The sequence below is a fragment of the Danio rerio genome, chromosome 16 (genome assembly GCF_052040795.2).
Source record: "Danio rerio strain M-AB ecotype USA chromosome 16, GRCz13ab, whole genome shotgun sequence".
NCBI lineage: Eukaryota > Metazoa > Chordata > Actinopteri > Cypriniformes > Danionidae > Danio > Danio rerio.
Genome location: NC_141036.1, coordinates 46,670,003 through 46,791,898, shown reverse-complemented (window position 1 = coordinate 46,791,898; position 121,896 = coordinate 46,670,003). Strand labels below are relative to the sequence as shown.

At 36.0% G+C, this 121,896-nt stretch overlaps 6 protein-coding genes, 1 long non-coding RNA gene and 1 other non-coding gene across 23 annotated transcripts; 5 read left to right on the top strand and 3 right to left on the bottom strand.

Annotated features, from left to right (window-relative positions):
* Positions 1-258: 258 nt before the first annotated feature.
* scap (SREBF chaperone) lies at positions 259-65,477 on the bottom strand. 3 transcript variants are annotated; one of them, XM_087287685.1, is made up of 23 exons: positions 65,345-65,477; positions 42,587-42,787; positions 35,628-35,748; positions 33,076-33,233; positions 32,774-32,982; positions 32,560-32,665; positions 32,280-32,452; positions 28,322-28,448; positions 27,670-27,782; positions 25,039-25,133; positions 24,839-24,937; positions 24,496-24,708; positions 20,642-21,006; positions 20,414-20,566; positions 13,083-13,284; positions 12,876-12,991; positions 10,500-10,995; positions 8,915-9,000; positions 8,738-8,820; positions 8,131-8,297; positions 7,731-7,811; positions 5,777-5,983; positions 259-5,363 (listed from the first exon to the last, which is right to left on the bottom strand). In XM_087287685.1, the coding sequence occupies exons 2-23, from the start codon at positions 42,706-42,708 to the stop codon at positions 5,118-5,120; spliced, it is 3,738 nt and encodes a 1,245-aa protein (XP_087143811.1). In that variant the 5' UTR covers positions 42,709-42,787; positions 65,345-65,477; the 3' UTR covers positions 259-5,117. The 3 variants fall into 3 exon arrangements, with proteins under 3 accessions (XP_087143811.1, XP_087143812.1, XP_087143810.1); XM_087287686.1 differs by lacking the exon at positions 65,345-65,477 and adding an exon at positions 48,937-49,069; XM_087287684.1 differs by lacking the exon at positions 65,345-65,477 and adding an exon at positions 48,232-48,949.
* LOC137487956 (uncharacterized) lies at positions 49,199-51,369 on the top strand. The gene is made up of 3 exons (XM_087287773.1): positions 49,199-50,687; positions 50,781-51,022; positions 51,119-51,369. The coding sequence occupies exons 1-3, from the start codon at positions 49,565-49,567 to the stop codon at positions 51,287-51,289; spliced, it is 1,536 nt and encodes a 511-aa protein (XP_087143899.1). The 5' UTR covers positions 49,199-49,564; the 3' UTR covers positions 51,290-51,369.
* Positions 54,606-65,477, bottom strand: LOC101886041 (uncharacterized). Of its 4 annotated transcripts, none has more exons than XM_087287857.1 (8): positions 65,318-65,477; positions 59,940-60,177; positions 57,651-57,782; positions 57,302-57,406; positions 56,079-57,206; positions 55,721-55,941; positions 55,166-55,234; positions 54,606-55,079 (listed from the first exon to the last, which is right to left on the bottom strand). In XM_087287857.1, exons 1-5 carry the CDS (start codon positions 65,326-65,328, stop codon positions 57,171-57,173), a joined length of 522 nt encoding a protein of 173 aa, XP_087143983.1. In that variant the 5' UTR covers positions 65,329-65,477; the 3' UTR covers positions 54,606-55,079; positions 55,166-55,234; positions 55,721-55,941; positions 56,079-57,170. The 4 variants fall into 4 exon arrangements, with proteins under 4 accessions (XP_087143983.1, XP_087143981.1, XP_087143982.1 ...); XM_087287855.1 differs by lacking the exon at positions 65,318-65,477 and adding an exon at positions 62,619-63,891 and having other exon boundaries at positions 59,940-62,509; XM_087287856.1 differs by lacking the exon at positions 55,721-55,941 and having other exon boundaries at positions 57,061-57,206.
* An 88-nt stretch (positions 65,478-65,565) lies between these two features.
* Positions 65,566-67,780, top strand: LOC141378300 (uncharacterized). Its single transcript, XM_087287771.1, has 3 exons — positions 65,566-67,109; positions 67,203-67,444; positions 67,541-67,780. The coding sequence occupies exons 1-3, from the start codon at positions 65,981-65,983 to the stop codon at positions 67,709-67,711; spliced, it is 1,542 nt and encodes a 513-aa protein (XP_087143897.1). The 5' UTR covers positions 65,566-65,980; the 3' UTR covers positions 67,712-67,780.
* Positions 67,781-69,299: 1,519 nt separating this feature from the next.
* On the top strand, positions 69,300-69,371 carry trnae-cuc (transfer RNA glutamic acid (anticodon CUC)). The gene has a single exon. It is a non-coding gene; the product is annotated as a tRNA-Glu (tRNA).
* Positions 69,372-71,409: 2,038 nt separating this feature from the next.
* dek (DEK proto-oncogene) lies at positions 71,410-89,075 on the bottom strand. 5 transcript variants are annotated; one of them, XR_015510619.1, is made up of 11 exons: positions 89,012-89,069; positions 85,975-86,112; positions 83,593-83,801; positions 83,420-83,514; positions 81,413-81,533; positions 79,634-79,963; positions 76,804-76,935; positions 75,207-75,318; positions 74,285-75,111; positions 72,590-72,752; positions 71,410-72,504 (listed from the first exon to the last, which is right to left on the bottom strand). XR_015510619.1 is itself a non-coding variant. In XM_087286236.1 (11 exons), exons 2-11 carry the CDS (start codon positions 86,075-86,077, stop codon positions 72,493-72,495), a joined length of 1,341 nt encoding a protein of 446 aa, XP_087142362.1. In that variant the 5' UTR covers positions 86,078-86,112; positions 89,012-89,069; the 3' UTR covers positions 71,410-72,492.
* Positions 85,596-89,074, top strand: LOC147840389 (uncharacterized). The gene is made up of 2 exons (XR_015512034.1): positions 85,596-86,970; positions 87,045-89,074. It is a non-coding gene; the product is annotated as an uncharacterized LOC147840389 (long non-coding RNA).
* Positions 89,076-91,054: 1,979 nt separating the features above from the next.
* kcnv1 (potassium voltage-gated channel modifier subfamily V member 1) lies at positions 91,055-115,267 on the top strand. Of its 7 annotated transcripts, none has more exons than XR_015511930.1 (6): positions 91,055-91,278; positions 97,204-97,965; positions 98,061-98,171; positions 108,077-108,590; positions 113,685-113,799; positions 113,883-115,267. XR_015511930.1 is itself a non-coding variant. In XM_087287780.1 (4 exons), exons 2-3 carry the CDS (start codon positions 97,226-97,228, stop codon positions 108,586-108,588), a joined length of 1,458 nt encoding a protein of 485 aa, XP_087143906.1. In that variant the 5' UTR covers positions 91,055-91,278; positions 97,204-97,225; the 3' UTR covers positions 108,589-108,594; positions 113,685-115,267. The 7 variants fall into 7 exon arrangements, 2 of the variants coding, with proteins under 2 accessions (XP_087143906.1, XP_087143905.1); XR_015511929.1 differs by having other exon boundaries at positions 108,077-108,594; XR_015511927.1 differs by having other exon boundaries at positions 97,204-98,171.
* The last annotated feature ends 6,629 nt before the right edge of the window (positions 115,268-121,896 follow it).

Sequence of the window (121,896 nt, the reverse complement as noted above, 5' to 3'; positions counted from 1 at the left end):
AGCTTGTTCAGGTGTCTTTGATTAGGGTTGGGGCTAAAATCTGCAGGACACCGGCCCTCCAGGAACAGGTTTGGTAATCCCTGATATAGATCATTGGAATGATCTCTATCAACGGGGCTAGGTTAGAGAAGAATCTCAATGTAGATTTCTACAGAACATGCTTGGTAAATATACTGTTGAATTTAACCTTGAAAACTACTTAAATAAAACAAGTTTAGCATATGAAAACAATAATAAAATGAAACAAACTAACAAAAATGTATGAAAGCCTTTTTATTTGCAAATTAGTACAAAGTTTTTTTTTTCCTGTGTTAAAAATAGAACAGAGCATTAGTTACATCCTCTACTGTCTGGTTACACTGTGTAGTGTATTTGGGAAAGATTGAGAAGAGGGCAGAGCAACCCCCCAACAACAAAAAACAAAAACAATATTTACACCCAATCAATCTGTCTCTGCCCCCTCCCCGTCTTAAGAAACAGTGCAACATTCAGGCATTTCACATCACTTTAAAAGATCCTCCACCCCACTCCTACTTCAGCAGCAGTAAAAGATACAGCAAGTCGAGAGCGGTATTTCACTTCAACACCGCAAACATCGAATCATGTCTAGGAATGTACTCCTCTGAGACGGGAGAGTAAAATGAACACAATGGAGCGCGGTGCTATTTCACTCCTCACAATACACTAAAAACAGCTGACATTGTTTATGGCCATCAAGTAAATGATGCTTTCAGTATGGCCATGCCAAGGATAATAAATCATTGTCTTCTCTCAGCAGTTGGTTCTCACGTGGTTAATATGTAATCTCATAGTCTTGAGAGCCATTTCTAACCACTCAAATAAGTATGGAGCCAGATGATTCTCAAAAATAAAACATTTTTAAAAATAAAACTGAAATACCCACAGCACATTTCACATTTACAAAATCTAATTCGTAAATTCTAAACAATTTGTGAATTCACAAGTAGAAATCATAAACACTTTGCCAAAGTAATTACATGTGTGCTTTTATGAATTGTGTTTTGAAATCACGAATTGGATTTGCGTATTCATAGATTGTGTTTAATTTACGAATTAAATGTTGTGGATTTAAGAACTGTGTTTTTGAATTACAAATTGGATTTTGTGTATTTATCAATTGGATTTTGAATTTATGAATTGGATTTTGCATATTTACGAATTGTGTTTTAAATTATGAATTGGATTTTGCATAATTATGAATTGTATTTTTAATTTACAAATTGGATTTTGCATAATCATGAATTGAATTTCGAATTTACAAATCACATTTGCATATTTATGAATTGTTTAAAATTTTTGAATTGGATTTGCATATTTGCAAATTTTGTTTTTAATTTATAAATTAGATTTAGCATATTTATGAATTGTGTTTTGAATTTACGTATTAGTTTTGTGTATTTATAAATTGTTTTGAATTTACGAAATGGATTTGTTTATTTATGAATTGTGTTTTTAAACTACAAATCGCATTTACGTATTTACAAACTGTTTTGAATTTACAAATCGAATTTGCTTTACTATGCACTGTGTTTTGAAATTAAGAGTCAGATTTGTATATTTATGAATTGTTTAAAATTTACAAATTGGATTTGCGTATTTACAAATCGTGTTTTAAATTTACAAATTGGATTTGCTTATTTATGAATTGTATTTTTTAATTACGAATCACATTTGCATATTTACGAACTGTTTTGAATTTACAAATTGTGTTTTGTGTAGTTATGAATTGTGCTTTGAATTTACAACTCGAATTTGCTTTATTATGAACTATGTTTTAAAATTACGAGTCAGATTTGCGCGTTTCTAAATTTTTTTAATTTACAAACAAAATTTGCATATTTGCGAATTGGATTTTGAATTTACAAATCACATTTGCATATGTTTAAATTGTTTTGAATTTACAAACTGGATTTGCATATTCACGAATTGTATTTTGAAATTCCGATTTGGATTTACATATTACAAATTTTGTTTGCGTATTTACAAATCACAAATCAGATTTGCATATTTACGAACTGTGTTTTGAATTTGCGAATTAAATATTACAAATGTGAAAGGTGTATAAATTTTATTTTGTAAATGTATTATTTCTGATACTGACATGGTTCCATAAATAAACAGTTCTGGACTACTCCTGTCTGCTTTAGTTTTTTAGAAATAACTGGCCACACACTGAATTAAAATGATTGCTATTTTTTTATGATTTTTGAGCATCCTTGCATTACACACATCAGCCTCACACAGTCTTGTGAAAGCTCAGCCATATCAATGCCACAATCGCAAACCCAATTATAAACGTAGATATATAAAAAAACGAAAATCGCACAAAAAGAGAGCCAAATGTTACTATACGGTTTGAGATTGCAAAACTAAACCTCTCATCAAAACAAACTAATATTTACATTCACAAAACATGGCTAATAATTGAGGGAGCATGTGCATTTTAGTTACTTGCATAAATCAAATTTTTTTGTTAACTTTTATGGGGACAATAGTTGTTTTTCAAAAGAATGGAGGGACACATGATAAAACAAACAATCCGTAACCCCGAAATATTTAAAGCATCAAAATAAAGTTCTAAAGTGCAGTAAAAACCACCTAAGACTTATTTGCATTGAAAATTGGAAAAGTTTTGGTATATCTTCTTACCAAATCATAAACCAAAACACAAAACGAGTCAGATGCGCACATGCGTATGAGCTTAATTATCTGTAAAAAAACAAAACAAACAAATAACGAACAAAACAAAGCTACTGTTCTCTCAGTGCATTCTAGTATTTCAGTTTAAGTTCTCGGGACAACAAATGTACATTTGTACCAATCCCAGTACTAGAACATCAGGGAAAAACAATCAATTATTTGATTGATATGGCTGTATTAAATAAAAAAGCCGAACCAATGCACACATTAGTGCGGATTCTGCAGGGCTGGACTGGATACACTAATATTCATCAAACACACACATCCACTGTGCCTGGTTACAGGGCCCAAAATAAAATGTACAGTAAAAACTAATGTCAACAAAATCTCAGTGAAACCTGTAAACTGATCTACAACAAAAACGCAATAAGAAAATAGAAACATCTAATAATAAAAAAGCAGCCCTATCCATCACCTTCCAGCCTAATATCTGCTGCATTTCTATTAATATGACTTTGGGTGACTCGTAATACATGTACATCATAATGTGCGCGTGAACATTTCTATTGTGTTTAAGGCAGAACTGAAATGAGAACATCTCGCTTTCTCATGTCTCTGGCTACCCGACAAAGACCGACACTACACCGAAAATGTCAATATGATCTTATTATTATGGTGTAAGTTAGTCAAAGCTTTTGGTGTGTGTTAAAATTGATGACCATGTCTCCGCTTTAACTTCTCTAGAAGTTTTAAATTCAAATACAAATTGTTAGAAATTTCACTTAGAAATAATTGATCTCAATATTAAAAAGATAGATTCCCCCCCCCTTCCGCCTTTTCCCCAGAGATTCAGACGTACAGTATGCTTTTTGATAATGCGACCATTCACAGAAAACACAGCATCCAGATGTTTCACCCCAAAATCAAAAGCAAACGAGAAGTGATGGGTCGCAAATATAATCAGTTGTCTATTATTTGCACGGTGACAGCATTTAGTGAAAATGTAGAACACTTTCTTTCATTTAAAAAATGATCACTTTGATAAAAGAATAAAAATCATCCTGTAAGGACGTAAAGATCTGTTACATTAGCAAAAATTCAATTATGCTTGGGGGGTTGAGGTGGGGGGGGGGGGGTCACACACGGGTTGCGCTGCTTGGCACTGCCCCATGCATTTTAGAATTCTAAACAAAGATTTCTATCACGGTACACTAGGGCTGGGCCAATAAACGGTATTATATCGACTCTCGATAAAATTGATGTCAATAACAGTGAAAAGCTCTGGACTTTTTCACTCTATATTGATCTTAGAGCCAATGACACAGCAAAAATGTGCAACAATGGAATCTAGAAGTGTGCTGATATTAAAGATGTTCCAAATTTTTCAGGCAATGAATATTTATCGGCCAAAAATGTTTGGCCATTTACTGTACCCTTTAAGTTTTAAGGCTTCAGTCATTGTTGGGCTACTCTTTTAAATCTAGGAGAATTAACAACTTATATTAAAATATATATCGTAAATATGGAAAATAATTATCCAGATTGAATTTTTGCCTTCTCGCCCAGCCCTAGGGTGCGCACAGCGGCCCCCAGTTACGACTTCTGCCGTGCCACAGAGCGACATCTGAATAGTTTTATATTAAATGACTTTCGATTGTGCGCGTCTGGTGTGTGATACTGTCAACTGTCGAGCGCTGCATTGGGTGTGCGACCCCCTTCAAACTTACAGTTGTGAATTGAAAAAGATTAATAATTTAGTAATAATTTAGTAATAAGTTATAATAACATGTAGTGTGTGTGTGTGTGTGTGTGTGTATACATATATTAGAAAAATAATGACCCTAAAATAGCTTTTCCTGACCAATGGTTCATCTTCCTATGCGGTTATTATGATACAGGCCTTCCACTGTAATCAAAGCTCTGAAAATTCTTTTGATTATGGGGTGAAGAAGAACCTGTACATTTCTACAGCTCTCATGAGATTCAAACCTTTCAGCAGGACAAACTCTGCCTTTTTCTGCCCCATCCACAACCTTTCGTTCTTGCAAATATTATGGTGATCTCTTAGTGCTGGACAGCATTCACCATCAAACACACACACATACTCACACACATGGGCATCTTAAGGCAGGGCAGGAGAGCCACCTCTCGCTGTCAGCAGCTTTTTTTAACACCCTCATATCTAGATTCACACAGAATAATCTGTATAATGTTCTAGCAAAAAGTAAAAAAAGTGTTCAGGCCTGATGAAAGACAAGAGAAGAAGATTTCCATCCGGCTCAGATGTGCTAGAACTCGTCCGCTTTCTCCCTACTCAGTGTAGGGTGCACAATAAGAGGACATGTAAACGCCATTCATGTGTGCAGTGACCCAGCGGTGATGCTCTTTAAAGGGTGAGTGCTTGGGTTGCCAGCCGCTCTGCGAATCTGCAGGCTGCTGTTCATGTGTGTTTGTGCTCAGTCCAGCTTCTCCAGAACAGAGGGCACATAGACCAGACTGAGCTCGCTACCAAAGTCACAGATGATGGCGGCGTTGTCCAAAACCAGGAGCTGCCGGACGCTCTGACCTTCACTGCTCGGCCCCAGGTACACCGTCTGCAGCAGGTCCCCATAGTTCAGGTCCCAAAATGACACGCAGCCTTGTCCTCCGGTCACCAGCAGATTTTCAGAAATCACCCCCAGACTGGCCCCACATCCCACCTCCTGAAACACGAGAATATCTGTGTAAAATGCTCATTTTGTTGAATGATTCATACGGTCTTAAAAGGATAGTTCACAAAAAATTAATATTCGGTTGACATTTACTCACCCTTTATTTGTTTCAACACTGTTTGAGAAGATAATGATGATGTATTTTTATTTACAACAATGCTGTTTTCCAACACAGTTTCAGTTTCTTTCTTCTGTGTAACACAAATTACGATACTTTGAAACATGTTTGAATCCTGTAACCATAGACTTCCATAGTGTTTGTTTTTCCTATTATGAAAGTTCCTTTTATGAAAGTTTTCTTCAAAAGTGTTCGACAGAAGGCAGAAACTCGGTTGAAAACATTTGCGGGCGAGTAAATAGTGATTTTTGTGTGAACTATCCCTTTAACTCTTGCAATCACGCACCTGTTGTATTGAGTACAGCTTAATGCCTGTGCTTCGGTCCCAAATGCAAATGAGGTCATCCAAACCGCTGCTAATGATGCAGGATGTTGTGCAAACCAGTGAGGTGACATCACCACGATGACCGTACACGTGGCTCACCCGGCTGCCTGTTAGGACATCCCACACGCAGATGGCTCCATCTTGGCCTCCACTGGCTAGAACCATAGTCTATAACAGAGCACAGAAGGACATTAGTGTTGGAGAGAATAGGTAACACTTTATTTTAGTGCTCCTGAATCATGTGCTTACTATTGTAATAACAGAAAGTTAAATGATTTAACCCACCTATCCATCCATTCATTCATCCATCAATTAATATACATCGTTTCCATTTAAAGTCTAATGTAAAATGGCATGACTGTTCCCTGAATTTTACTGACTAAAAATTTTTTCCATGACTTATGATGAAAAAAAAGTCAGAAGTTGTCTTGAGTAGATCTTCAGGTAAAAAAAACAATACTACTAAGATGTGTGATTTTGTGTATGTTTTCAAAACAACACAACAAATGTCGTAAATATTGCCACAAATTTGGAGAATAGTCCTATTAGGCTGCAAAAATCAAAACTTAATTTTGTTAAATCTAGGAGGGACTGGTTGAGCACTGAGCAGACAAAATTTAGCCAGTGACAGTATTTTAACAGGTTCAGCCTGGTGACTGTATAATTGCCAGTTGCCAAGTGAGAAAAGGAATAAAATTTAAGTGAAAAATATATATATATATTTATATTTATATTTAAGTAAAATTTTAAATGACAAACTCTTGATTTCCCTGTTATGACATGACCTGGACCAAACAAATATAAAATCCCCTGACTTTCAATAGGTCTGGAATAAACCTTATAAAATGTCATCATTATGGGAACCCTGAATATAGATATCTTATCTATCAATCAACATATCCACCCAATATTATATACTTCCATCCATCAAAATATGCATTTATGCACCCATACATGTATGTATCCTCCATGTGTTCATTCATGTATCCAACAACAATACATCCATGTATTCACTAGGCATGGGATAATAACTAGTTTCAAGGTTTACTGTGGTTTTGGAAAAGTCAACGTTTTAAAACCTAAATGTTAAATGTTCCTGTAATACCGTTCCTACAGTATATGAAATTGAATAAAATTTTTTAACTTTTTAATTCAATTCATCTTTATTTGCATAGTGCTTTTACAATGTAGATAGTGTCAAAGCAGGCTTACATAGAAGATTAAAGTGAACTGAAATGGTGTCATTTTAGTTTTTAGAGTTTAAGTGTAGTTCAGTTTAGCTCAGTTCAGTGTGTTTTAATATTCACTGTTGAGAGTCCAAACACTGAAGAGCAAATCCATCGGTGCGCAGCTCTACAAGTCCCGAACTATGCAAGCCAGTGGTGACAGTGGTGAGGAAAAAAAACTTCACAAATTGGGAAAAGTAAAGGATAAAGAAGTCGATTTTAGAAGGCAATGATTTATTTTTGTTATTTAGTCTGACATGTTTACTGTTCCAAACTATTTTAAATGTTTCTTAAAATAAAATATATTGACAAAAAGTTGTTGTGTTTTTACCCAGACATTTAAAATAAACTAAAAATAAAATAAATGAAAATAAAAATTGTATTTTAAAGCAGTGATCACAATACCATGATACTGTGAAACCGTGATATTTTTATCCAAGGTTATCATACCATCAGAATCTTATAACAGCTCATACCTAGTATTCACCCCTGTATCCAACCATGTATGCACCATTGTCACCATCTATCTATCCATTCACTCATATTTCCACATACCAACCACACATTAATTTATTTGTCCATTCATTGTCAATCAATCAACCAATCAACCAACCAACCAATCAATCAATCAATCAATCATTGCAGTACTGCACAAGCATGCAAGTGTGATATAGTGTTGTGCTTCTGACCTGGTCTATGTAGATGGCGGTTATACCACCTGAGTGGCCCTGCAGGGTGAAGAGGCAACAAGAATCCTCCAAACGATACACCTAAAAAGGAATTAAAATTAGAATTATTGTAAAAAGCGCTATGCAAATAAACTTGAATTGAAATGAACTGAATTAGATTAAATAAAAAGTAGGCATGCGTTAACTGTAGGAATCAGAATCTGTGCCTACATAAAGCGTTAGCACCTAATATTTTAGGTAAACTTTATTATATAAGTGTTGCTTCCTTTGCTTTTCAGATTATCAAGCTATTGTAATAAATATATATATATATATATATATATATATATATATATATATATATATATATATATATATATATATATATGTGTGTGTGTGTGTTATATATAAATGATCTTACCCTGACTGTATGGTCCTGGCTGCCGGTGACCACTCTGCCAGCAGCAGCTTTCAGCACAGTGATGGGTTTCTGATGGGCACACTGTACTGAGCGAGTGAGATGACAGCTGATTACATCCTCGCTGCTGTAACAGGGGGACGGTGGTAGACTACCTCGGCCTGGTGGTCCTGATGCAAAAATATATATCAGGTAAACTATTTTTTACATTTCCATGCCTTCTGATCTAATATATTTCCAGAAATTTACCAGTTCTTTTTTTAACATTGGGTCTGGAGTTCTAAAAACTATTTCCCTGAAATCACACATGCCGCAAAGAAAACTACAATAATAAAACTTTACCCAGACTTGATATATTTTTAATTCGCTTAAAATCTTTAATAATATCATGGTTTGTACGTACAATGAAATTCGAGGAGTTGAAGGATTTTTTTTAAAGTGCTATTTAGAGCATTTAGTGAACTGTCAAAAAATTACTTAAGTCAATGAGTATACATCACATTTCAATTTTCATTACATTTCCTGACACTACATTCCCTGATATTTGCAGGTTTTTTAAAAACAGAAGTGTTTTAATGTTCTTTGCCGAATACTTAAAGACATGCCTCACCTCGATATTGCAGCAACCCGAGTGGCTTGTTGATCTCCACTGTGAAAAAATCCAGTGAGCCATTTAATCGGGCTGCAACAATTCTGCAAAAGAAAACATCACTGTTAGCAGAAGAATGCAAGCTGGTGTGAAACTGGTGTGGCTTAGGCATGCAATTCATATTGCTGTGAAATGCACCTGTTGTTAAGAAAAGCCAAGGCTGTAATTCCAGAAACTCCATCTTCATTACTGCACCGTAAAGATCCCTCTACTGCATCCCACAGCTGGTAGAACAGAAAATAAAGAAGGTAAGTTAAAAACCCTAGCTATGAGCCCATCCAAAGTTCTGAATTTACATTATGCTTAAAAATAGAAATATTTATAAAGTGCAGTTTACATTTTCATGGGTTCAACAGAAGGAAAGTTAAGAAAACGAAGAAACTAGAATGATAAATGTCTTAAATGTCATTTCTTTATTAAAAAAATAAATAGGCTTTTCATTGATGTATACGTTGTTAGGATAGATCAATATCTGACAGAGAAACAACTATCAGAGAATCTGAGGTTTCAAAACATCAAAAACATGCAAATACTGACAAAACTGCCTTTAAAAGTTGTTTAAATTAAGTAACGAAAATAAATTAAAAATGAAATAAAAGTTAAAAACATATATTATATTATTTTATATATATTAAGTTTTTAGTTACGATACTCCTAATCATTCCAAATAAATCTTATTTTTTTTACTAAATTCTCAGCAGAAATAGCACACAATGTCCGCAGATTATGTCTGGCCCTAGTAACGAGTTTTGATACATTTACAGACCGAAATTTACTAAATATATAAAATGGAACACAATTTTTATTTAATACTCAAATATGTTTTTTTGCATGAAAGAAAAATTTATAATTTGAACCCATTAAATGCATTTTTGTCGTTTGCCAAAATCACCATAAGGTGGTGTGTTCCAGGGCAGGGTCACATATGAATAATATATATTTTTTTATCTTTTTTTCCTCTTTACACTTCAGTTCCACCTCAGACCAGTAGATAGCAAACCAGTTTACTGGTTAATCTAGTTATACAATCACATTATCTGTTGAGGAAAAATCCTAAGATGGTTTTGATGTGCATCAAGGAATTTATTCAGAAAATGTGTTTCCATCAAGTTCATGAACATAATATCTTTTAATCTGATTCAAAATGTACACCCAGTTGAGCACATTATTAGTATTTATGGGGATATTTGTACTTAAAAACGCTGTTTTTTATAAGAATCCTAAAATGTACATACAATTTTCAGCACATTTTTAAACAAAAATAGTTTTAATAACTCATTCCTAATAACTGATTTATTTTGTCTTAGCCATGTTGACAGTACATATTATTTTACTAGACATCAAGATGCTGGTATTCAGCTTAAAGTTAAATTTAAAGGCTTAAAGCTGACATTTAAAGGCTAGGTTGATAAGGCAAGTTAGGGTAATTAGGCAACTCATTGTATAACGATGGTTTGTTCTGTAGACTATCAAAAAACAAATATTGCTTAAGGGGGGCTAATAATATTGACCTTAAAATGGTTTTAAAAAAAATTCAACTGGTTTTATTCAAGCTGAAATAAAACAAATAAGACTTTCTCCAGAAGAAAAGATATTACAGGAAATACTTTTAAAAATTCCTTGCTCTGTTAAATATCATTTGGAAAATATTTGAAAAAGAAAAAATTATATTGGCTTTAACTTTAGGTATTTACGGTTAAAAAACATCACATCTTTCCCTCACCTCCAATTTTCCAGTGCTGCGGCCCGTAGCAATGAGGTTCCCCCTGAGCTCCATGGCCCACACTGAGCTGTCCCAGTCTGCACTGCTCTGTGGAGGGAGCTCAGGAGGCAGGACCGGCTGATCCCCGAGGCTGCGGCGTCTCTGCTGTGAGGCTGGAGGAGACGGAGGGAAGACCAACACTGGAGAGGGCTCATGCTCCTGGTACGCTTTCTCCACCAAACTCCCAAAGTCAAAGCCAGAGCCGCTCAGGGCCTGAGATGGAGGCAGCGCCCCGAAGTTGGTGTCGATGAGAGGCGTGAGGTCTGGTTGGTCTCCAAACAGTGCAGGACGAGCAGGGGTGGTCCTCCTCCTTATAGCGAAAATATCTACATCTGGGCCTCCCATCGCTCCTCCTGGTTCTCGAAAGTCTGTAGCTATTCCCTCTACTTCAAAAGCACTGATGTGATCCCAGCCATCACGGTGCTCCCAACAACCGTTGCTGCTGCTCCTGCGCAGGCTAACAGAGGACACAAGCATGTTAAAATACACAATACAGTAGTGGTCAAGGTGATTTTTTTTTTTATTATTGTGTAAGTTGAATTAAACCAGCAAGATATGATAAACAAGATACATTGGGAAGAGGAAAACACTAAACTTGTGTATGGTATTTAAATGAGAAAATGGTTTATGACAAAATATGGGTTTTATTTTACCATGCCAAAAAAGCATGGAAAGACTAACACACAATGAATACTGTATGATCAGTTAATCAGCATCTCATTGCTTGTTCTGCACATATTTTAAAAATGTTCCCACTTTAAATCCATGCAATTTGTTTTAGCATAACTTAAAAATAACTCTTTAAAACTTTAATAAACTAAATGTATGCACAAAAGACTGTAATAATATTAGTTATGAATAGACTATTGGTAAAAGTTTTATTGAGATGTATTATTAAAGATTGGATGTGTGATAGATCAATGGGTAGCTTTAGATTAAAAGAAAATCGGCACACTGCCACTTAACTGTAGCTCTCAAAAAATGTTTTAATGTCATGTTTCGAACTACATGGTCTTCATCAGGTGACCATCTCAATTTTTTTGAGAGGTAAAGTGGCAGTGCGTCGATTTTCTTTTGTTACGGTGTTTGTTTTTGATCGAGCACCAGCCTTTGAGATTCCTAGATGTGCGCACATTTCTTTTTCAACTGGGTAGCTTTGCATAAACAAAGGAAAACTAAGACCCATTTAAAATGTTTTTTTAAATGTAAGACATTTTAAGACTTTGCGCTGTAATAATAAAAAAAATCAACATCACAGGTAATATTATAGCAATATTTTAGTCACAGTAATATTTAAAAGAAAACATTTTATTGTAGCAATACTTCAATAAAAAAAAAAAAAAAAAAAATATATATATATATATATATATATATATATATATATATATATATATATATATATACATATATATATTTTTTAACGTTTTTTTATTTTATTTTATAAGAAAGTAAGTAGAGACAAGAATTCATGGGGAGCAGAGAGAGGGGTAGAATCGGAAAGGAATCAATCTCTGTAAGCATCTCAGTGCTATGTCGATGCACTAACCACTAACCACATCGACCATTTAAAAATGTTTACAATTTATATTATCATGTTTTTTTGTAATATTATCAAATAAATCCAGGACTAGTGGAAATAACAATTTTTAAAACAGTTAAAATGAATGTAAAATATAGTATTTTCCAGTGACGCAGTGGCGCAGTAGGTAGTGCTGTCACCTCACAGCAAGAAGGTCACTGGTTCGAGCCTCTGTGTTTCTGTGTGGAGTTTGCATGTTCTCTCTGCGTTTGCTTGGGTTTCCTCCGGGTGCTCTGGTTTCCCCCACAGTCCAAAGACATGCGGTACAGGTGAATTGGGTAGGCTAAATTGTCCGTAGTGTATGAGTGTTTGTGTGTGAGAATGAGTGTGTGTGGATGTTTCCCAGAGATGGGTTGCGGCTGGAAAGGCATGCGCTGCATAAGTTGGTGGTTCATTCCACTGTGGCGACCCCAGATTAATATAGGGACTAAGCCGAAAAGAAAATGAATGAATGAATGTAATATTTTATTAATTGTCTATATGCACATTTATTATTATATATGTAAAAAAACTTTATTATATATGTACATCATTAAAAATGCTGGGTTCCACAAAATCGATTTGTGTTGGGACAACATAAAAATGATCAGTTAACTTATTCGATTTTACGAATTAAAAAGGGTTGAACATAAAATAATTAAGTTGCCCCCCCCAAAAATATTTTAAACAAGCAGATTACAGTAAATATAATTTTTTGAGTGTACATTAATTGAACATTAAGCAGTCTGTCTATTTATTATAGTTATACATTTCCTTACCCTTTGTTGGGTATAACAGTGAGACAGTCTCCAGTCTGTGCGTCCCATACACGGATCTGTCCTGCCAGGCAACAGCTGGCCAGCAGCATGCCATCACTGGCCAGACACTCAATGTCCTGAAGAGAGGTGCCAAAAGATCTTTTAAATATCTCAAGACTGTATTTATGGAAAAATAAATTCAATCCTGCATGACTCCAGTCAACGTACCATACTGTGACCTCTCAGCAGCAGAGGGGAAATTTCACTGATGGGGGGTGAATATCCGTACTCATCGCAGGGCAGGTCTCCACGACGACGACGGCCATGGGGCACACCGTTCTGCCCATAGTTTCGAGGGCAGAGCACACGATACAGACAGAAGAGTAAGAGCACCAGCAAAACACCAGCGAAAAGCCCAAGAGCTGCCACTCTGCACAAACACACACACATTATAAAGCATAAGAGACTTGTAGTGATACAATGAAATTAGCTTGGTGGCTCCAAGTGACCTTTAGCATTAAAGAAATATGAGAATAAACAATAGAAACAAAATAAATATTTAATAAATAAACAAATATATAAAAGTAAATAATAGATATAATTGCTCTATAATATTAATTTAACATTATATACAACAATGGGATTCATTTCGAGGGGAATTGGATAGTGCAAACAGTCAATCAGGAATTACATTGAACGATAGTAATGTAAATAATAATACAGATTGTTATCATCATTAAAACTATGTTAAACCTTAATATTCAAAACAACAGTCTAAAACAACCTGTCCAATCGATGCAAGATGTGCTTAAATACTGCCTATTTTTCCTTAAATGTGTCTACTGCAAAACAAATTACATTACACACTTCACTGAAAATGCCCCAGTACACTTTTTTTTGGTATTATCATTCATGAAGTGTGTGATACAGCCGTTTATGAATGTGAAAGGGTAACACTTTAGTTTAGGTCACAATTCACAGTATTACCAAACCATTAACTAACACTAATATCTTAATAATCTACTAATTATTAATAGCTGTTTATTAATAGTTAGTCAGGTAGAAGTGGGTTTTGGTTTAAGGTAGGATTAGGGATTTAGAGAATAAGATCATACCTTATTAGTACTTATAAACAGTTAATATCTTGATAACAGGCAGGTAGTTAATAGCGTGAATTGTAACCTGAACTAAAGTTTTACCTGTGAATGATCTGCATAGTTTCCCTCATTTAAAAGCAGACACTGGAGTTTATCAGAAAGGACTGATTCTGATCTGCCTGAAATGAGTCATCAGTAATTCAAGTCTTAGCCCAATTTGCATAATGCCAACCCTATGGTCTTCACTGGCCGCCAATGTGTGTGCACTTTGCTCTCAAACACAGTAGTTGTAACTGAGACCTTGAAGAGTTTGCTTTGTGACTGAATCGATATGGAAAAGCCAACACCATTGTGTTCACATCAGGGAACTCATGATAAAACGATGATTATCAAAATACAGTTGTCCCTCAATAAAATGATAACATGTTCAGGAAATGTTTGGTATGACATACTTATAAAGGCGAAATATTTAGCTCTCCAGTAAAATTGTAATACTTTTTCACTTTTTCACATTTTATTGTTTAATTTGAGGATTTTTTTCACAGCAATTCTTATTTCTTGTAGTTTGGCTGAAATAAAATATTTGAATAAAAAATAACAATATTATTTTCCACCTTGAGTAATAATAGTGAACATAATTAGCCTAGTAAAGCCTTTAATTAGCTCTTTAAGCTAAATACTGTCTATATATATCTATACCAAGTTAAATATTATGTTCTGTCATCATGGCAAAGATGAAAGAAATTCGTTATTAAAACAATTATGTTTAAAATGTGTCTCAGCTAAACAGCACTAGGTAAAAATTAAGAGTTAATAAAAGGAGTTGATAGTCAATAGGAACTAATAAATTGTCTTCAACTGTATAAGCTTCCTTGTGGAACTAAATGGCGCTGGTTTGTTTACAAGCAGATAGTCCTTATATCGATCATGCAACCAGCTCTAAAGGGAAATGCTTAAAAAGTAGGGAACAACCTAAATATCTCTGATTTAGCTGAAAGCAGGATGAAACAGTGCTGACTTGACATAGATATCAGCATCCCTGATAAATACATCAATTAAATAATTGAATTAATGAAATATTGGACATTATATGAGACCTCTAAAACAAAATGAAAAGAATTTATTAATGTACCAACATCTTGAACATCAGATCAGGGTGAGTGTTTACAACATGCAATACTATGCTTACATGGCATGCTGCTTAATCTAATGGAAAATATGTTGTATTTCTCGTAGTCATTTTAGTGCACGAAAATAAAATTTCTATCATTACAACTGATTTAGCTTTTGGTTCCTTTCCTGGACTATGATCATTTGAGGATGAGCCCTCAGATTTCATTTAAAGGGCACCTATTTTACCCCTTTTTCAAGGTCTGTAAAGTTTCAGCCCAAACACCAGTCAGATTATATATTATACCTTTCAGAATATTTGGAATTTTTCTGCTCTGAACAATATGTAGCTGTTTTTGTTGCCTTAGTCTTAATGCTAGTTCTCTACGCCCACCGTTCCCACCTGCCTGTCAGTGTGTCTAGGTCTCCGACTCAGATAAACAGCAGATAAACGTCAGATAAACAGCAACCGATTTCATGCTTGTGAGAAATACTACAGTGAGAACTTTCCCAATGATTATTTGATGTATTTGTTATGGAGTTAATTCAAGCTTTACTGCAATGTTGTTACAAAGTTCACACACACACACACACACACACACACACACACACACACACACACACACACCCACACACACACACACACACACTGCAAGCGTTTAACATTGCATGTTAAAATACACTGCTGCACGGACATCTGTTATGTTAATGTGCAAAATAAACCTGATTTAACGTCCACAACCCAGGATCTTTTCTAACTGTACTTACATGCGGCTGTGATGATAAAGATGGTAAAATCGCTATAATTCATAACAATCATGCACTGTTGATAAAGATTGATAATCTATAGACAGCGAGCTGAACAGATCGTTTAATCCCAGTTGCTTTGCGCACGTCCTGTCTTGTTGACAAGATTATACGTGTTAAAACGGAGACATGTTAATACGCGGATGTCAATAAATTCGGTGTGTGGGGAAACCGCACTCCTACATCACATTGCAGTCAGCCTCAAAATGGGAGGAATTTGGATCCTATTTTAATGTCAGGAAATTCAAAAAGAGATTTATTGTCTTTATGTTACCGCAATATAACTGTGAACACACTATACCTACAGACAGTTCTGTACAAAAATAATACAAAAATAATTTTCATCCTAGTCCTACTTTAAAGTATTTTAATTTGTGTTTCGAATATGAACAAATATGTAAAAAGAATTGTAACAACTTAGTAATTAAGTAATAATTAAATTATCTTTTTTGGCTGAACCAAATCTTTAAAGTGCCACATTAGTGGGCCAATAAATCAATTTAAAGCTGGCATTTGAACCCTCTTAAACTGGAACTTAAACCCTCGCAAAACAAGTCCCTCTAGAAATTCCAGTCAACACACTTCCACAAATGGGAATTCTAGGTAAACAAGATCTCAGTTTGTGCACTCAGTGTTGATGTTTTCCTTACGGAGTAAAAACAGTAAACAGAAAACAGTAAACGCAGGCAGGGGGCCAGGCTTTAAAAAAAACCTGACCTATATCCATCTGATGCGTATCTAACCACCATAACAACAACCTCAAAGATAAAAGCAAAGCCTTGAAACAATGACCTTCAATGCCGCAATCAGAGTGTGTTTGTTTAAGAACAAGGCTATTGTTTGTCTCTGCAGTCGCATAGTTGGACCTTTAGTGTGTGCTAATATGCAATATGAATGAGGGCTTGTTGTTAATCAGTAACAGTTCCATGTATAAATGAGAAATGTAGGTGTTTGTTTGCTTAAAAGAATATTTTGGCCATGAGGTTTAAAACCTCTTGACATTTGTTCACAGAAAGAGCACAAAGGGAAGCGGTAATGCACGTTTTCTGAGTAAAGTCACTGAGCAACTTACAGATTAGCAATGAATGACTGCTGTCTGATCTATAAATACAACAAGGTGTGAAACGAACAAAGAAATTCCATTCCGATTCATAAAACCCTCTGATGAGCACACAAAGAGCGGAGGAGTTTTAGAAAAGAGAAGGGAGGCTTTATTTGTTGTAACACGACAAGCCTGGTGAAATGTGTTTCTGTGATATACCATAACCACAAATACAATTGTTAAAAACTAATATTACTAACTAATATTTCTCAAGAAAATGTAAGTCTTCTGATTTTTACTAGCCTTGTCAAAAAACAAGCTAAATTAAAGATATGTTAAATAAAAGTCAAACAATAAGAAAAAATATGTAAAATATAAACAATAAACAATGTGCGAGTGAAATTGAGAATCTGAGGGTATTTTTTGTTACTTTTATGCTTTCTTTAACGCAGTGCCACAGGCTGGTGTGTGATACTTAAATTTGACTCATAATGAAAGACAATAAAATTAATAAAATTTTAATAAATGTAAACAAAGTTTTATATACGCTACCATTCAGAATTTTGAGGTCACTAAGATTTTGTCTGAATAGTTTTTAAAAATCTCAGAATGTTTTAGTAATATTAATAATGGTTTTATTCATATTTTTTTTAAAATTATTTCAATTTCTTCCAAATATAAAATATTATAAAGGGAACATTAGGAGGAACTGTAATAAATGATATGACAAACAAATTTTTCCGATTTATTATTAACTACTATTATTAACTCTTCTGAAGCAGGGTTTCTGCAGATATCATGTCAAATTTAAGACTTTAAGACCTTAAGATCATCAAGTATTAAATTTAAGACCTATATTACAATATCAAAAACACGCATATACAGACAAATTGCAAAATCCCAAAATTAGTGGCAAAATAAATGTAACCAAATTGAACAGTACAAAAGGCATGTCAGATGCGTCACATCGCGCAACTTACGAAACGGAAGAGGCTTTTAAACTGGATGCGTTCGCCATTGAGCTATTCTTTTAAATGACAGCGGATAGTCAAAAGAAACAGACAGTAAAATCAGACGGATAAACAGAGAAGTAGAACAATTCTTGGACTAAGTCATACAATTAATATCATTAAAGATTTTTCAATAAATAGTTTTTTATTATTTTTATAATTTATTATAATAATTATAAGGATTTTTTATAACCATTCAAGATTTTCTAAATCAAACTTTGATGCATCACTGTTATTAAAATTAAATATTTAATGGCAATAGAACATGAGTTGCTCTACAATTGTTTTTTTTGTTTTTTTATGGCAAATTATGCGAGTCTGCGTGAACCGTTCGCACGAGTTTCAGAAAACTGATTGGCTATTGCATGTTTATCTTATTTGTAGTTGTAATACTGCAAATTACAATTGGACAAGTGAAACTACATGAACTACAACACCACGAAAACCAAGCAACAACAACAGAAAAAGAATTTAAATAAGCATTACATGTAGTGTTACATGGACATCGGAAAAATAAGACCTGTGCAAAAATATTTACGACCTAGAACCGCGATTTTAAGACTTTTTAAGGCCTTAAATTTAGATTTTTAAATTTTAGACTTTTTAAGATTCCGCGGAAACAGTGTGAAGTTATAAATATTGCCAATGTGCCATCAAGACGTTGACATGTTTATCATCATTTGAAAAAATGTCATCAAAATTATGGTTTACTGAAATGCGGAAATATAAATAGGAAATCCAGAAAAACTGGAAGTATTTAAACACTGTTTTTTTATAAAGCACATTTATTATCCACAATTTCTCCAAATACAATCTTTGAAGAGTAATGTTTAAAAATGAAATATTTAAATATGAAAATATTATAGAGGAAATAATGGAGATTTTTTATTACAGTTGGTCAGACCAATAAATGTATTATGACAAACATTTATTGTTTTAACACCAAAAAAATTTTCGGCTCAGTCCCTTTATTAATCCGGGGTCGCCACAGCGGAATGAACCGCCAACTTATCCAGCACGTTTTACTCAGCGGATGCCCTTCCAGCCGCGACCCATCTCTGAGAAACATCCACACACACATTCACACTCACACACTACGGACAATTTAGCCTACCCAATTCACCTGTACAGCAAGTCTTTGGAGTGTGGGAACCCCCGCAATTGCAGGGAGAACATGCAAATTCCACACAAAAAATGCCAACTGGCCCAACCGAGGCTCGAACCAGTGACCTTCTTGCTGTGAGGCAATAGCACTACCTACTGCGCCAACTCAACTCAACTCAACTCACTTTATTTCTATAGCACTTTCACAAATCACAATGGATTACCAAAGTGCTGTACATAAAATCAAATAAAAAAAGCATGTAAAATATACATAAAACCAAAATACATAAACTCGTATCACATGATTAAAAGCTAAAGAAAATAAGTGTGTTTTCAGTGACCTCTGAAACGACTCAAAAGTTTGAGCTGTTCTTACAAAGAGTGGGAGATCGTTCCAGAGTCTTGGAGCTGCTACTGAGAAAGCTCTATCCCCTCGACATTTTAAGCGTGATCTAGGAACTTGCAAATAGAGACGATCCATAGAGCGAAGAGATCTCACAGGTTGGTGCATAATAATTAGCTCAGAGATATACTCAGGGGCCAGGCCGTGGAGGGATTTAAAAACATACAACAGAACTTTGTACTGAATTCTAAACTGGATTGGCAACCAGTGTAGGGAAACAAGTACAGGTGTAATGTGCTCTCGTTTTTTTGTGCCTGTTAAAAGCCTGGCAGCTGCGTTCTGGACCAGCTGCAGTCGCGAGAGAGAGGCTTGACTCACACCCAGATACAATGCGTTGCAATAGTCCAGACGAGAAGAAATAAAAGCATGCACAACTTTCTCCAAATCACTGAAAGAGAGGATAGGCTTTAGCTTGGCAATATATCTAAAATAGAAAAAACTATTTTTGACAACCGCATTAATTTGCCGATCAAATTTTAGTCAAAGATGACACCAAGACTCTTTACTGAGGGATGTATTTTCCCAGGAAGCAATGACAGATTGCTATTAGAGTCTGAACCTTTTTGGCCAAAAACAATAATCTCACACTTATCTTCATTCAGTTGGAGAAAATTGCCAATGCGTTGCCAATAATAATTTTTCTGAATTATTATTATAATTATTATTTTTAACTATTATTACTATTATTACTATTATTGCTGAAGTTGTTAATGTGCTATCAAAATATATGTTTATTATCATTTGGAAGAAATGTCATCAAATTTGTGTTTTTCTGAAATGCATAAATATAAATAGGAAACTGGAGATATTTTTTTTCATAAGCCACCTTTTTCCATAATTTAATATAATTTAATTTAAATAGTAATGTTTAAAAACAAAAACAAAGCATGAATGAATCGTTTTGCCTTTTGCTGCCCAAGCTATGGATTAATTCAGCCTTTGTAAAATCAGCTTAAGCTCTTAAACAGCAGAAGTGAGAGACTGACTTGTAGAGTGTGAGGTCAGTCTGCAGATCAGAAGTCTTGATGCTGGGAGGAGGAGGAGGAGCGTGCTGTGTGTCCTGCGGGTGCCGAGTGTCTATGGCCTCCTGTGGGCTCAGATGAAGCGTCACGGGGATGACTGGAAGAATGCTGATGTACCTGAGGGCATCGGAGATGTGCATGAGCACAAGCTGAAACACAGACAAACTTTTAGAAACCATACGAAGAGCGCACCTTTTTGCAAGAGTGATGTTGTAATAGCTGAAGAGCGAGGGCCAGTGGCGGAAAGAAAGCCTCCTCCACAGCTCCTCATCTTCAGAGCCCCAGGTGATCTGAGGGCTTGAGACGGGGGCGACTCCTGGACGGGCTGCTCGGTGGCCCTGGGACTGGTTTTCGGGAAGAGGAGTGGGTTCAGGGGCAGGGAGGACGCTCAGTGTGCTGGTCGGGTGTCCGCCGGGAAATACTGGAGCAACACCCAGGTGAGGAGGAAGCCCTGCCTCCCCAAGAGGACTCTGCTCGGACACTTGAGCTGCAAGGAAAGTCCTCAGACCAGCAGGGTCAGTGTAGACCAAGATTCCAATCCAGATTACAGTGCCAACCTATTAAACACATCAGCAACAATATTAGATCACATTACAAATAATATTAAATTAAAGTGAAAATACATTTTAGAATAGCGTTAATTTATTAGTTTAGAAAAAAGGCTTTTGCAAAGTATTTAGGCCCAATCCCAATTCTATTTTTGTACCCTACCCCTTCCACTTGGGCCTTACAACTGAGGGTTAAGGGGAAGGGCTTCAAAATTTACCCCTAAGAATTGGGACAGCACTACACCACCTGCACACATCATCATATGTCCTCGCGATCTCCTGCTTCATGTGTGATCAGATGATTGCGACTGCTGTAGTTATTCTAGTTGTGTTTTTTTTGGTATTTATCTTGAGGAAATCACTGAAGGTATATATTATGTTATCATAACGATCTAATGTGGCAATAAGATCGTAACTGTACTGTGTATTTACACAGTGGGCATATTCATCTATGTAAACACACCAAAAACAACATTAATATTATAGCAAACACTGTAAAATCCCAATTGACAGTCACTAGACATTACTGAAAGGGTATTCGAGTGTCAGAATGCTGTGAGACTGCTGTACAGGAGTTATTAATAGGGATTATAGATTGCAAAATTTTGCGGGTTTTTTTTTTTTGCGTTTTTTTTTTTTTTAAAAGCATGACAGTAAAACATGAACGCAGTTATGAATATATTAAAACATACGTTTGTTTGTCGTAAAAATTCGTAATAATGACAAAAAATACTAATTTGTGGATCTCCTTACTTCCGGGTTCAGCAATACTGAAATTTTCTTACCCCTTGATTTCAAGTGTGGTCCTGAAAATTTTTTTTCGAAGGGCTATTCACCCCTTCCCCTTAGCTCTACACCTTTAAGCTAAAGAGAATTGGGACACACCTACCCCTTGGCATGCACCGCAAAACGAGGGGTAGGGGTAAGGGGAAGGGCTGAGGGGTAGAATTAGGATTGGGCCTAAATTTGTTTAAAAATACAGTAAAAAAAAACACTGTAATATTGTTAGATATTAATATAATCCAAACAAATGGTCTCCTGTTATCTTGTAAAATTATATTTTGGTCCTGAGTGCTAGGCTGAATATTCACTGGGTTTCTACAGCTTTCATCAATTCAAATTTTAAGACCATTATGAATGGAATTGCAGACTTATACAAGGCTAAAAGGTAAGATTTTTTTTTCTGATGGCCCAGTTAAAACATAAAAAAATTACAAATGCTGTTGTAAGGAAGATAATTAAACCATCTTACTAAATAGTTAAAGGTGCCGTAGGTGATCTGCTAAAATGCTAACCGCTTAGCATAGTATCTTTGTACGGCAGTGAGAGACTGTATTTCAAAGCCACGCCTCTCGAAATCGTGAACGCGTGCACCATGTTACAACAGCAGACACTAATTCATGTCATTCGCCAGTTAGTTAGTGTTTGGCCGCCCAGGCGGCGTGGAGGAATTACATTTAAGCCATATTTACATGCTATTCCAGAGCAAATATTCAGAGAAGCGTGGAATACAGTATAGGAAGGCAAAATGAACAAATGTGAATATAAAAGCAACTTCAGCTCAATAAAGCAGGCTAGGCAAAATATTGCTACTTACTGATGTTTTGTTGTTAAACTAAATAAAAATCTACATTATTGTTGCTGTCAAAGGTCCCTTATAAAACTGAAAATTGTTAAATCAATCTTTTGCCGGGAGATTTTTAGTGGCTGAACAACAATGTGCATATAACCCATTCATAACACAACACAATCTAATATAAGCTTAGCCTGACTAAAATAGTTTTAAAACAGAACATTACCTGTCTAACAGTAATACTTCAGCTATGGTGTCTTCCTTCCTCCAGCGTGCAAAAGTAACTCCAATATTGATTCAGGATTTTCAAAACATTCTATTCAGCATTTGATTTCACTGCATCAGTGATTGTTTCGTGAATGCGCAGCGCTCATGCAGGCAGGCACACGTGAATGGCTAATATGCATGAACGGATGCGCCGAAGTCCGAATCTACATATGCTGACAGACAGTTTGGGCTACTTATAGGAATTATGGCAGATGTCGGAATGACAATATTTAATTGGATGAACATTTTTACATTTTAAATTTGTTTTATGTCTCCCCAGAATATAAAAATACAGATAAACACATATATCATTTACTGCAATCAGTACTGTTGGACTGTAGAGAGACTTTAAACCAGCACAACAAAAAATGTTTCTGAAGACAATCACCTACTGCACCTTTAACAAATAAACTTGTCACATTTTTATTGAGATGGAATGTAAGTGATTGAGTGTTGACCCAATTGGGTAGCTATACATAGGAAAATTAAGACCTGTTTAAAATGATTTAAGACCTACATCACAATATTTCCATGAATTTAAGACTTTTTAAGGCCCTGAAGATTCAGCAGTCATTAAGCAGTGTTTAGGATTATTGGATAAATAAAAACTAACATTTAAATTTATATTTTAAAAAAAAATTCTAGTTCTACATCAGTATCACTTTTTAATCGATTTCTATTCTGTACTTTTAGAAGGAAAAAAACATAATTCTAATAAATTATAATAATTATTAGTAATTATGTTTCTCTCTCTCAATCAAATATAAATTAATAATTGTTTCTCTCAACAAAACATAAATATATAATTGTCTCTCTAAATAAAACATAAATGTTTAGTTGTATAATGCATTATACTAACTATAGTAATATTAATATAGACTATTATACTATTATTATACTAACTGTATAATTTATATATATTTTTTTATTTGTTGCATTGATTACTTCTATATTTCAAAGTTTTAAGCCAATTTGGAAAAGATATTTGCCCCTCATGGTTTGTCATCATTTGCTGAAGTTTTCTTTCTTGAAAACTCTCGCCTCTGGCTTTCTTAGTTATCGGAGGAGGTGCTCTTTAGTAGGTCGTCCTTCAACAGTGACATGCATATTGAACTGAACTCAATCTACTAAAGACCACGCTACATTCTTCCATTACTCTGCTCCCTGCATGACATGCTGATTATGTCCCACAAACTGAAAATTACTATTTTAAAAATAATTTTCCTTAACGTAAAGGTATATGAAAGTGTTTTATAATTCTAGATATTTGAATGTTTAATCTGTTTAAAATGTTTTAATATTATTGTTATTTAAAACAGTTTTTACATCCGTTTAAAATGTTTTTTAAAAAAAGTTTTAAAAGGAGCTATATAAAAATAAATTATTATTATTTTTATCAGAATTCACATTTGTATAAAAAATACAGTAATTAATAAATAATAAAAATGCATTGTAAAAAGTAAAGAAACATCTTAAATGCTACTTTTGATAAATTGAATGCATGTTTGCCAAATAAAAACTTTAATTTCATTAATTAATCAAAAAATAATAATAACTAGACCCCAATCTTTTGAACAGTAGCATAACAGAAATTGTTCTTTTATTATTAACAGCACAGAACAATAACATCAAATCTTTTCAAATCAATCATTATTTACCATGATGATCCGCTGTGCCAGGCGAGTGCGGGCTAAGAAATACACCACCCTCAGCCTCTTGGGCAAGCGGAGGTTGCGAAACGCTGGAGTCTGCAGAGTGATGGTGTGTGGTGAGGGACGAGGCGGTGGAGGCGTCTCCCGGGGACGTAAAGTGCCCGGTTTAGGAGGAGGCATCCCTGCTTCTGCTGGCAGACGTCTGTTGAGATCAGCCAACTGTTGTGGCAGAGACATCAATGTGAGGGAAAAGATAACAAAACGGAATGTTCAGTACACCGTATTTGGCTGATTTATGAATATGTCATGGAGTTGTGAAAGAAATGTTCCCTGTGTGGGCGTTTCTCACCTCCATGCGGCGGATGTCAATAGACAGCACAGTGGTGAAGAAAAACATCTGAAGGAAGAAATCGGACACCAGACCCACCACAGCAAACAGACAGAACTCCTACATGCACAGGACAACAGGGGGAAGGTGTGAAGCGTTTGCTAACTGACATAATGCAACTACTGCTAAGAGTAGGTTGCATACTTTTGTTGCATACTCACCTGAATAGCTGGGACAAATGTGAAGTATCCAATGAGGATGATGCACAGCTCAGTGGCCATATTCTTCATGATTGACCAGCTCTCGTTGCTCAGACCTTAATGGAAAAACCAAAGTATGAAAATAAATCATTTTTGCACTACTTACTTTATACTTTTATCAATCTATACAAAATGTCATTGTATTTTGCACTGTCTAAAGTGCTTGACATAAAAGTGATTTGATTTAAGGATGTAAAAGTCTAATAAAATAAGCAAACAGTTTTTACAAAGTGCAAAATTACAAAAGCTTATTTATTATGTAAGGTTTTTATAGAATTTTCTGATGTTTCTAGCAGAAGTGTCAATGTACAGAGTATAAACAGAAATCAAAGAATGAAATTCAATACCTTTTAAGACCTTTTTAAAAGACACTTTCCATACATTTTAAGACCTTTTAACCACTTCAACTAGAAACAATGGCGAATATTTTACTTACAATATATTTACTAAATATTAATGTAAGAAACTAATCCAAAACTAAAACATTACTTATACACTAAATAAAAATCTATTAAATCTAGCTAATTCAGCAGGTTTACGCCTAACTGCAGAAATAATGGTGTTGCCTTTGTTACTGCGGTAAACAAAACAGGATGATGCCAAATCTAGTAGGATATCATTGATTTCATGATCTAGAGAGCATCCTGATATTCACAGATTTAATTCAGGCAAACTTTAGCATAAAACCATAGATGGCATAATCAAAAATGCTATACAAATTAATACCTTGCAAAAAAGCATTTAAGACTTTTTAATGGCATTAAATTTCTCTACATTGATTTATCAACTTTTATTACTTTAAGACCCCTCGGACACCCTGATGTAACATAATTTTATTCTGCATTATTCCAACTGTAATGTTTGAATGATAAAATAAAAAAAACTGAAATGAACTTTACTCAATCAATTATGAATGCATATAAATTTTTTTGTTATATGGAATATTTTAAAGTTTTTTAGGGATGTTAATTAAAATAAATAAACCATGTGTGTGCAAAGCAGTATTTTATGTATAAATCATACATGTCTCAATAATAATTATGTGTTTGGATATTATTACTTCTTTTTTTTATCTGGGTAAAAAATTCTGGAAAAAAAAAACAAAAAACAAAACACAAACTATCAATTTTGGGTACATATTCAGATATTCAGGGCTCAACAATAAGGACTGCCTGATGGCCTGGACTGTGGACAGGATCGTTACTGGCCTGATCGACTAAAGTTTAATTTGTCTGCGACAATTTGTCAATAGGGTATATGCAGAGCAAGTGTTTCCTCCCATACTAATAAACTTCCGGTAAACAGTTATTGTGACTTTTTTCCATTTTATATGGTTCCTTTTACAGCATCGATGTTGTAATGTAATTAAAATACAATCAGTTAAATAGACTTTGCCATTCATTTAGTTGCTCAATTGTAAAACGAGATGAAAACCCGTTTACTCGCACGCAACCATTAGAATTGGCAAGCTATCGTAGAAGCTCCATTGAATATACAGGGGTAAAATAAATGTTCATATTTTATTTAAGACATCGGGGAAATTTTTTATTTAATGCAGTGCTTCTTGTACAATTTGAGACTGACTTTATATGGAATATCACACAGCTAGTGGAGACTGATTTTTAAAGAAAACAGACCTTAAATGCGCCGATTTTGTAATGCCATACAGTTCACTGGAAGTGTTTAACCCAGGTTAGCAGGTCTGAAGTCGTAAACACCATATTGCTTTTCAGTTCCTCATATTTGCATAGATGTTGTGAGCATGTTATTTTTTCCGTAACCTGGTAAAAATAAGTATAGCGAAGAGACTAAAACATCAAATTATGAGGCTAACATATTGGAAGCAGACATTCACGTGGGTACTACATGATGAAACCAATGTAAGTGAGGTTTTGCACAGTTTGCCGTTAGTTTGGCAAGTCAGACACTTTTTTGTTAAATAATTTAAAACTGCAATAAAGTACCTAATAATACCAAAATACCATGTCATGGCATATCTAAAGCTAGGAAAAATGACATATTTCACCCAAGGCTTAAATAATAGACTCTTAAAAGTGTGAAGGCCATTTCTGTCATATTTTGAGAACATATTAATTCCAAATACTTGAATTGTAAGGGCCCTCCCCTCAACTTGCCGCTAAATCTATTAATTTTATTTTATTTATTTTTTTTTTATGATTGATTATTATTTTTTCCTTTTGTATTATATACTGTTTGTTTCACGTACTTCATTCTTGTATACAATTCAGTTTCTCTGTTACGATCTTCAGTTTTTTTTCTATTTAATAAAAAACTTGTCTACTACTGCAGTAAAGTACCTGCAAATTTTCCATACTGCTCTTTTTGTTGACATAGCAATTTTGCTCAATAATCATTTATTAAATTTGTTTAAATATTTAAATTTTAGATTTACACAAACACGTTATTTTTGACAGATTATTGAATATATGTGGCTAAGAGATAGCTATAAATGTTTTGTGTGTGCGTGTGTGGGGGTGGTGGGGAACCACTGGCTTGACCGGGCCAGTCAAAAAAATCCTTAGCGTTGAACCCTGATATTGTAACAGAGCAGATTATTGCATCATGCCTGACCTTGAGCGATACGCAGTTTGACTTCAAGGTCGACAGGCGTTGACACTACAGACTTGGTGAGGACTAGAACATTCTCCAAACCAATTACCACCACAAGGTAGGGGAAGATTTCCCTGAAAAACAGCAGCAGATAAGACAAATAAGATTTTAAAAGTCAACCAAAACCAACTAGAGAGTGTGAAAATATTTACACAACAACACAGCATTTAGTAAAAAAATTCAATGCATGAAATATGAGGAATGAATACACTAGCCAAACAGAAACACATCCACTCAAGTCAAAAAACATACAATTCTGTTAATAATCCATTGTATGCTGGATCAATATGATGTTCGCATGTGGCCCAGATATTGTGTTTGCGCTGAACGTGAGCGAACCCAAATTTGTTTGGACAGCTTGAACTCACACCACTGTGACTTTAAGTCCATACATGCAGTCTTATAGGCTGGTCGAGGACTATCCCTGCCCACTCAAACACTTGTTGGCTATCAAATGTCAATTTTATCAACTGGTTATACATCAACCTGCTTCAAGATCAAAAGTGAATGTTTTATACGTGAGGGATTAAGTCAACAGCAGGCCAGTCATGTTTATGCACAGAATCAGGCTAGTAGTGTGTGAACAAAGGGTGTGTTTTGGCTGAGCTCCTACCCTCCGTTCAGTGTAGGTGTGAGGCCAAACAAGGTGCAGAGTCCCACTGACATGAGTAGAGAGCTGAGGACCGTCACCACCGCAGCCAGCGCCAAACCCCATTTTGACCTCACCATGTCAATCTTTCCTGGGATGTCAGAGTGAACAAGTATTAGCTGAAGTGTTTTTGCCACTAGCACAATAATGACTTCCTTCAGCTTTAGTATACACGTGCAAAACTTTAGGATTTTTCATTAGTTTTAGTTTTTATTTCATTTTAACTTTTTGTTTTCTAATTCAGATCGTTTAAATTAGTTGTTAGAGGCAGATTTACTAGTTTTTATTAATTTCTATATTTTGAAATTGCTTAGTTTTAGTTTCAGTATTAGTAAAAAAAAAACTGTTTTACTTTTTTATTGTTTATAAAACTAGAATATTTGTTAGGTGCAAGATACAAAATCATCAGAAAATTGTATAATAACTAAACCATAGATATGTTTTTGAAATCTGTATTCAGAGGACACTTGACCACTACCATCTACCCATCCTCAAATTCAAACACAACAGCACACAAGATAGCAGGTCTAAGTACCATTCAATATGTGTGCTTCTGGGGTTAGATACACAGGTACAATTCTCCCATGTTAATTGCTCCCAATTTAGTCAGCAATCATAATTTCAGTCTGTTAAAACATCACTATGATCTAAAAAGTTTCTTAAAATGAATGTTTGCAACCAAACTGAAGTATGATTCACTTATTTAAATTCCATTACGATTTTCTGTCATTCTGTTATTTATTTCTGTGAAATAAACGTATGTTTCGTCAGATCCTCTTATTTAATCCCTTTGTCTACCCGTGCTGCAGTTGTTCAAGTTTATTTCAATCCCAGCAGGCTATCATGTACTGTTTGTGTTCGGTTTACTGAATCACACATGAGCATTAATATGAGTACACCAGTTCTCAAATCCGATCTCTGTGTAAAGTTACTGTTCTAATAATTGGGCTTGATCTGGCCCATGGCAACAGGAGTCCAAGGTGCCGTACGGCTCAAAAACCTAGCATTGCGAAGTAAATAGATTTACTTCTAAAAAGGCTTATGTATTAAATATATTTACAAAGACTAAAACGAAGGATGTTTTTGCTATAATTTTAGGTAGTTTCAGTAAGTTTTGCATGTACACAATGCAGTTTTAGTTAGTTCTAGTTTTTAAAAAGAAATTATTTCATTTAACGAAAATGTTTTTTTAATTCTAGTTTTTGTTTTTTTTCCGTTAACTCTAATAACCTTTGTGCAAACCTCTGATGGAATGAGGGTACATGGACACATTCTTGACGCTGAACGTGCTGTTCTTAGGATAAATGCTAGGCCAGACTGAAAACCCCTTTGGCAAATGCTCAGTTGGAAATCTGTTACGCTAATCCAAAAGCTTTCTGCTGCCAATTTGTCGTTTTGTCTACAGGCACCTGGCAACATGGCAAATTTCAACACTCCCTAATGTTATTAAAACTTTGCAGAATAATCCATAGAGAAAGAAAAATACAAGTCCTTAGATGCCCATCAAAGGGTTTTGACTTTCTCTCTGGTAAACAGTAAACAAATAAATAAATTTAATATAATTGATTTACAGGTGAAGTCAGAATTATGAGCCCACCTGTATATTCTTTTCCAAAATTTTTTTCAAACGGAAAGATTTATTTCAACACTTTTCTAAACATTATAGTTTTAATAACTCATTTCTAATAACTGATTTATTTTATCTTTGCCATGATGACAGCAAATAATATTTTACTAGACATTTTTCAAGATACTAGTGTTCATTAAAGTGACATTTAAAGGCTTAACTAGGTTAATTAGGGTTATTACTAGGGCAAATTAGGGTAATTAGGCAAATCATTGCATAATGATGGTTTATTCTGTAGGCAATTGAAAAAGATATTGCTTAAGCTAATAATATTGACCATAAAATGTTATTAATAATTTAAAAACTGATTTTATTCTAGCTAAAAATAAAAAAAATAAAAAACTTTCTCCTGAAGAAAAAATATTGTAGGAAATACAGTGAAAAATTCCTTGATCCGTTAAACATAATATGGGAGATATTTAAAAAAGACAAAAATATTCACTGGAAGGCTAATAACACTGACTTTACCTGTATATATTTATTGTTTGTAACAAAATGTTATAGCAGTTTTTTCACGCAAGATGACTCTTGAAAGTATGTGGCCCATTAAACTAAAATATTTCTGGAATTTTCTACATACATTTTAAAGGAGTAACTTATTGTTTACAAATCACTGAGACACAGTGATATCCTCTGTTGTAACTCCAAGCTTACAATGTGACAAATTACATTCCACAATCATGTAGCACATAACACACAAACAATGCATGTACAGTACTGTTCACTATTTTGTGGTTGGTAATGTTCATTTTTCATGTTTCTTATGGCTGCATCTACTTGATCAAAAACACAGCAAAAACACTAATACTGTGAAATATTGGTGCAATATTGTTTTTCCTGTAGCTCAGATGGTAGAGCATGCTGCTAACAATGGCAAGGCTGTGGGTTGAGCCTCAGGAAAAACAAGAACTGATTAAAAATAAAAGTGTACATTCAAGTACCGTGAATCGCTTAGATAAGGTTAGATAAAGGTGTCTGCCAAGTGTTTAAAAGAAAATTAAAAATATTCTAAAACAAGGTTTCTGCAGGTTTTACAAAGTTAACTTTAAGACTTTTAAAGACCTTTTTATGACCATTATGAACACATTTTTACACTTTTAGGCTAAATGCTAAATATTTAAAAAAAATATCCCAGTTAAAAAAGGTTGTCACTTGATAATACAATAGCAATAATTTAGTTTGAATATATATTTTTTTAATTTTCAAATTAATTCATTCACAAAACCTATAACCCCTACCAATAATAGAGCAAAACATAGCTGTCAATGACTGTCTACAATAATAATAATTTAATAATAATTTAAAAAAAGGCAGGTCAGTATCCTCGGCCATAAATAAATGGAGAAGATAAGCAAATATTACAGTAAGAAAAGTAATTAAATGATATTTTTAAATAAAAAGTTAAAAGCTTTATTGTGATGAATTGTTAATGATTGTGTAAGTGTTAATGGCAAGATTGTGTAGCTATACATGAACAGGAAAATTAAGACCTGTTTAAGAAGGATTAAGACCTACAACACAGCATTTCGGTAGATTTAAGACTTTTTAAGGCCTAAATTTTTGCTTTTATGATTTAAGACATTTCAAGAGTTTAAGACCTCATGGACACCCTGTAAAATGCAAATCTTTAAACGCAAAATGTATTACTGTTAAGGTAAAGTACATGTCAGGACTATTTTTGCCATAATTTACAATGTCACTTTAGAAATCATTAGAATGTACTGAATTAGTGCTTTTCTAATTTGCATTTGTAATCAATGTTAAACTGGTATCTATCACATTTGTGATATGATTAAATTAAATAGCACTATCCATCATAATCATCCTAATCAGACTAATATTATAAATTCTTTCCAAAAAGAGGTATTTAAGTCATCTGATGTTGTACTCAAATGCAATGTATAAATCGCAGAAAATATACTGTATGTGTTGCAATATTAAGGCCGGGACACACCAAGACGACAGTTGGTCGTTGGGCTTCGTCTGTGTTAAATGCTGCATTGTTTACTCTTCGCACGTTAATGTCAGAAGTTCGATTTCTTTTTGTTGAATTAGAAAACAGATTACTTCCACGTGCATGTCCTCTCACACAGGTGGAAAACGCACGCTCTCGAATCAGTTGGCTACCATCCGTTTGGTGTGTTCACATACTGCTTTTTGGTCCAGATGAGCCCAGATATGAGCCAATACACAGTTACAACAGTTAGTTTCTATTCGCGCTAATTGTTTAGACATTGGCTTGTTGTGGCCCGGCCTTTTGATTCAATATTGTGCAGCCTAAGAGATGGTGCTTACGTGTGGAGAAGTAGATATAAGCAAACAAGATGATGTAGGTTGTGACTAAAGGGATGAGCTCAGCGATGCCAATCTCTTCTTTAAAATGGACGTGCACCATGTGGTCTTCACGCAGAGTACAGTTTGCTGATGGATGAAGCTGCTTCAGACGTGCTCGAAGACTGCCTACAAACCTGTCCATAAACACACACAAACAAAGAAGATGCTAAATACTCGTTGTTTTTATAAACTATGAAAAAAACTAGAAAATATGACCATGTCTATGCAAAGGAAGGCTGACCTTGCATCATAGGAGCTTAGTGCAATTGTGACGGTGTATGTCACCACTCTCTTCTTGCTATACAAGCTAACACCCGTCTGCTTCCCTGGGACGCCAAAGAGTAAATCTGAAAAAGCACACAATGGGGAAAAAAACTGTAATTTCACAGGTCATAAATGAGCAGCAGGTAACTTGAATTCTGTATTAGATTAAATGGCTATAAGCCGCTCCCTGCCTCTAAGAGTGGCTGAGGTATGAAGGCCTTTGGGTTCATGTTGGTGGACTGTCTTCAGGAGGTCTGGATCAGCATCAAACAGGTCACGCCGGTTCTGCCAATAGTTGCCAGGGGACACCAGCAGACAGCCGTGCTCTGGAAGGACCGCCTGCATGCGCCGCAAACCTGGCAACAAATCTGTCACCTGCAAACACAGCGCCTCCAAACTTCTGTGAAGAGAAGAAAACAAAACAGGAAAAATGAGGTTGAGAAATCCAGCATCGATTAAAAAGCACTAATTAGTCAGGGTGGAAAGTCTCAACCTGTCCGTGTAAACGTGGTTTCTGATCTCATCCAAAAGGCTGAAAACTCGACCAAGAGGAGAGCGAAACACGTCCACAGGGACCAAACTGTTGCCCCATGGTGAAACTGCTGCCTTGACCAACACCTGCTGGATGTAGGCCACTGGAGGTCCCCGATACTGCAAGAAGAGTAACAGTTTTGGTTAAAACATAAAAGACTTAGGTCTCAAACTCCTGGAAAAATTCCTGGAGGGCCCCAGCTCTGCACAGTTTTGCACCAACCCTAATCAAACACTCCTTATCCAACTAATCAAGGCGTTCAAGACTACTAGGAACTACCAAGCAGGTGTGAGTTGAAATTAAACTCTACAGAGAATTGAGTTTGAGACTCAATATAAGAGTGCATGATTTTTATGGCATGTTATGTATATCTGTATTATTTATATTGTTTTTACGGTGTTATTTTCTGTCTGACCTAAGATGAACCTAATTTAAAAATTTCTAGAAAGAAATTATAAGTGGCGCTTGCCTAAGTTATCTCTATGCCACAACGCTAAAGTGCTGTGGGCTGTTGGAAGAATATTGCACTGCCATTGAATCTTTGAAGTGGTTTTTAGTGCAATGGTTGTTCCTACAGTTGCCTGATGTAGGCAAAGACCAGTAAAGGTTTCTGACGGTATAATAACCTTGGACAAAAATATCACGCTTTCACGGTCTCACAGTATTGTGATTACTGCTCTAAAATCTATTGTTTTTAAATGTCCATGTAAAAAACTAAAACTTCTTTCCCCTTTGAAAACTATATATTTTATTTTGTGAAAGATTTATAATATTTTGGAGCAGTAAACATGTCAGGCTAAATAATTCAAATGAATCATTGATTTCTGCTGTCTTTTCTGCTGGAGATACTGTTGTGCTAAAAAAAAGTAAATAAAAAATCTTACACATACCTTAGGAATGATATAGCAGAAAATTTTGGCGCTTTTCCAAATCGCGATATACCTTGAGACAGTTATTGTCTCATGCCTAGCCTGATGTAGATGTGGTAAAAGTCAATAAGTAAGCCGTTAGGGGGATTATTGTCCATTAGGTAAAATGGTTTAAATCTGATAGCTTAGAAGGTAATAAAACATCTTTTTTTGGATTTCAGATTTTTATTTAAGTCCACAAAACTAACCAATACTAGAACCAATATTTGCCTTAAAAATATATATCTTATCATTAGGGCTGCACAACAGATGGTTTTAGCATCGCTATTGCAATGAGACAATTCGCAATGGTCACACTGACGATATGTTGAGTCTGTGTGAAAATGTGTCATTTGGATGTGTTTTTTGAAGCCTGAGGATTTTAAAAGCATTTAGCATAAGAAATTGTGCTCTTTCTACATTTTAATGATTAATTTTATTGAATTATTCTTTTCATTTAATTACTGTAGCTGAATACTGATAAACAAAGAAAACAAAGCACTGTATCTTTTTCTTTATTGAATTTATTGATGGTTTTAATTTGTTTATTAGATTTTATGCAGCTGAACAATATCCCAATCAATCTAAATTGATTAATTCTGTGCAAATAGAGATATTCAAGTAACTTGGAAATCATATTGCAGTATATAATCGGAGTATAACAAAATATTGCAATGTTAGAGTTTTCCAATACCATGCAGACCTACTAAACATTGTAAATAAAACAATGCACATGCCTAGGCCCAGACTTTTATGCTTACCAAGGCTGTAGTTATTTGGCAATAATGTAAAACATAATTTCGATAACAGCTTTTTAAATTCTTGATTATTTAAAAATATAAGTTGCTTCCAATGATCCTTCAGAAATATTGTTTGTCAATTAACATTTCTTACACATACTGATGAAAATAATAGAACTGATGAATAAAGTTGAATTTGAAAAAGCAACCTCTGATAACATAAAAAGCTTTCAAGAGTTCACACTTAGCTGATGATCAGTGAAGCGTAATTGGCATGCTGTGCCGGGAGAGAGCCCTGTGTTCATAATATCCACGAGCCTGGGGCTCCCTCCCGTTAGAAGGGCGAGAGGGGCGAGAGGGCAGGTCTCAAGAACACTCCTGTTTGTCACCGTTTGAGAAGTGTAAACTAAGGTTGTCTTAGGTGATAATTTGGTTAAGTCGATTGGCTATGGTGTATGTTTTTGGACGGTGGGAGGAAACCAGGGAACCGAGGGGAAACCCATGCATGTTCTCCCAAACACTGGAGAACATGCAAACTCCGCACAGAAACGCCAACCAGCCTAATAGGAGGCTGGACCAGCAGCGTTCTTGCTGTGAGGCAACAGTGCAAGCCACTAGGCCACAGTGTTGCCCTATAAGAAAAAGGGGGGAGGAAGGGGAGAAACTTCAAGACGAAGATAACTGGAGTGAAAAGCTCTGGTTATTTATAATGCGTCCATAATCATCTAATAGGGCAGATTATGGAGCTAATGAGATGCCAGCCATGTTGATCATAAGCACGTGATCCTCTCGAAATTAGTTTATAAATAAACCGCACTTAATGTTAATGCACATCACTGCATATCAAAAGTGCCTTTCATCTTACCCAATCCGGGCGCTCTGACAGGTCCCCCTGAGACTCATGGGATGGGATCGAGTAATCTCGTACTCCAGTGGTGAACTCCACAGGCCCCGTTCCTGGTAGAGGCAGCTTCAGCAGAGGGTAACTGTAAATGAAAGCATGGTCACACAACAACAAATCAATCTTTATTACTAACGTCAAGCTGCATTCCTCATAGACACAACATCTCCAAACTGAGGCCTTCTCACAGAGCCCTGAAAAGCTCCATACCACAAATAATATTTGAATAAAAATGGTACAAAATATGCAAAGTGTTGTTTTGCATTTTTTTACTGAGTTTTAAAGCTTTCACTCAGTCACGCAAAGGTGCAGCAAGAGTGAACATTGTAAATTTGTACCAGGAGGGAGACGAGATCAATATGATCATGCTGTCATCCCTCAGGCAAAAACAAGCTTTCAGAAGGCTAGGGTTTCTACTCTTTCTAGGAAAAATGATTGCACAATGCCCTCAGCAGCACACACATGCAGAGAGGAAAACTCTCCAGATGGACAATCTGACCAGCCCCTACATGTCACAAAAGAAGCATCAGTCACTATCCTTTAAAATGCCTGAAAATCCCTGGTTATCCTCTACTCACACTAGCAGTGTGTTAAAGAGAGGAGCTTAAAACATGTGACACTGCTGACATAAGGAACAGTAGGCGGTTGTGCAAATTACACCTGGAATGTCCTCTTCAAAACAAGGCTCAGACTCTTTCCATTGCTTTGGAAAAGTATTTAACGGAGCTTGCTTCACTGAAGAGCTGTTTCCTGGAAGATGAACAAGGGTGTGTTCACCATGGTTTTTTGGTTCTCTTTGTTGGTTTAAATATGGACAAAAAGGAAACAGACATAAAGCACATCTTAAGTCCTAGTTTGCTCGGCATTTACACTATAATTACTGATTATATATTTTTATTTTGCTTTTTCAAGAATTAACAAACTAACTAAATTAAAACATACACAGTATATAAAATAAATAAATAAATAAATAAATAAATAAATAAATAAAAAAGGGAGGAGATACAGTATAAACCAGTAGAAACAAAAACATTTTGTCAAATCAAATCAAGTGGTACTGTTTTAATGTAGTTCAAAAATGGATTACAAATCTTTTTAAATACTTCATCCTTTCCTCTCAAAGAATATGTGATCTTCTCCAATGGTATACAGTTAAAACTTCTGAGATCCACAGTCCAATTTGTTACATCAATAGCCCCTTTCACACATACAGACCTTTCCGGAAAATTGCCGGCAATTTTCCGGAAAGGTTGTATGTGTGAACAGGTCCTTTTTGAAAATACCGGTAAATTCGTTCTGGCTATTTTCCGGAAAGAGAAGTTGTAACATTACCGGCAATTTGCCGGAATGCTGCGCTGTGTGAATGCAAAAGGAAGATTCCCGTAATAAGCGCGTGCACGTCTAGAACGTGCTGACGTGAGACACCTGATTTAGCCAATCACAACAGTCAGACGCATTTACGTCCGCGCGGTTTGTGAGGATAAAAGCCTTTGAATATTTTTCCAGACACATTTAGCTGCTAGAAGTTAGTCAGATCACGTTTATATGTTCTTCTTAATGCCAACTGTGTAAATAATCATCGATGAGATGCTTATGATAAGCCGTTGTTTGTTTACCTTCAAGCTTTGCGTGCGCCTATGAGCGCTGCACACGCACATATTATGAACATCTCGACATGCGAAAGTGATCCTGCGAAAGTTGTTCACAATATTGATCATCCACAGAGTTTGTAATTTAGTCAAATGTTTACAAATACAAGCGCAGCCGTTTAAAGCTCATTTGTGGTGAATGATGTCAGAATTTACCGGTATTTTGGAATGGATGTGTGAATGCTCTTTTCCGGAAAATTTCCGTAACGTCCTCGCCTGTGTGAACAGCGCTTTTTTCAATATACCGGTAAAGTCGTTCCGGAAATTTTCCAGAAATTTACCGGTATCACTGTGTGAAAGGGGCTAATGTCTGTTTTCCATTTTAAAGCACACTACAATTTTTAAAAGCAAACATACAGACATAAATTGTGTGATGAACTTACTTTTGTCTGTGTTGCGGACATATTTTAGTCAAACCTTACCAAAGTTTGAGTGGAGTCAGTTTTCTTGTTTACTGCACACCAGGGTTTGGGTGGCAGTGTTCACATTCTTCAAAACGAACCACACTACCAGAGCAATCAATCAGCTTGTTTTAATATAACCAAACCTGTCAATTGTGAAAACACCCTTAAGCAAACTAAATATTTCTTTCAGGGGAGCTGTGACCTTGCCATAAGTTCAACATGCACACCGTAGAATTCCACCTTGACAGATGAATTCACTTTATTAGCGTGACGGTGCCCACATCAGTGAACAATGGCATTTCAGTGTTTATAAATGCACGCTATTGTTATTATGTCTGCTACTTAAAGCTGTTAAAAGTCGTGTGGATTTTGATGGGCATATTTCTTTATCATTCATCAGCAGGTAAAAATTCATCTGTGCATTCTTTCAATGTTATTGAATTTTAAGGATGCACCGAAATTAAAATGATGGATGCACTTAGCTAAAAACTGAAAATACTTTGTTTATTATTTTATTTATTCATACTATTTTCTAAGACTTTTTAAAAGTAACTGAATAACTATAATAAAAGTCCCTTTAGGGCAAGCCATTTTACTCGGCGACCAACTTTAAAAGGTTTCTCGGGCATTCTGTTTGAATGGGGAAACATCAAATTCTCCTATTATTTTATTTATTCATACTATTTTCTAAGACTTTTTAAAAGTAACTGAATAACTATAATAAAAGTCCCTTTAGGGCAAGCCATTTTACTCGGCGACCAACTTTAAAAGGTTTCTCGGGCATTCTGTTTGAATGGGGAAACATCAAATTCTCCAAAACTGCTTGCCAAGCTTACGATTACATTACATTGAAGGAATCATCAATTAAATTAAACAGCAACTGTCTCTTTAGTTTAATGTCCAAATGTTCAAATCACACAACATCTGCAAAAAACTCTGGTCCGAGCCCTTCCCCCAGAGAGTCGAAAAATGATTGGCTACTGTACTAGAAGGCGGGGCTTCATTTGCCGCTACAATTTTCTCCATTTAAAACTATACGAGTGACATGTCTTGTCTATTCTATAGTCTTTGATTATACTGATTAAAAAACAAACCAATAAAACAACCACATTTAATGACAGTATTATGTTATTAACTGTGACTATTTTTTATATTATTCTTTTAGAGCAGGGGTGCCCAAACTTGGTCCTGAAGGGCCGATTTACTGCATAGTTTAGCTCCAATTTGCTTTACCATACCTGCCTGGAAGTTTCTAGTATAGCTAGAAAGAGCTTGATTAGCTGAGTCAGATGTGTTTAATTAGGGTTGGAACTAAAATATGCAGCACACCAGCCTTCCAAGACCGAGTTTGGGCACCCCTGTTTTAGAAACATAATTTTATCATCATTAGATGACTGCACAGTAGAGCTATTGCAAGCAACAAATGCAAGCATGTTAAAAAGAAATGAACGTTGGTGGACTCTACGTGTAATTTGAATGGACTTTCCTATTCTGGTGAGCATGAATGATTCATGCATTGATATTCTTAAATCATTATTTTTGCTTTATGACCACACAAAATAGTCTCGTAGCTTGATAATATACTGATTGAATCACATAAGACAATGTGGTCTGTTTTTGAGGCTGTTTTTGGTTACTTTCTGGACTTGTGCGTAGAAAAACCATGAAACATGGAGGATAAGAGAGCTCTCCAATTTCACCTAAAATATCTCAATTTGCGCCAAGATGGCACAGTGGGTAGCGATGTCGCCTCACAGCTAAAAGGTCGCTGGTTTGAGCCGCAGCTGAGTCACTTGGCATTTATGTGTGGAGTTTGCATGTTCTCCACGTGTTTGTGTGAGTTTTCTCTGGGTGCTCCTTAGTCCAAAGATAGAGCTATTGGTGAATTGGATAAGCTGAATTGTCTGTATTGTATGTGTGTGAATGAGTGTGTATGGATGTTTCCCAGTCATGGGTTGCAGCTGGATGGGCATCCGCTGCATAAAACATATGCTGGATAAGTTGGGGGTTCATTCCACTGTGGCGACCCCTGATTAATAAAGGGACTAAGCTAAAGAGAAAATGAATGAATGAATATCTCAATTTGTATGAAATGAGGGTGAGTAATTAATAATAGAATTAAAAATTTTGGGTGAACTAACACTTTTATGTCAAGTCAAGCTTTTCCACATATCTGCACTTTCTATTTTCCAGCTCCAAAAGGACTGACAAGTAGTTTCCACCATCACAAAAGGCTACTTCTTTTCCTCCAGACACTGGGCTACACACCGAGAGAAGCGTTCACACACTCACTCTTTTCCACATGGATTGCCCTTTATCTGAAGCATCAGAGTCTTAATTCACATTTTGCTGACAGAGGCCAAATGAAAAGGCATGAGAAAAACATTTTCTCCTGTTCTTAGTACCAGTTTTGTGTTTGCGATACAGACAGTCCTCTTGGCATGATCCTACATTTGATACACACTGTGCAGAACAACCAACCACAAGACAAATTAATTCCTTTTCCATCACCTCACATGTCTTAACATCACAAAACATCCCACCCAGAGATTTTATAGGTGATTTCACAGCAGCACAAAAGAACACGCAGTGCTTCAAAAATTGATAGAGCTGTGGATTTTTGGTCTTGTGCACAACACTTCCATGCATTTCCTTCAAATTCATTCTGCAATGGTGGGATGCCACAACAAAAGCTTGCCCACCATGACTGCAGGTTGTCACTGACATCATCATATCATTGCATTTGGGTATTTTATAGCGGAGGAGACAGAAGGGTCACACAGCAGACAAAAAAAATCAGTGCACCATGTGATTAAAATGTGGACATTCAGAAGACAGTTCAATATCCTGCCAGTGCACAGAGAGCTTCTCACATCACTTTTCCTTAAATTAAATTGTAATTGTCTTAAATAGTTGTTAACAAGCCTACAAGGCTGGAAGGTTGTGTTTAGTGCATCTTTTAGAAAACAGGGTTTCTGCAGGTTTCACCAAGTCAAACTTAAGATTTTTTAAGACCAGTATGAAGTAAATTTCAGATTTACATGGGGCTAAGCACTAGGGATTGTTTGTAATGGCATGGTGGGGCCAATGAAAAAGATTTGAACTTGCCTCATCGAACAAAATTTTAATTTAGTTATACCTTAATCACGTTTTATATTTGTCAAAACAAGCAAAATCTAGTTGAAATATTTACAAAACTATATTAAACAAAATGTATGCACAAGAGTGTGTCTATAACACATAGAGAATTTTTACTATTGGTAAATAGAGGTAAATATTTAACTTTTTTTAACGTTTTATGTTTTAAAGATGAATTATTGGTGATTGGTAAGCCCGATCAGGCAACTTTACTAAGACATAGGAAAATTAAGACCCGTTTAAAATGATTAAAGACCACACAATTTACAACACGCTTTCCAGTAAATTTAAGACCTTTTAAGGCCTTTAGTTTTTAAAATGCAAGACATTTAAGACCCCACAGACAACCCTGTAAATGCTCATTTTCCTGTGGTTTGAAAAAGTGTGTATGTTTTGAATAAGAGCTGATGTTTTTGATCTTATTTTTTTAACCTGCAAACTCATCAACATCCCTTTGTTGACTTAAACTCTTAAATTTAACTTCTGCATGTTTGTTGTTTAGATTAACTAATTTAAGCTAGATCGGAAGTAGGGCTGAGTATCGAAGGTGATATTTTTAAGCACTAACCAAACTGTCTCAATTCTAGTATCTATGAATGTCTTGTCTGACGGTACAAAGTACCGATACCTTAATGAATAAAATGACATAAGTGTTAGTGAATTGCATGTGTAGGATGGCAAATCTATGGCAAAAATAACTGAACTAAAATAAATAAACAGATGCTGGCAGCCTAGGTGAATTGTTTCTGCGAGAGGATACGATGTATACATAGAAACGAAAGTCCATTCATGCAAAAGCCCAGCACAGTTTCGAATTTAAAATATCATTTCAAAAACTTAAATGGTACGCAGCCCTAACTTGACGTGAAATGCTGTGTCCAGTGTGTGATACCTGTGAAGCTGTTGTAGATGTTATTTAACTCTTAAAACATTATAGACTGTAAAAAATAGCCATGGATTCAATGGTAAAAAAACTGTAAAATGCTTCAGATGCTAAATATATGTGTCACACTTTAGTTTAAGGTTCAATTCTTGCTATTAACAAACCATTAACAAAGACTTTTAGCTCAATAAAATACTAATGTGCTGCTTATTAATAGTTAGTGAGGTACCTTAGAGTATTGACATAGAATAAGAACATATTTTATAAGTACTATAAAATAGCCAACATCCTAATCATAGGCACAGTCAGTGTCCTTACGATGAATCACAAAAAAATTACTTTCCAGAATTCCTTTAGTGACACTTCAGTTTATCGTTTGGCATTTCTTTCTTCTTATTTGTTTTGTACATTAGAGTATGATACTGAATCTAATGTTATTAATAATATTTATTGCATTAATTAGTGTTATGTATTACCATGGTGGTGGAGTATTAACATTTTATAATTTAATGAAATACAGTAGTTTACTGTAAACATAGAATAGCTTTCTTGCTTATTTTGTAGCTAAAATTCTGCCAATCAAAGTAAATTTTAGTCATTTTTATTTAAAGGTGTACATTACTGACTGACAGAGGACCAACTGCCCCCTCTCTGGTATGACTTTGTCCATGATAGAGTCATCCTACTATTATTTAAATAGTGAAGTAAATGATTAACAGTAGATTTACAGCCTGTGTGTGAGTACAGCGATGTTTGTGTGGATAGTCCTTGCATCCTGCCACCACAGGTAAATTAAACATTGTGCTTCACTGCTACTTATCAATAATAAAAGCATATGTGCAGGCTCACCAGCAGGTCAGGATGCTGGCAGAGGTGAAGAGAATGATGGGAACCGGGTATGAGGCGCATAGCAGGCCGTGCCGGTAGAAGGCGGCCGAGATGTTCTGCCGAAGCCGCTCTCTCACCGTCATCCTGGGCGCGGGGGTCAGCTGATGGCCATCGAGTCTGCGTGTGCGGCCAGGGCGAGGGCACCGCCGGGCATCCAGGGATCTGTGCAAACATGTACACAACCCAAGTGTAAATAGAGCTGGAGGATTCCATTCATAGTGTGAAGAGATTTACCTGTTCTTCTGCTGACTGATTAAAAAAAACAAAAAATAAACACTTTTTTTTTAAGAGTATTTGATACATATTTAAAGTATTATGGACATTTTATCACTCTCATTCAGCCACAGGATATTATGGGAAACTTGTAACAAACCTGTCAAGCTTTTAATTTAACACTAGACAAGCATTAGTGCTTCTTAATAAAGTTCAATCTTTTAGCATTATATAATTATTTCAGAATCAAAAACAATTTTTTTGTATTCGTTAACATATTAAGTTAACATATAACTTAATAATATTTACAATGCTGCTTTGTTTTTAATATATTAACTTGAATGAATCATACATAATAAAGACAAAAGAAAATGATTTCTTAGAGAGAGTTTTGAATCTGCCATATTATTATTGTATTATACCTCACATTTATATAGCGCTTTACACATTTTTGGGAGAATCTCCTTAACTACCACCACTGTGCAGCATCCACCTGGATCATGCAACAGCAGTCATATTGCGCCAGACAGCACACCAGACACCAGATTATTGGTATTCATGGAGTGATGAAGCCAATTATGATATGGGGACTGTCAGGTGGCCAGTGGGAAATATGGCCAGGATGCCAGGGTTAAACCCCTACTCCTTTTTTTAAAGGACATCCTGGGATTTTTAACAACCTCGGTTTAACATCTCATCCGAAAGACGGTGCTCACTGACAGTATAGAGTCCCCATCGATATAGTGATGCGTTAGGACCCACACAGACTGCAGGTTGAGCGCCACTGCTGGTCTAACTAACACCACTTCTGGCAACAACTTAGCTTTCCCACGTGGTCTCCAGGTACTGACCAGGCGCAGACCTTCTTAGCTTCATGGGTGACCATGTGAGAGTTGCAGAGAGCTAGCTCCCAGCCAATATCATCTTCTCTGGCTATTTCATCGCAAATTTACAACATTTTATAAATATCACTTTTCTGCAATAAAACAAATATTATAAAGACATCGACAGCAATAAATAATACAAAAGAAAATTAAATGTTTTTAAGGTTTACTTTTGATTTAAATTCTACCATTTTTGAAGGATCCACATTTAAAAATATTTCCCTTAAAGTGTCTTCAGGTAAAAATCGTTGTCTGATTATATTAAAAATCCACTTGTTAAGTCGTGATGTTTGAAATATTGTTTCCAGGTCCAAGCCGCTACTCAATTTAAAGGGGAAAATATTCGTTTATGACCACTTTTTAGTCACATCACACATTAAAGTGAATTTCATATAAAATCATGGTGTACACATCAGTCTCTGGACTTGCTGCATCACAGACACCAATATTTTAACAATTTATCAATAATTAATCACTTTCTGGCCATCGAATATTAGGTATGAATATACATATATATATACACATATATATATATATATATATATATATATATATATATATACAAATTTAGCGATGATGATTTTCGAAAGCATTACAGTGCTTTGTAACGTTAATTATTACCATTTTTTAAGTTTCCCTATGCAGTTTGATATAGCGCTTGGACCAAGAAGCCGTTTCGCATGACATCTCACACAAGTGGATAGGGCAATCCAAAAGTATACGTTTAACATTTTCTGTTTCTGTTGCAATATTACCATTTTGGGGAAACTTCTCCTTTGAGTAAGTGTCCAAGTATGAGTCCTGTGTAAGAGATTTCTTTAAAAAAAAAAAATAAAATAAATAAAAAAGAACAAATAAATAATAATAATAATAATAATAATAATTATTATTATTATTATTATTATCATTATTATTATAATAAACAAAATCTGACCAACCGAAGCAGTAGTTGTTACACCGTATCAAGTAGCAAATGTTACCAGCAACTCCTTACTAAATTCTAAAATAACTTTTTTTTGTTTGTTTGTTTACATTTATGATACCAAACACTCCAACCAATATTATCTAATTGAATGTTAATGAAAACCTCAGTCTAAACAAATCTCTGCTAACAGCTAGCATCTCATTATTTTAAAACAACTCTCCATTTGATTTAACCCTTTGCTCATTGGTAGATTCTGGACTTTTAAACTCTGAAACCAGAGGGTTCAAGGGTTATGCTGGCGGTCTATGCTTTACAAAGAGCCCTTTTTGTCAACTGGGACTACACCACAGAGCAGAAACATTCCTCCGAGGACTTCACCTCATGAGAGGCCAGCGTTCATGCATTTCTATAAATATTACATAAACAAGATGACACACACAGCCTCACAGAGATGCTACACATTGGCTACTCAAGCTTGTGGGCAACTTGCATTAAGCCGTGATGCAACAGATTTCATAAAAAAAAAAACGGACAGAGAAGGAGAACTACAGTGTGGCAAACAAAGAATATAACCAGAATAAACCAGAACACAGAGCTGCTCAGTACGAATGAGAACACCACCTTTTGAAAATGTTTTTTTCTTATTTAGTCAACAATGTTTGGTGCATTTAAACAAAACTGTTTTTAAACCACTATAAGGATAAAAATAAGAGTTTGGTCACCTAAAAACAATACACTTCAATTCCACTGAGCAAACGAAAATTCAACTCAATATGATATTTGTTATGTTTGTCTTGAATTAATGTTCTCTCTTAAATAATAAACAGGGATCTTAACTTTTTTGTTAGATTAGTTTCAGTTTTGGCTTTGGTACAGACTAATCTAATCTATATGCACAACATATTGCTGAAATCATCCTACAGAATATATTAGATCTGTGGGGGTGTACTCATTTATGCATAGCATTGTATATATGAACAATAACAAATCTATACACATTAATCTAAGCTGTTGAATTGTTATTATGCAGATCTGTCAAATCAAACCAGCGGCAATGCAAGAAACTGTTAGCAGATATTACAAAAAGCATACTGAACTGAGAACATGTCTAAATATGCAAACGGATCAGACATCTTAGACACAGAAATAATTCTAATGGGCAGCTTAATGATGTTTCACAACAGAGATTTAAACGGCTTATTAAATGCAATAATTTACTCAAAAAAAGAAAAAGAAATAAAAAAGTCCTTTTTTTCATACAAAAGCAACAAATTTAATCAATATATCTGCTTAAAATATCAAATGTTGTTGATAAGTTCTTTTAAACTAGGTTAATTACAATATTTGCAGGATTGTTCTACATAAAATATTACCAAAGGAATAACATGCTGAACACATGCAGAGTTAAATCATTTATTAAAAAGATTTTTTTTTATAAAATGTATGATTGCTTAACAAAATAATAACAACAACAACAACAACAACGTACAATAAAATATAAGTAAACAACACATAATAAAAATCCTTGGTTCCACAAGATCGATTTGTGTTGGGACAACATGAAGAAATTAAGTTAACTTATTAGTTTTTACCAATTTAAGTTGATTAAACACAAAACAATTAAGTTGTCCCAAGAAAACCCAAGAATTGTGCTGTTTCAGCTCATTTAAAATAAGTTATTTAAGCAAACAGCAAACATATTTTTTAAGAGTACATGTCAAAATGCAGACTGCCTCCCCCCCAAAAATGCCCCCAGCTAGGTATACTTTAGTTTTAGGTGCATGCGATGGTTCATGCATATGAACATGAATGTAATAATTTCTTGCACCGTAACAAATGAAGTTTGGAAAGATTGTGTGTTTAACTTAATAGTGCATTTAAAAAAATAATACATGAATAAATAATTTGAATGGATATTGCACCCAATTACACATAAAGTTTATTTATAAATGCTTAATTGAACATTTTATATTTTATTTGAATCTTTTCTGAAGCCTGGAATGTGCATTTTAAATCCATTTAAATGAGCGGAAATAGATTTAATTGAAACAAGCAACTATCACAAAGTGAGTCATGCACATTTAATAGAAATTAAAATTATGACTGGAATTTGAGTTGAATTCTTCACATTTATACAACATTTACTTTCACAAACAAATAAACAGGTATTAATCTCAATTTGACCAACAGTCTATTACTCCTCTGAAAAATTTAAAAGAGACTTTCAGTCCAAACAAAAGATTAAAATTCTGCAAACCAAATTATACTACATAAAAACAGTAAATGACTTAAAATTTAAGGAATTTTCTACGTGTAGGCTGATAAAAACTTGTGGTTGAATGCTGAACCTGTTGTTAACGAAAAACATTACCTGAAAGCTTGATCACGCATAAAAAAGTGTAAATCTATCAAACCTGTCAGGTTAAAATTTTAAGTGCAATACGAAGTTGCTAATTTATATCATCAAAAAAAAGGCTAATGATTTCAACTATTGTATAATGATTTCAACTACTGAAAAATGATTTCAACTACTGAATAATGATTTCAACTACTTCGAATACTATGTGGCATTTAAACAGCTTAATTCTAAATGGTGTTCAAAATTAGGTAATTTCTCAAAATTCCATCTCAGGGAAAATTCCATCTTAGGAATCTAAATAATAAATAAACGTGTTAGCTGTCAAACTCTACAGACACAGTGCAGATTTATGTCTGTGTGAATATGTTCCCCAGGTAATCATCTAAATATAAATCTTCTGCATAACAGCTGTCATTTATGAGAGTTTAGCAAGGTTATTCACATTATCACTTCCACATTGAAGAAATTATCTAAAAAACGTCACTTTTTGTAAGTACTTTCCACCAAAAAATGTGTTGTAAATAATCAATTTAATTTAAGAAAAATAAATTAATATTACCATGTTAATTTATTATTGTTGTTGTGTCTGATAACCAGGGCCAGACGGAATCTGCATAAGTTATGAGTATGATAATTAAAACCTTAAAATGTGAAATAAAAAGTAATACCTTTTAAACTTTTGTTTAATGTTTAAATTACAAATCCAATCAGATGCACTTTATTTGGTTAACAGTACAAGTCTCTCATATAAAATATCTACTAAAATACAGAAAATATTACTGTACAAACTGTATTGTGCATAAATCAGATACACATTTTCATATTAGTCAGTAATATTAGTGTAATTAATAAAAAAAATATAAATATAGATTTACACACATTTACTCAAGTAAATAAACAGAATTAATGATGGGCTAGAAATCTGCAGAATTCTGCAGAAAATCTGCAGAATTCTGCGCGTGCAGATTCCGTGTGGGCCTACTGATGATAACTTATAAGTACCTATTAATTTAACATTTCTAAATGTAATCTAGTTCCACAGCAGAAAAGGTAAACAGTAATTCTTGTTAGTATCAGTCATAGTTAGTCAACTTGGGACAAACATAATGGCTTATAACTAAAGCATGACACTAAAAACAGAACTATTCACAAAACATTTTAAACTATCTTAGGCTTTAATGCAAAAATACCGTATAACAGTATAAGATTAGGGTAATATACTCACATAATTCTGTCGTAAGACATTGGTACAGCGACGTATGAAATAGTACTACTCATTGTAGTTTGATACATACTGCAACGTTGTTTATCAGACTATTATCATTAATCCAATGTTACTCCACACAACACCATTGCACTGTTATGGTACTCCATAATCTATTACACTTTAATAATCCAGTGTGCAATGCCTAGTATGATGTCACATCTGACGTTACATGTCAATCAATTAAACTGTAAATTGGCTGAGCTGAGATCAGCACCAAAGCTAACAGCCGCCGAACAATGCATATGCCGTTCTGCATTAACTCACTTGTTTGAGCTTCCTATGCTCATTCACATCACTCGGGTATCATTTATTTATCTTTGTTTTGTGAAAGATGAACCTGAAACACGTCTCCATGGCATTATCTTTAGCCGAACTGCTAGCGATTTAGCATTAGCAACAGTACATGTATTAAACACCTGCTGGTTTAATTCACACAAACAAACACACTACCTCTAATAATTACACTTTAAAATATTCATTTAATCGCCTCAGCGTAACGACAAACTATAAGTTATACACGTTAGGTTATTTCGGAAGCGCTTTGACAGCTTGTTCCTGGAGCAGCTAACAGGGATGAGCACCAAGGGCCCTGCCATGCTTCTAAATGCTCTAATTTGGCAATTTCACCACACAAACCACAACAGCATTGAAATGATCGCTTACCCTAATGGCGGGTGCTTCTCTTCCTCTTCGAGGACTTTTATTAACAGTGAATTGCTCTCGTTTAGCTGCAGCAGGCAGGTGGCTGTGAGTCTCTAGTGTTCTGCCAGCATCATGTCAGCTACTGTAAGCCACTATCCAACCAACGTGACCCCTCAACTTCAACCTCCAGCGGAATACATTAAGCGTCAAACTACGGCCTCTATCGGGCGTCATGGAAAATGACAAACCTTTACAATGCATTAAAGTGCGACCTCTGCTGCCACTTGAAGAAACACAATAATTAAAGTGAAGATTCTTGTCAATACGATCAAAATGACAGAGTAAAAACCAGACTAACTCATAATAATTCGCTCAAAAATATTTTTATTAATTATTGGCGTCACAATATAATATAGAGCACAATGATAAAAATAATTCATGTAATGAATACAGATGTAATAGAAATGAACAGACACTCGACATTTAAATGATGCCTAAAAGACGTCAACGCCGCAGACGTTCTATAATGTGACATCATAGCCTAACTGGCATTCCACAAATTCCATGAGATTTGTCAGTCTCACACTGTCTATCGCTCGTTCAAGCTCGTTTTTGCAGTTGTTGAGAAAATCCAATCCCGTTTTTCAACATGTGGTTCAGAAACGCTTTGAGTCGCGTCCTGCCACGACCTAAAGAACGTCGTGAAGTGAGCTCCTATACGCAGTTGATGGCGAGTTGTGTGAAAAACACCACCTACCCATCTGAGTCTGACCTGAAGGCCTGTTTTGACCCTTCCTCGTCTGTTCTGCCTAATCTTGGGAGCACAACAGCAAAGAAGGGCAAACATTCACCTCTCCAACAATCTCCTATTCCTGTTCTGAAGCCAAACCGTGTTCCTGTGGAGCCTGTCAACCAGCAGAGCTTCACAGACGGCCCTCCAGAACAGCTAGGAGAGAGCTCGAAGGTCAGAGTGAAAAACATCATCTTCCCACGTGAGATTGAGTCGAATGCCAGTGTTAAGCATTCCTCATCTCCCCTGTCTCATTCTGGGAGTGGAGAAGTGATGGCGGAAAAGATTTTCGCTGTCCGCAAAAACCTTCCTTTTCTGAAGCCACACCGGATGCCTGTGAAGCCTGTCAACAAGCAGAACTTCACAGACGGATATCCAAAACAGCAAGGTGTGAGCTCGAAGGTTTCAGTGAAAAACATCATCTTCCCGTGTGAGTCTGAGCTGAATGGGAACCGTTCCTCAACTCTTATGGAGCCAAACCATGTTTCTGTGGTGCCCATTGATGGACAAAGGTTCACATATGGACCTCCAAAATATCAAGGAGTGAGCTCTCCTAAGCACAAGACGGAAGTCTCAGTGAAAAATATCAGCTTTCCGTCTTGCGAGTCTGGTGTAATTCCCAGAGTTGAACTTTCGCCACCTGTTCTGCCATTGTTGAAGCCAAGCTGTGCTCCTGTGAAGCGTTTGGCTGGGCAGAAGTCCATTGATGGACCTCCAGCGTCCAGGTTTCCTGCTCAACTATTGAATGAGACAGAGAAGAATGTCGTCAAGGCTTCACCACTCCGCCAGGATGCTCCTGCAGCACCTGCACACTTGCCTAGTTTGAAGCCAAAATGTGCTCCTGTAAAGCCTGTTGAAGGACAGAAAAAGCCAACTGGACGTTTTCTCTTGACAAAGACTGGCAAAAAGATATCAGAGTCATGTGGAAGATCTCCTGAGCATGGAGGAGTGAAGTCTCCTAGGAATCTGCTAGAAGTTTCAGGTAAAAACATCACTAAGCATTCATGTAAGTCTGATTAGATTGCCAGTGTTGACCTTTCTTTCCCTGTTCTGCCTTTTTTTGGGAAACGAGCAGCAGAAGCAAACAAGTGCCAGAATCCTGTCGCTGTGCCCATACACTTGCCCGCATTGAAGCCAGGTCGTACTCTTGTGAAGCCTTCAGCTAGACAGAAGTTCACAGATCGATCTTCAGGGCATCAAGTGTCCAGGTTTTCTACCTTTGTAAATAATGAGGCACACAGAAACGGCAGCGACCCTGAGGTTAAGACTCACATTTCCCTACCCAGACTGCCAGGTTTTCCAAAAGGACCAGTGAAGGTAAGCAAACAAACATTTGTGCGTGTTCCTATGATCACTAACATGCCTGCTCTGAAACTAACCCATGTTCCTGTGCTATCTGTTGGTGACACACAGAAAAGAGTCGCTGGTGCTGTGACAAAAAATCTCATGTTGAGTCAAACTGATGATGAGGATGTCAAGATGAAGAGGCCTCAGTCAGCTAAAAGCAACCGTCTTCCGCTCTCAAGAATCTGCTTGGGGTTTACAGAGCATCCACATGAGAACAAATCAGAAACATGTTTGTGAATAACAGTGCATGAAAACTGCTTTGAAGTGTGCTTTGTTCACCAATAAATGTTTTGTGCATTAAAATGATTCTTTGTGCATCCATTTGTTGTGTTTGTTCTTTGCGCAGTATAAATTTAAAAACCTTTCATGATCATAAAATGTTTTAATCATTTAATTTTGTTGGTCAGAAAATAAACATTCAATGTCAGTTAATAAAAAAAAAAACATTAAGAAACATGTAATTTCACCTTATACAATTTCACATTTCTTTGAAACATTTCATACTGTTGGGCAAATGTTAATGTTAATAACATTTTACCCTATGATGATCGGTGAAACAAATGATAAAATTAGCTTTAAAAATGTTTCATTATTTATTTAAATGCCCAAGTTTGGTGCCCAAACTATTTACCAAATATCATTGAGAGCCGTGAGTCGAAGATACACACACCAAACTAAACCACAAAACATAATTACATTAATACACAGTAGAGTTCAATGCTGAATACACTAGTCAAGCAGAATCTGCCTTCGCCTTGATTCACCCACTGAAGTCTCTGCATTATCCTTCATCTGTCGTAGTACATTTTAAACAAAATCTGAATAAATTACACCATTTAAATTTAAATATTTAATAATAGTTTTTTTCAAGCTTAACAATAAAATAGACAAATAAAAGGTTACATTTAATTTGAAATTACAATCTCTAAAACATTCCCAGATGGGATAGTGGGCTAAATCTAAAGTTCCCAGGGGGCAATATTAGCCCACGGGCCCTGGTTTGGGTATCTTTGATTTAAAGCACCTGATTTTAACAATAGTGGATCATACACAAAGATAAATTTCTGACAATTCACAGTTGCAATATGTCAATATATGTCTTTAAAATGTGTGTAAGTAAAGTGGCCTGGCCCTACAGTGTTCAGCTAATGCTTTTAGATCATTATAAATAGTAATCCAAAATTATTACCTTAGAATGTCTCTTGCATGATAAACTAGCCTGAAGACCAGGAGTGCCCAAATGTTTTTTGTATAAAAAGCCAAAAACTAAATATCAGTAAAAGCTGTGGGCCAAAGATAAATATGCCAGACTATTTTACATTAGATTTGCAGTGGGTAATTTCCTAATTTATAAGAAATAGAAAACATTACTTTGAACAGTATTAACTAATGGAGATTAACTTTTCAACTAGAACTGCAATAAAAACATAAACAATCACATTAATAACGCAGAAGAGTTCAGTGCTGAATACACTAGTCAAGCAGAATCTGCCTTTGCCTTGATTAGCTCACTAAATACTCTGCATTATCCTCCGTCGTACATTTTAAATAAAATCTGAATAATTTACATAATTTAATTTCAGTTAGTTTTTTTAGATTAAAGCTTAAATAAACAAATAGAAGGTGACATAAATTTGAAATGACACTAAACCATTCTCAGATGGGATGGCAGGTCAAATCAAAGGTTACCGTGGACAAAGGGCCCTAGTTTGGGCATCTAATTTAAAGCATCTGATTTGACAACAGTGAATTATACACAAAGATGAAGTTCTAACAATTCAAACTTGCAATATGTCAGTCAATGTCTTTAAAAATTTTAAATATGTCCTTGTCCTACAGTGTTGATACTCAGCTAATGCTTTTTGACCATCAAAAATAATAATTCAAAATGATTAATGTTATCTTAGAACGTCTCTTGAATGATAAACTATTAAAAATAAACTGAGGATTTGTTTGGTCTTACAGTCTGTAGAGCATCGGTGCCCAAACCCTTTTCATATGAAGAGCAAAATCTGACAGAGCTGTGAGACAAAGATAAATATGCCAAACTATTTTACATTAGATTTGCCATGGGTAATTTCCTAATTCATTAGAAATAGACAACATTACTTTGAACAGTATTAACTAATGGAGTTTAACTTTTTCAATTAGAACTCATTGCAATAAAAGCATAAACAATCACATTAATAACACAGAAGAGTTCAGTGCTGAATACACTAGTCAAGCAGAATCTGCCTTTGCCTTGATTCACTCACCAAATGCTCTGCATTATCCTGTCACATTTGAAACTAAATCTGATTAATTTACACCATTTAAATTGAAATATTTATTTCAGATAGCTTTTGCAGCTTAACAATTAAGTGAAGTTTATTCATAAACCATTTTCGAGAGGATCACGTGCTTATGATTGTTCGCAGCTGTTTCAACTTTAGCTAATGACTGGTTATCCTATCAGACGATCCTTAACTCACTATAAATAACCAGACTTTTCTCATCTCAATATCTTCGTCTAGAAGAAACCCCCCCCCACCCAACCCTACTTTCCCTCCTTTCAAACGGGCGTCACGGTGGCCAGCGATTAGCGCTGTTGCCTCACAGCAAGAATGCCTCTGGTTAAATTTCTTTCCAAACCAGACGGCATTTCTGTGCGGAGTTTGCTTGTTCTCCCCGTGGTCACATGGGCTTTCCCCGGGTCCTCCGGTTTCCTCCCACAGTTCAAAAACAAGTACTCTAAATAATTAATCAAAATACATTAGCTAACCTCTGAGTACACCTTTCAGTATACATATCTGACACTTAGCTACAACAAGCAAAAAGGAGAGTCATCGAGATCTACCTGAGCTCAAACTCTCCTCTCGCCTTGCAACGGGAGGGAGCCCAGGGCTCAAGGATCTTATAAGCTCAGGGCTCTCTCCCGGGACAGCATGCCAAACTAGCTTTACTATCAATCATCAGCTAAGTGTGAACTCTTGAAATAAGCAATAAAGGTTTACATTAAACTTGAAATTACAATCTCTAAACCGTTCTCAGATGGGATGGTGGGCCAAATCAAAGGTTCCCATGGGCCAACTTTTTAAGCCAAATTTGGGCATCTGTGATTTAAAGCACCCGATTTGACAGTGGATCATACAAAAAAATAAAGTTCTAACAGTCCATACTTGCATTATGTCAGTATATGTTTTTAAAAATGGTCTAAATAAAATGGCCTGATCCCACAGTGTTGGTACTCAGCTAAAGTTAATGCTTTTTGATCACTTGATAATAGTCTTAAAGCCTATAGACTAATTTAGGACTTGAAAATTTAGACTCAGTCTTAAACTCAACAAAGGTGTTCTTGACCACAGTCCTAGATTAAATCATGTGGTTTGTTAAATGAGTAAATATATGAAACAAATCTATGAAAGTGGGTCTTTATTGCTTTATTGACAGCACAGGTGCATTTAAACACAAAATTTCGTACATTAATGATGTTCTGGACTGAAACTGATTTGAACATTGCTCTATCTTCTTAAGCTTAACATGTTTAAATGTCACATCGTGCTCGCTGGTGGTCTAGTGGTTAGGATTCGACCCGGGTTGGATTCCTGTTTAGGGAATGAGATTTTTTCTACAAGAAAGCACGTTCAGAATATTAACCGATTTTTAGAACTATTAGTAGTAGGCCTATACACTGAAGACCCATAGCAAGCGTCCATAGGGCAGAGCAGGATGAATAATAAGGATTCAGTTTTTTCTATAACCTCTTAATGACTATAAAACCAGAATCAATTTTTGCAGTGCAAGTTTAAATTTATGCGACCCTTCTTCTTTATGCAAGTCTCATAAAGAGCAAAACTATGTGAAACTGCTGTCAAATGTCAAAACTCTAACTTTAAAAGACTCTTTAAAATACAAAAAAGCTGAACTTGTATAAAATAAACATAAAACTACAGAACAGTGAACAGTGCAACGAAAATTCATCCACCAACTTCACTCTAGTCGACTTTTGTAAATAAGGCATTTTCTTCTCATCACTTCAGGATATCGTCTGAAAAGCAAGAACATTAGCCACGTTAAAAGCCGACTATAATACAAATGAATATTAAAATAAATGAGCATTTTGAATGCACTTACATTTTTAACAGTCTCACGAATGAATTTCTTTCTGCTGCTCAGATTGAAGTCAGGATACTTGTCATAAACCTACAACAAGGAGAAAGTTCATAGATCACAGCAGGATCTGGAATAATTTTAACTTGTCAAATTTTGACATAACAGAGTCTATATATTCTGTGATGAAGGAAACCGGTATTAATACAAAAGAAACAGGCTAAACGCATGCAATAAATTACTTGTCTTTTTCAGAATCAGAATCAGTTTTATTGCCAAGTGTGCTTCACACACACAAGGAATTTGTTTTGTCTACAGAAGCTTCCAGTGTACATAAAGTGACAACACAAAATAAATATGGAAAAAAGAAATACGATAAACATTAAACAGAGATGCAGTTAGTCAAGAAATCTGGATGTTGAATTGTATGTACAGATTTGTTATAAATATACAGGTTATATGGTGCTGAGTGCAAATGTGTATGGAGAAAGTATTGCATTGTATATTGATATAAGGTGCTGTGTACAAGTGCGTATGAGAAAGTTTTGCATGTTTATTGCACAGTTGGGGAATATGTACCTGTTCATGAGGTAATGGCCTGAGGAAAGAAAGTTTACTGTGTCTGGCTGATTTTGTGCTTGATGCTCTGAAGCACCGACCAGACGGTAACAGTTTTAACAGGTAGTGTGCTGGGTGCGAAGTGTCCAGAGTGATTTTGCGAGCCCTTTTACTCACTCTGGAAGAGTACAGTTCTTGAAGTGTAGGAAGGGTAGTGCCAGTGATTCATTCAGCAGTCCGGACTATTTGTTGTAGTCTAGGGAGGTCAGTTTTGGCAGCGGAGCTGACCCAGAAGGAGATTAAAGTGCAGAGGATGGATTGGATGGCAGCTGAGCAGAACTGTACGAGCAGCTCCTGTAGCAGGTTAAACTTCCTCAGCTGTCGATAGAAGTACAGTCTCTGCTGGGCTTTCTTCACAATAGAGTCTATGTGAATGTCCCACTTCAGATCCTGAGAGATGGTGCTGCCCAGGAACCTGAATGACTCTACTGCAGCCACAGTGCTGTTCGTGATTTTGAGGGGGGAGGGGGGGTGGTTTCTCCTAAAGTCCACAATCATCTTCACTGTTTTGAGCGTGTTCAGCTCCAGGTTGTTGTATCTGCACCATAACGCAAGCCGCTCTATCTTTCAGAAAGCTGGTGATCCATTGACAGACAGAGCTGGGAACAGAGAGCTGGGTCAGTTTGCACTCGAGCAGTGATGGAACGATGGTGTTAAAAGCAGAACTAAAGTCCACAAACAGAATCCCTGCGTAGTTCCCTGGCTTGTCCAGATGTTGTAAGGTATAATGCAGTCCCATGTTGACTGCATCAGCTGCAGACCGGTTTGCTCTATAGGCAAACTGCAGGGGTGCAGCAGGGGTCCAGTGATGTCCTTCAGATATGCTAGCAACAGTCTTTCGAATGACTTCATGGCCACAGATGTTAAGGCAACAGGTCTGTAGTCATTGAGTCCTGTAATCTTTGCCTTATTGGGGATTGGGATGACAGTGGAGCGCTTAAAGCAGGATTAAACTTTGCGCTGTTCCAGTGATCAGTTGAAGATCTATGAGAAAATGCAAGCCAGCTGGTCAGCGCAGGTTTCCAGACAGGCTGCTGAAACACCGTCTGGGCCTGGTGCTTGCCTTCTCTTCTGTTTATTGAAGATCTGATGCACATTATCCTTACTGATCTGAAGTGCAGAGGGGGAGAGGAAAATGGCTGGAGTTGTTGATGGCTGTGTTGATGTGGCGTTGATGGCTGTGTTGGGAGATTTTTTACAAAACTCTTCGCAGAAATAGCAAAAAATGTCTGCAGATTCTGTCTGGCCCTAATCAGAACCCTTTAAACTGAATTCTGTCCCAATGAACGGAAATAACATACTTGTCGGGTTATCTGCTTCATTGTAACCTCCTCCAGGTTTGCGTCTTTCAGGAGGTCTTTTACGTTCTCCTTCAACTGCTCATCTGTTGGTGGTTTTTTGATCATCTTGATCAAAGGTTGATCGTCATCAGAGCTTTTGCTTTCATCTAGAAGCAGAACTACAGCATATTAATCTCTACACACTGCAAAACACAATATTTACCATTTCTATTATAAGTTTATGATATGACTACATTAATACCCTCTTGCTTGCCTCTGGCTTTCGGTTGCTGCTGCTGTCCACTTTCTTAGTTTTCAGGACAGGTTTTGCTGGAGCTTTTCTCTTTGCTGCAGGCTTTTTTTTCATCTAGAAATATTGTGCTGAAAATTGTTAGTTTAAATGCAATTTTTGCTGAAAGGATCTTTGTACTATCGGATCTGTGGCTGCAGTTATAAAATTGTACTCGTTTCTTACAGTGCCATAAAAATAATTGTTTTGATTTCTTTTAAAACTGTAAAAAATTGCTTTCATAGTGATCAAATTAAGCCTAATTATCTAATTCAGGTTTAAATTAGGTCAAATTATTTGAAATGTTACAGTCATTACCAACCTTTTTTGTATCCTTGTCTTCACAAAATGTGTCACTGTCATCGGTTGTCTCATCTGATGGACTCTGATCAGACTTCTTGTCAGATTTCTTTGTGAACTTCCCAGTGGAAGATTTCTTCTTCAGAGGAGATGTCTGTTGATTTGATCACACAACAAAAATCATTGAGTCACAACAGAGATCGAACTATAAAACCAAAAATGTGGGGAAAAGAATCTTTGTTGCATGGCAAATTTCAAGTTTCAACTAAGCAAACCTGTTTACACTAGTGTTAACATTCATTTACTAATCTTATTACAAGTTAAAGCAATGTTTAAACAGGGATTTATACATTCTGAGCTTGAAAGTTTTTAGATCCACAGTTCTCAAACATGCTCCTGTACCAGCGCTGTGCATATCTTGCATGTCTCTCTTGTCTAACACGCATGATTTAGATAACCAGCTCATTAGAAGAGCTCACCAAGGGAAAAAACATGTTCAGATTTACATGTTCCCTAAATAGTGTTCACTGAAAATCAGCTAAACTCAAAGTTTACTTCACTTTAGTTTAAACAGATCTGCACTATGTTGCTTGCAGCGTCATCAGATGAAACTTATTACACAATAGTGAAGGGTTAGTTAACCACAATCACTGCATTTGCTTCGATTGTCATGTCTTAAAGTTTTGTGCCCTTTAAAATTGAAAACCTATCAGAGTTCAGACTGCACGATTTTAGCCTCGATTTTTTCTCACTGAGAGGTTTTGAGAAATCGCAGACAAATGCCTGAAATGACAGGCAAATCAGTGCTCGTTGACGCGAGTAACAATCACACAGTGACTACGTTTACATCGACGTCAGGAATGGAATTATTTGCCTTATTCTAATTAAGACAATAATATGACTAAAGCGTTTACATAAGCTGCTTTTTAAAAGTTCCTTTAATGATCCTGTTTTACATGTTATAGCACATAACTCGATTAACATCATCACGTCACTGCGCTAGGACAACAGTATCTCCAGCAGAAAAAAAACTCTAAAAAATCTAAAGTTTTAAATTGTAAAGAAATCCGTGTTTTAAAAACAAATGAAGACCGCAGAAGTCAATTAATCTTTTGAATTATTTAGCCTGACATGTTTACAGCTCCAAACTATTATAAATCTTAAAAAAATAAATTATATTGTTTTTCAAAGGTAAAAAAAAAAAGTTTTTTACCCAGACATTTAAAAAGAATATATTTTAGAGCAGTGAGCACAATACCCTGATATTTTTATCCAGGCCTAATGGGCATACTCCACATGTCTTAATTCGATTTCCCTTTAGTTTGATTATGACCTTTATCTGATTAAATGGTAAAAAAACTAAAATGCTGCAGAAGCTCAATGTGTGGGTCACACTTTAGTTTAAGGTTCAATTCTTGCTATTAATAAACCATTAACTAAGACTTTTATCTCAATAAAATACTAATGTGCTGCTTATTAATAGTTAGTAAGTTACGTTTGGGTATTGGGTAGGATTAGAGATGTAGAATGAGAATATAGAATAATATTTACTATTAAACAGCCAACATCCTAATCATAGGCAGGTAATACACCAGTCATTAATAGTGGGAATTGTTACTTGAATGAAAATGTCACCAGATGAACAGTAGGTTTCCTTACGATGAATCACAATAAATGAACTTTCCAGAATTCCCTTAGTGTCACCTCAGTTTTCGTGTGGCATCTTCTTCTTCTCTGTTTTGTACATTAGAGTATGATACTGAATCTAATGTTGTTAATAATATTTATTGCATTAATTAGTGTCATGTATTACCATGGTGGTGTTTAGCAGTTGTGTGAATAACACTGAGCGCCTTCTACACACAGATTAGTTTGTTTCTCTGCTTGTGGTTCATCATGTGACTTTCCTTTTGATGTTACTGTCTGTGTTACTAAGGAACAATGTATAATATTCAAGACAATGGAGTATTAACATTATATAAATGAATGAAATACAGTAGTTTACTTGCTTTCCTGCTTATTTTGTAGCTAAAATTCTACCTATCAAAGTAAATTTCAGTAATTTTTTTAAAGGTGTACACTACTGACTGACAGAGGACCAACTGCCCCCTCTCTGGTATGACTTTGTCCATGATAGAGTCATCCTGCTATTATTTAAATAGTGAAGTAAATGATTAACAGAAGATTTACAGCCTGTGTGTGAGTACAGCGATGTTTGTCTTGTTAGTCCTTGCATCCTGCCACCACAGGTAAATTAAACATTGTGCTTCACTGCTACTTATCAATAATAAAAGCATATGTGCAGGCTCACCAGCAGGTCAGGATGCTGGCAGAGGTGAAGAGAATGATGGGAACCGGGTATGAGGCGCAAAGCAGGCCGTGCCGGTAGAAGGCGGCCGAGATGTTCTGCCGAAGCCGCTCTCTCACCGTCATCCTGGGCTAGGGGGTCAGCTGATGGCCATTGAGTCTGCGTGTGCGGCCAGGGCGAGGGCACCGGCGGGCATCCAGGGATCTGTGCAAATATGTACACAACCCAAGTGTAAATAGAGCTGGAGAATTCCATTCATGGTGTGAAGAGATTTACCTGTTCTTCTGCTGACTGATTAAAAAAACAAAAAATAAACACTTTTTTAAAGAGTATTTGATACATATTTAAAAGTATTATGGACATTTTATCACTCTCAATCAGCCACAGGATATTATGGGAAATGTAGATTTGTAACAAACCTGTCAAGTTTTTACAGTTTTTCTCCATTCCTGAAACAGAAATTACATTCTCAAAACAACAAAGACAAACCTCCAAACCACTTGGCAATTGTTCACAACAGAATTTAATTTCTTATTCATTTCATCAAATTGCAAATGTCTAAGTAAATCTTTGCAAATGATCAAGTACAGATTGCCTACATTTAGCACAATTTCCAAGTGAATAGATCTTGTTGATCTAAACCAGGGGTCATCAATCTCGGTCCTGGAGGGCCAGTGTCCATGCAGGGTTTAGCTCCAACTTGCCTCAACACACCTGCCTGGGTGTTTCAAGTGAACCTAATACGACCTTGATTACCTTGTTCAGCTGCGTTTGATTAGGGTTGGGAGCTAAAATCTGCAGGACACCGGCCCTCTAGGAATAAGTTTGGTGACCACTAATCTAAACTGATTGGTAATTCTCAGTCTAACGGTTGTTCTCTCCAAAATATGTCAGGGTCATTGTTAAAATTAGTCAAGACGAAAATACCTTGAATACCGTACAGTAGGTGAATGCTTGGAACATTTGATCATTGTAGGGGGTGGTTGAAACATTCACGCCGATTCATCCATTGTTGCATTACAAGAGAGAACATACGCTGTGATGTGGACGAGAATCTGTAGCCACACAAAATACAGCGTGTGGATGGTCAGGAGGGTGAGGACGGTAGGCAGTGAAGAACTGTTATGAAACTCCAGCATTATTTATAGCACTCTAGTTTTTTGTTAGTGTGTTTATATTACAGTTTATTATGCTTTATATAGTCTCTTTTTGCTCTGATATATGGAAGTTAATTTCTGTGTGGTTGATCATTACAATAAAAAAGGACTTACCATTTCCTTGGCAGTATGAGTGTAGTGTGTGACGTCAAACCTTGGAGGATACTCTTACCCTAAAATCCTATTTCTTTTTTTCAGTTTTATACACAATTGCATTCTGTTAGCTACACAAAAACAGTACAGTAACCACTGTCAATGAAGGACAAGACTAAGACTGTATGGTGGACATGAGGGATATTTAGTGGCCCTTTTCCATAATGACAAAACATCTAAACATTTGACTTGCAGTGCTTACACAATGCTGAAGGGTTGAAGCATTTTGGGGGCACTGACTGTTTAAATGAGAAGGAAATTTAGTTTTAACACATGAGTGAACTGTTTTGGGAAAGGTATGAGCTGTTGCAGGTGAACCATGGTGTTATGCCGAACCATCCACATTATTTTGGCAAAAGCTCCAAGAGTGTTGTGTTGTCTGGTCTGTTTTAGGAAATGAGCCAAAGCAATTGAGAAGGATATTTGCAGTTTTTGTGGCACTGACTTTTAATATGGGAAAGGATTTTAGTTTTGATGCAAGAGTGAACTGTTTTTGGAGAGATAAGAGCTTTTGTAAGTGAGCTATAGTGTTGTGCTAAACTGTAACATTGCTTTTCCAAACGATCTTAGAATTTTGAGAATGTAATTTCTGTTTCAAGAAATGAGCCAAACCAATGAAGAAAAACTGTATATTAACACTAGAAAAGAATCAGTGTTTTACAATAAAGTTCAATTAATTTAACATTACATAATCCTTTCAGAATCAAAAACTTTTTTTTTTGCATTTCTAAATATATTAAGTTAATGTACAGTATAAACACTGTTGATCAAATGCTGCTTTGTTTATAATATATTAAAATAAATAAATCATACATAACAAAGACAAAAGAAAATTATTTCTTAGAAAAGAGTTTTGAATCTGCCATATTATTATTGTATTATACCTCACATTTATATAGCGCTTTACACATTTTTTGGGAGAATCTCCTTAACCACCACCAGTGTGCAGCATCCACCTGGATGATGCAACAGCAGTCATATTGTGCCAGACAGCACACATTGGTTCAGACAAGACAGAGTCCATTATGATATAGGGATGGTTAGGAGGCCAGTGGGAAATTTGGCCAGGGTGCCAGGGTTAAACCCCTACTCTTTTTTAAAGGACATCCTGGGATTTTTTACGACCTTGGTTTAACGTCTCATCCAAAAGACGGTGCTCACTGGCAGTATAGAGTCCAAATCAATATCCTGGGGTGTTAAGACCCACACAGACTGCAGGTTGAGCGCCCCTGCTGGTCTAACTAACACCACTTCCGGCAACAACTTAGCTTTCCCACGTGGTCTCCAGTTACTAACCAGGCGCAGACCTGCTTAGCTTCGTAGGTGAGCATTTTACTTTTGATTTAAATTCTACCATTTTTGAAGGATCCACATTTAAAAATATTTCCCTTAAAGTCTCTCCAGGTAAAAATCGTTGTCTGATTTTATTAAAAATCCGCTTGTTAAATCGTGATGTTTGAAATACTCAGGTTCAAGCCGCTACTCATTTGAAAGGAGAAAATATTCGTTTTTAGTCACATGATCACACATTAAAGTAAATTTCATGTAAAAACATGGTGTTCACATCAGTCTCTGGACTTGCTGCATCACAGACACCAATATTTTAACAATTTATAAATAATTAATCACTTTCTGGCCATCGAATATTAGGCATGAATATATATATATATACCAGAACACAGTGCTGCTCAGTATAAATGATAACACCACCTTTTGAAATGTTTTTTTCTTATTTAGTCAACAATTTTTGGTGCATTTAAACAAAACTGTTTTTAAACCTCTATATGGATAAAAATAAGAGTTTGGTCACCTAAAAACAATACACTTCAATTCCACTGAGCAAACGAAAATTCAACTCAATATGATATTTGTTATGTTCTCTTGGTTAAATTTTTGGACTTGGATCTTACTTTTTTGTTAGATTAGTTTCAGTTTTGGCTTTGGTACAGACTAATCTACTCTATATGCACAACATATCGTTGCAAGGCATCCTACAGAATATATTAGATCTGTGGGGGTGTACTCATTTATGCATAGCACTGTATATATGAACAATAACAAATCTAAACACATTTATCTAAGCTGTTGAATTGTTTCTATGCAGTTTCTATCTGTCAAATCAAACCAGCGGCAATGCAAGAAACTGTTAGCAGATATTACAAAAAGCATACTGAACTGAGAACATGTCTAAATATGCAAACGTATCAGACATCTTAGACACAGAAATATTTTTAACGGGCAGCTTAATGATGTTTCACAACAGAGATTTAAACGGCTTATTAAATGCAATAATTTACTCAAAAAAGAAAAGAAAAAGAAACAAAAAAGTCCCTCTTTTTCACACAAAAGCAACAAATTTAATCAATATATCTGGTTAAAATATGAAATGTTGTTGATAAGGTAATTTAAACTAGGTTAATTACAATATTTGCAGGATTGTTCTACATGAAATATTACCAAAAGAATAACATGCTGAACACATGCAGAGTTAAATCATATATTAAAAAGAAACATTTTTATAAAATGTGTGATTGCTTAACACAACAACAACAACAACAACAACAACAACAACAACAACAACAACAACAACAACAACAACAACAACGTACAATAAAATATTAGTAAACAACACACAATAAAAATCCTGGGTTCCACACGATCGATTTGTGTTTGGACAACATGAAGAAATGAAATTAACTTATTAGTTTTTACCAATTAAAGTTGATTAAACACAAAACAATTAAGTTGTCCCAAGAAAACCCAAGAATTGTGCTGTTTCAGCTCATTTAAAATAAATTGTTTAAGCAAACAGCAAACATATTTTTTGAGTGCATGTCAATTGTGGTCCAATGCAAATTGCCACCCACTTTTCTGAAGCCTGGAATGTGCATTTTAAATCCATTTAAATAAGCGGAAATAGATTCAATTGAAACAAGCAACTATCACAAAGTGAGTCACATTTGATAGAAATTAAAATTATGACTGGAATTTCAGTCGAATTCTTCACATTTATACAACATTTACTTTCACAAACAAATAAACAGGTAAGAATCTCAATTTGACCAACAGTCTATTACTCCTCTGAAAAATTTAAAAGAGACTTTCAGTCCAAACAAAAGATTAAAAATCTGCAAACCAAATTATACTACATAAAAACAGTAAATGACTTTAAATTTGAGGAATTGTCTAAGTGTAGGCTGATAAAAACTTGTGGTTGAATGCTGAACCTGTTGTTGGGCACCGAAACATTACCTGAAAGCTTGATCACACATTAAAAACTGTGTAAATCTATCAAACCTGCCAGATTAAAGCTTCAAGTGCAGTACAAAGTTACTAGTTTGGATCATCAAAAAAAAAAAAAAAAAAAAGCTAATGATTTCAACTACTGAAATACTTAATAATGATTTCAACTACTTCAAATACTATGTGGCATTTAAACAGCTTAATCCTAAAAGGTGTTCAAAATTAGGTAATTTCTCAAAATTCCATCTCAGGGAAAATTCCATCTTAGGAATCTAAATAATAAATAAACATGTTAGCTGTCAAACTCTACAGACACAGTGCAGATTAATGTTTGTGTGAATATGTTCCCCAGGTAATCATCTAAATATAAATCTTCTGCATAACAGCTGTCATTTATGAGAGTTTAGCAAGGTTATTTACATTATCACTTCCACATGAAAGAAATTAGCTAAATAACGTCACTTTTTGTAAGTACTTTCTACCAAAAAATGTGTTGTAAATAATCAATTTAATTTAGGAAAAATAAATAAATATTACCATGTTAATTTATTATTGTTGTTGTGTCTGATAACTTATAAGTAACTTTTAGCAACATGTACATGTATTGAACACCTGCTGGTTTAATTCACACATATACAGACACACTACCTCGAATAAATAAACTTTCAAATATACATTTAATCGCCTCAGCGTAACGACAAACTATAAGTTATACACGTTAGGTTATTTCGGAAGCGCTTTGACAGCTTGTTCCTTGAGCAGCTGAGCAAGAAGGGCCCTGCCATGCTTCTAAATGCTCTAATTTGACAATTTCACCACACAAACTACAACAACAGCATTGAAATGTTCGCTTACCCTAATGGCGGGTGCTTCTCTTCCTCTTCGAGGGCTTTTATTAACAGTAAATTGCTCTCGTTGAGCTGCAGCAGGCAGGTGGCTGTGAGTCTCTAGTGTTCTGCCAGCATCATGTCAGCTACTGTAAGCCACTATCCATCCAACGTGACCCATCAACTGCTACCTCCAGCGGAATAAAACAAGCGTCAAACTACGGCCTCTATCGGGCGTCATGGAAAATGACAAACCTTTACAATGCATTAAAGTGCGACCTCTGCTGCCACTTGAAGAAACATAATAATTAAAGTGAAGATTCTTGTCAATACGATCAAAATGACAGAGTAAAAACCAGGTTAACTCATAATAATTCGTTCAAAAATATTTTTATTAATTATTGGCGTCACAATATAATATAAAGCACAATGATAAAAATAATTCATGTAATGAATACAGATGTAATAGAAATGAACAGACACTCTACATTTAAATGATGCCTAAAAGACGTCAACGCCGCAGACGTTCTATAATGTGACATCATAGCATAACTAGCATTCCACATTAGAAAAAATTCCATCAGATTTGTCAGTCTCACACTGTCTATCGCTTGTTCAAGCTCGTTTTTGCAGTTGTTGAGAATCTCCAATCCCGTTTTTCAACATGTGGTTCAGAAACGCTTTGAGTCGCGTCCTGCCACGACCTAAAGAACGTCATGAAGTGAGCTCCTATACGCAGTTGATGGCGAGTTGTGTGAAAAACACCACCTACCCATCTGAGTCTGACCTGAAGGCCTGTTTTGACCCTTCCTCGTCTGTTCTGCCTAATCCTGGGAGCACAACAGCAAAGAGGGACAAACATTCACCTCTTTGCCAAACTCCTATTCCTGTTCTGAAGCAAAACCGTGTTCATGTGGAGCCTGTCAACCAGCAGAGCTTCACAGACGGCCCTCCAGAACAGCTAGGAGAGAGTTCGAAGGTCAGAGTGCAAAACATCATCTTCCCACGTGAGATTGAGTCGAATGCCAGTGTTAAGCGTTCCTCATCTCCCCTGTCTCATTCTGGGAGTGGAGAAGTGATGGCGGAAAAGATTTTCGCTGTCCGCAAAAACCTTCCTTTTCTGAAGCCACACCGGATGCCTGTGAAGCCTGTCAACAAGCAGAACTTCACAGACGGATATCCAAAACAGCAAGGTGTGAGCTCGAAGGTTTCAGTGAAAAACATCATCTTCCCATGTGAGTCTGAGCTGAATGACAGTGTTAACCGTTCCTCAACTCTTCTGGAGCCAAACCATGTTCCTGTGGTGCCCATTGATGGACAAAGGTTCACATATGGACCTCCAAAATATCAAGGAGTGAGCTCTCCTAAGCACAAGACGGAAGTCTCAGTGAAAAATATCAGCTTTCCGTCTTGTGAGTCTGGTGTAATTCCCAGAGTTGAACTTTCGCCACCTGTTCTGCCATTGTTGAAGCCAAGCTGTGCTCCTGTGAAGCGTTTGGCTGGGCAGAAGTCCATTGATGGACCTCCAGCGTCCAGGTTTCCTGATCAGCTATTGAATGAGACAGAGAAGAATGTCGTCAAGGCTTCACCACTCTGCCAGGATGCTCCTGCTGCACCTGCACACTTGCCTAGTTTGAAGCCAAAATGTGCTCCTGTAAAGCCTGTTGAAGGACAGAAAAAGCCAACTGGACGTTTTCTCTTGACAAAGACTGGCAAAAAGATATCAGAGTCATGTGGAAGATCTCCTGAGCATGGAGGAGTGAAATCTCCTAGGAATCTGCTAGAAGTTTCAGGTAAAAACATCACTAAGCATTCATGTAAGTCTGATTTGATTGCCAGTGTTGACCTTTCTTTACCTGTTCTGCCTTTTTTTGGGAAACGAGCAGCAGAAGCAAACAAGTGCCAGAATCCTGTCGCTGTGCCCATACGCTTGCCCGCATTGAAGCCAGGTCGTACTCTTGTGAAGCCTTCAGCTAGACAGAAGTTCACAGATCGATCTTCAGGGCATCAAGTGTCCAGGTTTTCTACCTTTGTAAATAATGAGGCACACAGAAACGGCAGCGACCCTGAGGTTAAGACTCACATTTCCTTACCCAGACTGCCAGGTTTTCCAAAAGGACCAGTGAAGGTAAGCAAACAAACATTTGTGCGTGTTCCTATGATCACTAACATGCCTGCTCTGAAACTAACCCATGTTCCTGTGCTATCTGTTGGTGACACACAGAAAAGAGTCGCTGGTGCTGTGACAAAAAATCTCATGTTGAGTCAAACTGATGATGAGGATGTCAAGATGAAGAGGCCTCAGTCAGCTAAAAGCAACCGTCTTCCGCTCTCAAGAATCTGCTTGGGGTTTACAGAGCATCCACATGAGAACAAATCAGAAACATGTTTGTGAATAACAGTGCATGAAAACTGCTTTGAAGTGTGCTGTGTTCACCATTAAATGTTTTGTGCATTAAAATGATTCTTTGTGCATCCATTTGTTGTGTTTGTTCTTTGAGCAGTATAAATTTAAAAACCTTTCATGATCATAAAATGTTTTAATCATTCAATTTTGTTGGTCAGAAAATAAACATTCAATGTCAGTTAATAATAAAAAACAGCAAGAAACATGTAATTTCACCTTACAAAATTTCACATTTCTTTAAAAAGTTTCATACTGTTGGGCAAATGTTAATGTTAATAACGTTTTAACCTATGATGATGGGTGAAACAAATAATAAAATTAGCTTTATAAATGTCTCATTATTTATTTAAATGCTATTTACCAAATATCATTGAGAGCTGTGAGTCGAAGATACACACACCAAACTAAACTACAAAACATAATTACATTAATACACAGTAGAGTTCAATGCTGAATACACTAGTCAAGCAGAATCTCCCTTCGCCTTGATTCACTCACTGAAGTCTCTGCATTATTCTTCATCTGTCGTAGTACATTTTAAACAAAATCTGAATAAATTACACCATTTAAATTTAAATATTTAATTTAAGATAGCTTTTTTCAAGCTTAACAATAAAATAAACTAATAAAAGGTTACATTAAATTTGAAATTTCAATCTCTAAAACATTCTCAGATGGGATGGTGGGCTAAATCAAAGGTTGCCATGGGCCAATATTAGCCCACGGGCCCTAGTTTGAGTATCTTTGATTTAAAGCACCTGATTTTAATAATAGTGGATTATACACAAAGATAAAGTTCTAACAATCATACTTGCATTATGTCAGTGTATGTCTTTAAAATGTGTGTAAATAAAATGGCCTGGTCATACAGTGTTGATACTGCAGATAATGCTTTCAGATCATTATAAATAATAATCCAAAATGATTACCTTAGAATGTCTCTTGCATGATAAACTATCAAAAATTAATTACGCAGAGGATTTGTTTACAGCCTGAAGACCAGGGGTGCCCAAATGTTTTTTGTATAAAAAGCCAAAAACTAAATATCAGTAAAAGCTGTGGGCCAAAGATAAATATGCCAGACTATTTTACATTAGATTTGCCATGGGTAATTTTCTAATTTATTAGAAATAGTAAACATTACTTTGAACAGTATTAACTAATGGAGTTTAACTTTTTCAATTAGAATTTATTGCAATAAAAACATAAAAAATCTCATTAATTACACAGAAGAGTTCAGTGCTGAATACACTAGTCAAGCAGAATCTGCCTTGCCTTGATTCATTCACCAAAGTCTGCATTAACCTGTCTCATTTTAAACTAAATCTGATTAATTTACACCATTTAGATTGAAACATTTAATTTCAGATAGCTTTTAGGTAGCTTAACAATAAAATAAACAATATAAGTTTACATTAAACTTGAAATTACAAGGACTAAACAACCGACATTTAATCATGTAGTTTGTTAAGTGAATGAATATATGAAACAAATCTAATGAAAAGTGTTTTTTTGACGCAGCAGGTGTATTTAAATCTGATTTAAAAACGAAACATTGCTCACCAACACAACGCGCTCCCTGGTGGTCTAGTGGTTAGGATTCGGCGCTCTCACCGCCGCGGCCCGGGTTCGATTCCCGGTCAGGGAATGATTGTTTTACTACAACAAAACTTAATCATGATAATATTAAACAATTTTTAGAGTTATTAGTAGTGGGCCTATCCACTAAATGCCCATAGCAAGCTTCCATGGGGCAGAGCAGAATGAATTCAAAGGATTCAGGTTGTTCTATAACTTGACTATAAAAGCAGAATATTTTTTTGCTGTTCAAGTTTAAAGTAATGGGGCCCTTCTTTATTCAAGTCACTTTAAAAGCAAAACTGTATGTTAAATTTATCAAACTGTAGCATGTTTCAGAGCAAAACTGTTGTGTGGACAGATATCAGATAAACTTACTTTCCTTTAATTTCACAGGAAGTCAATTTCTTACATATTGTGATTACAGTTTTTTTAATGGTTTGGTGCTATTGCATTTTCAAATCTGTCATTCTTTCAAATCTGTATTTTTATCTATTTTCAGTCCACACAATCATGCATCATTTCAGAACACTTGATCATTGTGATATATACTGAGAAGAGTAGATCCTTTTTTAACTTACTGACAATCATTTCATTCAGTAGCAAAACAGGATAAACTTCCAATTACTCATTCATGTTACTGTGCTGTAAAACTGCTATTTTTTGTTTAAAAAGTTTTAAACAACATTAAAACATGATCAAAGAACCTATATGGCAGGGGTGGCCAACCCTGTTCCTCAAGAGCCACCTTCCTGCAGATTTCAGTTTCAACCCATATCAAACACACCTGTCTGTAATTATCACGTGGTGTTCAGGTCCTAATTGGTTCAGGTGTGTTTGATATGGGTAGCAACTGAATCTGCAGAAAGGTGGCCCTCCAGGAACAGGGTTGGCCGCCCCTGCTATATGATATATGGCAATATATGAAAATGACATATATGACATACAAGTTCACATTTGGATTTCACATACAGATATAAAATATGCAATATATATTATAAAATATTGCATAAATGGGCATTTACACACACATGTACAACATTTAAAGTGAATAAAAAAAGTTGGTAAAAGTTATATATTTTGACATATTTGTAATTTCAATGGTTGAAAAAAAGTATGTAAACAGACTTTTGCTATGTAATTTTGAAATGTTGCATGTATGATAAATGACAACGTTTAGGTCATATATGTAATTTGCATATATTTCCACTTTCAGATTTCTATATAGGAAAACAGTCATTTACATATGCAAGGAAAAATATTGTTCTGTTATATAATTTTAATTCGCAAGTAACTTATACATATCTAATTGTGATTATTGGGTGAAAATAATTAGTAATTAGCATTTTTAAAAGTTCCTCAAGCAATTTGTAACTTACAAATGATCAAACAACAATTAGACAAGTTGAAAATCTATGGATATAATTTATTCAAATTTTAAGATCAATTAAATTAAATGACACAAATGTATTAAATGGAATAAGAGATGCAAGTCTTAAGTTCGATAGTGATAGCATTATAAAAGGCAGTTAATGTAAATTAAACGTTTAGATAGAACATGTATTTTGTGTAGTGAAAAGGATATTTTGTGATTGTTTATTGTACACAAATGAAAATATGCTGAAATGTTTGAAAAAGTGCACTTTTGATGAAATAAGTACTAAGAGCTGATGTACCAATTGATTCTAATAAATGCACCACACCCCTCAAAAAACCTGTACAAAATGTACTTATTGGAAAAAAAATTATACTAAGACAGCTGGACATTGAAGGTGCAGGTAAAATCTAACGCTAAACACTTAAAGAATGTAGAATTTTTGTTCTGCATTATAAAATTAAGACTAAATTGTGGAAGCGTGACTTTATTAGTTTAAAGATCTTTTAAATATAAGCTATTGTTATAAAATGCTTTTCTAAGTAGAATCAAGATGTGTTTGTCTTCCCCACAATGAGTGTTGTTTATACAGTACTTGTTTTTAAAAGTCATTATGTCAAAATTATAGATAAAAACCTGTAGTAAAAATATCACAAATACACCTTAAGTGGCAAAAACAAACACAGCCATCCAGGTAAAACAACATCAAGAACAAAAACACAGACAGCTTATATAATATGAAAAATCTATTTATTACAAAATAAACACGTTTTCATTTCTGTTTTGATGTTTTTGTGACAGACTATCATTGAGTATTATGACTGATAATAATTGATAACTGGTTACTGAGGTCAGTGTTTACAACAGATCAAATAGGGTCTTACTATGGGACCTAAACTACATTTCTGACCTGCTGATATGAATGTGTAACATCACAGAATTATGATTTGTTTGCTTCGTATGACTTGATTTAAGACACAAGCAAGTAAAATACACTTAAAGAGCATATTTACAAAGAAAAAAAAAAACTTAAAGCTTTTTGCTTTTAACACATTAGCATTAAAATTCCAAATTCTTCTATTATGCAACAAGTGTCCAAACTCAGTCCTGGAGGGCCGGTGTCCTGCAGAGTTTAGCGCCAACCCTAATCAAACACACCTGAAGCAGATAATCAAGCTCTTACTGGATATGCTAAAAACTTCCTGTCAGATGTGTTGAAGCATGTTGGAGCTAAAATCTGCAGGACATCGACCCTTCAGGAATGAGTTTGGACACTACTATTAGGCAAAGCACTGAGATGTAAACCAACACTGCACAACATAAGATGTTGAAACCAAAAACCAGACAGATTGAATCTAAATTACCTTGTTTTTGCAATCGACATTCAGACCTTCAAAACTGAAACCAGCGTTAATAATGGATAAAATCAATCCATAAAATGAACACTTTCTAAAACATGCCTGCAGTATCTTAGCATCAACAAATTCATGCTAATCATACTGAAGGCTTTTCTAGCACAAACAAACTGTGAACTTCTGGTCAAAATAAAATATGGTTAAGTTTGTATGGCCACGTGCCATATAAATTATGAAACTAAAATTACTTTAAAAATGTGGCATATTTCAACAACCAAAATCCACATCATTTGCTGTCAAATGTCAAAACTCTAACTTTAAAAGACTCTTTAAAATACAAAAAAGCTGAACTTGTATAAAATAAACATAAAACTACAGAACAGTGAACAGTGCAATGAATATTCATCCACCAACTTCACTCTAGTCGACTTTTTTAAATAAGGCATTTTCTTCTCATCACTTCAGGATATCATCTGAAAAGCAAGAACATTAGCCATGTTAAAACTGACTATTATACAAATGAATATTAAAATAAATGAGCATTTTGAAAGCACTTACATTTTTAACAGTCTCACGAATGAATTCCTTTCTGCTGCTCAGATCGAAGTCAGGATACTTGTCATAAACCTACAACAAAGAGAAAGTTTATAAATCATAACAGCATTTGAAAAGACTTCAACTTGTCAAACTTTAACGAAACATCATCTATATACTGTGATGACTAGGGTTGGGCATCTAAGCTATAATGCCGATCCGATACGCATCTCGATACAAAGAATACGATCCGATATATTAGCGATACATTTGTGACATATTGCGATGCGACACGATACGATTCACACCCATATCACGATACAATGCAATAATTCAGCACTAACTAATTAGATCAAGTTTATGAGATGATGTAAAAGAGGATGCTGTGCCATTGAATGAGTTTGATTATTTATTAACCAAGCAAAACCAAGACTTTTTTTACAAACTGGCTCTTCTCTCAGAGCCAGAGCGTCAGTTTAGAGTAGAGGGCCATTTTAGAACCTATAGCACATATTATTTAAGTATTTTCAAGATAAACAGAATGTATAAGTGCAATATATATTAAAATATATATATTTGCACTCTTTCAACATAAAGGTTGAGCATTGCACAACAAGAATTGTGATTTAACTTTTCAACTATGAAAACAAGTTTTACAAAGATATATTTTGCCACTGATTATTCAAAACTTAAGGTCGTGAACTAGCAGTGTTATGCTGCTTTGAAACATCACTGTCACTGTAAACAACAGGCTAATAAAAATATAACAAACCAGCAATCTTCTTGCTGTGAGGTGGTCAAACTACCCACTGTGCCACCGTGACACCCATTATTTTTATCATTATTATTATTATTAATATTATTATTATTATTATTATAATTAAATAAAAATTAACAGGAGGAGGTGTTTAAAACCGCCTAGTGCGGCAGTATAGAGAGGGCGGCGTCCGCAACACCCAGTTATATCCGCGCATAGGGTGGCAGAATAGAGGTCCGCGACACCCGCGCGTCCTCAGTTATATCCGCACATAGGGCGGAAGAATAGAGGTCCGCGACACCCACGCGTCCTCAGTTATATCCGCGCATAGGGCGGAAGAATAGAGGTCCGCGACACCCGCGCGTCCTCAGTTATATCCGCGCATAGGGCGGCAGAATAGAGGTCCGCGACACGTCACTTCATTTTCATAACCGGTCACTTTCGTTTTCACATTGGGGTTGAGGGCGGCGTGATCGTCCTCTGCCTAGAGCAGCAGTTCAGCTTGCTCCGGCCCTGCAGATGAACAGTGCAATAACATCCGTTATTGGCATAGAGCGCACAAAACTTTAGATTTAAAACTCAGTAGGGAATAAAATGTTTGTTTTGCTTCTCGCGCTTTCTGAGGGCGCACCACTAGCTTCATCCGCACTACTGATACACTGAGTTGTAGTGTAAGTGTACACATCCGCAAATCCGTTGCTAAGGCTTACTTTATGTAGGTCGATTAAATTATGCGCCAAAAACAGGTTGACAACACTTGTTAATAAATAAAAAATACATTCTATATTAAAAAAATAAGCTGTATCTCGGAAAAACCGATGCATCTCGCAAAAACCGATGCATCTCGATTTGCTTCCAAAATTTCATTCATCCTCTGCTGCTCAACCGATGCACTCGCATCGTGCATGCGCATGACCGCGTATCGATACATATCGATTAATCTTCCCATCCCTAGTGATGACTATAGATGACAGTGATAAACAGACTAAATGCATGCAATAAATTACTCCTTTAGTTCAGTGGTTCCAAAAGTGGAGGTCGGGACAACCTGGGGTCAGAAGCGGGACAATATAGGTGGGGTCGCTTGGCAATTCACAAAAATCGAATTCATTTTATTAAACTATTAGAACTACTATATTTTATCCATAACTAGCTGAAGAACAAAATAGTAGTTTATAGTAACATTGTTAGCATGGTAATAATAAACATGGTAATAATAAACATTAAAAACAACATGAAAATAAAAAGCCATAAGCCTTTCAATATTTTTTGCAATCCTTGTGGTGATTATTGTTATATTAAAGACATAGGAATAGTGTCAGATGCAACACATTGATTTTACGTGCAATCACGTACATTAAAAATAAATACACGACACAACTTAACATGGAGGACGGTCTTGGGGTGGCGCTCTCCAAAATTAAACGGCGAATAGACCTGGGCCTGTTGGTATGTGTGCACTATTGTGTGCTGGGTTGTAAAACCACCTCAGAGAATATTGGGGGTTGCAAGCCACTGGAATTGTTATTTTAGGGGTCGTGGGCTGAAAAGTTTGGGAACCCCTGGTCTAGTTAGTTAAACTGCAATACAGATCATAACCCTTTAAAGTAAGCTTCTGTCCCAATAAAGGTGAAATAACATACTTGTCGGGTTATCTGCTTCATTGTAACCTCCTCCAGGTTTGCGTCTTTCAGGAGGTCTTTTACGTTCTCCTTCAACTGCTCATCTGTTGGTGGTTTTTTGATCATTTTGATCAAAGGTTGATCGTCATCAGAGCTTTCGCTTTCATCTAGAAGCAGAACTACAGCATATTAATCTCTACACACTGCAAAACACAATATTTACCATTTCTATTAAACATTTATAATATGACCGCATTAATACCTTTTCTCTTGCTTGCCGTCTTTTTCTTTCGGTTGCTGCTGCTGTCTGCTTTCTTAGTTTTCGGGACAGGCTTTGCTGGAGCTTTTCTCTTTGCTGCAGGCTTCTTTTTTGTCTAGGAATATTGAGATGAAAATTGTTAGTTTAAATGCAATTTCTGCTGAAAGGATTTTTGTATTGTCGGATCTGTGGCTGCAGTTATAAAGTTGTACTCGTTTCTTACAGTGCCATAAATGTAATAGTTTTGAATTCTTTCAAAACTGTAACAATTTGCTTTCATATGGCTCGTTTTCACTGACTGGTACTGTACGGTAAGATTCGGGTCGGAATGGATCACCTTTATCAGGCTTGCGTTTCAACTACCAAGGGTACCCTTTTGGTGGGCATGGTGTTTGACAAAGTTTCAGTCAACGTCATTTTCACTTGAGAAAATGTCGACAGTAAAGCCGAACGGGTTGCTTACATTTCACATGTGAAACACTTCTCACAAAACAGATGCTTTATACACAAATACTTCTGTATCAATGTTTATTACTAACTTTTATATCAACACAAGTTGATTATAACTGCAGATCAATGACTGCCTTCTGTAACGTCTGCAATTGTGTAAAATAAATAAATCAATGCAACATATATGAACACATACAGACCCTTACAGTCTCTGATTTGATACCAACTACAGAAGAACTACACACAGCAGACATTTAGTCCTTATATAGGTTCTAAAACAACACAAAACATAGCCTAGAGTAAGAGCAGACCTCTCATCTGTGTCTTTAATCTTCGGCAGCACATGTTAGCCTCGGTTAGAGAGCAATTCCATCATTCTGAGTTCATAATAGTCCAAAAGGTGATGATAATAGTTAAACATGGCAGTTTGTTCACGTTTGCTAAAAAAATAATGTGCTCCTTTTTTTCGCGCTTTACCCTCGCGTTTGTCAGTTTCTGACAGGATCGAGTTTCAAAAGCACATCAATAATCAAGTGCACAATATTATCATCAGCTCAAGAAGGTTGTTATTTCAGATATAGATGCGCGGCGAGTGCAAGCAAGAAAGCAAAACCGCTCGCGCTTCAGACTGGCTCGTAAAAAACTAAGGGCCACAAAGTAAATCTGCTCTTCTTTTTGGCTTTGTGGCTGTTTATCAAGATGACGAAAAGGTTTGTTTGATCCCGGGTCGACCATGGCTCGTTATTATATGTATATATTTACGCTGTAAAATATCTCTCGGCTGTGCATTTTAAACATGACGGCTCTTTTGTTTTCATTCCATCTTGTTGCACAAGCGAATGTAAACCGAAAGCGTTCAGCTGCGCGTCTAGCTCCGCCTTTTGGTACCCTTTCTCGTGTTTGGTACCGAAAAAGATGTACGGTACAGTTTGGTTCAGTAAGCCTTTCGACAGTGGAAACGGCCATAAAAACGTACCAAACCGTACCATACCACTCAGTGGAAACGGGCCAATAGAGATCAAATTAAGTTTCATTATCTAGATCAGGTTTAAATTAGATCAAAATTATTTGAAATGTTACACAATATACATTCAGAATCATAAAGGATTCAATATGGTATGAACATTAACCTTTTAAAGTCATTACCAACCTTTTTTGCATCCTTGTCTTCACAATATGTGTCACTGTCATCGGTTGTCTCATCTGATGGACTCTGATCAGACATCTTGTCAGATTTCTTTGTGGACTTCCCAGTGGAAGATTTCTTCTGAGGAGGAGATGTCTGTTGATTTGATCACACAACAAAAATCATTGAGTCACAACAGAGATCGAACTATAAAACCAAAAATGTGGGGAAAAGAATCTGTTGCATGGCAAATTTCAAGTCGCAACTAAACAAACCTGTTTACACTAGTGTTAACATTCATTTATTAATATTATTACAAGTTAAAGCAACATGTAAACAGGGATTAAAACATTCTGAGCTTGAAAGTTCCAGATCCACAGTTCTCAAACATGCTCCTGTACCAGCGCTCTGCATATCTTGCATGTCTCTCTTGTCTAACACACCTGATTTAGATAACCAGCTCATTAGAAGAGCTCACCAAGGGAAAAAAACATGTTCAGATTTACATGTTCCCTATATAGTGTTCACTGAAAATCAGCTGAGCTCAAAGTTTACTTCACTTTAGTTTAAACAGATCTGCACTGTGTTGCTTGCAGCGTCATCAGATGAAACTTATTACACAATAGTGAAGGGTTAGTTAACCACAATCACTGCATATGCTTCGATTCTCATGTCTTACAGTTTTGTGCCCTTTAAAATTGAAAACCTATCAGAGTACAGACTGAATGATTTTAGCCCCGATTTTGTCTCACTAAGAGGTTTTGTGAAATCGCAGACAAATGCCTGAAATGACAAGCAAATCAGTGCTCGTTGAGGCGAGTTACAATCACACAGTGACTACGTTTACATCAACATCAGCAATGGAATTATTTGCCTTATTCTAATTAAGACAATAATATGACTAAGGTGTTTACATGAGCTGCTTTTTGAAAGTTCCTTTCATGATCCTGTTTTACATGTTATAGCACATAATTTGATTAATGACATTGCGTCACTGCGTTATCCACATTACCTCTGAAGGTTCATGTATTTCGGGTATTGAATTTTTAATTTGTCGACTTTACCAGCAGGTTGGCACTTTTACTTTCATTCAGGAACATTTCATGCATGCCAAAAGAGATAGTTGCAACTATGAACTGCTGGAAGTTATGTTTTAATGGAAGTTCATACAGCACGCTGAATGAAAAAAAAAAAAAAAAAAAACTCCACATTTCACGATGTAGGTGTCTGTGGTCTGCACTGACTTTGTAGGTGCAGAGAGTGTCAAACAGCCATGTGTGTGTGTGTGTGGACTATCCTGTTGTTAAACGTGGCAAAAAGTCCTACATCATGGTAATAGTTTGGTTAAGGTATTTTTAGGGTATACAACGGTTTGGAAAAGTCAAGGTTTTAAAACCGCCAAAGTTTGCTGCAATACTGTTTCTAAGATGTAACATTTTTTAATGACATTTTTTGTTTGTTTTTTAGGACAACAGTATCTCCAGCAGAAAAATAAATCAAAAGATGTTGTTTTCAATTTTAAAGAAATCTTTGTTTTTAAAACAAATGAAGACAGCAGAAGTCAATTAATCTTTTGAATTATTTAGCCTGACATGTTTATTGCTCCAAACTATAATAAATAAATAAATAAATAAATAAATATATATATATATATATATATATATATATATATATATATATATATATATATATTCTTTAGAGCAGTAATCACAATACCGTGATATTTTTATCCATGCCTAATCAACAAACTCCATGTGTCCTACTTCGATTTGTCTTTAGTCCGATTATGACCTTAAACTGAAAAAAAAAAGGCTGTTAACATGGTAGACTCTTAATCAAGAGTATAGCCTTAATCACATTAATGTTCAATTATTGGTGTCCATGTAAACATACTCGTTGTGAACAATCAAAGGCGCGCTCTGAGAGAATCTACAGTCAATGAGAGAGCAGCATCCCCTAGTGTGTGTATCTGCAGGCCAGCAGGAGGTTGGGGGAGAACCTTCTTTTCAGTCTGCCCAAGAAATTGAGGAGAAACTTGTGTAAATTTGGCAGGGGCGCCTGTGTCTGTTTGACATGTCATCTGAGCAATATCACAAACAAGTCGAAAAAAAAAAAAAAAAACAAAGTTGTGAAATTGCTAGTTTCCTTCAAAACTCAGGAGAGAAAATAAGTACATTTTGTACCCCACTAAAGGCTTCTTTCTCATTAATTCAATTCAGCTTTATTTGTATAGCGCTTTTACAATGTAGATTGTGTCAAAGCAGCTTCACATAAATGGTCATAGTAACTAAAAGAGTGTAGTTCAGTTTTTAGTGTTTAAGTTCAGTTCAGTTCAGTTTAGCTCAGTTCAGTGTGATTTAAAATCATTACTGAGAGTTCAAACACTGAAGAGCAAATTTTATGAAGTTAATAAAAAATTATATACTATGTGTTTGGTTGTGAGACGTAGTTTGCGGACTGAGACAAAGTTGTCAACGATTCTTCATATTGTACAGTCATGCAGTGTGAAACCTCCCCATCGCCGATCCATATTGCAGTGAAAACAGAGTAGCTATGGAATTCTACCCCAGGTAGTCATGCAGTGTGAAAATATCTGTAATGGGACTACTAAATCGTGCAGTCTGAACTCGGCATTAATTGTAACTGGATTCATAGCAGAATATCCTGTGATGTCCACTTCGAAGGACACTTATGGAACAAACCTATAAAGCACTAAAAGAAACAAACTAAATGTGCAGAGGGGTGGTATGCCAGGACCAGGTTTGTTTTCGTGCATCAATAGACACATTTCAGCACCGCAGACCACATAAGATCAGATGAACAACAGCATCAGAAATGCAAACAACCAACTCACTTCCTCCTTGCTATCCTCTTTAGAATCATCATCATCGTCTACGTCATCATCCGAGGACTCATCCTCTTCCTCTATATCAGATTTATCTTCACTATCATCATGTTTTTGACTTGCTTTTGCAGACTTCTCAGTGCCCTTGCTCTTCCCTTTGGTCTCTTCTTCATCACCGTCGTCGTCATCATCATCATCATCATCATCATCACTACTGGAATCTGTGACAATGGGTTTGGACTTTCCACTTACTACTTTTTTTTGTGGCTTTTTGCTCTTGGATGAAGACTTTTCTTTTTTGCCATCTTTGGTCGTCTTCCTTTTTTTCTTTAGGACAGGCTGCAGACAGCAAAAGACAAACTTAGACACTTCACCAATAATCACCAGCATTGGATCCAAACTCAAATGCACCATTTTGTTTGGATTGAGCCTTTTTCCCTGCATCTTTCTTTCTTTCTTTCTTGTTTCTTTCTGTCTGTCTGTCTGTCTGTCTGTCTGTCTGTCTGTCTGTCTATCTATCTATCTATCTATCTATCTATCTATCTATCTATCTATCTATCTATCAGGGTTGTCACAATATACCGGTATGACGGTCTACCACGATTTGAACGTGCACGATTATCATACCATGAACAATTGCATATCAACGGTTTTAACCCTTAAAGACCGAGAGAGCTGCCCGCGGCTAAAAATAAGTATAGCTCTTAAATGTTTAATAACTTTTGATCCGCTGATCCGATTTATACAATTCAAAGATTGGCATAAAGAAGAGAGTCTCAGCTTTCCAGTGCTGTATCACAAAACATTCACTTTTTTTTTTACATTCACGGACTTTTAGAGGCTCCGGAATCAGTGCAGTTACGTCATCAAAATTTGACAATGCTGATTTGACAAAGAAACGCTCGTCACAAACCAGACATGATACATTAATGCATTGTCCCTCCTCCATGCCCAGATTGGTTCAAACTCGCTATATCACAACCAATAAGCATAGGTTTCGCTTTTGTTTGTGGACCAACAGTGAGCTTTTTGAACAACACAGAATGAGAGATAGGCATACATTTATGCGCGGCTAAATAAAACGCAAAAAAAAAGTTTTGCATGAAATAATTCTCATACTAAGTACTTTTGCATGCACAGCAGCAAAGAAACATGACAAAACAGTGACACAGCAAAGACGAACTGCTGCTCTTGCTGTTTTCAAAAGACGCAAATGAAGGTGCAGCTGTTTGTCTGCATTGCAGACAACCATATCCAAATCCATATCCACAGACAACCATATCCATGCTGGCACATAAAACCTAAGGATGTTCCATATTGAATCTAGTTTCGTTATGTAACTATTTATAGTATAGTAAATATTTATATCTATTTTTTTACTGAGGATTTGCACCATGTTTATTTGGACTTTATTTGGACTTTGACACATTATTTATTATTTTCTTATTTTTTTATTTGTTCATTGTAAGTGGTGTTGTTTATAGTAACTGAAAATATATTATTTGGAAAAAGTCAAATTTGCTTCACTGTTCTATTATTTTGTAACATTTGTAACATACCGTATACCGCGAAACCGTCAAACCGTGGTATTGTTTTAGACGATTATCATACCGTAAAAAATTCATACCGTTACAACCCTACTATCTATCTATCTATCTATCTATCTATCTATCTATCTATCTATCTATCTATCTATCTATCTATCTATCTATCTATCTATCTATCTATCTATCTATCTATCTATCTATCTATATTGCCACTGTAATATTTAAGAGCAAAAGATCTCACCTTTCCCGAGTTGGTTGGCTGTGCGAGAAATTTCATAATCCTCTCTGAGAGAACAACTTGTGTTCCACTCCTCTCCAGATCAAGAGTCTGACAGATGGTTTTGAGCAGTTTCTTGGGAAGCCTGCCAGACAGACAAACCAAAGCGTATTAACAAACCCAGGTAAACTCATGACCCAGGAGACCGACTAGCATTTTTACATGCCATCTTGTCTTGTAATCGTTTGGCAGCCCAATAGTAGTATCAAAATTAATTGTTTCTTTGGTGCACCATGATGCAGATGGGTACAATTCGATATTGGTTCAGTAATAGATTATAACCGGTAAATATGTACTGACGTCATTTATCTCCTATGCGCGATGTCGCAGTAGAATACTATGGCGCAGGAGGCGAGGATGGGTAAATAAAAAGCTCCTACTACTTAAAAGGAAGATAATTATGCACAGTTTAACTGCTTGTGAGCTTGCTGAAAAGTCTTTCTTTGACACTGGAGAAGGCACAGCACACGAGCCGTTATTTCACTACTAGGGAGAGATGCTGTAAAACTCCATCTGTCTCTTTCTCTCTTACACACTTTTTACATTAGACCCGCTCCGCTGGCCTGTTTGTGAGGTAACTTTTCTACTCCTCTCGGCTGTTAAAGCAACACTTGTGCATCCACACACGAGTGTGCCTGAGTTGCGAGTTTTCTCCACTGTGTCTATTACGGGTTATCTGTGATAACCTCGTATTATGCACATAAAGACTGTAACTGCGGCTGTTCTTCCTGCGTGAATCATCTGTGCTTTAATTTCTAAAACCAAACGCAGCTTTTTCTGTTGAGCAGGTGAAGACAGCACTCAAAAAGGAAGCGGGATAATATTTACATTAGCTTATGTCCTATAAATGCTCATGTTGTCTACTGTGCATGTAGTGGAGTTTTGTTTAATACATAAAAAAAAAAGTGTTTTCTTTGAGCACGTAAAATTCAAGGTACAGTTCATATATCTTACTGCTTGTATTAAAGGACAATATTGTATCGCAAATAATATATAAATATAAATATATTTATAGATTAAGAAAATAAAAATTATTGTGTTGTGAAGAAAAAATCAAATTTTTTATGGAAAGTACCATGATATCGACTTGAACCGAATTGATTGCATGATAATCGGAACCGAACCGACCGCGAAACCAGTGTAGGTTCACACCCCTACAGCCCAATTTTTTGAGATACTTCTGTAAGGTAATTTAAACTCTAGCTCAGCCATTTTAGAATAAGAAGCACAAAAACAAAGATAGTGTGAAGTAAGATTTGTCCACTTGTTTGTCCATGTATACAACCATATGACCGTTGAAGTCAAATGAGCTTTTAGTTGTGCGTTTGCATGTTGTCTTGTCATGTTTAAAACACACAACTTGGTTAACTTGATGAGAGGATTTCCAGGTTCAGTATTTACAAATCTAAGTACTTATTGTGTGACATTTTAAGTGAGAAGAAAGCTACATTGTTGCCTTTTGCCATACTTTGTAGCAGTTTTATGTGTCTAACACAATGAAAAGCTTATTTTTTCCCCATTTATTTTAACTATATAACAGGCATGAAATTTGATTCGTCTTATTTCTGCTTTAAAACTGTACAGATTTTTAAATACATCCTGCATGAAACATCTTGTGTAATGGAAATGCCCCTGACCAATGTAAATCAAGTATGCACAGCATGCAAAATAACACATTAGTGGACCTGGGGAATAACATGGATTTAAGAAAGATAAAAAAAACACACTTTAAAGGACCTGTATTGAATTATTTTCTTTGACCTTAAGGGCCCATGGAAATCTTGCTTATTAGATGTATTTTAAGATTTCATATGCAATTTGCCAATTTCATTCAGTTTTAAGCCAAAATGTGCATAAATAAATAAATAAATAAAAAATAAAAAACAATACCTAATAGAGCATGAACTAATTCGGTTTTCATAGGCATGTAAATGTATTTACATATAAAGCATTATCAAACCAGTTAAATACCTTTTCACCTTCTCCATCTTTTTGTTGTAAAGGTCACTGTCCTCTTTAAAGGGAAATCCATTAAAGAGCCGCAGATTTTTCCGCAGTGTTGATGCCTGCATAAACATGAATCATCATTAGCTATAGATTTTGGCCACTTATTTGTTAAGGAAGATCTCAAAACAACGCCTTACAGCCCCTGGTCGATCATATAGGATCTTATGCAGCGGTTTGAGCAAAGGAGCTTTAAGCTTCCCAATGGAGTGGTTAATTCGTGCAATGTCTCCCAGCTTGTCGCCTCTTCCTTTGCTCTCAATCTTCGGCTTTTCCTTTGGTTTACTCATCATATCAAGTCTCTGGATGACCTTTTTCTCACGTTTTCCTTCAACGATTTCCAGTTCAACTGAAAAGACAATTAGAAAACATTGCAATGGCGCTGATGAGTCTGCCAGATTATTAAAAAGGGTGTTTTTATCCTGTCAATAAAGCAGAACAGAATATGCCTTGATTGTATGCTATGCGTGTAAAGAAAATGTCTGATGTGGAATTATTTTATGTTGACAGCAAAACTCAGGGTTCCCATTTCTTCATGGACACCAAATTCAAGGACTTTTAAAATCACTAATAATTTTAAAGCGAGTACCTTTGTAATTCAAACCCCCAGCATATACAATGAAAGTCTTCCATCCCTTAACATTTTACTTTCACCTTATAATTACATTAAAATGTTATTGAAAAGATGATGTTTTGAATGAGTCATTTTCATGAATGTAGTTTTTAACAGTCATGTTCAAAAAAACTTTAATACAATAAAACTAATTGAATCCAATACTGGTAATATTTAAATGTGATTTCTGAAATATTGATAAAAGGTGTATTATTTATCATACTTTTTACATAAGATATAAATATAAGATTTTTTAATTAATAATGTCTTAGTTTTTATCATTCAGTTTTTGAAAGCAGCACAGCACAGTACAATTTTAGAAATAACATCATAAACTTTATATTCAAGCACTTTTAAGGACCTATGTTTGTTTTTAAGTACTTCCCAGGTGCTGAATACATGTCTTAAATTCAAATAATTTCAAGAACTTTCAAAGTGTGGCAACCCTGAAAACTGCAGTTTCTTTGTTATACACACATTTTCTTGAGGTAAAACCTCTGCTAGCACTTTTAACACACCTAATCAGATTGCGAGGGCTGCCCTCCCAATCGCTGATTAAATTGTCAGCTGAACAGAAAGATAAAAACAAGAAAACTCCACTAGAAAAGGCAAAGATGGTATGCAATTGTTATCATACTTTGCATTTTTACCAAACCATTTAAGCATTTAGACAGATTCCTTGCTGTTTTATCCCACCTATTTTGCTGGTTTAGTTGCAACTTTATATAGGTGCACTTAAGCAGTGAATTTCTATTCTAAATGCCATTGTAGTTGTTTAGGTATATTTCTTTAATATGAAAACATATTGTAACCTTAATTCCGAGCCATAAATTTTTTTTCAAGCATTTTCTTTTTGCATGTTTATGACTATGAATTAATCATCATTAGTCATTTGTCTTTATTTATAGTAAGGGCAGCTCTGATTATGCACCTTAAAGGCCAACAAGGAAAGGTATATGATGAAGTGAAATTCAGTCAATATTAATACGCAATACTAACATTCAAAAATAAATCCTTCAGTTAATAAGTTATGCATGTTCATTTAAATTAACTTGTGTTTTAATGACTGGAAACAGCTTGTTGAAACGGAGAAGAGCAAGTTTTTAATCTATATTACTTTCAAAACCATTAATTTAAAAGAATATGACATTTCAAAATGACCAAACTTTCTGTGTCAGGAAATGTTTATCTGAATAACTGGCTATCAGCATGGGCAGAGAAACATAATATTAGTTAATGTCTAAAAATAAGGGTAACATATGAGGATAAAAGAGGTCTCATTTAATTTATGAGCTGATGAAAAGTATATAAAAGCAGTTAACAAAGTAATAAAAATTAAAGGGCTAGTTTACCACAAAATGAAAATTTACTCAACCACAGGTGGTTTCAAGCCTTTATGAGTTTCCTTTTTGTTGAACACAAAATGGGCTGTTTAAAACAACAATTGACTTCCATAGTATAAAAAAACAAATACTACAGAAAATTACAGATTTCCTCAAAAAATCTTTTTTTATTAGTTTTTTTTTTATTATTATTGTAAACAAAACACACAGGCTGAAAAAAATATATATATAATGAAATAAATCTATTCAAATACCCAGACCACCTGCAGTCTCTTGAAACTGGGGTCTCCAATGAATAGAAGTTAACAGAAAAACAAAATACAGTATCAAGTATCAATCGTAAAAAGTAAGGCAATCATTCTGGGTCCTGATCATTGCTTTGTGCAATGAAGTCCAGATATTTAACAAAATAAAAAAATATTACTTTGTGTTCAACAGGAGAAAGAAACTTTAAAGGTTTGAAACAAGTAAAGGGTATGTAAATGTTACAAAAAAGTTTTTTGGACAAGCCGCCCCTTTAAGATGCATCAGGAATTTCTTAAAGGAATAGCTAAAAATTAGCTTACACATTTTGACTTTGGGTTTAGACGTGGTTTTGGGTGAGGATTCCTCTGATTCATCCTGCTCTGCATCATCCAAAGGATGTACTTCTGTCTTGATTGCTTCCATATCTTCACTGAGGAACAGACTTTCTCAGGTGCATCCTAAATTAAACAGATATAAAAATGAAACAGAATATTATTAGCAGACATGTATGACACACATAATCTATATGCACAATATTTAATCTGTGCTATTTGACTGTTAGGAATGAGACAGAGTAGGGTGTTCAAAATGAAAATTCCAAAGGAAAAAGTGCACTACAAATGCCCAATATAATGCTATTTTATCACATATGAAAAAAAAATACTTCACACAAGTCATCATATGACAAGAAGGTCGGTCCAAATTAGGGCTGCAGGATATTGGAGAAAACTGACATTGCGAAATTTTCATTCACTGCGATATAAATGCACTTTCACTAATGACTTGAAAAGCTTTTAAAGATTGGGGTGATTGTGTGGGGCTGCGTATCTGCATAAAATATAATTATTAAAAAATGACAAGCATTGTTAAATTCAACAGACAAAACATGCAAATAAACAAAGATTTATAATGTTCTGGGGAGTCAAACAGTATTCAGAAACAAAAATTGAGTAATCACAGTATTGTAACAATAATAACAACACTAAATCGTTTTAATTGAAGAATTAAATTGCCCATTAAGCTACAAACGTTTCATTGTTGTGTTACAAACAAAATTTATTGTGCCCAAATGTTTAAGTTTGATCGAAACTCTTACAGCAAGGCCTTAAAAAAACACATACAAATAATAAAGTTTCATTTAAAAGTTAAAATTTGAAATTACTCTTTACTGTGTTGTTAACTGTAATGTTTAGTCAACTATAATTCTGACTACATTATAGATCCCTGCAATGTGACAATTCCAGAGTCGCACATTGCGATATTGATGCTGAAATTATATATTGTGCAGCCCTGGTCCAAATTTGCAGTATGTATATGTATATATATATATATATATATATATATATATATATATATATATATATATATATATATATATATATATATGAAGAAAAAATAAAATACTGTATTACTGCATAATATTTTTTCTATAATACTTCTATTTTTGGTTATAAAAAGCCGTGAATAATGTTGGAATTTTTTTTTTTTTGCATAACAAGAACAATAGCATACAAAAAAATGAGAAATACAATGCTTACAATTGTTTTTTTTTACGTCCAAGAAACAAATCAATAGAGTATAAAAAACAAAAATTAAATGACAGGGGATATATAAATTACAAATCATTTGCATAAGAAAATGATTAAAAAATTGTAAACATCCATATAGCTTTTTTATGATTAAGGTTTTTTAGGGTTGCGATATAATGCTTAAGAACAATTTTAAACAAATAAATGTTAGATTTATAATTGGACCATTTTTGTTAATGTACATGGTACTTCCCATATATAATCATTAAATTAAACAACAAATTTTGCTCCAAAGTTTTACTGTTATTATAGTATGTCAAAAAATATTTTTACAAAAAAAAAAAACTGAATTTTAAATTTTGTAAGTTTAAATATAAGATATTCAACAGCAAACCAAAATATTTGGTGCATTCAAAAAACAGGTGTTTTATGAATTCCTCCTCTAATTCACAAAAAGTGCACGCAGATTCAATGTCTCTAAAAAATCTTTTAACAACTTGTTTCACTAAAAAAATTTATTTAACTAGTTTATGTCACATATTTAACTTTATTGGTGAGACAGTATTTACTAGGCAAGTTTCAAACTTTTTTCCACTCAATCTGCTCAAATAAGGATTTCCAAAAAGGTTTGCATTTAGGCAACCATGTGCTTCTGCCTTCTGCATAACTTTTTAATGTAAAAGATATTACATTTATTGTCTTTAATTTTCACACTATTGATACTTAACTGATTAGTATGTAAAATGTTGGATTCAGTGGACATATTACCAGATAAGAGCTGAACAAGTCCACTAGAAATTGCATTTTATTTATAAGCATCCATAGTAAACACACCTGTTTATGAAGAGAGGACAGTTTTAACGGCACCTTGTTAATATCAAAATTACACCTCAAAGAAAAAAAATAATAAATAACGTTAACTTTTAAAAAAGTCTAAACCCCCATTGGTCAAAAACTAGTTAGGGGTGATGCTCTAAATTTTACCTTTAAAATTCAGGTAATTCTGAATCCATTTGATTTAAATACACTTACAGCAGTGCTGACATCAAGAACATTGAGACCACATCTTCAACTGGATTGTACAACACTGTCTTTTTTAAATAATGTGGTCTGTTCCACCAAATATGAAATTGAACAAAAATGTATCCACCTCTTTTATGACTGATTGTGGAATATCTAATGCAAGAGACGTATATACTAAACAATGTTGGACATTTTTGGACAACTGTCGCAGCTATAAATACGTACTGGAGGGGGCGGAGTTATCAAACTCTAATACTGTACGGCAAAATAACCTTATATAATTCATACACTAGACAGTGAAATACATAATGCACATAGCAAGTAAATTGTATATCATTTGAGCCACAATATATTCGCAATAGCTCTGTTTATTGCCTGTAATCAATTCATCAACAGTGCGCTCTTGGTGCAAAACGAATTTGGCGCGTGTTTGTATTTCCAGTTGAATAAGCTCGACGCAAACCCCTTGCATGCTAACAAGCTATGACATTACGACCAAATATGAGACAAACTGAGTGGAGACGGCAGAAATCGCAAAACATATAACCACGTTTAATTAAAACCAAACTTTTAAGTATACATAAGCTGGCGACTGAATTGTTTTAGGAGCGCGGGACTGGTGGTACACCAGACTAGCTTATTTGTCCCGCCTACTCGCTCACAAAAATACAACCGAATTTCCATTCGCAACAAACCGTGACAACTCCTGCCTCCTTGTAAGTGAAAACGCGACTGATGTAAAATACTGCAGATTGTAAAAACAGCACTAAAAACCGCATGCTCATACTTTAATGGATATACTCACTGTACGTTACTGTTGCGCCGATTGGAAGTGATGGAGGTGCGCAGTAAACATGGCGTTTGAAAATAGAGGGCGGGCCGTCACGTGACCACGCTGATAAAAAACCATAATAAAAGAACTCGTCCTTCAAAAAATAAAAGTGTCAATTTATTCACTTCGATGTCGCTAAAAAATGTAAGACTTATTTTAATATTGATTATCCCAGTCGGTCAACATTCAGATTTGCTGTATGTATGGCGCATTAAATTTATTTGCAATAACATCACCACCGAAGGATCGTTTAAAAACTGAGTGTAAATTATGACTGTATAGTTTTTATTTATTTTTGAAAGTTCGTGGTATTAAAAGTGCATTCTTAATTTAACAGTATTAGTTTTATTTATTTCCAATTTCATTTTAAATTAAGTATACTTCCCTTACTGTTGTTTATATAGCCCATTTTAACCAGCTGTTATAGGCTATTCCATTTACATTTACCAGCCAGAAAGTGCTAAAATTTATTTTATTAGTATTATTCATTAGTATTTTTGTGTTACATGTATAAATGCTTCCTGTAAAATGCTTTGTGTGGTTTGCACTTTTGAATATAAAAATGGGTATTTTAGAGAATTTTAGTAATTCTCTACATTTCTACATTTTCCTTGTTTCTAATATTATTTTGACCTTATAATTTTCTTTATAATTAATTTTTATTTTCAGAAAACTAATTTAAAATGAACATTTCCAGTTCCTCAGTTGGTAGCAGCAATATCTTTACTAACAGCAGAGGGCAACATAGTAAAGGCCTTTACTCAATAAGCATTTTATGCTATAACAGCACAATCTTACTATTGTATTCGATTTCAAAATCCTGTAATCCTTTAAATGTATTTGCACACACCACACGCACAGCAAACTGACTAATAAGTAAACTGAACAGTGAAAACATTTCTGATGAAACTTTGTTTAAATAAATTAAACTAGCCTATATGTTTTTCAATTGTTTTTGTGATAATTTGAATGTTTAATGTATTAAGTGTTGGTTGTGCTAATATATATATATATATATATATATATATATATATATATATATATATATATATATATATATATATATATATATATATATATATATATATATATATATACTTACATAACATATATAAAATGTGAATGTGTTTTTACTTGTTGTGAATTAGATTTTTCTCAGCGTTCTTTTACTATCGGCGTTATTATTGTGGCTGATGTTAATGGTCCAATAATAGCACTGTTGGATTTTGTACACTGTGTTGCAGTTTTATACTGTAAAATTTGTTGTATTGTAATATGTTTACATTTTAAAAAACTACCATGGAAACTAAAGCTGTCTTTAGTTTTTCTTTCTGACCACACATCTCCCACCACATTTATGATCAATGTCATCTGCTGATTCAGTAATTACTCATTCATTCATCAAGTTACACAATATGCAGTGCAACTCTTAATCTAATCTTTTCCAAATAAAATACATGCACATTTTATCCCCTGCAATGCTGTTATTTTATATATATTATTTATTTAAATCAGCTTATTGCTCAGTCATGTGTCACACACATCTACATTTCAAGGTTGGTAAAAGCAGAGCTGATAAACCTTTAATTCCATGCAGATTCCACCACATTCTTCTTCCTGTTTATCATGTTTTAGGCTTTAAAAATTGAGTTTGAAGAATCAACTCGCTGCTGCATGTCCACGAAACTACCCAACCATGGACTTTGTTTTGAAATGTGTGGGAAAAGTTATTTGAATCAAGCGTAGGTTTAAGGCCAAAGTTGACCCACCCACGAGGAACAAAGCATGCTTTGCGTTTTCTGCGTGTCGCGCGCATGCAGGTGCAGATCTCGTGAGCGCGAAGGCTTTGATTTTCCCAGACGATTACAAAGCACCTAATTTTTTACTGGTTGTATTAAGTGTCTGGAGTTTGTTGCCTAGCAGCCTTAAAATGTCTCCTGATTGGTTGATAGCTCGCACTCACTCCAGCGCGTTAAAATGCTCGTGAAAGGTGCACGAGCGCGCGCGCTCTTCTTCACAACTGTTCCGAACTCTCCTGAACCTGAGAAACCTTGAGCTGCATCGCTTCTTCGGTGCGAACATTTCGGAGCCGAAAAGAACTAATACTGTACATGATGTTGTTCAGTTTATCGACAGAGGATCCACATTTTTTGAAGTAGGAAGTGAGTGAAGAGACAGATGGATCCAGCTCACCTCATACAAGCGCGCGCGAGCTTCCAGTGTAGGCTTATAAGCTGAAGGTGGGTGTCCACACTTACTGTTCTTCCAGTATCTTCTTTGTTTTGTATTTTTAGAGGCTTAGATGTCATTTAGAAATGTTGTGATACTTTATGACTTTTTAAGTCATAAAATAGCTAACGTCAAGTCTTTTTTAAGTAGCTATACTGGGAAATATTAGAGGACCACTTGGAAATTCTCAGTTTCAATGTATTGTTTTGCAAACTGATGACATTTATTCTGAGCTATTAATGAAAATGTGGTCATTTAGATTATAAAATGACGAATGGTCGATATAACAACAAATATAATTCGTCAGACATGTTTAATATTCAGTTTAAGACAGTACAATACCATGTTTTATCTAAGAATATTCAAGAAAACTATATTTGGGGGATTTTCAATCACAACAGATAAAAATGTTTGTTATTATGACCACTTGTCATTTTGTGGATTAGAAATTCTTTAAATTATTTTATTTAAAATTAGGAAGAAATGGTGTTAGACCTGTATAGAATAAGACAAATGTTTAAATTTCATTCAAACACATACCTAGTAAATTCAGTACATCCAGAGAGAATTGGGAATTGTCAAGTGGTTTCACAAGCAGTGCATAAATTTACACAGTAATGATCAGATTAAGACATGAAATGTATGTGAATTTGATTAAATATACATTTGTTGTTGTTGCTATTAGACCCACTCAAACCTCTATTCTTGCATTTACTCCTGAATATGTCCAACATCAATCTAGTTTCAGTATAATTGCAGTATAGCGAAATTTCTGACATAATTTTCTAAGTTCTTAGATGACATATTTATACATAAGCAGTTCCAGCGTTATGCATGTGACATTTAGAGTAAAAAACTTAAAACATAAATTCACATAGAAAGTAAACATTAACATTAAATTGAAACATCAGTTTATATTTTCCAGAACAACTAACCAAATAGTTATGACATCAGAAAAATATCAATCTGTAAACATGTTTTGTACTTTAAATAAGGAAAATAAATATGCGTTATGGATGTGACCAAAAACGTTGAGTTTGCAGTATACAGCATGCTTAGTAGAAATTCTTTGAATTAAACTGCCCGACCCTTAAAAAATAATGCTAATCAACAGGATAAGAGTCGGCTCACTATGGAACAAACATGATTGATTAAAATTTTTTTAATATTTTTGCATTTATGAGGAAAAAAAGATTCGTTATGGTTGTGTATGGATGTGATGATGTAAAATTGCCACTCGTGTGACTTTGGTAAATCAAATAAAATTGTTTAAAACATTGACAGAGACATGTCTGGGTATTTCTAAAGCACTGTAAAATACTTAATACACAAAAAACCTCTAAATGGTTTCCGTATTTTAGTGAAAACTTAATTTTTTTTCATGGGAAGGTTGATATTTGCATGGAATTGCTCACATACATATGTAAAATCCAATGTTTTATTTTCCATTACAAGCATTTAACTTAATATTTTGTTGTCAAGGATGTAAACACCTAAATCAACGGGTAACCATTTAAGTGTTTGTTTGTTAATCAACAACATTAATTCAATAGCAAAATATCTCAAAACATTTATTAATCTTAATTACAACATAAACAAATACTTTGAGCTAAACTTAACAATATGTTAAACACCAAACAATATTAAATAACTAACACAGAGATTAATAAATGAGTTGCTCAGTATGTCAACTAATGGACTTTACTGTAAAGTGTTAGTTGTAAAATGTGCATACTACATAATTAAAAATGTCAGTCTAAAATCAGCTTGTACAAATCAAAATATATATTTTTCAGATGAGCCAAATTCAGTTATACCTTAAAGAAATATGTAGAAAAATATAATAGAATATTTAGAAAAAGCATTGATTGCGTTCAATATAATGTAGAACATACTAAATAAAAATAGATCCGAACATAAAAATAAAAATAAACGCACCATTCCTTTCTTCGATAGGTATTGTTCCGTCTCCACATTCTGTAGTGTCATCCCACGGGATCTTGTTAAAAATGCAGGCCTTGAAATGACCATCGTGACAATGTTATAGAAGAGCTTACAAAGAGAATTAATGATTACAAGAATAGTACCATTAGTTCAATTAATTAGACAGGCCAGCTAAAATATTTAAATCTCAATGCAGCTTTGAAGAAGTAGGACACTGCCAAAGGCTTCTTCTCCCTCCCACTGTGTCTGATGTCTGCCAGCGATGGCGTAAAAGAGAGAAAGAAAAAAAACATTTTCATTAAGGGAATTTGCTCATTCAATACACAGAGCTTTCCATAAGTTGGTTTTACTACGACTGCCAAAACTGTTTTATATCTACAAAAGTGCATAGTAAAACAGATGAGACATTGTTATGTGTTATATAAAACACACTATAAAGCTTTAAACTATAAGCTTAACCTTTAAAGTGTGGGGAGTCAATGTATTTTTAAACTGAGTGTAAAGGCCAGTTTTAACCCTGGGTTATGAAACTTCACTTTTAAGCTGTCATTGTAAAAAAAAACAAAAAAAAAAAAACAATGCACTGCCTGAATGCAACGGCACGGTTTTAGCAGCAGCCATGAAATCTCTGTGCTTTCTTCATTAAATATTTATGTGCTTGGTACAACTGCAGAAACTTTCAACGCTAAAAGTTCAGCATAGAAAACAGTACAATATGTTGAACAGAGATGGCAAAAGCAGTAAGTGATGTAGTGTGTGGAGATATTATTATATTTTTCTGTGGTCTACAAGTAATAAAGCCCCCCAAAAATTAAATTGGGCTGGTATAACTTTCAGATGGTATGATAACCTTGGATAAAAATACCACAGTATCATGGTATTGTGATAACTGCTCTAAAATATCTGGGTAAAAAAACAACAAATTTTCGCACCATTGAACACAATATATATTTTTTTATTTTAGGAAACCTAATATTTTGGCACAGTAAATATGTCAGGCTAAATTATTCTAATAAATCATTGACTTCTGCTGTTTTCATTAGTTAAAAAAAATAATTCTTTACAACACATAAAAAACACATTAAAACCCCTGAAATATACCTTAGAAGTGGTACAACAGAAAATTTAAACGGTTTTAAAACCTCAACTTTTTTCAATCCGCGGTAAACCTTAAAACCGGTTATCGTCCCATGGTTATAATTTACTTGCACTTGTTCACTTTTAAAACTCTTACTTTCTGTCTTCTACAGAATTACAAAAGATGTGTATTGTTTTTGGGTCTAAGATGACACTGAACTCATTGACTGAGAAATTCTAAATATATTAAGTTTTAATATGTTAATGTTTCAGTGTTTTATGTTTTAAAATGTGGATATTAATATACAGTGTTCCCCATGAGTACACCTTCTTTTGAAAATGAATAATTTGATCTATTTCTCTGTAAATATAGCCAATATATTTTGGTTTATTTAATACCGAGTTCAGACATGATTTGCAAAGTATTGCGTCACAGATGTTTTCACACTGCATAACTATATGGCCTTTAGCATTTTGTCGCTGATGTGTTTACACACCCAAGACAAATCGGCTACAGGGGGTTTCACACTGCATGAATTTACAATAAGAAGAATCACCAACAACTTTGTCTTAGTCCACAAACTACATCTCACAACCAAACACATGTGAGAAATGACATGGAAACAACGTGAGGTCACATAGTATATATTTTATTATTAACATAAGAAAGTAGCGTAGAAAATATACTTATTTTGCTCTCCTGGGTTTTGAAGGGAATAAGCAATTTCTCTCCAACTTTTGGTATTGCTCAGATGATGTCAAACAGACACGGGCGCTCCTGCCAAATTTCCACAAGTTTTTCCTCTATTTCTTGGGTCCAATAGACAGAAAAGAAGCTCTTCTATCTTCCCCTCAACCTCCAGCTGGCCTCCAGATAGCCATAATAGTGGATGCTGCTCTCTCATTGGCTGTAGGTAATCGCCAATGTTATTTTCAATCAGAACACATTTTACAAGGCATGATTTTGAATCACTGACAGCTCTATATGTTTAGCATGCCAAATATCTCACAAGCATCAGCGACTCATCAGCGATTTTCTCATATCTTGTCTTTGATAGTTCACACTGTGTGATTGTATTTCAAAACACTTTGAAAATGCATTTCTGGCATTTGTCGGCGAGTCAAAATCTGAGCTAAAATCATGCAGTCTGAACTCAGCATAAACAAACATTCATTCATTAATTTTCTTTTTCGGCTTAGTGCCTTTATTAATCTGTAGTCGCCACAGCGGAATGAACCGACAACTTATCTAGCACATGTTTTACGCAGCAGATGCCCTTCTAGCTGTAACCCATCACTCACACAAACACATACACACTCTCATTCACACACATACACTACAGTCATTTTTTTTTAGCTTACCCAATTTACCTAGCACATGCTTTTGTACTTGTGGGGGAAACCGGAGCATGCAGAGGAAACCCACGCGAACGAGGAGAGAACATGCAAACTCCACACAGAAATGCCAACTGATCCAGCCGAGGATTGAACAAGCGACCTTCTTGCTGTGAGGCGACATCACTACCTACTGCGCCCCCACGTCGCCCCATAAACAAACATTTTTGTTCGTTTGTTATCTCCATTAAAATTTCAGCAATCTAAATCTTTAGGCATTTTTAGGAATAGAAAGGTAATATATTAAAATACAAAAAAAAAGATAAATTACAAAAATGATAATTGAACAATTAAATTTTTCCTATTTATTAAAATATTTAATATATTTTCCCAACATTCATTTGGGTGTACAATTTGTTAGATTAGTTCCTGTTTTGGTTTTGGTACTGACTAATCTCATGTACATGCACAAATTTATTAGCATCCTGTAGACAATATTAATTTAAAAGACAGATCTGTGAAGGTGTGCTCATTTATGTTGAGCACTGTAATATGTGTTCCACAGAACAAATAAAAATCATACATGGTTTCTAAAGACATGAAGTTATATAAATTGCTTGTGGTCAAATCTAAAGAATCATTTAATGACAGGCTTCAAGAATGGCAGTCTGACCTGGAGGCTTTTATAATAACTAAGTGGCAAGTAGCATGCTTGAAAGCCTAAACTCAGACAATGAACACCCATTTGCCTCAGTACAAATGTTTGAGTATACAATATATCACTCTAGTTACATCACTTTAATCTGGAATTTCCCAAAAAGCAGTGCACATTTCAGAAGACAACTTTCTTTTATTGTATGTGAGAATGCACTTAAGGGTTGAATATTATAATTTGGAATAACTTAAGTTCAAGTTGAAGGTAAAGTAATTCCTCTTGACCCCAGGTAGTGCATATTTGTCTTTTGAATTTTAAATTAAACACCAAAGATTGTTGTTATATCCCTGTTTGCCTAAAGCTAAATGTTTAATAGCAGGTTTTTGGAAAACGTAAGAAAGTCATATAGTTTTAACAATGGATAAATAAGACCATTATGCCTTATGGACGTTTGGAGTCTAGATGGTGACTCCTTAATTGGTGGATATAGAAAGCATTGAAAGTTATTGTCTAAGTTGCTGTGAAAATGAAAATAAGTTTTCTGGATTAAATTCATCACAAAAAATATTGTCTTCATTTTAAATGATAAATTAATTAGAAAAATGTGTTTTGAATTTGTCCAAACTTATATATTTACAGTTTTACAAAAAACATTTTTAGTATCTCTGAGATGCATTTTATATTTCAAAAACATTTCATTTTTTACCTGTATTAATTAAAATAATAATACTATATGCCATGCGCCATAATAACTGAGAATTTTATTCAACGAGGGTTAAAAATAAACCCAAAATGTGAAAATCTGAAATATATGTCATTTTCATTATTAATTTAGGTCAGCAGCCAAATCCTCATTATTATTGATACTGCTCTTTCCACGGTGTGAAACTAATGCACTTCAAATGTGCTCTTCTGGATCTCTCAGGGCTCACGTAACTCAGAGCATCATGATCACGGATTCATCAAGTCCGGCGGAGTTTTATGAGGACAACGCTTCGCTGTTGTCCTTGGACTCGAGTGTTTTCTTCAGCGAGCCTGCGCTTCCGACTGACGATCCACTGGAGTTCTTCATTATAAATGTGGGAGGAAGCCGCTACATCCTCTCTCAGGAACTGTTGGCCTCTCATCCAGAAACTCGTCTAGGAAAACTGGCCCTTTCCAGTCGAGACTCTGCTTTGGATCTGTGCGACGATGCCGATTTCCTGGAAAACGAGTACTTTTTTGACCGCAACTCACAGACCTTTCAGTACATTATGAACTTTTACAAAACAGGCCACTTGCATGTGAGAGAGGAGTTGTGTGTGATCTCGTTCCTTCAGGAAATCGAGTACTGGGGCATCGATGAACTTCGTATTGACAGCTGTTGTCGGGACAAGTACTATCGCAGGAAGGAGATGAAGGAGTCTTTGGATATTCGCAAAGATGCTGACGTCATGGACAAGGAGGAGGAGGACTTTACTGGTGTTTTGTGCCAGGATTTACGCCAGCGTCTATGGGACATCATGGAGAACCCGGATTCCTCCAAGGCGGCCAAGACGTTTGGGACGCTCTCCATGTTTTTCGTGGTGGTGTCCATCGTGAACATGGCTTTGATCTCGCTGGACTTCTCTGTAATTGGTGCACCCATAATCTTGGACATTCTTGAGTACATTTGCATCATTTGGTTCACCGGAGAGCTGGTGCTCAGGTTCTTGTGTGTTAGAGATAAATGTAAGTTCAGCAGGAGCGTGGTGAATATCATTGACCTGCTGGCCATTCTGCCCTTCTATGTGACTCTGGCAGTGGAGAGCCTGCATGGAGAATCGACAGAGCTGGAAAACGTAGGACGGGTCGTTCAGGTGCTGCGGCTGATGAGGTCGCTGAGGATGCTGAAACTCGGACGACACTCCACAGGTGATAGACACACCGAGACTCATCATACGAAGTCTCTTACACTCAGAATATTATTTTCGCTTCTTGTTCAAACTACTTAATTAAAATAAGCTGAATCAACACAATCACTGGGAAAGATCCATACACACTCATTCACACACATGCACCATGACCAATTTAGCTTACCCAATTCTCCTTTACCACATGTCTTTGGACTTGTGGGGGAAACCGGAGCAGCCGGAGCAATCCCACATGAACACTAGGAGAACATGCAAACTTCACACAGAAATGAAAACTGACCCAGCCAAGGCTTAAACCAGCGACCTTCTTGCTGTGAGGCGATTGTGCTACCCACACATTGACTCCAATAAATGTACAAAATAATTTAAAATGTTAAAGGATTTTATTATTATGACCATTAAACGGTCCATTTTGCCTACATTGAGACATTTTTTTTTTCTGACAGACAAATTATAAATGAAATCAAATTATGTAACTGCATTCAAAGGATCCTACTGTCAACAGAAAATAACAACTATGTCACATGACCAGAAATCAGTTTATTAGGTTTTAAAGAAGCATTACTTAATAATCAGTGTTTAAAAGTAAACTGCATCTGCAATGATAATGTCACAGAAGAAATAAATGGTCTATATCACGTTTATAATTATTATTCTTTAGCTGGGAAAACAAACACGGACAGAAAATGAGAATCTGACACATTCAATTCAATTTAATTCAGCTTTATTTGTATAGCGCTTTTACAATGTAGATTGTGTCAAAGCGGCTTCACATAAATGGTCATAGTAACTGAATCAGGGTAGTTCAGTTTTTAGTGTTTAAGTTCAGTTCAGTTTAGCCCAGTTCAGTGTGGTTTAAAGTCATTACTGAGAGTCCAAACAATGAAGAGCAAATTCATCGATGCGTAGCTCTACTTACCCTGAACCGTGCAAGCCAGAGGCGACAGCAGAGAGGGGAAAAAACTTCACCAATAGCAGAGTGAAGAAAAAAAACCTTGAGAGAAACCAGACATATTGTGAAGATTGAAATTAGCAGTACTAAATAACAGCTTGGGATTATAATGAACCGAAAGTTATCATTAATTAGTTTTGATGCTAAAATATGCACATGTGATTGTTATTTTAATAGTTATGGTCCTTGTTTTTATATAGAAGGACACCATTGTGCGCAGTGAAGCTTTTACCCAAAAACTTTCAAAAACTCACTGTAAGCCATGCTTGTTTCTTTATATCAACAGTATAACAATATCAAAAAGTTTGAAAATTTATTAAAGCATTTACTTTGACAATAACGGTGGCATATAAAACATAAAAAGGAGTAAAACAGACTGAATATATTGGGATTTAAGTGTAACATTTCTACAGCATACTGTTCAGCAGTCCACCAGACGCATTTGGGCATTTTTCACTCCACACTGATGGGCTCTTAACCCTGCGAATGAAATAATTCATGAAGATCTCAGTCTATTTTTGGGGAAAGTGAGTCAATTTATTCATCCATTCATATTTTGATAGACTCCCAGAGAGACTTAGAGGAAGATCCGAAGACACACAAATAGTTACTGAGCACAGACTTGTGGCTTTGATCTAGCTTTTTGGTGGAAGGAAAAAATCTCTTTGTAAGATGCAGCCACAGAATCATGAATAATTAAAAAACATGATATGCGAGAGCTAAAAGAGAGGGGTACAGTTGAGGAATTTGGTAGGACAGGGGCTTATCATGCCAACTTCCATGTGGAAGTGTAATATAAGAAAAAACTTTTATAATCTTATGGAATGAGATTAATTCTAAACCTTTTTTTAAAAGCCACATTATAATTGTTTTTTTTTTTTTGCTTAATTTATAGTAAAAAATGCTGCTTTCCACACAATTTGTTCATGTTGTCCCAGCACAAATTGATTAAGTTAACGTAAATGTTTTTACAAATCAAAGTGGACTGAACATACAGCCCTAGCAGGCACAGGATGTCAACATGAAGTCAGATTGCTGTTGTACCATTTGTTTGGAAATGAAAATCGGGTTAACGTCCGAACCCAACATCAGGCCGTCCTCAATGTCCAAAGAGCCAACCTAAAATAAACCAAATATCATTAGTCCCTTTCACACAGGTATACTGGTAAATATCCAGAAAATTTCCGGAACGACTTTACCGGTAAATTCAAAACAGCGCTGTTCACACAAGCAAGGACGTTACGGTATTTTTTCCGAAAAAGACCGTTCACACATCCATTCAAAAATACAGATAAATTCTGACATCATTAACCAGAAATGAGCTCTAATCGGCTGCGCTTGTATTTGTAAACATTTTACTACATTGCAAACTCTGTGGATGGATAAGTATTGTGAAAATTATCTGACTAACATCTAGCAGCTAAATGTGTCTGGAAATATGTTCACAGGCTTTTATTCTCATAAACCGCACAGGCGTGAATGCGAGTGTTCTGATTGGCTAAAGGCACCTCACGGCAGCGCGTGATAGACGTGAATGTGCTCTTTCCGGCAATCTTCCTTCTGCGTTGAGACAGCGCAGCATCCCGGCAAATTACCGGTAATGTTACAGTGTTTCCTCTAGGATTTTTTCCAGCTGTGGCGGCAGGCCTTTTTTACACAGATCTACTAACTACCTGTAACGTTATATCAATGACAAATGTCGTGAGGGCAGTATAGAAGTCGAGATCCTATTTATGTAATAGCCTACAGCATGCGGATCTCTTTACTTGCGCGCCGATTTCCTCTGCTCGTGCACAAAACTTCTTGCACGCCCCCTCTAATATAAGCCGCTTCAAGAGCACGTAGATCTTCTTGTGCACTCTCAAATAAATGCTGCTGAAGTGCAAAAAGTGAAAACAGTCAGTCAGTCAGCATGTAACCTTAAAGGGTTAAACAAATGACGCTTAGCACTACTATGGTTACAGAAAAGTTTGCGCTGTTATAATTCACCTACCTTGTAATACAATTTGGTGTGATTATTACCTGCTATTAAATAATAAAGGGTTTTGAATGAGACGGTGTAATGTAGCCGTGGCGGGATGAATTTTGGCGTGGCGTCCCGCCATGGAAGAATGAATGTAGCGGAAACCATGTGTTACAACTTCTCTTTCCAGAAAATAGCCGGAACGAATTAACTGGTATTTTCAAAAAGGGCTTGTTCACACATACTGACCTTTCGGGTAAATTGCCAGTAATTTTCCGAAAAGGTCTGAATGTGTGAAAGGGGCTAAAGTCTAATGATGTTACAGCTTGACATTGTGTGGACGTTACCACTATGACGTCTATCAGACATTGGATTTTGGTTGCCGTACCTGACATAAATGTCAGTGTTTGACGTTAATATGACGTTGGTTTAAGATGTAAGCTAGATGTTGGATTTTGGTCACTTTCAAACACAACCTAAAAGCAAGCAAATATCAACGTCATTTGATGGGGTTATTGGACGTCAAAATAACGTTGTCCTCAGACACTGGCCAGAAATTGAGTTTTGGTCGCCTGATGTCATGACTTAAATCTAACCTAACATTAACGACTTATGAAAATGTGTGCCAGCATAAGTTGTCTCCAAAAATATAATTGTGTTGTTTCACCAAAATTTAAAAAAGCAGTTTGAACAAGCAGCAAATGTAATTTCTTTACATTTACATTTGTTACGTTCTAAAATAATCCGCAATAGGCAAAATCCGCGAAGTAGACAGCTTTATTTTTATTTTAAAACACCTCACTGCACAATTTATACACCTGTCTCAGACAGACATTATTATTTTCAAACTTTTCTCTCTTGTTTAAACACTCTCAAAGTGTAAAACTCTCAAAAAAAACTGAATAAAACGAAACCAAAGATCAAAACATGTGGTCATCGCTGTCCACAAAAGGTTCATAAAGCTTTTTAGCTTTTTGTGCGGATAATGTTGACATCCAGCGTTTTTTCCTGCAGTCACTGATCCCCAAAGCTAAAGCAGACTACATCCTTAAGGGGGTCACACACTGTATGCGCCAGCACATGAACGTTGGAAGTAAAACACACCTGGTGTCCACATTCGGATGTTATTTATAATGAAATTATTCAGATGGCTCTCTGTGGCAAGCAGAAATATGAGCAGTGTCCTGAGTCGTAGCTGGGCACCGCGGACAACCGCTGACTTGCGGCGCCAGTGTGTACCCAGAAACCTATGTTTACAATTCTAAAATACATGGCGCTGCATGGTGAGGCATTGCGCGCCGCACCTAGTGTGCGATCTCCTTTACAATGGTCTTGTTGTGGACAGTTACCACCCTTTTTGCATACTTGTTGAAACTTACACTGCTAGCCAGGGCCGGAGTGGGATCATAGTGAGGATCGAACTCAGATTGGCGGCATGATAACGCAACGTGCTAACCATTAGACCAAGATGGCGCTGGTAGGATGATGTGTTCTGGATATAAAATAAGTATTGCACTGTTATCTGCTGCTATTGATGTCTACTCTATTTTCCCCTTTTTAGATTTCTGATCAAGTTATGTCAGATTTATTAATGTAGTAAGTCATATGATTTTCATTGAGCATGTGTATTATTCATTAATATTAATTAATATTCACTAAGTTGCAGCTGTTTGGGGTGGAATGATAACTTAGTTACATCATCATTAACCTGCGGGCTGCATTTTGCTCACGGGGCTGCGAGAAAATAAATAAAAAGGGTGGGGCTGCGGCAAAATAATAAATAAAAATAGTGTGGCTATGGTCAAATAAATAAATAAATAAATAAGCAGCTAGGGACACCGGCCCTCGCGGCCAAAAAACGGACCGGCCCACTGGGAATTCTCCCGGTGCTCCCGATTAGCCAATCCGGGCCTGCTGCTAGCGATCGAAGATGTATGTTCATTTGGCAAGCTGAACGCATCCTGTACTGTACAGGAGACACGGAGAAGATTGATTGACAATGGTCTACAGCCAATCAGGATGCAGAACACAATGTGCTGTAAAAAAAGCATGTCAAATTGCACAAAAGAAAAATCTGTGAAGGCCACAAAAGGTGAACACTCAAAAACTTTTTTTTTTTTTGTTGCTTGTTCAAACTACTTTAAAATGAGCTGAAACAACAGAATACTTAATTATTTTAAGTTCAATCTACCAAAATTTGTCAAATCTGTAAAGGTAACCTAATTGATTTGTGTTGGGACAATAATCAATTGTATGGAGCCTTGCATTTTTTACAGTGTAGCAATCCAAACATTTTTCACAGAAATGCACAGTCATTACATTTAGAATTAAAACATTCTTAGCAGACAATATCGACTCTGTCTCAGGAAAAATATCTGAAGCAAACACCGACAGATAATCCACCAAGGGAACGGCAGAGCCTATTTTCATATCCGACACATTTTAATAAAAGGGCCTCTGATGTCTGCAGCATTCTCTATCTCTCTACCAAATGTGTTTGTTTTTTTCCACAGTAGTAGCTAATCTGATCAGAAGACGTAAACCAAATGAAAAAAGAAGCAAGCAGACGGTCCTCAAAACCGAATATGAGGACAAAACCTGTATGAATGGAAAGCTAATTCACTTGAACGTCAATCTTCTGAGTGTTCCCCAGTGCACTTTTATTTTCTCAAAATAGACATCTCTTTCTTAGCAGGCACTTATGTCGACTCCAGCTCCTCAGAAGTATTAATAACAAAAATACAGTTTCTACCTTGAAAGCTAAAAGTACATGCTTTGATATGCACAATAAGTAGGCTAGATGTCGACTTCGGTTGCTGGACTTATCTTTCTGCAAATGTATTCAGCACGGCGGCTAAAAAAAGGAATAAATAAAGCATTTCTCAGGAAGACGTGCCATTTTGGAGTGAGAAAGTGTAGCCGTCGTTCTCAGGTGTCTATTTTTAAAGGCTAGAAGGATTTCATTACCGCTGTTACTTCTTATTGACTGATCCTTCAGTGTAAGAATCACACACAGGCGGATTAAAACTGCTGTGGGATCTAACCTATATAAAACAGCACAATGTACAGCATGCATTCAAGTGATGCATGTTAGAGCTGTTGAATAGTGCTTCTGCACAATACCTAAAGCTGCACATTCAACCATTAACTTGTTTCCATATAAAAATCTGTTTCATCGATCACTAAAAGACTTCATGTACTGTCTGTAGAACATGTTGCACCCAAAATAAAATCATGTGGTCAATGATTTAAATTTTGTTCACAGTATCTTATGGGGGATGTAATCATTTGGCAAGCAAATTGACTAGTAGCAAATTGGGTCAAAAATATAATTCGTTTGAGCATCATGTTAAAAAATAAACACATTAGTAGCTTGCTCTTGTGATGTTAACCAAAATTACACTAATTATTTGAAAACGCCGTAGTGTTTCTCCTTCCCTAGTGATTTAAAAAATCTCTTTTTTGTGCCATTGTTTTAAGGTTAAAAGTAATTAAGCAATTAGGTTAATTACTTTTGGTACTCTCTGTTCTCTTGATGTGTGGCAATCATGATAAAATTACATTAAAATTTAATCTATTTATAAAGAAAAAGGGCATCTAATTCTGAATGAGTATTGAAAGCACAATGATGCACTTGCTGTGGACATAAATCATCCATTTATTATGCTCCTAAAGTTACTTTTTACAACATGTGCTCATTTATTTATCACAACAATTCATTCATTTGACTTCAGCACTTTATTAATCAGGGTTCGCCACAGCAAAATGAACCCCCAACTTATATGTTTTACACAGCTAATGCCCTTCTAGCTGCAACCCAGTACCGGGAAACACCCATACACTTTCACATTCACACATGTGCACTGCGGCCAATTTAGTTTAATCACCTATAGCACATCTCTTTGGACTGTGGGGGAAACCGGGGCACCCGGAGACAACCCCTCCCAACACGGGGAGAATCTGCAAACTCCACACAGAAACACCAACTGACCCAGCTGGGACTCGAACCAGCAACCTTCTTGCTGTGAGGTGACAGTTCTGACCACTAAGCCACTGTGCCGCCCTATTGCAACAATAATTATTAAAATAAGTTTAATGCATTTACTTTTGATGAATTTTATGTAACTATTTGACAGTACGGTGGCCGAGAGAGCTTAACGTGTTGTAGTTTTAAAACAACATGTGCGATTACAAAAAACGCCAGCAAATTGAGAAAAGATCTTCATCAGTTTGACAGCAAACGTACTGTAAATCAACGCAAATACAAAAAAACACACGCTGTTTTTTCACACAACGCAAGCAAATAATAAAATGTGCTGCATTTTCTCTCAACGTAAACATTTTACGTAACATTTTCTCAAAAAACAATGAAAATGTTTTAAGGAGGCCTTAAACGTGACGGACCCAGCTATTCAGATTATGGTTATTTAGGCTAATAAATACTAAAGACACTGGAAATAGGGATGTTAAAATAAATAAACAAAAAACTCACCTTTTAAAGATCACGTACAACTTCACCAAACAACAGTCACGGCACAGCGTTGTCCGTCACGTTTTTGGGTCCCCTTGAAGCATTTTTGTTGTGTTTTGTTCTTTGTGTGTTGTGAGAAAATGCAGTGCGTTTTCGTAAATTGTTTGCATTGTGAGAAAATGCAGCGCATTTGTTTTAATGTGTTTGCGTTGCGAGGATTTGCAGCACGTTTGCTGTCAAACAAATAAAATCTTTTTTTTAGTTTGCTGGTGTTTTTTTACACCGTTATTGCTAATGTTTTCTTAAATTGCAGCATGTTAAGCTCTCTCAGCAATCGTATGACAGCCCTTAATATAATTGTAAAAAGTTGTATAAGTCTAAAGGCCTGCTCTCTCGGCAATCGTATGACAGCCCTTAATATAATTGTAAAAAGTTGTATAAGTCTAGAGGCCTGCACACACTTGTATGATGTTTTTTCTTCTGGACACATCAGAAGACATTTTGAATAATGATGGTAGCTGAACAGTTTAGATTCCAATTGACTTCCATTGTACGGACAAAATTATAAAATGGAATTCAATTAAAGTGGATGGCCATCCAAGATACAGGTGACATTTTCTTTGGTAGAACATTTAAAAAAAGATTTAAAATTTTATACTGTGCTACTTGGTGATACATTGAAGTTAAAGGCTACCAGGACTAAAATACCTAAATACAGGGGGAAAAAAATACCATTGACTCCTGACCTGATGATACATGAGATTAAGTCCTTTAAAAAATAATATGGCCTTTAAAAAACAAAATTCCCTAATTTTTTCACAAAAAAAAAATAATAATAATAATTAAAAAATTCGATTGAGGATTTAAATGACCCCCACCCGCCCCACCAAAAATGCTTGGAGTTGAAGTGATTAATCTATAAAACCAGTATAAACTTAACATAATTATAATTAATTATAGGATAAAAAATGCTAAAGAAAAAAATAATTTTATTAACAATTTAAATTAAACAAGTTCTATAATTATATAGTTATTATAATTATATAATTGCAAACAAGATTTTCATAATAATGATATAAATTAATCCATTTTATACAATTTTAGTGAAGGTAAACTACAGTGAAAATAAACTCATAATGATTGTTAAAAAGGGTTTTTTTTTCAAGATGATTTATTGATTTATTAATTTTTAATGAACGTTTATTCAGAGGTTTATTCTTTTTTTATTTTTAGTTATATCAGTTTTCACATTACACTAGTGGGTTGCATTTATTGCTTTTGTTTGCGTGGGGTCACTGCATCTGGTAGATCAGTCTAGTGCAAGAGAGTTTTGTCAGTAGCTACGTTTCAATCCACCTATTTTTATGCACATTTTGGATATGCAGATAAAAATGGTTATTGGAAGCACCAAGATGCGCATAAATTATGAAAATGCACATAAATTATCGCATGCACATAACTAAGTATAATAAACTTTTTATTCCATAAGAAAAGATGCACATAAACTAGGTTGGAAACACTTACTGAACAAATTCCAGTATGCACATTAAAAAAAGTCATGTGATTTTGATATAAGAGATCATGTGATAATAAAAATGTGTGTGAATGGACAAACAGGAGGAATGAAATGTTGTTTTGGTCATTCTAAAATGCCTTAACTGTTTCAGTATTGGTGTTATTACCTCCAGAACTGTCAAATGTGTCTGTGCTTCGCGTCTGACACCGTCAAACGCCACCATGCGTTCACTGCATGTTGGCATCATCTTCTATGGCGCAAGTCATTTATTAAATAAGGAAAAGATTCATGCAGTTTCTCCTAAGCAGCAAATCACGTTTTTACTCTTGATATTTGGAGCCAGGTAATCAGGAAGTGACGATTTTGTTCTCGTTGTATAGAAACACTGCTTTATTCACACGTCTTTTATGCGATATTCCAGTTTTGTACATAAATTTAGTTTACATTTGTGGATGGAAACATAGCTCGTGTTGATATTTACCGTAATGAATGTCTTTGTTTTTGGGTCATGTCATTTATCTGAAAACAGTACCGTTGGGTACTAACATCAGATCGGTAACAGTTTATGTCATATGTGTGTCTTCTCCATTAATTGTCTTCTCCTTAACCCACCACGTGTTAGGGTGAAAACCGATTTTCATTCAAACAAATCAATGTAAACTTTACGCTCGAGTTAATCAATTAAAATGCATTTATCGTCCAGCCCAATTGAGATCAAACAAACTTGTCTGTGGAAGAAACTAAACATTATTTCCAGTGTCATAACTTTTAATCCACAGCCTCCTTTCACAGATATCCTAAGCATGTTCACATTGTGGATGTGTTTCTTGGACTCTCAATTATACGAATTACCAAAGACCACGGTTTCACCTAAACAATCTATCTACTGAAGAAATATTGTCACCTACACCTTGGATTGCTTGTATCTTAATGGATGAATATGCACATGATGATGCAGTTTTTCTATAATGGCTACTATATCTCTTCTTTATGTTGGTCATCAGGTCTCAAGTCTTTGGGCTTGACGATTGCCCAGTGCTATGAGGAAGTTGGTCTCTTGATGCTGTTCCTATCTGTGGGCATCTCCATCTTCGCCACTCTGGAATACGCTATTGAACATGACACGCCAGAAACCACCTTCACCAATGTCCCCAGTGCCTGGTGGTGGGCTACCACATCCATGACCACGGTAGGGTATGGAGACATCCGTCCAGACACGGCTGTTGGAAAGGTGATGGCCTTTATCTGCATCCTATCAGGGATCCTCATCCTGGCGCTGCCCATCGCCATCATCAATGACCGATTCTCCGCCTGCTACTTCACTCTTAAAATGAAGGAAGCTGCACTGAGGCATGGGGAGGTGCTGAAGAGACTGACCCGCAGCTCAGCCTCGGATATGTCGGCGATAGGGGTGAACCTGCGGGACGTCTATGCCAGAAGTGTGCTGGAGATGCTGCGGTTGCAGGGCAGAGAGCGAGCCAGCACACGCAGCAGTGCAGGAGATCTCTGGTGGTAACAGTAGGTCTGCAGCATGCTGGTGCAGAAAGAGATACTGAAGTTTTTTTTACAGACCACTCTCATATGACAAGGAATCAAAATGTGTTTGCTGAAATAGGAAATCATATCGCAACTTGCCTCAAACCATAATTAAAAAAAAAATTACTGCAAAAAACTCTGAAATGCTCATGTTTCTGGCGTCATGCCACTGATAATAATTCCTAACACTGTGTCCTAACTACATGCGATTCAATGCCGCAACATGCAATAATAGCAACTCAGGCTCATTGTGGATACATACCAAGGCCTAAATTGCTGTGAAACCACAAATATGTACTTGGGGCTACGTCAAGCTGCATTTTGTGTGTGAAACGAACGATATGGGGTGGTAGAAGTAGGCCTCCGTCGGTCAGTGTTGACCATGGATGACGTATCCTAGCTCTTATATTGAGGCATGACTGATTGTCTAAGACAGCGTCGTTGGTGGCTGAAGAGACCAATACGGGAGAGGCATTTTTTACCACAGCAGTCGCATTGATAGGTGGCTCCCTGGCTGACGCTCTGCACCTTTCGGTGAACTCGCTTGTCCTCTGACGCACGCATTGAACACTTACCTCCATATGGACTGCTTTTCTGGGGTTACCAGTTTGCTCAGTAGCTCGCCACGTACACCAATGGACTTGGGATGCATAGCGGAGTGGACCACAGCAGGGTTTGTGTGTTCAGGGTTTCAGAAACCAGGTTAAACAAAAGCAAAAAATATATACATATCAGGTTGAAAAGATGGTAAAATCACCAGGCCGCAATGGCTTTTCTTTTCTAGATTGCTTTTTAAACACTATTAGTTGGGTCAGTCCACAGAAAACTGATTGGTTAAAATGTACATTGCAGCCTCTGGTGGGTTTAAAAGAGAAGAGGATGCACAAATGGCAGGTATGAGAGAAATTTGAGATCATCAAAAATGTACACAGTGGATGGATTTACGAAAACATAAACTGCAAGCAGACGTAACTCTGGGTACATATTTCACGGTTCCCAGAAATCTAGACCTGGGTACTTATCCACAATAAGCCTGGGTTGAATAAAAGCTATCTTTTCCATGTAAAAGCAAGTTTTTTAACTAACTCTTTCTATTTTAGAAATGCATTTTCTATGCTGCTGGAATCCATCACATAGAACATTCATTCATTCATTTTCTTTTCGGCTTACTCCCTTTATTAATCTGGGGTCAACACAGCAGAATGAACCATCAACTTATCCAGCATATGTTTTACGCAGCGGATGCCCTTCCAGCCACAACCCATTACTGGGAAACACCCACACAATTATTTACACACACACACACAAACACAGACACACACACACTCTCTCACATACACTACGGTCAATTTTAGCATACCCAATTTACCTGTACCACATGTCTTTGGACTTGTGGGGGAAACCGGAGCACCCGGAGGAAACCCGCGCTAACATGGGTAGAACATGCAAACTCCACACAGAAATGGCAGGTGATCAGCGACCTTTTTGCTGTGAGGCAAACGTTCTACCCGCGTCACCCGCATAGAACATATGCCAGAGTAATTAGCTGTTTATTATATTTTTGCGACATCTCAGCTGAGCAGCAGCATAAACAACAATGGCAACAATTACCTCAGGAACAGATTATGTGCTTTATTCAGTGTTAAATGCTACAAATGTGAGTTTGAACACCATTTCACTTAACATTTATTGCCATGCAACTGAAAGCAGCAGCAGATAGTTCATCTCAGATCTTGGAAATAAACCTAACTAACAGAACTCCAGACTGCAAACCAACAAAGGCCACTCAGTAGCCTGTGTTCTAGGGATGCACTGAAATGAAAATTCATAGCCGAAACCGAAAACCGAAACTGCTCTTTTGGGCCATTTTCAGCATAAACGTTTCTGTGGCCGAATATTTGGTGCATGCCTACTATGTACTGTACTTTTAATTATGACAAAGAGGTTTACTGTATTAGCTAATAACTCTTACCATTTTGACTGCAGTGAAGTGAATGTTTCTGTCGTGGCGTGTTCGGTGTGTGTATAGTTAGGACACAGTGTAAAGCTCAAAGTATACTTGGGTTTTTATCTATTTAATCCACATCCCCTCTGTTTCTATTCAAACTGTGAAACAACTGTCAAATTCAGTGTTGACACCTTGTACACCAACAAAGTACAAAAACAGTTCAAAGCACATGTGCAAGCAGCACATTCACTGTTAAGCCTGAGGTATACTTTATTTATGTACGCCTAATTTGTGTATATACAGTTGTAAATTACCCTAACTTGCCTAGTTAGCTTATTTAACCTTGGTAATTTTTTAAATGTCACTTTAAGATGAATACTAGCATCTTGAAAAATATCTAGTAAAATATTATTTACTGTCATAATGACAAAGATAAAATAAATCAGTTATTAGAAATGAGTTATTTAAACTGATATGCTTAGAAATTAGTTGAAAAAAATCTTCTTTCCGTTAAACAGAAAATAGGGACAAAAATATACAGGGGGGCTAATAATTCAGTAATAATTCACATAAACTGTATATGCACACAGTCCAAACAAGCCTTTTAAAGTACATTTGACAGAAAGCATAAACACAGGTGTTTGCAACACGCACTAGAATAATTTATCCTCATCAAGTGTCTGTGTTTTCTATCTCTAAAAGTTACGATCAAAAAGAATGTGCTTTAACTCCTTTCAAGACCCCTGTATTTCATCAACCCAGACACGTCCAGTCACACAAATGCTTGACAACGCACATATTTTGTTTTTGTCATCTTCAGTAGTGTGTTGTTCTTCTAACTCCGAGCCAACAGACTAGATCAATGTTTTGAAGAACACCTTTTAGTAGAACTAAGCAGTCCAAAAACAATTTAAAGAACATGTGTGAGCTGCATGCCATGTTTATTGCAAAAACTGGACCGTTCACATATATAATGTACATACTATTTTAGGGATGAAATCTGCATAACATTTGCTGTATGCAAACTGACATGTAAGTGGAACAGGCAAAGTATAATCTGGGCTTTATGCACAAAATGCAATGTACACATGAGTAAAATCTTAAGTATACCTTGAGTTTAACTTTGCTGTTACAATCTAATGCAGCAGAATTGCAAAGTGGCTAAAACCGTATTAACATGAGCACAAACCTGCAGTTGGTGCTCATTATTGACCTTATTCTCCACAGAAGAGCGGGCGCTGCCATTTGAATCTTTTTGGCACGAGACTTCCGGTCTCATTCACTTCCATTCATTTTTAGACATTAAAAACTGTTCGTTTCGCTGTTTGTTGTTGCAAACTGATATTTCCTTGTTATATTATTCTACTTGGTCTGTATAGTCATGCAAACATTTGTTTGTAGAGCAAGTAGTTTGACCGTTTTTTGCCGTTTATTATACCTTGTCATTTCTCCCATAGGCGACTGAAACGGAAGTTCTAAGAAAATCGCGAAAACAGGCGCACTTCCGCATTTTAGAATAAGGTCAATACATGCAAATGGGGCATTTCTTTGCGATGTAACAGAAGAGGTGACGTCTGTACTATAATATACATCCAAGTGAACCAGATTAGTAAAAAAGAAGTAAAAATTGATTTGAATCTGAGCTTGCAAAAAAGAGGCAGGATTTAAGGAGACTAAGCTATTATCTGAAATAAATCATTAGAAATAAGCCATTTAACTGAAAAATCTGTTTGACAATCTGTTTTTTATATGAATAGTCAATAGATAAGTAAATTGTTTACTACAAGATCAGTCACATGCATCTAGAAAAATTATTTCGAAACAGTTGTAAAATGAGGTATTATTTTTTATTATAACGATTACAACTTGACTGTGGACCGCAGGGGGTACAATGTGTAAGGCTTAGGCTGCGTCCGAAACCGCATACTTCCATACTATATAGTACGCTGAAATCAGTATGTGAGCCGAGTAGTATGTAAGAATTCATAAGCTGCGTCCCAAATCGTATACTTATGCACTATTCTACGCCATTTTGTAGTATGAATAGTGTAAGTAGTGTGTTTACACTGAAAACTCTAAAAATAATAAGTACACTTTAATTACCCGGATGATGCACTCATTCAGCCGCTAAAATGAAGTGTGTAATGATGGACACTTCACGCACTCAACGAACGCAGGTTTGCTTACGTAGCGGAAGGGGCGGAGCTATCGGACGCACATGTTGAATAACTTTATTTATTTTGGATGGTGAAAGCAAAATTCTCCTACAAGAGTGATTATAGCGCCTCCTGATGGTCAATACGGCAGTACTTACGGCAGGTATTATTTGATAATTCAGTTGTTTATTTCACTGATTTGGCAACCGTCAAACGTCATCAGGAAAACGGTTTGAATTTCCGCTTAGTAAAAAAAACATTAGTGTGCCATTTGGGACAACACTACATACATATACTATCCTGTTGAGTGTGTAAGTGCATAAGTACATAGTGCATGAGTGCATAGTGTATAGTGTGCCATTTGGGACGCAGCTATAGAATTCGAAAAACAGTATGTGAGAAGTACCCGGATGATTTACTACTTCCGCCGAGATTCTGGAGTGTGCATCCCATGCATGCTGCACTATCCCATGATGCCCCGCGAGCAAATTCATGAATGGGAGTAAAGCAATCGTTGCAAATTACGCAGGTAGGTCACGTGACTATGTCAAAATGCCGGATGTAGTACGTCCGAATTCCATTCATACTTTTCACATTCATACTGTATAGAACGTACTTTTCTAACGGCCGAGTAGTACGTTTAAATTTAAAAGCAGTACCTACTGAGTAGTAGGCGGTTTCGGACGCAGCCTTACATTCACCAGCTACTTTATTAGGTACACCTGTCCAACTGCTTGTTAACGCAAATTTCTAATCAGTCAATCCCATGGCAGCAACTCAATGCATTTAGGCATGTAGACACGGTCAAGACGATCTGCTGCAGTTTAAACCGAGCATCAGAATGGGGAAGAAAATTGATTTAAGTGACTTTGAACGTGGCATGGTTGTTGGTGCCAGACGGGCTGCTCTGAGTATTTCAGAAACTGCTTATCTACTGGGATTTTCATGCACAACCATCTCTTGGGTTTACAGAAAATTGTCTGAAAACGAGAAAATATCCAGTGAGTGGCAGTTCTGTGGGCGCAAATGCCTTGTTGATGCCAGAGGTCAGAGGAGAATGGCCAGACTGGTTTAAGCTGATAAAAAGGTAACAGTAACTCAAATAACCACTCGTTACAACCGAGGTATGCAGAAGAGCTTCTCTGAATGCACAATACATTAAACCTTAAGGCAGATGGGTTACAGCAGCAGAAGACCACACCGGGTGCCACTCCTGTCAGCTGAGAACAGCAAACTGAAGCTACAATGACCACTACTCTACCACTATAATGTACACTACTATGACCACAGTGCACCCACTTCCAGCAGGTTAACACACCATGTCATAAAGGGTGAATCATCTCAGACTGGTTTCATTAAAATGACAATGAGTTCACTGTACTCAAATGGACTCCACAGTCACCAGAACTCAATCCAATAGAGCACCTTTGGGATGTGATGGAATGGAAGATATGTATCATGGATGTGCAGCCGACAAATCTGTTGCAGCTGCGTGATGCTATCATGTCAATATGGACCAAAATCTTTAAGGATTAGTTCTAGTACCTTGTTGAGTCTATGCCACAAAGTATTAAGGCAGTTCTGAAGGCAAAAGGGGTCCAACCTGGTTATAGTAAGGTGCACCTAATAAAGTGGCCAGTGAGTGTATTTTAAAAATGAAGTGTTGACTTGTGCACCTTTATTGGCAAAAATAGCAAAAATCTTTTTTTTTTCTTTTTTTTTCCGACAGGTATTTCAATTCAGGGTTTAACACTAAGGATTTTGTCTACTGGCCTGATTTTTACTTGCCCTGCCAAAATTTTCACTGGCCCCACAAAAAAAGTTAATTGCTATTTCTTAGCTACATAATAAATAATGTGTCAAAATAACAAAAGTGATTTTAGAATTTAAATATTAAAAAAAAAAAAAGCTAAATGTATATTGAGCAAAATTTAAAGTGTTATGGAAACAAAAATAGCTGTATCGAAATCGTGCAGGAATTTTTTTGCAAAACAAAAGGTGGCTGACTTGCCAAACTGAGGGCAAACTGTGCAAAACAACACTTTCGTTGTGTTGTACCCACATTAATGTCTGCTTTAAAATGACTTCACAGAGAAGATGACATTTAAAGGCTTAAAAGCACAAACTGATATCGATTCTAAGACTGTGTTTGCATAACTTAAGTGACAAGGCAGCACTGGCCTAATTGGGCCAGTAATCATCCTGTCTACTGTCTTGAGCATCTTACACGCTGACCCCAGGCGATGGGCCTGTCCTTATTGTTGAGCCCTGCTATCACTGCCATGGTGTACCCCTTTCTAAATTCATGCCGTTGGTTGAATCAGCATTGCAATGCGGCTCAAAAAGCCACTGTGTGTTTACACATTTTACTAATGACTTCAGACTGTCTCCGCTTATTAAGCTGGGATACACATCTGAAAAATTTTTCAAAATTGCCACAAATAATTTCTGTTCATCTTGTTATCATTTGTAATGCAACTATAGATTTTACTGTTCCATTTAAGACATGTAATAAAATCTATGCCCATTTTTCCATTTGGGTTGAGTTTTTAACAGATCTTTAGTCTTTAATTCTGAGCAACACTAATCCCTGTGTGTATTCCGGCAACTTGTTGATCCTTTTAAAATATCACAAATGGCCTGAAGATTACGATGACCTTGTAAGATTAACAGGTCTGCTCAAAGAAGCATGGCTTATTTGACATATTGTTTGGAAACAGTAGCAGCGAGACATTCAGAGCTTAAAAGCTTATAGAGAATCAGTCACTCCACTGGGCTCAGCTCAATGATTTGCACTGCAGGAAAATGTCAGTTTATGACCAGATATGATCATGGATAACAAGCTTAAAATGTCCGTTCAGTTAAATGTATCGTAACAAAATAAAAGGAAATAGTTTTCTTTACTTCCAAGCATCTTTTCCTGCTTTGTTTATAGTGAGACATATTAGTGGTTATCATCTTCTTAAGGCCTGGTTTCAATCTGTTATTATTCATTCATTGCTTTTCGGCTGAGTCCGTTAATATATCAAGGGTCGCCACAGCAGAATGAACCACAAACTTATCCAGCATATGTTTAACGCAGCGGATGCCCTTCCAGCTGCAGCGCAGTACTGGAAAACACCCATACACATTCATTCACACACATACACTATGACCAAATTAGATTATTCCATTCACTCATAGTGCATGTCTTCGGACTGTGAAGAAACACACGCAAACACGGGGAGAACATGCAAACATAAACACAGAAATGCCAACTGACTCAGCCGGGACTTGAACCAGCGACCTTCCTGCTGTGAGGCGACAGTGCTAACTACTGAGCAACCGTGTCGCCCATCTGTTATTAATGTTATTTTAATAATACTTTTACAAATGCTCTCTAGTGGCCGATATTCATTAAAATGTATGTATAATATACTAACCTACTCTACCAGCTCTAGCAATCACCCAGGACGTCCTAGTGATTACCCATGGCACCCTAGCAACCACATAGCAATGCTGTAGTTACCACTTAGTACACCCTATCAACACAACAATGCCCCTGCAACCACCCAGCTCAGTAACAACACAATAAGGCTCCACTAACTACTCAGTATATCTTAGAAACCACACAACAATGCCCTAGAAACCACCCATTACACCCTAGTAGCCACACAACAATGCCCTGTATAACACAATAACCATGTAACCATGCCCTAGTAACAGCATAGCAACTTCCTGCTGTCCCACTGTTCAATAAATATTAAACATTCCGGTCCCACTTCATATTAAGTGACCTTAACTAATATGTACCTATACACAGGAATTGATAGTTTGTTACAATGTACTTATTGTGTAAATACATGTATTTACTTTGTACTTATGCTTGATTCAATACATGTATGTAATTACATCTGTAATTATCTTTTGTAATTACATTGGTAAATACACTGTTTACCATCCCTTACACCTTAACCCACCCTTAAACCTACCCATACCACCAAAACTGTCCATAACCCAACTCAAAAGCACCACAAGTGTTCTCAAATACATTATAAACACAGTAAGTACATTGTATTTATTTTTTTGATGTAAGTACATAGTAGTTAAGGACACTTAATATAAAGTGGGACCAACATTCCTATTATTCATTCAAATTGATTATAAATAATATAAATTAGGCTCATGCTAGACATAGTAGTTATTATTACAACAATTAAAGTCTTGTTTCAGGTAAGGGTAAAACCAAAGATTGAAAAAGATATTTTAGACAACACACAATATTAACACATACAGTACACTACATATATTATTGTATAGTAATGCCAAGCATTCCCTACTCTGCCTTCTCTTAAAATTTTTAATGTGGGTAAATTATACATGGTTCACAACGAACATGCTTTTCAACTCAGCTAAAACATGGTAAAGATTAGCAAACCGTGTTAATTCATTAAAGGATACGTTATTCCCTCACAAAAGCTGTTTATTTAGTATAGCGACACCTCTCTTTCATTGACACCCATAAAAAACACTCTCTGGTCTCCTTTCCCATGTACTGGGTTTTTGCTAGAAAGGATACAGATGTAGCCAGAAGTAAACAACAATTATTAAATTATAAATATTCTATTTTATTCAGTTCGATTCATGTTTATTTATATAGCTATTTTCACAATGTGTCAAAGCAGCTTAACATAGTTCTAGTAAAGTAAAGATTTCAGAGTTCAGTTTAGTTTATGTCAGTGTGGTTTAAATTTCACTGCTGAAAGTCCAAACACTGTAGAGCAAATCCACCGAAGCGCAGCTCCACAAGTCCTGATCCAAGCAAGCCAGTGGCGAGGAAATAAAATAATAATAATTATAATAAATAAAATGTATTAAATTACCCATTAATAGTATTTTACTAACATTTAACCCAACTCTAAACCCAACCATCGCTAAAGCACTTTTAGACAACCCGGGCTCATTGTGGAAACGTAGTCCCGCGGACGTACGGCTGCAGTTTCTGTTTTTGCGAATCCGCGAGAGGCCGCTGTTGCGCGCTTTTTCGCACCTCGGACGCCTCTCGCGGGCGCGAACCGATGTTCTCGCGTGAACCCGCCGGAGGCCCCGTCCGACTGACCGGATGATTGACTGCGCGACCGGCCAATCGGCCGACTCGCCCTCCTCCTTCCCCGAACCCGACCAATTTTGCCGATCGACTCGAGCAACAGTTCACAAAAGAATAAAAGCCCGGATTTCGCCGCGTTCTCGCCCTGTCACTAAACTCGTTCACTTAATTTTTGGGATTCTGTTTTCGTCTTACCTGATTGCTGGAGCTGCCCTTCCCTGGACTCGAAACCGGTCGCCGCAGTCGACCCCTCTCCGCATCTCGAGCCTGCCGACGTTACACGCTGAGCTGAGTGGACAAACGGGTTGCAGCGGGGAAGCCCTCCACAAGGAGGTGAGGCAAGCGCGAAAGGAAACAGCGTCACACCGCCCCGCAGCGTTCGTTTGAAAAAAATTTACGCGGCCATGCGTACCCCCCGGGACGTATTCCGCTGTCTCCAGAAACGTCCGTGGGACTATGTTTTCAGAATGAGCTTGGGTTGCTTTTAGAGGTCAGAGGAGTGAGGTTTACCTGCACAGTATTTCACTAGCTGGCCTCTGCTACTCTCACCCCCTAAACCTCATTCCCATCCGGGTCACAGCACCAATGTAACCCACCAATCCTATTGCACCCAACCCGCTCCGAGCTGGGACCGAAGTGGCGACTTTCCGCATGGGAGTCAGTTGCTCGAACAAGGAGGCTAAAGACCATGGCCTCTTGCGTCTGTCACTAGAGCACCTTTAGAGGTCAGAGAAGTAGAGTTTACTTACACAGCATTTATAGCTGACTTATGCTACACTCACCCCTAAACCTCATTTCCATCCGGGTCACGGCACCAATGCAACCCACCAATATTATTGCACCCAACCTGCTCGGAGCTGGGATCGAACTGGTGACTATCATGAGAGTCAGTTGCTCTAACAAGGAGGTTGAAAACCATGACCTCTAGCATCTGTCGCTAGAGCACTTTTAGAGGTCAGAGGAATGAGCTTAACCTGCACAGCATTTCAATAGCTGGCCTGCGTACACTCACCCACTAAACCTCACTTCCATCTGGGTCACGGCACCAATGTAACCTGCAGATTCTATTACACCCAACCTGTTCGGACCTGGGATCGAATGAGCGATTCTTTGTATGGGAGTCAGATGCTCTAACAAGGGGTCTAAAGACCATGGCCTCTAGCATCTGTCGCTAGAGCAATGTAAGATGTCAAAGAATTGAGGTTTACCTACACAGCACTTCAATATCTGGGCTCTGTTACACGTATAGCAGTGACCTAGCAACTGATTTGAGAAAAATATGTAAAATTGTAGATTTAAATGAAGCAGAAAATCCTCTGTGTTTGTGAAAAAGACTTTACCAGTCTTGCTGTCCTAATAAATCCACTGAATCCAAGCTAAACGCTAAATCCACAGCCTGGAGATATGCGGGATTTGTGCTATTTCTATCTCTTGTGCCTTTTGAAAACTTTCCAAATGAACAAGAATACCTCCTCTCTCAATCCCCCAGCAAATATCAGACTGTGAATGTGAAGTCCTTAAATGGTGCTGTCGGTTCTCCTAACAGGCCCATTTATGGGGTACTGGCTGAAACTGCTGAGCGGTAAAGATGCTCAGATACCTTAAGGAAGCTCAAAAACAATCATTGACAGGACATTATGATTAGAGGAAGATTTAATAGGGAACAAAAACTCACTCTGTGTGCAAAGAATGGGTCCTATTGTCATTAGCAGTACTCTTTCATCTGGAAAAAGGAATGCAAAATTCTTTTCATCTGCAGGAATGCAAAAAATGTTAATAAACATAAATCCTTCTTTATTGATGCCCTAGATTTAAAAAAAAATGCTTGAATAGTCAATATGAGGAAACAAAACTAATTCATATGGCCCTATAAAATTTGTTTTATTTTTTACCTTTTTTCCAACCCAGGCTCATGCTGAAAATGTACCGCTATATACATTTCTGGAGAGGGCCAATATGTCCCAGGAGCTACGTTTTTTTTTTTTTTTTCAGTATTTGTTTTCGCGAATCCGCCAGATGCTGCTGTGTACGTTTTTTTAGATCTCAAATTTCTCTTGCGAGTGCCATTTGCACCTGCTGTTCTCAGGTAAATCCACCAGATGCTGCTGTCCCTGGCCCCTGTTCGACTGACCCAACCTTCTTACCTAAACATAACCCACAGTGTTTTGAAAAGTAATTCAGAAAAAGAAAATCCCTGGCAGCAGCCTTATTTTTACCACATTTTCAGGTTTTACCACATTCTCACCCTGTTATTTACTTGTTTATTTTATTTTTTGGCTTCTGTTTTTGTCCTACCCACTTTCTGGAACTGTTTTTCGCCGGACTCAAACCCTATTGTTGTGGCCAACTCAATGTCACAAGTATGCCGACGCATGCAGCGAGCTACCGAACAAACTGGTAACAGCGGGAAAGCCATCAATACAGAGGTAAGCAGTCAGCTGGTAAGCGCGGAAAGGTACAGCATTATATCGTCTCATAGCGTTTGCTTTAAATCAAAATGCTTCCATACATACTTCGAGCTACATAATTCGCAATCTCCAGAAATGTATGTAGAGCTACAGGCTATGAGCCTGTGCTGCTTTTTTGATTTTTCTAAACTTCACTTCAGTCCTTAAATAAAACTTTATGTTAGCTATTTTCTTAAAATAATACAACAATTTAATAACAATTTATCAATATTTCACAACTACATTATAAACATTACTTTTATTATAATATTTTCATTCAAGATTAATGGAAGAAAATGTATGATTTAAATTATTAATTTGTATTATTATAGGCATCACGTTGGCACAGTGGGTATCTTGTGTCGCCACAGCGGCAACTTATCCAGCAAATGTTTTACACAGCGGATGCCCTTTATTGGAATATCAAGCCAATTCCATGCGTGTTCAATAATTAAAGGTCTGCAGAGGGTTTTCTTCAATGGCAAAAATATTAGTAATTTATTAGATACAAATGAATAATTCGATGACAGAGCTCTGTGTTATCTTACCCCAATGCAATACAAGAATTACATTCAAGAGGTTCGCAACTAACATACATTTCCTGACTCCAGCATATATACACAACTGATATTAACAGGTGGAGTTTTTGGTGTATCGTCACTTATCAGTCATTCTGCAGTCCTTTGGCTCTTGTACCCCAGACATACTTCCTCCTTCTGCAACACTTCTCTGCATACCAGAATTGAACAATTACGTGCATCTTTAATATATTTCACAACTTCTACAAGCATCATGCTCCTTGTGACATGTCTTGTAAAAAGTATGCAGCACAGTAAAAAAGAGAAAGTGTGCCTGGTCAGTATATGGTATCATACAAAAGAAAAAGATTTATTATCGTTTGTTGGTCTAAACATTTTTCTAATAAAAAATTAAGACAAAAATAATATATAAAAATAAATTCCTTTTGTCCACACCTTCCACCTGCAACCTATCACTGGGAAACATCCATACACATTCATACACGACAGCCAATGTAGCTTACCCAATTCACCTATGCCACATGTGTTTGGAATTGTGGGGGAAACCAAATATCAATGTTATTTTGATATCCAATAACAACATCAAAGGACATTGATATTTGGTTGATTTTAGGTTGTGTTGGAAAGTCACCAAAATCCAATGTCGAGCCGACATCTTAAACCAACGTCATATGGACGTCAAATACTGACATTTATTCGTCAGGTATGGCAACCAAAATACAATGTCTGATAACGTCCACACAACATCAAGCTGTAACATTATTAGATGTTAATATTTGGTTGATTTTAGGTTGGACCTTGGACATTGTGTGTGTGTGTGTGTGTGTGTGTGTGTGTGTGTGTGTGTATGTGTGTGTTTGTGTGTGTGTGTGTGTGTGTGTGTGTGTGTGTGTGTGTGTGTGTGTGTGTGTGTGTGTGTGTGGGTAGGTGGGTGGGGGGATGTCAGTTTAGTTTGTCTTATTATTCATTCATTCATTCATTCATTTTCCCTCAGCTTAGTTCCCTTATTCATCCGGGGTCGCCACAGCGGAATGAGCCGCCAACTATTCCGGCATATGTTTCATGCAGCGATGTAGACTTTATATTTAAAATATTATTATTCACAGACCCCA

What these genes read in the sequence shown, in the direction of transcription:
- kcnv1 (XM_087287780.1), top strand. Translation starts at nt 97,226, where the DNA reads ATGATCACGGATTCATCAAGTCCGGCGGAGTTTTATGAGGACAACGCT. An exon ending in ACTCGGACGACACTCCACAG is followed by an intron (nt 98,172 to 108,076) that starts GTGATAGACACA and finishes GTTGGTCATCAG; the next exon opens with GTCTCAAGTCTTTGGGCTTG.
- LOC137487956 (XM_087287773.1), top strand. Translation starts at nt 49,565, where the DNA reads ATGTGGTTCAGAAACGCTTTGAGTCGCGTCCTGCCACGACCTAAAGAA. An exon ending in GAATCTGCTAGAAGTTTCAG is followed by an intron (nt 50,688 to 50,780) that starts GTAAAAACATCA and finishes GGAAACGAGCAG; the next exon opens with CAGAAGCAAACAAGTGCCAG. An exon ending in TTCCAAAAGGACCAGTGAAG is followed by an intron (nt 51,023 to 51,118) that starts GTAAGCAAACAA and finishes GGTGACACACAG; the next exon opens with AAAAGAGTCGCTGGTGCTGT.
- dek (XM_087286236.1), bottom strand. Translation starts at nt 86,077, where the DNA reads ATGGAAGCAATCAAGACAGAAGTACATCCTTTGGATGATGCAGAGCAG. An exon ending in AAGAGGATAGCAAGGAGGAA is followed by an intron (nt 76,936 to 79,633) that starts GTGAGTTGGTTG and finishes TCAAATCAACAG; the next exon opens with ACATCTCCTCCTCAGAAGAA. An exon ending in GACGGCAAGCAAGAGAAAAG is followed by an intron (nt 75,124 to 75,206) that starts GTATTAATGCGG and finishes AATATGCTGTAG; the next exon opens with TTCTGCTTCTAGATGAAAGC.
- LOC141378300 (XM_087287771.1), top strand. Translation starts at nt 65,981, where the DNA reads ATGTGGTTCAGAAACGCTTTGAGTCGCGTCCTGCCACGACCTAAAGAA. An exon ending in GAATCTGCTAGAAGTTTCAG is followed by an intron (nt 67,110 to 67,202) that starts GTAAAAACATCA and finishes GGAAACGAGCAG; the next exon opens with CAGAAGCAAACAAGTGCCAG. An exon ending in TTCCAAAAGGACCAGTGAAG is followed by an intron (nt 67,445 to 67,540) that starts GTAAGCAAACAA and finishes GGTGACACACAG; the next exon opens with AAAAGAGTCGCTGGTGCTGT.
- scap (XM_087287684.1), bottom strand. Translation starts at nt 48,299, where the DNA reads ATGTATCAAACTACAATGAGTAGTACTATTTCATACGTCGCTGTACCA. An exon ending in TTATATCTACTTCTCCACAC is followed by an intron (nt 28,449 to 32,279) that starts GTAAGCACCATC and finishes CTGACATCCCAG; the next exon opens with GAAAGATTGACATGGTGAGG. An exon ending in GCCAGGACCATACAGTCAGG is followed by an intron (nt 7,812 to 8,130) that starts GTAAGATCATTT and finishes ATTCCTTTTTAG; the next exon opens with GTGTATCGTTTGGAGGATTC.
- LOC101886041 (XM_087287855.1), bottom strand. Translation starts at nt 60,191, where the DNA reads ATGGAATTCTCCAGCTCTATTTACACTTGGGTTGTGTACATATTTGCA. An exon ending in AAGACAAGGATACAAAAAAG is followed by an intron (nt 57,407 to 57,650) that starts GTTGGTAATGAC and finishes CAATATTTCTAG; the next exon opens with ATGAAAAAAAAGCCTGCAGC. An exon ending in AGCCAGAGGCAAGCAAGAGG is followed by an intron (nt 57,207 to 57,301) that starts GTATTAATGTAG and finishes TTCTGCTTCTAG; the next exon opens with ATGAAAGCAAAAGCTCTGAT.